We start from the raw sequence: 125004 nt of genomic DNA, 5'->3' as shown, positions 1-125004 counted from the left end.
CTGAACCCAGGTGGACCCGGGGCCTTTCTGTGTGGAGTCTGCATGTTGTCCCTGTGTCTGTGTGGGTTTTCTCCTCCCACAGTCCAAACACATGCAGGTCAGGATTAGGGTCTGAACCCAGGTGGACCAGGGGCCCTTCTGTGTGGAGTCTGCATGTTGTCCCTATGTCTGTGTCGGTTTTCTCCTCCCACAGTCCAAACACATGCAGGTCAGGATTAGGGTCTGCCAGGTGGACCCGGGGCCTTTCTGTGTGGAGTCTGCATGTTGTCCCTGTGTCTGTGTGGGTTTTCTCCTCCCACAGTCCAAACACATGCAGGTTTTGTTGGTTGGTGACTCTAAATTGCCTGTAGGTGTGAATGTGAGTGTGTATCTGTCTCTGTGTGTCAGCCCTGTCAGAGACCCCACCTCTCACCCACTCACTGACCTTTCAGGACAGGAGTCAATCTCCTGTCTCCTGTCCTGACTCCTGTCCTGAAAGGTCAATCGCTGAAAGTTCAAGGGGTGGATGATGGATGGATGGAAGACAGAAAACACTCCAGTTGTGCCTTATATTTTAAACATCTGTTTCAATCCGTCAAAAGTTCTTACCGTCTCTATTAATTACACTACATTAACAGAGACACATTTCCAGTTCTACTGTGGTGTGTTAGGGCACAGGGGTCAGGAGTGAGGCTGTTTGAGCATTTATTTGCACAGGTGTTACTGACCTATGTCAGACAGGTAGGAGCTGACAGTGTGGCGTCCAACAGCTGGACCATTGTCCAGTTGGAAGTTTCCATGAACCAGACAGGTGCAGAGATGCAGGAGACTGAAGGACCAACAGCAGAGCAGCACAGACCCAAACATCCTGCTACCGTCACGGAGATAACAAAGACCAAGATGAATTTGCACCACAACTCCCACAATCCTCAACCTCTCCACAAATAGGCTCTGTAAGAAGGAAACACAAACACGGTTCATTGAGCTTAAATGGGTGTGAAGACAGTGTCCTCAGAGTTTAAAATGCTGTAGAGTCTGAATTCAAACACTGTTCACTCGTTTCTTATAGAATCTGCTGGAGCCAGTTCCAGCATGCAGTGGGTGAGAGGCAGGTGCCCCCCTGGACAGATCAGCAGCCAATCACAGGGCTGACACACAGAGACAAACACACACTCACATTCACACCTACGGGCAATTTAGAGTCACCAACCAACAAAACCTGCATGTGTTTGGACTGTGGGAGGAGAAAACCCACACAGACACAGGGACAACATGCAGACTCCACACAGAAAGGCCCCGGGTCCACCTGGGTTCAGACCCTAATCCTGACCTGCATGTGTTTGGACTGTGGCAGGAGAAAACCCACACAGACACAGAGACAACATGCAGACTCTACATAGAAAGGCCCCCGGGTCCATCAGGGATCAGACCCACAACCTGCTGCTGGGCGGAGACAGCACCACTCCACTGCTCTACTGTGCCACCTGATATGTACTTTGTACTACTGGAAAAACCAAAATAAACTAACTCATTCTTATTTTCCAGTCATCACAGTTTGTCCCACACAGACGATGCTATGAACCTGTTTCTTCCTGAATATTTCCAGATCAACGAAAAACTAAACACTTCTGAATGAACCACATGTTACATACACAATGTTTAAGTTAAACACAGATTAATATTCTAAAAGACAATATTTAAATTTTGCACTTTGATTTTAATTGTTTATTGAATAATTGTAATGCAGCAATAAGTTGTCATCTAACTTTATTTTCTTTAAAAAACTCAAATGTCTGAAGTTAATGAAACAGCATCAGAGAGCGAGAGTGGGCGGGAGACCCAGACTCACACACGGAGAAAGAGGTGGAGGTGACTCACCTGTCGCTGACTCTTCGCCGTCTCTCGCTCTCTCAGGAGAGGAAGCGATTTAAAGACTCCTGGGCAGGAAGGAGTCACATGACCAGGCAACGAAGGGGGGGCTCATGTCTGCATCATTCATCCATTCACAGCCATGAAAATGAGAAATGCTGTTCAAAGATCTGATGCTAAGTTATTTTGTAAACACAGGGTGTGTGGCTGAAGGTCTTTAGATTGCAGTGAAAAAAATTATTTTAATTTAGGGTTAATTTAAATAATTGCATGTGAAATTAGAAAAAGCGAGGATTAGAAGAAACAGGATTTGAACCTTTTGAATCTTTTTCATAGTTTTGGCTCCCCCTGCAGGAAGTAGAAGGCACTCCATTTCTGGTAATTTCTGACTTTTTAAGGCATGGTTTTTTTTAGGGACAGTCCTCTCAGGCCTAACAAGGTTAGTAAGAGTTGGTGATCGTCTTAAGATGCTTTTCCATTTCTTCTGTAGTAACCCACCCCAAACTGATTTAATGCCTTTATCTCAAATGAGGTGAGAGATGGTGAGGACAAAGAGAACAGACAACAGACACATGTTAGGAATGATTTGGTCTTATGAATTAAAAAGTAGGAATATAAGCTATTTCTTATGTTACATCTTTAGAGGGTAATCCAGTTTTGTAGATACATAATAATAACAGATGTCATCACTCTGTGTTTTTTAAAAAACTGCAATTGTCTGTAAGTGTTTACTGTTTGTCAGTGCAGCTGGTTTTCTCACTAATGATCCTCTCGCTGTGTTTGATTGGAGAACATTTGATCAGCCGGTTCAGCGGCTTCATTTATGCTTCTTCTGTTTATCATCAATCTGCTGCTTCATTAAACTCTTCGGCCTCCTCACGCTCCATCTGCAAACATGGCGGCGTTTCTGTGAACGGTAACACGCTGATGACGTCACATGAGCACTCAGCACCAATCAGCTTCAGGCTGCCGCTGCTGCAGGAAGACACTGCTTAAATAGGGACCCAGAGAGCTAAATTACAGGCCATCAACACAAAATCACTTTAATTAAACGCTTGTCCTTCCACATACTTCCTGTTTGAGCTTGAGGCCTGTCACCATGGTAACAGTAGGCTTTAACAGGTGAGTTGTGATATTGCACATGAACAGCAGAGGTAAATGTGGGGCCTGGACAAACTGTTGCAATCTGCAGACATAAAGGACACAGCTCTTATTTTGAAAACTGGAGCTGACCTGCAGCCTCCAGTGCTGATCACATTCATTGTGTAGACTGCTGGTTTTATCTGAGAGATGCTAAAACGAGACGTTGAGATCCACTGTGTTTTAAAAAGTAGAGAAACATCTGAGCAGCATCAGTTTTTCGACGCAGCTCTTCATCGGGAAGTGGACAAGTGAGTGTCGGCCATGGGCGGTTTGTTCCTAAGGGCGATTGGGCGACGCACCACCAAAGGGTTAAAGAGAGGATTTTAAAAAATTACATTAAGGTTTTTAATCCCATTAACATTATCTGTCACTGTTGTAGGCAGTTAATCCTGCCTGTCACTGAATATGGTCCAATCAGCGTCAAGGCTTGTTCCGTGGATGCTGCTCCCGCCCCATTTGGGCCGTTTTCAGTCCGGGAGAAAATCGCCCAGATAGCTCTCATAGACTGTCATATTATTTTTTTTTTCAAACTTTAGACGCTGCAATGTATTTTGTATGGATTCCGGAAGGGCTTGCACTAACGTGCTTTCGTCATACGTAACCCGGTGTTACAATTCGCGGGAGTAGCAAGCTAGCGGGATTCACGGTCAACATAGCTAACGTTACCTCATCTCAGAACAACACGATCAAATCGTTAAGAGAAATACCATTCAGTCGTTGTAGTAATCGGGATAAATTGGCCGACCAAATTTAAACCCAAAACAAGTATCTGTAAAGGGGGGAAATGTATAATTGGGTTTTTCGCGGAGCTGGTATGAGCGGAAAACATGGTTAGCGGGCTGTGAAGTAGCTAACGCTTTGTTTTGCTACCCCTGCATTCTGTTTCATCCTGATGGAGGCACCGGCACGGACACCACGTGGACAACGACAGGTGCGTGTTGCTTTTACATCCAAACATGTCTCTGAGGGTGAACTAATAAATGGCAACCCACTGCAGATGATCACTGGTATGTTCATTCATTGTAGAGCCGAATTATTATTCAAGACATTGACAATGAACTCCAGGATGTAGCTGTCCACAAAATACTGTAGACTGTGTAGCTGATGAAGAAAATTTGGGGTTAATTCCATCTAGCGGTTACTCTGGTTGTATTCATATATGCAGGGATCAGAAAAAACAAATTGTTCAGTGCAGTGTGACAATATGTAGCTTGCTAGCTGTTCATTTACCCATTTAATGGGTCACCCTAGCCATCATGGCAACAGTTGCCCCCCCTGAGAGATTTGTCAGGAGCCGCCACTGGTGTCGGCGACCAGTGATGGCCAAGAGTCAGAGACAGCAGAGTCAGTGTAAACACCAGAAACTGAGATCATCTGTCCTGTGGCACTTTCTCAAACTCCTTACAAACTTTCTGTTTTTACACAAAAATCTCACACACTCATAATAACTCCTCAAGAAGTGGTCGTCCACCACCAGCACCATCATCAGGAAGTCCCAGCAGAGGATGTGATTCCTGCATCAGATCAGGAAGTCCAGCCTGACCCAGGCTGGTACAGTTCTACGGGGGAATCCTTTGGTCAAAAGGAGGGCAGAGCAGGTGCAGACCCCAATGCCCAATTCCAATCGTTGCATCCACATTTCCCTCACCGGCGTCTTAGTCCCGCCCACATAGGATTCAAGGCAAGGAAGGAAGGACTTAGGAGCCAGGAAACATGCGCCGTTGCTCCGATTCTTAATGTGCAGTGTCCAATCACAAACCGAGTTCCAATAAGGGGCGTGTCGTTGTGTGACACGAGCGATAAAAGAGCTGAGCTGAGCGATAAAATAAGTGAAATGAGATTCAGCCCATTTCCTTCGCAGACACACCCACTATCAGCTGACAGACGCACACGCGCAGACAGCGCTAATCACACTCAGAAAGTCGAGCCTCAATTTCTGTCATCATCTGAACCGGAAGTCAGGTGAAAGCTGACAGTGACCCTGCAGAAGGGTCCAACCCGGATCTTTCAGCCATGGTCTTCGAGTCTATGGTCAGCGACCTGCTCAACAGGTTCATCGGAGACTACGTGGAGAACCTAGACAAGTCCCAGCTCAAGATCGGGATCTGGGGAGGTGAGCTCAGCAGCTAGCCTGCACACACAGGACACGGACAGAGACAAGCCAGACTCCGTTCAAAAAATATCACGCTTTAAAACTTACGCCTTCTGTACAAATACTACACACACTGCAGAACGTGTCCGAATATCCCATCCTGACCCTCCGACTCAAACTATAAATTCGACAACAATTATAGCACAAATCCAGTTTTGTTTCTACGACGTTAATCAAAGCTTCGCCTGTGTTTCCCATCTATCTACAGCAGAGTAAAGGGTGACGTTAGCAGAAGCTAACTCATTAATATGAGTTTTTGTTGATTAGAGGATTTATTGATTGATTTTATCGTTGCCGAATTTCTTAACGGTTCCCGGCGATTAGGAAAATCCCGCATGTGTTTTCGTGTTTAATTTCCACCTGCGAACTCTTTCGCATTTAATTGTCAGGTGTTCTAAAGGTGTTTGGTGTCTGAATCTCACCGCCACAGAGCGTCAGTCAAGGGCCAGGAGCGTAGCACCGACAGTAAAACAACTCTCAGTCCCGTGAGTGCACCTGTCTGTGTCCAGGTGTGTTTGTGATCCCGGATCAGTGTGTAGGACGTGAAGCGGACTGACCCGGACTTGGTTTGCATTAAAAGCTTGACCTGTGATTTATTTGATTATTTTTATTTGGTGCATACAAAGTCAGGAGTCAGTGAAATATGATGCTGGACACATCACCTGCCCCGTCTAAAGTTCAAAGTTATTGAGTTTGGTACCGGAACCGTAGCGCACTAATTCTATAAAGGGCTTATTATTGGACGTCTCCTGAACCCGCACCTGTCAGATTCTTCTGTAATGCCACCACTGTAGCTTCATCTGTGGTCCATCTCCACCAATCAGCTGACAGCTCTGACTTCTGCCTGTTCATGTTCATGTCAAAATGTGTTTAATCACTAAACAATAATTTAATTACATTAGATCATGTCCAACAACAAGCTAAATATTCCACCAGTTTGTTGTATTTTAACAGTTGCTGGCTGTGTGTCTTTGCAGGAAATGTTGTTCTTGAGAACCTTAAGGTGAAGGAAAACGCTCTGGTAAGTCTTGAACCTGAACTTTCCCTCCAAAACCTGCAGTCCTGTCCACCTGAGTCAGTTAACGTCTCTTCACCTGATGGTTAACATCAGCTAACTGGGCTGGTGTGGCGGAGCCTCCCTGTGGTCTCAGATCGTCATCTGACGTGTTAAACCACTTGATGGTGTAAACACAGAATCATCACATGACCCTCTGATGATTCACTGGCTGGCATCATGAGTCGCACTTCCTGTTTGAGGTTGGTGCGTTCACAGTGAGAATCTGCGGCGCTTCAGCTCAGCCTGACACCTCGGTGCCTTCGGTCCAATTCCGTATTAACCCCCACAGTCTGAAAATGTGACAGAATCAGAATCAGCTTCATTCTTTATGCTGCAGCTCAGAGTTCACTGCTGCAGGGCCTCCCAATTTGCTGGAGTTTACTGTAGTTCTTAGCAGGATCCTGAAACGCTCCATCAGCGCGTGGTTGCAGCTGCCCCTTCCTCAGGCGGCAGTGAAAACCACAAGTCGGAAAACTGATGTGAATGACAATGAACATCTTTTTTTATTTACACGCACTTTCCACAGCACAAAGCTCATGTGGTTAATCAAAGGGTTAAGCTTCTCTATGGAGGCCGGTGAACAGTTCAGTCCTGTTGGGCCTAACTGAGGAAACTAGTTTGTTACAACTGGGAGCTCAAACAAGTTATTGTCTCGATCAGTCAGTTCATCAGCTCTGTCTGTAAAATGTCCAAACAGCTGTCTTGAACCTAAACCCCCAAATTATTGTTTTTTGTGACAGAAAAAAGACAAACTGAAGAGACTTAGGTTGTAATCACCAAATATTTACAATGTTTAATCAATACTCTTACTAGTTCCTTTCAATAAGGTAATGGATTAATCAAATGACAGAAATTGTGTGTGTGTTTCAGAGTGAGTTTGATGTTCCCTTCAAAGTGAAGGCCGGACAGATCGGTGAGTACTCACCCATGTTTGATCTGAATACATGAATGCAGATCAATCAGAGGAAAATAATGTGCAATAAATCAGAAAGTGAAAATTATCACTGTAATTCCAGAGAACAGTCTAAATAAATCCAACAGTATGAGTCAATGAGCAGAATACTTAGACACTATTGTCAATGTACCTGTGTTTTTATTTATTTATTTATTTATATGCGAGTGCCCTGATCCTGGAGGCTAAGCAGGGCCGGGTCTGGTTAGTACTTCGATGGGAGACCACCTTGGAAGACCAGGGGCTGTCAGACTCATCCACTGAGGTTGCACAAACCAGTGCGGCCATAGTGTCGGTCCCTAGCCCGAGTAAATGAGAGGCTTGAGTCAGGGTAAAACTTGTGCCAAATCAATCATGCAGATCAACTGACCCCTAACGGCAGCAGCCAAAAGAAAAGAATTATAGCCATTAATCATTTTTGCTGTTTGTATATGTTATATAAGCAAAGACATTAGAAATGATAGCCTCCCTGGTGGACCTGCTGTGAATCACCTTCTGTTTGTCTTTGCATTGCAGGGAAGCTGACATTGAAGATTCCCTGGAAGAATTTGTACAGTGATGCTGTGGTTGCCACGTTGGACGGTCTGTACCTGCTGATCGTTCCTGGGGCCAGTAAGTCACATTTAAGATGTCCTGGTTCAGATGGATCAATATTGGCTAAAATAAAGTTGATCAAAATCTAATTCTTTCCGTAACTTTATATTGTGTTTTGGTTTGTTGTTTTTTTCACTTCATATTTGACTCCTCACTTACTTGCGGCTTCAGAACCTGTGGTTTGTGTTTCAAACAACAATTTTTCCAGATGTTTCCCTGCAGCTCGGCTAGGTAAAATAAAAAATCTGTTTGAAAACTCAAGTCATTGTTCGTTTTTTTTTTTTTTTCAGCAATAAAGTACGATGCAGCGAAGGAGGAGCGTTATCAGCAGGAGGTGAAGCAGAGGGAGCTGCAACGCATCGAGGAGGCGCTACAGATGACTGCACGCAGAGGTGAGGGCCCACTCTCTGACTGACCCTGTAACACCTGAGTTCTCCCCTGGTGATTTCTGCTCCTGCTAATCGTTCAGCAGATTGTTTCATACCTGCTCTCAGGTCGGCTGCTGTTTGATTGAAACTTTCTCAAATTTGAACCCTTCTCTTCCTGCAGTCAAATTCAAAGACAACAGATGTACAACAAGATGAGGCAGTCCCACAAAGTAGAAACCCTGTCTACAGCAAGCCTAAGAGTCATTAGCGATAGGACTCAGTGTTTTTGTTGGAAACCAGTCTAAACCAGAGGCAAAAAAGATAGAGGTTCTGTTAAAACTGTGACATTGAGGTTAAATATCTCGAGCCTGTGAATGAAAGTAAAGGGATGTCTTTTATAGTCCAGTGGAGAAATGATAGTTAGAATCCGGTTTGAATTTTTACTGATATGTTCAATGTCTGCTGATGTAAAGTAATCGCCCCCTAGTTTTCAGTTAGTCAGTTAGTTTCAGTTTTTCTATTATTGAGTGCACTGTATCACAGTAGGACAATCAAAACTTTGATATTAAGAAATTCAAACTTTGTAATTCAGATTTTAAGGAGATAAAAGCAGTCCAGGGTTTGTTAGAATCAGATTAGTTTGGGGAAAACTTTTGGCAAAAAACACATCATCAACATAAAGGAACATATCAGTGTTTAGTTAGAAAATAAATGAGTTAGTTTTTTTTTTTTTTTAATAATCTTTGGGACGGATATCAGAACCAGCTGCAAAGCAGTACTGGACACAATATTGCGAACAATATTATCTTTGACAGATCAGGTCCAATTCAGCAATTCTGCTAATTTTAAAACATTCTGAGTCCAATTATCATGATGACACACAAATGAAGAGTTTATCTTTTTATTGTCACATGACTTAAATAAAATTACAGTTATATACCTCTCTATGTGTCCTCTGGTCACCTTTGAGTGTCACTGTGGTGCTCTCTCACTGACACAGCTCATTCAGTGATCAGATAAATGCGTCTTGTGTTTGTCACGTGTAGAAATGACTGTTTTGCCTTTTAGTTTCAGTTTTGCCTTTTAACTGAAACTGTAGCTGCTGTTATCTTGAGGATAGAGGAGACTGATATGGCTGTGTTGATAAAATCAGTAGTGGAAAGATTACAGCTGTCTTGGAGAAACTGATGTATTGAGATCTCTTCAACACCTGGAACGACCAAGTCACGAAACTCCTCCAGATGTGGTCTGAAAAAACAGATTTCAGTCTGTCTTGAATGTTTCTGAACAATGGGTGTATGAAAAACAGATGAATGTATTAACATATTGTCTGTACTGTTCATGCTGCGTTTGCTGTCAGCATCTCAAACTGGAGATCTGCTGTTCAGCCTGGAGAGGGTTGTTTACAAGGAGCCACCCAACGGTAACACACACATTTTAAATTCCTCTGTCTTCTGAAATTACAGCACTCCTTCTTTGGGTTTTTATATATTGTGATTTCAGAATCATTAGACCTTTAATTTATAGGAGAAAACATTTACTAGACTTTGGGCATATGTTGTTGAGTCCTACAGATGTTTGGCTCTGAGCTGAGTGTGCTTTAGGAATATTTTGGATCCTCAGTGAAAACCAAACCATCGTTGAGATTTTCTGTTTTTCACTCTCTGCTCCCTGCATAAAAATCCCTCTGGTTGGTCTGTTAGATGCCGCTGGTGTGAATATTAAAGCCTCAGCGGATGAATGTGTGTGTGTGTGCTGCTTCCTGCTCTGTCTCGCTGTGTTTTCGGACTCTTCTGTCACTAACTGCTGTCTCTCTCTTCAACGCTGCCAAAGTCCTAAAAGGACGCAAAAAACATAAAAAGCACAAAAAAGGCTTGAAGAAATTGAAACGTCATGACAACAAAGCAGGTGGGTTTTGCATGTTTCCCAGTGGATTCCAGTTTGTGAGGATGTTAATCTGACAGTTCGATGTTATTTTCACACCTAACATTCAGCATTTTTACCATCTGTCTGTACACACAGACAGTTATGTGATTCTGTGTGTGCGCGCTGTAGGAACCATCCATGTAAACCATTACGTGTAGGTCATTACGTTTATTAGTTCATTTAATTTGTTGGTGGCTAATAAACTCTGGCTGCAGCTCTGACTTTACCTGTGCTCTCTAAAATTCATTCATCTGTATTCATTCAAAATGTTTTTGTTTCAGTGTGAAAGAATTATTCATTGTCTGATTGTGAAAAAAGAGTTTGTAACTAAGTGGATTTTATGCCACAGCAAAACAAAATAACATTAAAAAACTGTTTAAAATAAATAGAAAACACAAAATTGTTAAGTTAAATTTTTAACCAAACAAACCTGGACTTCTCATTATTATTATTATACTCTATTTCTAAGAGCGATACTGAAGATGGAACATTTCCATTAGGAAAGAAAAGCGAGATGAAAAGTTTTGCATAATAAATATAAAAATTCTTAAGAGTAAAATGATGGGATTCCTGGCTGTTATGTTTTAGTTTGGACCATTTTGTTTAGTCATTTTCTGTATTAGTATCCTGAAAATCTGAAAATCCTATCTCAGTTGCATACTTGAAATTTGAATAATTATATGTCTAAAAAAACAGCTAATTAAATATTTAGTCTCAAAAGTTTGATGGGATCTGTTAACTTTTTCACTTTGACCATAATTTTTGTTTTTATTTCAGAAAATCCCCTGGAGGAAAAGAAGGACACATTTGTGGAGAAACTTGCCACTCAGGTGATTAAAAACCTACAGGTGAAGATCAGCAGCATTCACCTGCGCTACGAGGATGACGTAAGTACTGGTACAGGTTACGCTTCCACTAACTATGGAAGGGTGGTATCAATAAGAATATTGATATGTATTAGTATTGATAGTGCTGGTATGAATATTGATTTATTGATTTATTTGATAAATAAACTATATCATGGCTCACACGTTTGCATTTCAGCTGTCGGACCCACAGCGCCCCCTATCGATGGGAGTAACACTGTCAGAGGTCAGCCTGCAGGTAGGCCCCACCCACACACAACATGGACCTGTGACAGGTGTTACTGCCTTGTTATTGTGACATTTTTGTTTTTCAGACCACTGATGAGAACTGGAACCCGTGTATCCTGAATGAAGCAGCAAAGATCATCTATAAGGTGAGAGATGCTCTGCTTTCTCTGAAACTGCATTTGACTATTGAGTCTTCACGTTTCTGACTATGGAGCTGTCCATTACCTGAGTCTGTTTCTCCAAACGGGTTAGAAACGTGAACAGGCAGATGATGAGCCATGGGCTTCAGTCTAGCAGGATGTTTCCGTTGGACAGCTGACAGGCTAACTGCTAATGGGGCTAGGCTAGCAGGCTTTGGTTCGAAGTGTCGGAGCTTCCAGTTCAATGATCCTGGCCTCCAAAGATTCCAGAAGCTTCCATTTATTCCAGGTCTCGTTGTCACTAAAGGAGGCAGAGGACAAACCAAACGTGGCACCGAGCAGGACAGACGGGGAGAGGCCGTGCTAGCAGCTAGCTGAGCTAACTGTAGGCTAACAAGTGCTGAGTCTGGAACTAGCAAGAAGTCCCGGACAAAAAAGACTGTACTAGTACAGGAATATGTGACAGGTTATGAGCTGTTGTACAGAGAATCTAGTTAGTTTTTAGGTTAGTTAGACTGGAGCTAATCTGTGAACAAGCTGTACAGAAACATGTTAGCAACAGGAAGTGGATTTGCTGATGCAGGAAACAGCCTCTGTCTCATGAATGTATCTGATATTGGATTCTAATTATTGTTGATTATTGTGTTGATCACTTTAATGTTGGAGCTGGTAAAGGTGGAGCTGATGTTAACTACCTTACGTAGTTCTAATTTGAAGTACTTTATATACCGCTGGGTAGCTGACGTTAACTACCTTATATACTTCTAATTTGAAGTACTTTATATACCGCTGGGTAGCTGACGTTAACTACCTTATATACTTCTAATTTGAAGTACTTTATATACCGCTGGGTAGCTGACGTTAACTACCTTATATACTTCTAATTTGAAGTACTTTATATACCGCTGGGAAGCTGACGTTAACTACCTTATATACTTCTAATTTGAAGTACTTTATGTACCGCTGGGTAGCTGATGTTTTCGTATTGTGTTTGTTTGCACATTTCTGACCTATTTATGTGTTTCTGTGTCAGCTCGGTCGCCTGGAGAGTCTCTGTGCTTACTGGAATGTCAGCAGCCCCATGTTCTACAAAGGCTCATGGGACGATATTGTGGTGAGTGCGTCTTTCCCATTCGGTTTATTAGGAACCCCTGCGCCAGACCAATTCAATTGCGCTTTATTTATAAAGCATGTTTTAAAACAACCTCAGTTGGGCTGAACTCAGTCAGCCATGAACCAAAGGGTTGGTGGTTCAATTCCTGACTTGACTGGTCCACATGTTGAAGTGTCCCGAACACCAGGTTGTTCCTGATGGATGTCACTGGGGTATGGTTGGGTCAGCGATTGTGTGAGCAGATGGGTAAATGGTCAAATAGGGTAAAAGTGCTTTTCAGTGAGTTTAGAAAATTGCTCTACAAGATTAAGACTGTTAATATGTTAATTGCTGTTAATATGAGAGTCAGTATCAAAACTCAACACTCACTGCTCTGTTGTAACTGCTCTGTTAAAACATCTGCCATCAAAAAAAATATCCACCCATCCATCTCCTTCGGCTTATCTGGGGCCGGGTCATGGGGGCAACAGCCTAAGCAGGGATGCCCAGACTTCCTTATCCCTGGACGCTTCCTCCAGCTCATCCAGGGGGGACACCAAGGCGTTGCCAGGCCAGCCAAGAGACATAGTCCCTCCAGCGTGTCCTGGGTCTTCCCTGGGGCCTCCTTCCAGTGGGACATGCCTGGAACACCTCCCCAGAGAGACGCTTAGGAGGCATCTGGAACAGATGCCCGAGCAACCTCAGGTGGCTCTTCCCGATGTGGAGGAGCAGCGGATCTACTCCAAGGTCCTTACCCTATCTCAAAGGAAGCTTGGCCACCCTGTGAAGGAAGCTCATTTCGGCCACTTGAGTCCGAGATCTTGTCCTTCCGGTTCGCTCATGACCACAGGTGAGAGTAGGAGCATAGATTGACAACGGATCGGTATATCAACTGCAATACTGCTGCTGTTGCACCAATCCGTCTGTCAATCTCATGTTCCATCCTTCCCTCACTCGTGAACAAGATCCCAAGATACTTAAACTCCTCCACCTGAGGCAGGATCTCTCCCCTGACCTGGAGATGGCAAGCCGCCTGTTTTCAGTTGAGAACCATGGCCTCGGACTTAGAGGTGCCGGAGATCCTAGCCGCTTCACACTCAGTTGCAAACAGCCCCAGTGCATGCTAAAGGTCCTGGCTCAATGGAGCTTTTAAATATCCTTTAAAGTCAAACACATTCCTTAAAGATGGTTTTAAAAAAAAAATCTTCCTGCAGCATTTTCTGACCTCAAACTGCCTGTTACCTGCTGTTCCTTCACCCTTCTCTGAATTAAAGAAAAGACTCGATTAGGTCTTAGACTGTGCAGACAGAGCCTCAGTCCTCTGCCTCCCGTGTCTCCTGCAGGATCAGCTGAAGTCTGGAATCAGCAGCAAAGACCAGGAGCTGCCCCACTATCAGTACAGTGAGTTGAACACTGCATGAACATGTTTCAGAGGGTGAAATTACACTTGTTTGAGCCTCACGGAGAAATGAAAAGTGTGCATTTGGACAAAGACAGACTGCTGTAAGCATGAAACACTGTCATCTGAAATGAGCCTTAACATTATGGCAGCATATCCACTCAGTCACACAAGTTCAGCTAAATGCCGTCTGCAAGGCTTCAGCTGTTTTTTGCTGCTGCTTGTTTAATCCTCAGTGGGTTGTATGGGTCTAATTCATAAACCAACGTCTGTTTTACTTCAATTACTCACAGGTCAAACTACTGATTCTGCAGATGTTTGTTGCCCACCTGAGCAGTGGCCCTCACAGCCAGCTGTTGTATAAAACACTTCTACTGATCTAATATGGATGAACTTAACCAATCCACAACTTTCAAAACTCTTAGATTTCAGCAGTTACTCTCTTAATGACTTCCATCAGTGCTGGAGGAAATGCTTCGTAATTGAAATCAATTATTGATTATGAGCTCAGTTATCAATATTTACACATTCTTTTGTTTTGGTTGGTTTGTTTGTTCGTAGTTTTCAAGCCGATCTTCGCCTCAGCTAAAATGTGCATCAACCCTAACGCCGAGCTGGAGCTGAAAACTCCGAAAGCAAACCTTCACCTGGAGGTTCAGAACATCGGGATAGAGTTGACTAAACCACAGGTAATGATGGACAGGTGAACAGGTGGGTGAGCTGGACAAGTGGGATGGTCAGGCATGGGCAGATGTGGCAGACAGGTGAGATGGAGAGGTGGGAGAGGTGAGGCAGTCCAGTGAGTCAAACAGTCCTACGTGTAACCACAACGATCTGGGGTGTTTGGTCACTGCAGGTTTTGTTGACGTGTTGTTTTGTGCTCTGCAGTATGTGACCATGGTGGAGCTGCTGGAGTCCATCGACCGTATGGCGAAGAACGCCCCCTACAGGAAGTTCAGACCTGACGTCTCTGTGCACGACAATGCCAAACTCTGGTCTGTCTGCTGTTCCAGTCTTGTGTCCTAGTAGTGCCCCGTACAGGCTGCAGTGCTTATTACAGTTTCAACCAGGGGTGGGACTAAACAAATTTGTCCTGAGGGTGGTGCTAGAGGAAAGGTCTTGCAGCCATTAACGTCTAATCTCAGAAGGAAGACTACAGTAATAAAATAGGACTCTTTAAATATTAACTTTGAGTGTAAAACAGAGATTTGTTTAATAGTACTGAAGAAAAACCAACAAACACAAAACCTTTTGAGTATGAAGTTTTTGGCTATCCCATCACAAAAACCTTGGTAAGATTCATATATGAATCCAAAAGTCCTGAACCAGAGAATCATCTGAGCTAAACTCTAAAAATACAGAAATTCACCTTCTAGTCTGAAGAGTTTACGAACAAAATCCAAATTTATATGAGGACCTGATGCGACTTGAAACAGGAACCACAGGAAGAATTGTGGGGTCATTAAAATCTGAAGTGTTAATGCAATTACTCACAATCTTCCTGGCCTGAGGGTGGTGCTAGAGAAAAGCTGATCAGGAAAGAACTTCAGAAGAAAGAAAATGCACTAAATGCTGTTTTAAAATGTGGGGAACTCTTGCTGGAGATGAGAACACACATTGGACCTGTCTCCTGCCCCTAACTAAAACCACTGACTGAAGGTGTTTTTGTTTTCTGTGCCTCTGTTAGGTGGAGGTACAGCTTCAACAGCATCCTGGAGGTTCACATCAGACGCTTCAGTCGCATGTGGTGCTGGTCCAACATCAAACAGCACAGAGAAAACCAGAAGACCTACAAGACTGCCTACAAGACCAAACTGCTGAGCCAGGGAAAGCCAAGCCAGGACACTGAGCGACACGTCCAGGTGCTGCTGACTGACTGAAAGGGTTAGGGATAAGAATTGACAGCATGAGGTCTGGTCTGGGCTGAACCCTCTGAATAGAAAAGTAAACTGTGGTGGTGGTGAATGAATCTTTGCAATGGAACAACATTTATCTGAAATGTGCTGAGTTTATTGTATTTTATTTTATTTTGCGTCAGATCTCCAGTGGAGCTGTGATTTCAGTATCAAGTCATTCTTGGTGTTTACTGTTCTTTTCATCATGTGATTAACAGGAAACTAATCAGAGTTTAGATAACCCGTATGTCCTTTAAGACATTTTACAGGTGTTAAGCACAGCACACTCTGGACCCAGCTCCTTTTGATAGTTCTGCCCTTCACTGCATATCACCTGATAACCTTTGAGCTTTGGTCAAGTCACCTGAAGCAGTCACCTTATATTGAGAGACTTTGACAGGCATTTTTTACCTTTTTCCCCAGTTTTTTTTCCTAAAATGATCAAATGTATCAGGGAAGAAATTACAATGAGTTTGAGTCTTAATATTTAAAATAAAAATATGAGTCAGGCTGCCACTGGCAGCATTTTGCAGATAAGTACATGTTACTTAAGCTGACCTCGATCTAAATCTAAACTCAGGTTTTTACCTGCTGTATGTTTGCCTCCTTCAGGATCTGGAGAAAGTTCTGGATGTTTTCAACATCACATTAGCCCGACAACAGGCTCAGATGGAGGTAAACATAATAAAGACCTTCTGACATATTTAAACTTGGACTTAGTTCATTGTAGAACAGTTTAACACGTAACTGTCTGCTCCTCGTCCAGGTGATCAGATCAGGGCAGAAGGTGATGGGGAAGAAGGCGGCAGAGGGGAAGAAGCAGGGAGGAGGTTTCTTCAGCAGCTTGTTTGGGAGGAAGGCTAAGAAGGAGGAGCAGGAATCGGAAGAGAGCAAGGAGAAGGAGAGTAAGTGACCATGTTCAGATTCACCTGAAAACCACTGTAACCTGCACATACCTGAACACTTTCGTCTCTGGGTGTTCAGGCTCAGGGCTGGACGAGCTCATGACAGTTGAGGAGAAGGAAAAACTTTACATGGCCATTGGCTACAGTGGAAGCTCTCACAACCTGGCTTTACCCAAACAGGTAGGTGCGCCTGCTCATATTTATGGTCTCCATAGACTGAGGTGTGACCGTATTCTGTCCTTTCCACCATCCAGACAAATGTTATAGTTTCACATAAGCTTTAGAGTCCAATGTGCAGTTTTTCATGAAAAGTCCTGTCCTGTTCCTGCTCTCCAGAGGATAAACCATTTATAATTGACTGATTGCATGAGCTTGTTTCCATCAGGACAAACTTTCCTTGTTTAACTTGTATGTTTCAGTATGTAGCTGTGGTCATCACCTTCCAGCTCTTAAGGACTTCGGTGACGATCAGAGAGCTGCCGGATGTCCCAGAAATTCTCAAAGTCCAGATGATTGACCTCAGCACCAAAATATCTCAGAGACCTGGAGCTCAGGCCATCAGGTGGGTGTTTGCCATTGGGGTGAAGAGCCCCCCATCTGAGTGAAAGCTTCCTTATTGTGGTTCATAACAAACTAAACCCCTACTGACAAATGTTTACCAGTTACTCACGTGCACGTATTGCGTATCTGACGTTTCCTACTTTATAAAGGAAAATGAAGAGTAAATAAAAAAATGTGACGCTCAACACAAGCAAGCCATTACTTGGACGTAAACCTTGTGGTCCTGCTCCAGGGTGGAGGTGGCATTGGAGCACTGGTACGTTACAGGTTTGCGGCAGCATGGGGCGGTGCCTTCACTCATCGCCTCAGTGGGAGACTCTGCCTCATCTCTTCTCAGCGTCGTGTTTGAGTTAAACCCAGAGGAGAGCACTGCCGACCAGCTGCTCAGAGTCCACTCGCAGCCAGTCGAGATAATCTATGATGCGGTAAACCTGAACCAGCTGCTTCCACAGTAAAATGTCCTGGAGGCTTCTGTTTCCTGTTCCTCTGTAAATGTGTCTTTTTAATCTCCAGCTGACGGTTAACAGTACGGCTGAGTTCTTTAAGACGGGGAAAGGTGTTGATCTGGAGGTGCTGACGTCGGCCACGCTTTCCAAACTGGAGGAGATCAAAGAGAAAACTGCCTCAGGTGAACTTAACTAACACATTTGATGGGTTATTGCCCAAACTAGCAGCTGATGGATCCAAATAAATATTCATGTAAGAATCCTTCAGGGTCTGGGGATCAAATGACGTTAGCAGCACCAGCAGCAAAGTTCCACCCACCACTTTAGCTTTGTGTTCTGTGGTGACCTCTGCAGGCTTAGCAGGGCACTGCTGTCCTTTAGGAGGCAACTCTGATGGACTGGTTTCAGTTTTCAGTTTGGTCCTCATCAGGACTCTGATGAGCTATGGTCTCTGCAGGTTTGTCACATATCATTGAGACCAGAAAGGTCCTGGACTTACAAATTCACCTAAAGCCATCTTACCTGCTGGTTCCCAAGTCTGGCTTCTACAGTGACACATCAGACCTTGTCATCGTAGACTTTGGCAGCTTACAGGTCAGTTGTCTTTTACGTTACCCACTGTCAAGTCAGGTTAAAATCAGATGTTTATTTTATTTTGTAGTAGTTTTAAAGGTAGTTTTAAAGGTTTACCTTTAATGTTCACAATTTTACCTAATTTCTTCTGGCTTGTGGAACAGTGTTTGATATGTTAACCCTGAACACAAGCTTTAAGACGAAGCTCAATTTCACAGCCAAAGTTTGGTTTTGCTCATATGTTTGTGTTTTGTGTTGTGTAGTTTTACATGAGGTTTATGTTGACTACAGATCACAGATTTTTCCATCCATCCATCATCTGTACCCCCTTAGTCCTAACCAGGGTCCCAGGGATCAGCTGGAGCCTATCCCAGCTCTCTTTGGGTGAAAGGCAGGGGTCCACCCTGGACAGGTCCCCAGTCCATCACAGGGCCACATAGAGACAAACAACCTCACACACTCACACTCACTCCTATGGGCAATTTAGAGTCACCAATCAACCTGACATACATGTTTTTGGACTGTGGGAGGAAACCAGAGTACCTGGAGAAAACCCACACAAGCACAGGGAGAACATGCAGACTCCACACAGAAAGGCCCCTGATGGGTTTCAGACCAGGAACCTTCCTGCTGTGAGGCAACAGTGCTAACCACTCACCCACTGTGCTGCCCCACAGATTTTTCCCAAATGTTTAAATCCCCAATTTTTTTCACAATAGGTCTGAGTTTTTCCTCCAGGCTGCACCACAGATTTAAGATGACATGGCTTTCTCGTTGTTGTTCTTGTATAGTTGAACCTGTGTGTGCTTGCAGTTGAATAGTGTTGAGCAGAGCAGCGTCAGTTTGTCTTCACCCTCATCCTCTCTGGAGGAGATCATGCATCGAGCGTATGAGAGGTATAGTGTGGAGTTGAGCAGGGTCCAGGTGCTCTACAGCAAGTCAGGTATACAACCACTACACTATAATTACACATAACTACACCATTACCCGGAAGTCCATTTTTATGCCATCAGCTGTAAATTGATCCCAGGTGAGGCCTGGAAGTCAGCTCGGATGCAGGTTTCCTCGGTCCAACATATCCTCCAGCCGATGGACTTCACTCTTCACTTGGCCAAGTGCATGGTGGAGAAGGACTCCAGGATGCCCAGGTAAGACTTTAACCTGCAGAGCTGTCCAATGTGACTCCCCTGCTGACACACTTGTATATGCGATCTAAATAATTTTTGTCTTTGTATCTTAGGTTCAAGGTGTCTGGTGAGTTACCACTGCTACACATTAAGATCTCGGATCAGAAGATCCAGAAAGTTCTGGAGCTGGTTGACAGCGTACCCTTGCCCAACATGGGCTCCGAGCCCTCCACCCCCACAGAAAAGGTACACTTCATCTCACTGTAGCTACACCCACAGAAGTAAAGAGCCCATTCTGAAACTGAAACTGAGAGCATTTTGCACCAAGTTAAAGTTTAGTCCAGCAGGGAGCTTTTAGGGAACAGACACTGGAGGATCAGTGGAGTGTGATGATGGAAAGTTTAGTAGAGGGCCATCTGGAAAAATTAGGAGACTGATGATAGAAGTTGGAGGTGTGGCTGTAGGGCAGCTGCTCACAGCTGATTGGACCAAATTTGACCATGTTTCCTGCTGCAGGTGTTGTCATTGCCTGAGGTCAGACCACAGATGCTCAGCCTTCACCCTGCCCTCCTCAGCACCGTGGAAACAGGTCAGTGCTTCCCACAGTCTGACTGGTTGTTAAACTATGTTGGAGCTTCAAAAACGTTATTTTCTAGCTGAAACAGAACAACAAATATCCTTTTCATTCCATGTGCAAAGTCACTGAAGGAATAAAAACAGTCCCTTCATTTGTTTCAGCTTCATTATTTTTTTTTGTGATTACTTGCATCTGTGCTATTGTGTGCCAGATTCAGATGAAGATACCAGTGAGAAGTCAGCTGATGAGGATCAGCAGCGCTTGGCTCTGGAGGAACTCACTGACATTCACTTTAAGTTTGAAGTCAAAGAGGTTAGTTTGTTCGTTTGTTAGGTTGTTTTTGCTTTAGTTCCCCTGAGATAATAAAATGCATGTGGTGCGTTCAGGTGCTGCTGGAACTGACCCGGCAGGTGGATCAGGAGAAGACCATCCTGTCCTTCAGCATCTGTCAACTTGGAACAGAAGGGAAGAGGCGGAGCTTCGACCTGAGTGTCACCTCATACCTGCGCAGAGTCACACTTGACTACTGCGACGCTCCAGGTGTGTTATAAGCACAATGTACTGTACATCAATGTGCAGCAGAGCATCTGCATATCCTGATTTAAACTTTCTAAATGGGTGGCGCCTAAAGCAGGCAATAAGAAATATAGCTCCAGTGAAAGGCTGTGGAAGAAGGAAGGTGTGTCCTTGGGGCAAACACAGGTAAGGGCTGGTTGTTGTCTTCTTTCTTGGTTGCTGAGAGGGGTTGTCTTCTTTCTTGGTTGCTGAGAGGGCTGTCTCCATCCAGCAGCACTCTTCGTTCTACCAATGTTTGGTACATTTTAGTTTTCACCTTTTCCTGGCCACAGACGGCGGAGGAGATCAGGCGGACGACGGGTTGTGGTTAGGGTTGAAAAGCTAACCTAGCAGTGTTTTTGCCATGCTTCCAGTTCTTCGGGGTTTGGCCGCTGTGCTCTGCATTGTCTTTTGGAGACAGCAATTAAAAAACAAGTTAAACGTTTTAAATTGAAGTTTAAAATTTTCCACAAACTGCAGTAACAAACATTTGTGCTGAGGCTCCTGAACCAGCTACCTGTTCAGCAAATGTGTGTCCTTTTTAATTGTGTTTCAGGCAGCAGGAATCATCCTCTTCACCTGATCAGCTCCTCGGAGGAGCATGGCTCCAACCTGCTGAAGGTCCATTTCATCAAGGTGAGCGCTTACCCCCCCACAGCTGTTTGCTCACAGACTCACCTGATGTGTTCAGAGAAAGGCAGCTGCAGTAGACCTGTTTTCACTCTGAACCTTGACCTGGATGAATAAAACTATCATTGCTTTAAAAGTAATCTTCTACATATCAGAGTCAACACTGCAAATCCAATAACTGTTGTTCCTGCATTTTGGTTATGTCACAAATTTGTCCTTGGGAGAAAAGTACTAAAACACTGAGAAGGAGAAGCTGTTTATCATCACTAAGACGTCAGATGTGGATCAGGTCGATCTGGTGGTGAGTCTGAGAGCATGCTGGCTGGTCTGGGATGTGTTGAGGAAAATTAAATGGAGAAGTTAAACAGGTACCAGGTGCATTCTGCACAGCTAAGGGACGTTTAGTGTATTTAACTGAAGCACTTTACTGAAACACACACATACCATGTCTGAAACTGCTTCTGTCTGTCGCCCTGCAGGCCGACCCCTGTGGTCCGAGCTTCCACACTCACTTTGACAGCACGGAGCAAACACTGAAGGTGGGTGGGACAGGGCTATTTATAAGCCTGCCTTGATGGAAATGAACTTTCCAACAGGTGAGGCCACCTTTGAAGCTCTTCACAGTCATTTCACACGTCAACGCATCTGAGACACCAAAACGTGACATTTGTTGGTCCGCTAAGAAAAAAAAACAAAAGCAATGGTATTGAGCACTGAAGCTTTTACCTTCTTGCTGCTTCAAAATCCACAGAACACACACACACAACATAACACAGTTGGGGATTCACGTTTCAGAAAATTTGAAATAAACTTGTTGAAGAAGATTTTTCTCATTCCTTTTATTTGACTCTCATGTGTCTCACAACTGTTTACCTGGTGGTGTTTTAGGTGGAGTTTTCCTCTCTGGACTTCCTCCTTCACACTAAAGCTCTGCTGTCAACCATCAGCTACCTGCACAGCTCCCTGCCGCCACAATTCACTGCCGTCCAAAACCAGGACACCAGAAAACAGGTGAAGACTGGACCAGGCCAGACAGGTGAGTCTGCCCAGAGTGTTGGTTTGTAATGTCTTATGTTCTGTATCTGACAGAAAGTGTTTCTGCTCCCTCTGCAGTGTCTAAAAGGACCAAAGATGGCAGCATCTTCAGTTTCAAACTGTTCGCTGTGTTGGGCTGCTTTCATGTGGAGGTGTGTGATGACCGGCGCAGCATCGCCGACATCAGAGTCCAGGGTATGAAAACATGTTCTAATGTGAAGAGACGCTGACGACACTTGGTTTAAAAGCTCGTCAAGTGTAAAACATGGTCACTGTCACAGGAATTGATGCGTCGGTGTCAGTACAGGCGAAGGAGATGGAGGTGTTCACTCGACTCAGAGACATCGTGGTCACAGACGTCAACCCCAAAACCATCCACACAAAGGTTGGTTTGTGTAGCCACATGAATCCTGAATATTGCACTGGAACCTGTTTTGGAGGAAATAACATGGCTCATACAAATTAAACACGTCATTGTCAAGTTTCGTCATGTGCAGCACCGGTCTTTAATATGTTTCTGTTTAAAGAAGCCAAAGGCTCAGACTGGTGAATGCTGTCAGCAACCCTGAGATATTTTATATATGTTATCTTCATTACATTCTAATGCATTTCATAGTTACTGTTGATGATGCAATTTGTAGTATTCACTACATTTTATTTAGCTTGATGATGTGACACTTTCTGATTGGGACCAAAAGAGCTGATCTGCTTTTTGCAGGCGGTCTCCATCATGGGTGAAGAGGTGTTCAGCTTCAAACTGTCCTTGTTTCCGGGGGCAACAGAGGAGGCGGGCTACAGCGACATGTCAAAGGTGGACGGAAAGGTCACGATGAGTCTGGGCTGCATCCGGATTGTTTACCTGCACGAGTTCCTCATGTCCCTGCTGGTCAGAATCTTTATACAATATATATCTCTGGGTTTGTCTACCTGTATCATGTTAGTATTATTGCTGAAAATCTTATGTATTTCCTGTCATATGTCTCACTCACACACACACACACACATATTTAGTACATTAAAATGCACTGAAATCCTCTGACATTCAATAATCCACAATGACATTTTTGCAAATTCCTTTAAAATCAGAAACTGTCATTAACCAAAGTCCTCAGGTCTTCATTGTGGCTCCAAACTGGGCTCAGCTGGTTCCAGTTTGCTTTCATTGTCCCGAGATGTTTCTAGAACCACACTGGAGTCCACCTGGGACAGACTGATCTGATTGGAAAGAGTAGAAAGACACTACAGGTCAGGACAGAAACCAGGACATGGAGTCCAGCAGGTCTCTGTAGACTCAGGCTGTTTCTGAGACACAGATCAGTAAGCCACTGTAAGTACTTGGTACAAGAACTGGGCAGGCCTTTTATAGCCCCCTAAGTGTCTTCCTGGTCTTGAGTTAGGACATTTCACCCACTCTTCTTGTGTCCATTCTGTGCCACTGGTGGCCCACAACCAAAACATCTGAATTTCCTCCTCCATGTGTAGCAAATGCTGAGAGCTTATTTTGAACTTTATCTGCCACAGTGCTTGTTTCTAAAATCCACTCTGGTTTGATTTCAGATGTGTGTGTTCTAACTACTTCCATGTAGAAATTGTATGTCAAAGCTGCACAGTGAACACAATGAACCTTTTTCCCCACTAGACATGCAGTTTGGTCTGGACGTTTTCTTGGTCTTTCACATCTTGTCCACATCTTGGTTTGTGCAGTTTTAATTCCACTTTCTTAATGACAGAGATCATTTCAAGCTAGAATTGCTTTCAAATTCACAGCCATTTGCTTAAAGAAGCACATGGTTGAGGATAGATAGTAAACTACAAGCAATAGACACTGTACTCAAGACTGTATATATTCAAGTGGAAGCCATATAAGTTAAAAACCCATGTAACACCATAGCATTGTTTATAGGCCACAGCAATCCCTGTCTGTGGGTTGTGATGAAAGATGTGCAAATGAGGTAATTTCAAAATGTCCAGTGGCATCAAGTAAAGACAGGTCTAGGGTTGGTCGGTGTATTCCCTGTTTGGTAGTGTAGAGTCCATACTCACTGGGCATATAATATTGTACAAGACCCGCTGCCAGCAGCTCGATGTCCCTGCTCCACGCCGTCTCCTTCACTGTAATATACCCTGGTCGCACCATCTGGTGTTAATGAACAATGCAAGTCCCATCCTTTAGTTTGCCACTGCGGTTAGTGTCACTGTCCCCTGTTACTGTGGTGAATCCCTGTAGATCCATGTTAGAATCTGGTGTGTTTTGCATTACCACCAGAGTTTGGGAATTTAGCTGAAACTTCCCAATGATAATTCTGTAACTCACCCAAGCATGAACCAGCCAATTAAGGCCTAACGAGTTAATGGAGCCTAAACCAGCCAATTAAGGCCTAACAAGTTAATGGATCCTAAACCAGCCAATTAACGCCTAACGAGTTAATGGAGCTCTGATTGTTTTACAAATACACATAATTTGTTTCTGATTTGCTTCCTTTACCTTCAAAAATCAGAGTTTCTCAACTTTTGCATGACAACACATATGCACACACATACATGTACATATTTCCATATACACATAAATACACATTTAGGTTAAAGCGCAACAGGAGCTGTATTTGATGGCTTCTGTTTTCAGTTGCATCTGTTATGCTTTTGCAGTCTGTGTTTAAAAGTATCATAATTGTATGGAGTTTATCATATTTGTGTAGATGTTTATTTATTATCTGTCTGACCATTTAAACATGTCACCACGATGACAAATATTAGCTTCTATAACCTTTCATCATATTGTAAATTCTCAGACAACGGCTTGATGCAACAACAATAAATATTTATTCATAGTTAAATATGCAGTGCATTACAGCAAAGACAAAAGTGACAATCCCACACTGCAGTGCTGATATCTGATCGATAAAGTATAGCGCTGTTTTCACTGATTTATTTTTATTTTTTTTTATTTTGTATAATATAATAAATAAATGAACAAATAAAATAAACATTTAAAAGTCAATAAAATGTGAAAAGAGAGAAAACCTACTAAAAGATTCTGAAATATAAAAGAACAGGACAAATGAGAGAGTTTTCTGTGTTGAGGGGAATAAAAAGCCACTGTTGGAGAATTTACAGCAACTGAAACATTTAAAGTGAATTTCAATCTTTACTGTGTTTGTACCTGTTTGCTCCTCTGTTTGTCAGTTTCTTGTCTCTCACGTCTCTTGTCTTGTTGATGTGTTTTGTTCTTTCAGGCTTCTTTTAGCATTCAGTATACATCTGCTGACGAGGTACAGCTTCCAGCATGCAGCTCTGACCTGCATCAAACCTTCTGCTTTAGAGTCACTGCACCTTCAGCCCACTTTAGACAGGTTTTCAGATCTAGACTGTGTGAACATGTCAACCCTGGTCCTTGACGGTGCGACTGGTTTTTAGCTGTAGACTCGAGTTTATCTAAACAAGCTCCAACTTGCTGTGACAGTGTTTGAGGCCTGTTTGACTCAGAGGGATTGAGAGGACAAAGGTCAGCAAGATGACAAGTGAAACAAATACCACATTTAAACAGAGCACTGCAATTACATCCTACAAAAGCCAGAAAAACATGGTATGGTGATGTTTCTGTCCACCCATGTCAGTTTATTATTTTCAGGACATTCATGCTTGTTTATTGGTTGTTTGTTGGTTTGTCAGCAACTGAGTCTTAAATCTCAGATATCTGATTGTCTGCAAACTCAACAGCAGGCGGTGCTTCTGGTGATTTTAACCGTAGCACAACATAAAGATTATTCAGTGAATCATGTCTGAGCTCACAAGGATGTTTCTTTAGTGGCAGTTCATAGTCAGGGATTGTCTGTAGTGATTTCAGTTCATTGACTCTATAGTTTAAACTTTCTGTCCATTCAAAATTACCTGACCTTTCTTCTTTCTGGTGATCTGTGAATTGATGAATTTGTCTATACTGGTCTATTTTTATTTAGCTTTAGCTAATTTGGTGTGTATTTTTGAGATGTTTTTCCATTGTGTGTAGTATAAATATAAAATTTCTTTTCCCACCACAGCCTTTCTTGAAAATCCATCTGCACTGTTTTTACACTGCTTTTCAGAGGTGGAGATTTTTAATGGTGTTTCCTCCAGAATGCTACAAACCATGACATGACTACAAGCTGATTAGCTGGTTTGATATATAAGACACAAATCTGAGGCAGAAAATCAGGCGTAAAAACACCAGACCTCAACACTGTGAACCCACCCGTCTGAGACAGTGAGAACATCAAAACAAACACTCCAGATGTTGGTTGTGTTTGAGTTCTGTCACAGGCTGAGAGTGGATGGGTAAAGGAATGAATGATTCTCCACAAGACAGCAGTTAGAGCTCACTTCCTCCATACATGCTGTGCAACTCACTCAGCCGCCATCATCGACCCCGCCACCCACACTAACATGCCCTGTCAGTCACATGATCGCTGCCTGTGACCTCACTTCCCTTTGAATATCGTTCTATACATTTTAAACTTCATTCTTGTTTCATAACCTTAAAATGTCATATTTTGACCTGTTAACAAAATGAGACAAATCACACTTCTACACTTCAAATGATATTCAGTTTTTATTTTTATTTTTTTTTTACTTCAATCTTCAATCTTTTCCAGTTAGTGTGAAAACTCTTTTTTCTGAAAGTCTTCACACTGTCTGCTTTTAAAAAATGCAGAAACATATGTCAGCCAGTTTTAAGAAATAAATCAGATGAATGACAAAGTTCATATTATTTTAAATGTTTATGAAACAGAAATGAACCTGAATGCTTTGCACAGGCAGTGAACACCTCACACTAGCTCTCTCAGACTCCTATGCTCCTTCATGGCGTCTCTGTGTATCCATCTTTATCCTGTTATGTTGAATAGCTTGTTGTCTCACTCCTGATTTATTTTGTTCTCAGATGTTCATTGACAATTTCCAGACGGCTAAAGAAGCTCTGAGTGCTGCCACGGCTCAGGCTGCAGAAAAGGCGGCTTCCAGTGTTCGAGATTTCGCCAAGAAGAGTTTTCGTCTGTCCGTGGACATCAAGCTGAAAGCTCCGCTCATCATCATCCCTCAGTCCTCCACCTCCCATAATGCACTGGTGGTGGATCTGGGTCTGATCACGGTGGGAAACAGCTTCTCTCTGCTGCTTGTTGAAGGTTTCTCTTTGCCGGCGGTGGTGGAGATGATGGATGTTAAGCTGACACAGCTCAAGTTCTCCAGGTGGCAGCACAAAGAAAAACATTTTGTGAAAATTTGTGGATTGATGATGACCAGCCTCAAAAACAAAAAGCTAAGTAACATACTGAATAAATGTGTTTTCAGAACCACACTGAAGGGAGACACTCCACTGGATTTTGAGATCCTTCAGCCAATTAACTTTGAGCTTTTCATCACCCGAAACATGGCCGCTTCCTGGTTCACCAAAATCCCTGGAGTCAAAGTCCAGGGAGTTCTCCGTTCCCTCAATGTAGGTTTTACACATGCTGTTGTTTAACTGAAGTTTGACTGTTTTTCATAGCGTGCTATGGCAAGTGAGGTATGTATATTCATCAGATGAGTCTGGGTGAGGAGGACATCAGTGTGCTAATGAAGACCCTGTTGGAGAACATCGGGGAAGGAAGCAGCAAGGACAGCATGGCTCCTAAAGGCCAGGTGGCTCAAGGTAAACAGAGGCTATGAAGGGAAATCTGATAGAAACTCTACAGACATGAGGCTTCTTGTGTCCTGAGTCAGTACTGATAATATCTTATTAATCACCAATCAGATCATTTTTTTAATCACCTTTGTGTCCTCAGAGAAGGCGGAGCTTGCTGAGCAGCAGGTGTCATTACAGACCGGAACTGACAACGTAATGGCCGGCAGCAGCAGCGGTCTGACTGAAAACACCATCAGTGTTCTCCTCAACTTTGAAATCAAAGAGGTATAAGATCTTAGCCAAGTTATGAAATCTCTCTTTAAATTTTTACGTTGTATTTTGTATATAATTTATATATTCCTTTATCTTTTTAAATCATTTCTAATGTTTTCTTTTTCTTGTGAGATTTGTGTTTATGTTGAGTGCTCTATCTATCTATCTATGATTTAGACCTTTCTTCAGTTACAGAGGAACATCAGACTGAGGCGTTGGAAATGCCAGAAAACCTAAAAAACGAAAGCTAAAACTCACATGGTGCTATAGCTGCAGGCTGGTCACAAACCACGCCCCCGGACTGATCTTCCTGTTTCCTTCTCAAGGTGCTGCTGACCCTGAAAAAGCCCAGAGAACAGAAGGAATCACCTTTCCTGGTCTTTCACGTTGCTCACCTGGGCATCGACACCGAACTCAGGAAGTACGACATGTGTGCCACAACATTCATCAAGAAGATCACCATGAGTTGCCTGGAGTTCAAAGGTCAGAGAGGTTTTAATTATAATTCATCTGGAAGTGGCACATTGTATTCTACTCTCCAGAGTCCTGTACACATTTTCAAGTGTCCTGGCGTTTCTGTGGTGTCCTGGCGTTTCTGTGGTGTCCTGGCGTTTCTGTGGTGTCCTGGCGTTTCTAGGGGGTCCTGGTGTTTCTGTGGTATCCTGTTGTGTCTTTACGTTTCTGGGGGGTGTCCTGGCGTTTCTAGGGGGTCCTGGTGTTTCTGTGGTATCCTGTTGTGTCTTTACGTTTCTGGGGGGTGTCCTGGCGTTTCTGTGGTGTCTTTCTGTTTCTTGGGGTTCCTGGTGTTTCTGTGGTGTCCTGGAGTGTCTTTATGTTTCTCGGGGGGTGTCCTGGCGTGTCTGTGGTATCCTGTAGAGTCTTTATGTTTCTGGGGGGTGTCCTGGCATTTCTGGGGTGTCTTGTAGTGTCTTTATGTTTCTGGGGTGTCCTTGTGTTTCTGAGGGGTCCTGGCATTTCTGGGGTTTCCTGTGGTGCTTTCACAACTTCCTGTCTGGACAGGAAGCAGCAGGTGTTCATGTAGATAATCTGTGATTTTTCTTTTGTATTCCCATTTCAGACTCGAGTGGTGAACCGCTGTGTCTCATCAGCTCTTCAGTGGAGTCTGGAGCTGAACTGCTTAAAGTGCAGTATGTCAAGGTGATGTGATTACCTGTTCAGATAAATAGGTGTACTGTCACCAGTAAGAGATGGCCCAGAAGCAGACAACAAAACTGAATGCACAATTAAAGACCTGAGCTCCATAATTTTTGATGTCCCTGAACTTGTGCTTTGTGTCTTGTCTTAGGCTCACCGCTCAGGACCAAACTTCTCCACCACCTACCAGAACACTGAGCAGATGATCAATGTGAGTGACATCCACACACTTGCACATATTGATTAATTACTACTGAATACATCATGCATCAAGGGTTGATAACTGAGTTCCGTTCATATTTCCCACTGTGCTTATAGTAGAACATGATCATCCGCTGCCCAGGATTATTGTCCAATTCATTTTATGGTTATTCTTGTGAACTGTGTGTGCCTGTGTTTTCCAAATAATAGTTACTACAGAAATGTTCCCAGGAAACCTCTGAACGTACACACCTCTAAGTGAAAGTGTTACAGATTAATACTCTGTCTCCAGGTGACCTTCTCTTCTCTTGACCTCATACTGCACACAGAGGCTCTGCTTTCAGCCATGAACTTCCTGTCGGCAGCGTTGTCGTCCGGCAGCACCCTGTCTATGGAGCGGGACTTGAAACCCAGGACAGAGGACAAGACGGTGTCCGCCAGGTCCAGTCAGTACAACAGTCTAAATCTGAACATTCCCCTCAAGCTCATCAAGTCTTTAATGTGTCGCATTGTTTTGTTTTCTGTCAGCCGCCCTGGCGTCACCTGCAGACAGTGAGGTTGTCGATCTGAAGGTGACGATGACGCTGGGAGCCTTCAGCGTTCTGGTGTGTGACCAGAGCTGTAACATGGCTGACATCAAGGTCCAAGGTACAAAGTCATAACCAAGTTTTTTTTCTAATACTATTTGTCAACACCAACCCCAATGTAACAAATGTGTTGTGTTCTTCAGGCATTAATGGCACTTTGATGATGCAAGGACCACAAACTCATTTATCCGCCCGCCTAAAGGATTTCATCGTTTTGAATGTTGATCCCAAAAGTATCCACAAGAAGGTGAGTGAGTGCTCTTACTGTGTTAAGGCTGAATGCTGTGCTTTAGACTGTGGGGCAGTCGTGACTTAAAGGATACAGAGTGTGACTTGTAACCCCGAAGTTGCGGGTCTCCACCGTCAATACCACGACTGAGGTGAGACAAGGCACTGAACCCCCTACTGCTCCCCGGGCGCCGCAGCAGTTTGTTTGTTTGTTTGTGTGTGTGTGTCTGTGTGTGTGTGTGTGTGTGTGTGTGTGTCCACTTTGGGTGGGTTAAATGCAGAGAGAATTTCTCAATGACATGTTGGCTCTCTGTGCATTTCTCACCCCCCATATTTGTTCTGGAGCTCGTCGTCCACCACCTATCACATGCACAAACTGCCATGAGGTCTACAGACCGATCATTTCATTGCTGATATCTTTGCTCTTAATTGTCTTGTGTTTTGTACTCAGGTTAGGTCAGTCAGGTCCAAGTAAAGCGTGTTGCAATCTAACATTTCTGTCCTTCAGGCCATCTCCATTGTTGGTGATGAGGTCTTCAGCTTCACCATGAGTCTGACTCCCAATGCCACAGAGGGTGCTGGTTACACCGACACCTCTAAAACTGATGGCAGAGTGAAACTGAACGTGGGCTGCATCCAGGTGGTTTACCTGCACAAGTTTGTCATGTCTCTTCTGGTGAGTTTCACACTGCTCACTACTGTCGGACAATGTTATTTTATCTAATTACTAATACTAACTACACTTTCTATGCACATTTAATTTTCTTTTTTTTTTTTTTTTTGAAAGTTCCTAAATCCATCTTGTTGAGACATCTTGCACTGGACGGTGTCTATATGAACCATGGGTGGTTTGCTCTGTATGACATGTCTGACTCATTAAACATTGTCACAAATAGCTGTGACAGGTACTCTGGGTAATGGGTGTTACACAAGCTCAAAAAGTAGAATATATCAAGGCTGGCTAACTTTGGTCCTCAAGGCACACTGCTGTGATAGTGGGGAGGCAGGGATAGTGGGCCTTGCTGATCGGAGTTAGCCAGCCCTGCTCTGTATGGTTGGTCCTGACAGGAGTGGTCTTGCTCTCTGTCTTTCTTGCCACTTTAATGAGCCAGTAAACACAAGCATCAGTAAAATACCTTTCTTCCATTTTCAGCACAGTTAATGCAAATAAGTACATAGGCCAATCTTCATTGATGAAAATTTGCAGTTGTCTGCAAGTAATTTGGACTCCAGTCAGTGGAACAGCCCTTGTGTGTGCTAGCAGCTCATTCTGCATCTCTTTTCATTGCCGTTCATAAATTCTGTACCTAATGGTCGTTCTTGACAGTAGCTCATAGTGCCAGTGAGGAAAAACATCTTCAAGTCCCTGGTCTTCACTGTTGGTAGGATCGCAGTCCACTGTGCATTACCGGCTCAGCAAAATTGGTCCAGTGTGGTTTGATGCTGGTTACTGCTTGGCTTTGCACAAGCTAATGCATTTTTTGTGTTTAGTCTGCACCTCAGACTTGATGGGCTGTGATGGGACAGCAATTCGTAGTTGCAGTGTGTACAGGCCCTTACATTTGAACAGTGAACCACCTGATTTTCTTTTTATATCAAGCTTTCCACCAAGCAGGACTACAGGTGGCTCTGCCATTCTGGTTCCTCAGTGTGACAAAGTTCATCTAGATGAGTGCAGTTACGCTGATGATGTTATCCTAATCGCTTCTTCCAATGTTCTGAAGAGTGTGGGAATTTTTCATTTGTTTGCATTAAATTGCTCTAAGCTGTTAAATAATAATAATCGCAAGTAATAATGTGTTGATGCTGAAAGCATCAAGTATCGTTAAGTAACGATAACAGTATCAACTACCATTAGTTGTTTTTTTTTTTTTTTAAGTCATTATACTTTAATCTTTAATTTGTTTAATTTAATTCAGAACTTCACCAACAACTTCCAGACGGCTAAAGAAGCTCTGAGTGCTGCCACGGCTCAGGCTGCAGAAAAGGCGGCTTCCAGTGTTCGAGACTTCGCCAAGAAGAGTTTTCGTCTGTCCATGGACATCAATCTGAAAGCACCGCTCATCATCATCCCCCAGTCCTCCACCTCCCATAATGCACTGGTGGTGGATCTGGGTCTGATCACGGTGGGAAACAGCTTCTCTCTGCTGCCCATCAGCGAATGCCCGCTGCCGGCCGTCATCGACAACATGGACGTCCAACTCACACAGCTTAAACTCTCCAGGTCAGTCAAACAAAGATAAAAAAAAACTGATCTGGAAACAGCAGAAAAAATGACTGCAGGATTCTGTCAGGCCTTAAGATTTAGAAAAGATTGGATACCTTTCTACATGCACCTGCACACCAGAACAAGTTAAGAAAGTTTATTCTTTTTTTGAAACCTTTAATTTTTCCTCTGATTGTTCATATAAACACCTGTTCACTTATCTTGGAAGAAAACAGAGTTGGTCATTGAATCATTAGACTTGTATCATTGTTCAAGAAACATCAACTTTAGATATAAAGCCTTTGTTCCAGGACCTGTATGGATCTGTCATCAGAGCAACCCAGCAGCGAGCTGCTGGAACCCGTCAACTTGCACCTGAAGATCAAGAGGAACCTGGCAGCTTCCTGGTACAAGAAGATGGCCACCATGGAAATTGATGGAGATCTGAAGCCCATGAAGGTAGGCAGAGAAGGAATTTCCCTTTCAGCTCATCCTGAGAGGAAATCACACAGAAGGCTGAAATCGTGATGGTAAATTAATGGTCAGGCTGGCTCATTGTGCAGTCCATATGTTGGAACTGGTATTTTCTCCCTCAGTTCTGCGTGTTCGTTTGATTGATGAAACGGAGGAGATGAATATGGTCTCAAATAAGCCGTTTAATAAAACACACTGAATAAAGCAGTTACAGAGCTCCGGGTCAAACTTTCCCTTGCCAATAACAGTTTCTGTCAGGGCACGAAGTCTGACTGACTATTTTTCCCTTAACCCGGTGATAATATTACAAAATGAAATGTGCAATCTTTAGGAAGCTGGCGTGTTCTTCTCCCATAGGTTAAAAACGTTGGGATGTCCCGAGGTATCCACCTGTTGCTATGCCTCCTGGCAGAAGTCAACCTGCCCTGTAAGACAGAGTTCAACAACCAAAACACCAGGCACATCCTATCTGATGTTATGTCTAATTTACTTCTCATCCCGTGGGAAACTCTGCAATTACTAAAAAACAAGTTCATGTCTAAACTACTACTGTTTCACACCTACTAGAATGCTTCATGATTACAGTGGGTACGGAAAGTATTCAGACCCCTTTAAATTTTTCACTCTTTGTGTCATTGCAGCCATTTGCCAAAATCAAAAAAGTTCATTTTATTTCTCATTAATGTACACTCAGCGCCCCATCTTGACAGAAAAAAACAGAAATGTAGAAATTTTTGCAAATTTATTAAAAAAGAAAAACTGAAATATCACATGGTCATAAGTATTCAGACCCTGTGCTCAGTATTGAGTAGAAGCACCCTTTTGAGCTAGTACAGCCATGAGTCTTCTTGGGAATGATGCAACAAGTTTTTCACACCTGGATTTGGGGATCCTCTGCCATTCTTCCTTGCAGATCCTCTCCAGTTCTGTCAGGTTGGATGGTGAACGTTGGTGGACAGTGTTGAGTTCGCATTTAACTTACCCAGGTCCGTTTGATGAGGAAGTACACAAAGACGTCTGGAGTGGTTCAGCTGATCATAGGTTTTATTTAAAACTATACAGAGCGCTCTGGAGATCAACCCTCATGGGACACACGAAGAGATCTGGACTATAGGGGAAAACTATAGGATAGATATAGCTGGTGGCCACCGCCCCACATACCAGTACTTTTCCACAAAAGGAATTTGGACCATTACCTTATATGGTGTTGTTATTCCCTTTTGTCTCCCCTCATAGTAAAGACATAGAAAGAGCGGTGACCCTATCACGTGTCCAAAACATACAGGAGTACACTTTACACAGTACGCTGCATACTAGTCACACAAAGTGTGTCTGCATTCCCACAATTCCCCCTTTTGGGCTCTCCTAAGAGCCCACCCCCACTACGGAAATGTCAAAATTTGATATCCCCCTATTGATCTCCCCTAGGAGATCACACATCAATAGGCCTCAGTATGGGAACATCACTATTAAGATCATCAGGATCCGTAGCCAATAAGGGCATAAGGACCTTCGGGTCCTGCCTCTCTATCGCGGATGAAATCACCCGAAGCGCCAGGGATCTCATACAGGGAATGCAACAACACCCACATGTGACCAGTATGCCTACAAATACAAAAATCGAAACTCATAGTGAACCAAACACAAAACAACAATCATTACAGTCAGGGTCGTAAAGACCCCCAATACCTTCCCAAATCCAAACATCTTCACTTTAACTCCCCAATTATTAACTAAACTATCTAATAATGGCTAAACATACACAATAAACTAAACAGATCAACAACTAAAACTACCACACAAAAACACAACCAACAATCCCTCGACGCTGCCTCCCTCGGCGCTCTTATTCGTTGGCTGGAGGCTTGGCACGCCCCTTGTCGGAGAGGGGCACTCTTTTTCACCCCCTCCCTTTTCGTACAGTTTCTTCTTTCTTCGGACTGAGGGTAGACCACCTCAGTACCTGACTCGCTCCCCGGGGATTATTCTGCCCCTTTCTGAGGAGGGTCCTTCTCTGCCTCAGTCGAGACAGAGGTATTTTGTTACAGGTCCTCCTGGACCTTAGTCAAGGATCTGGATGGCGGTTGTCCTAGTACACACTGCGACCAGTGGTACCAGGTATCGCCTTTCCCTGCAGCCTCACTGCGTGAGATGTTCTCTCCGTGACCTTATAAGGTCCTGTCCAATGTGGTTCGGACCACGTCCTTTTGATGACCATCAGAAGCACCCAGTCGGCTTCTGGGATCGTCTGTTGTCCGGAGACCCCCTTGTTCGCCACCTGTTGAGGAAAAGCTGAAACGAGATCTTGCAAAAGGTTAAAATATGCTTTGGTTGACAGACCCTCATTCTCTACTGTGGTTATTGGGCTAATGGTATAGGACCCTGGAAAAGGTCTCCCTGTTTGGAGTTCGAAAGGTGTAAACCCAGTGGATTGGTTAACAGAAGAGCAGATGGACATAAGTGCCAATGGCAATGCATCAATCCAATTCAATTTGGTCTGTGCACAGATTTTTGCCAATTTGATTTTTACAATTCAATTCATCCTTTCCACCTTTCCTTAAGACTGTGGATGATACACCGTTCCAAACCCATGTTTCAACCCCATCATGGCCTCCACTCTCTGCAAATCCTGATTCTTAAAATGCGTCCCATTATCTGACCTAATTTTCTCTGGGAAGCCATGGTTGGGGATATAATAATTTATCAGGCATTTGATTACCGTATTACTGTCTTCCCTCTTGGTGGGCCACGCTTCTGGCCACCCTGAATACACCTCCACACACATCAGTACGTACCTGTACCCTCGAACGGTGGTTCCCATATCTGTGAAATCAATAACAATCTCTCATCCAGGCCTGGTGATAAGTGGATACCTACCGATCTCTGGTTTCACTGTTGGTCTGGTGTTGTACTTGGTGCAGATGTCACATTCCCTGACCAATTCTCTGGCCATATCTTTGGGATATGGATGCCACCATTGCTCTAAGTTCTTCCACATTTGGGCTGCCTTTTTTTTTTCTGGTACAGGACGCCATTGGCCACGGCATCTGTGACAGACACATCCAAAAAGAATGGGAGTGAATAGTCCGGAATGGCCAACTCAGCTGCTGTAGCCAGTTCTTGTTTAAGGCGGATGAAGTTTTGCTCTGCCTCCGTCGTCCAAACAAGGTGGGCGGAGAGGTTCCTCAGACCTTGGTCTTTCACCATCCATCGGAGGGGGCTCGTGAGGTTCGTGAAATCCGGGACGTAGGAGCAGCTGTACCCTGTAAGGCCAAGGAAGGAGAGCATGTCCTTTACCAGCAGGGGCTTGGGGTGGTGCAGTATGGTGGATCTGTGGGCAGGGGACAATCCTGCCCCCTTTTGAGAGATCTAACGCCCCAGAAAGGAGACTTGTCTTCTACAGGTTTGGAGTTTCTGTTTACTAACCTTGAAACCCCTCTCTGCCAGAAGCATCAAGACTATCTTAGTGGCCTGTATACAGGCAGTCGCAGATGGTGCCGCCAACAAGAGATCATCTACATACTGAATAAGTGTGGTCTGGTCCGGCAAGTGACAAGTGGAGAGCGCCTGCTTCAATACCTGGTTAAATATGCCGGGTGAAAGAGCAAAACCCTGAGGTAATCTAGTATACCGCAACTGAACCCCCTGATACGTGAAAGAAAAGATATCCCTACAACTCTCTGCCAAGGGCAGACAGAAAAAAGCATTGGCCAGGTCAATACAAGTAAACCAATTCTGTGCTGGGTCGAGATTAGCCAGAGCAACGTAGGGGTTAGGCACCGGCACTGTAGGCGTGAGCAAAATATCATTAATTGCCCTCAGGTCGTGGGCCATGCGATATTTACCGGTACCTTTCTTCTCAACTGGGAGAATAGGAGTATTCCAATTGGAATAGGAGGGTTCCAAGACGCCTGCCTGTAAGAGGCCTTCAATGGTGTCCCGGATCCCCTCTGCTGCCTGCTGTTTATGGGGGTACTGGCGAACCCACAAAGGGGGCCCTTCCTGTACCTGGAAAGTGACTGGCGCACAATCTGTCAATCCCACATCCGTGGGCGAATGCGCCCAGAGTGAGTCCGGCAGAGTGGCAAGCATACTGGCAGCCAAATGATGGTCTGTTTTTTCTCTCCCGTGATACCTAGACACCTCACAATGCTCCAATATTGCCGTGTCTGTTGCGCGTAGCTGGATGCAAAAAGTGTGTATATTGGGAGCGTATGAGACCTGCGGTATTGAGGTAGGCTTCCAATCTGAGTGAGTCAATGCCCTCTTAATGATACCTCCCAATTCTTTGGCCTCACGACTCGGGTGTAGTGCGAGAGACACATGGGGTGTAGAATCCTCCTCCATTTGATACCACGGTTGTTGTTCCGGAAGCAGCTTCACTGCCGCCGCCACACCTTCTGGTGCCACATAAATATTTTCCGTATTGATGCTCCAAGAATCTCCTACGACCTGATCGAACTCTCCCCTGTACCAATCGGTTTGGAGCCTGTCATAGAAGAGGGTAACATGGAGAGGGTCCGGGGGAGGGACGTAGGGGTCAAGGAGCGAGATCCAGGGGCGCCACCTTTGATATGCTGACCAGATGCCTCCCTGGTCTGGTGGTTCAGAGCAAAGTTTAGCCCAATATATATCTGCTCCCTCCTCCTCAGAGGGTCTGAGTAGGAACTGCGCACATTCCCCGGTAGAATACCGGGTACAAGGCAAGCATGTACCATCTGGTAGAGTCACACTCAGTCCTTCAAGGGAGCAGAGAATAGTCGCCCCCAGTTTGATCAGTAGGTCCCTGCCCAGGAGGTTAACAGGGGTGCCCGGAGAGTAGATGTAAGTGTGGTGAACACACTGATGGCCCACTTGTGTGAGTAGTGGCAGTGTCACCGGCAGAGTCTGTTTCTTCCCCGAGAAGCCCATAACTGTGGTAGTCTGCGTCGACAGCGTAGATTCTGAGGTGGTGTTCAAAGTGGAGCATGTTGCCCCAGTGTCGACCAAAAACGGCAACTTCATATAATTGACCATCACAGGCAGCAGCGGATCTGCCGTAGTTTTACTGCTGTCCGGGCCTCCCGATGGGGTGTATCATTCTTGGTAGGAATCCTCCCAAGTCACGGGAGATCCCCAATCCATCACTGGCATATTGTAAGATGGAGGGCCACCTCGTCCACGATACGAACCGGCACCCTGTCCCCCCCGGGCTCTTCCTCGGGCGAAGTAACCTCTGTGAGGACAGTCTTTTACCCAATGTTCTGTGTCCCCACATAGAAAGCATACATTTGAAGTCCCACGAGGTGGGCCCCCTCGCCCCCCGCGTCCTCTCCAACCATTTCCCCCCCTCGGAGCTCCCCTGTAGCCCCCCCTATTCACCGGTAAACGGCGATTCGGCTCCCAGGGCGGTATGGGAAACAGGTCCGGGGATTCTGGAGCATCCATTCCCCATTGCCACATCAATTTCTTTGGTTCCTCGTTGTTCTCCTTCTTTTTTCTGAATTAACCCTTTCCCGGGCCTCTGACAGCTGTATTTTTTTAAAAGCTGAGTTTGGAGGCCCTTATTCTGCTCGTCTTCCTTTTGCAGTTGTTGCTGAACACGAGTCAGATGGTGCACCAGATGTCTCTCCCACACTACAGAGTCAGCCCCCTGTAAATCAGAATTGTCACACATAGCAGTTTTTACCTTCTCCGGTACTCCCTCCAACACCGCCTGTCTATACCACTCCCTCTGGGGCCCTGGTTTGCCAGGATGACACCCAGTATGACGCACCCACAGTTCCTTAGTCTGATCCAAAAAGGTCCTTGGATTTTCTTTTGAGTTCCATGCCAATTTGGGCACGGCGGATGAAGTAGGTAATGGATATTTTTCTCTAATCACCCTACTCAGATCACCAGCCCATTGCGCAAATGGCTCCTCATCCTGCCGGCACAAAGTCCCTGCTGCCCTCTCCAGGTCTCGTACATCTATACTGGTCAGGCACCTCTGAATAACCGCCCTAAAGTCTCCCAAAGCCAATCTCTGCCCTGCGGTCAGCTTGTCCAACTTGCCAAGCCACAAACCTCCTCCCTCTGCCACTGGGGGAAGTTGATCCACCAATGCCTGCACATCCCCGAGCCCGTACGGCCGATACTTCACTCTTCCTTCCGAGGCCAACAAGGGTGCTTGAAAAGAATGATGCTGGTTTGCCTCCCCGTCCTCCAGTCGGTCCTTTTCGTCCTCACTGCCCTCAATGGATTGGGTGGACTGATTGGGGGGAGGTGGGGGACCCTTGGGGGGTCCCCATGATCTAAGCTTTTGGCAGTAGTTCTCACTCGACCCTGAATCCTCTAGTTTACCCATCTCCTTCCCAGCTGAACTGTTCATTTCATCTTGATCAGCCTCCTTTATCTCTGGACGCCATGTTCCTTCCGCCCAGAGTACTATCTGTCCTGTCTTTGGTTGTCTTTGTGGGGTGAACTTCAGCAAAACTTCCCGGTCCAATATCTGTGGGTCCGTCCACCTATCCGTACTTACCTTTGTCTCAGGAGGTGTTCGAATATGAACGTTCCTGGAGCCTCCCTCTCTATGTGCTCTGTCTGCAAAAGGAACAGGTTCTGCCGCGTGATCCGGGGAGCTTCATCCACTTCCAGAGGGAGTTAACTTCAAAGTTTCCCAATCAATGTACTCTTTATAGCCTGATTTCTGTGTGTGGACCTGTGGACTAGGCTGAGGCAGATCAGGCACTTGCAATTCTCCTTTTTTGATCTCTATTACAGGATATAGAGTAGGAACCGAGGGTGCAGATGGACTACTTACGAAATAAGGTGGCGGCAATTTCTCATCAGTTCCCTCTTTGGCCTTCCATGTCTTATCCTTGTGTAGATGCTGGGTACTCTGCCACAGCAGGGCTATATTAATCCAGGTACTGGCCTCTGCCTCCTCTTCCTGTTTTCTCTGTCTGAACTTACCTTTACTAAGGATGGAAGCTTTTTCTCCTTCCATTCCTGCTTCCTTGGCCCGTTTCTCGTGTCCATGTGCCTTCTCCCATATCCATGGGATCAGGGCAGCTCGATCCTGTGGGTTTCTTCCTTTTTCCTTAATCAAACCATTAACTTCTTCCTATATTGTTCTTCCATTTCTTCTTTTGTATTCTTCTGCCCCTGCTTCAGTTGACCTGCCGCCAGGGTTGATGGCACTTGAGTTTCCAGTTTCACCCATTTTTCAGACGGGCCCCATTCCTCATCACTTACCTGTTGGTCCAGGTGTCTTTCCATTGTTATATTCAAGTCTGCCTTCCAAATTAATGCATGGTCTATCTTTATTTTGTATATTGTTGCTATTATTATTCTTTATTATTCTTCTTATATTTATTTATTATCATTTATTCTTGTATTATATATTTATTTTATTTTTATTTATTTGTTTATTATTATTGTTATTATTATTTATTTATTTTATTCTATCTTATTTTATTTATTTATTTATTTTATTTTATTTATTAATTTATCCCCTCCTCACCAGAGGGGGCTCTATCTATAGTTATTATTATCCCTAGTTGTTTCAGGAGAGGGAGCCAAATAAATTATAATACAATTCCCTCTTCCTCCAGTAGAGGGAACCAAATATAGGCGGAGCCTTACTTACCTTACCTTCTCTCACTTCCGCGTTTCTCTCTGTCTTCACAAACCCCGCGCCCCTACACTTCCTGTCTCTCTCTATCTCTGGCGCTTTCCACACACACACACTTACTGTCCTCACTCCCCACTCCTTGATTCACACGGTCATAGTTTCACTCAAACTTCCTCGACATCCACACAATTGCACAAAAATTCTACACAACCTATGTAACACAGCGTCCTTTGTTTATGAGTCAATCCGACATGACTTATTATTTCGGGGTTTCCCAGTTCCCCGGGTCTTGCAACCCAGCTCTACCAGTTCCCCGTCGAGAACTAGTGGGTCCGCCACGGCCGGGAAATAAAAACTCAAAGTTAACCGATCCTACACGGTTTTTCTATTAGTACCGATCCAACACGGTTTTATTTTATTTTATTTTTTTCGTCAATCGATCCAACACGAAATGACGACCTACCACCCCAAACCGTCCAAATTTATAACTATCCCGATTCACACATTGACAATTATAACTTTAGAATATGCCAATTATGCAGAATTCATGAAAAGGCTTCTGCTCACCTGTCTGTGGCGCCACGTATATTGTCAATGCGTTCCTCAGGCAGTCAGTCCAATTTTCCTCATCCCCGTACGGGCCACCAAATTGTTGAGTTCGCATTTAACTTACCCAGGTCCGTTTGATGAGGAAGTACACAAAGACGTCTGGAGTGGTTCAGCTGATCATAGGTTTTATTTAAAACTATACAGAGCGCTCTGGAGATCAACCCTCATGGGACACACGAAGAGATCTGGACTATAGGGGAAAACTATAGGATAGATATAGCTGGTGGCCACCGCCCCACATACCAGTACTTTTCCACAAAAGGAATTTGGACCATTACCTTATATGGTGTTGTTATTCCCTTTTGTCTCCCCTCATAGTAAAGACATAGAAAGAGCGGTGACCCTATCACGTGTCCAAAACATACAGGAGTACACTTTACACAGTACGCTGCATACTAGTCACACAAAGTGTGTCTGCATTCCCACAACAGCCATTTTCAGGTCTCTCCAGAGATGCTCAATAGGGTTTAGGTCAGGGCTCTGGCTGGGCCAGTCAAGAACGGTCACAGAGTTGTTCCGAAGCCACTCCTTTGTTATTTTAGCTGTGTGCTTAGGGTCATTGTCCTGTTGAAAGGTGAACCTTCGGCCCAGTCTGAGGTCCTGAGCACTCTGGAAGAGGTTTTCTTCCAGGATATCTCTGTACTTGGCCACATTCATCTTTCCTTCAATTGCAACCAGTCGTCCTGTCCCTGCAGCTGAAAAACATCCCCACAACATGATGCTCCCACCACCATGTTTCACTGTAGGGATTGTATTGGGCAGGTGATGAGCAGTGCCTGGTTTTCTCCACACATGCCGCTTAGAATTAAGGCCAAAAAGTTCAATCTTGGTCTCATCAGACCAGAGAATCTTATTTCTCATAGTCTGGGAGTCCTTCATGTGGTTTTTGGCAAACTCTATGCAGGCTTTCATGTGTCTTGCACTGAGGAGAGGCTTCCGTCGGGCCACTCTGCCATAAAGCCCCGACTGGTGGAGGGCTGCAGTGATAGTTGACTTTGTGGAACTTTCTCCCATCTCCCTACTGCATCTCTGGAGCTCAGCCACAGTGATCTTTGGGTTCTTCTTTACCTCTCTCACCAAGGCTCTTCTCCCAGGATTGCTTAGTTTGGCTGGACGGCCAGGTCTAGGAAGAGTTCTGGTCTTTTTCCATTTGAGGATTATGGAGGCCACTGTGCTCTTAGGAACCTTGAGTGCTGCAGAAATTCTTTTGTATCCTTGGCCAGATCTGTGCCTTGCCACAATTCTGTCTCTGAGATCCTTGGGCAGTTCCTTTGACCTCATGATTCTCATTTGCTCTGACATGCACTGTGAGCTGTAAGGTCTTATATAGACAGGTGTGTGCCTTTCCTAATCAAGTCCAATCAGTTTAATTAAACACAGCTGGACTCCAATGAAGGAGCAGAATCATCTCAAGGAGGATCAGAAGAAATGGACAGCATGTGAGTTAAATATGAGTGTCAGTGCAAAGGGTCTGAATACTTATGACCATGTGATATTTCAGTTTTTCTTTTTTAATAAATTTGCAAAAATTTCTACATTTCTGTTTTTTTCTGTCAAGATGGGGTGCTGAGTGTACATTAATGAGAAATAAAATGAACTTTTTTGATTTTGGCAAATGGCTGCAATGACACAAAGAGTGAAAAATTTAAAGGGGTCTGAATACTTTCCGTACCCACTGTATACTGTAATGATGCCTTAAAATCCATTATATGATAAATGTAAGCTAATACTACCAAAATGTAAGCTAATACTACCTTGTACCTTGAGCTATAATATAATAGAAGTTATACCTTAAGCTGTAATGTAATGTAATAGAAGTTATACTTTAAGCTGTAATGTAGTAGAAGTAACGATTCCCACACTAATCAGTATTAGCATTAAAATATTAGTATTAGTTACCTGCACACATCAGATTTGAAGACAGGATTATTTTTTATAAATTAGAGCATTGGGGAAAACTTGGTGACCAAAGTTAAAGGGTTAAGTTTTATCCCGTGTGGTGCCACAGGTAGGAGGAGAGGAACAAATAATATAGTAAAATAAAAATAATTATAAAATAATATAATCTAAGAACCCCTGAACAAACATTATCCTGGGACAAAATATCCAACGTGAATGGAAAAAGGCTTAAAGTTCAAATGTAATGACTTGCTCCAGACCCAGTAGATGCTTTTTAAAACCACATCAGAATTTGATGGTTAATGTGGTTAAAGTGAAGGCTGGCTAACTTATATCCATAATAAAAACACAACATTTGCTTCTGGCTGCAGACCTGACGTGTTCATATCATGGTCCTCGGCTCCATCCAGACAGCACCACACCCTCCCATTATTTCACCTTGACTGCTTTATCACTTTATCACTTTGTGCTCCTTTGTACCTATGAGACCAGAATTTTCTTACTGTTTGAGGATTTGATTTAAGTGAAATCTCTCCCTGACATATTTCCTCATAAAGCAACTATAGAACATACTGACTATGAATGATGTTTGAAGCACTTCTGAGTGAAGAAGTGATTATTTAAACAGCTGCCATTACAGTGTTTCACAGCAGAAGTAGATTAGCGTTTCGCTGCAGAGTCACAGGAATGTCTGGTTATTTATTTTTTTCTTTTCTTTTCTTCTTGTTTTCACAACCAGTCAATGTGCAAACCACCATAGGTACTGTTTATTCTGAGGACAGTCCTGTCCTGTAGTGGTAAAGTGTTTCATCACTAGTCTCCTCTATGTAGAAATTCACAAGACCTAGGTCCGGGTTAGCCACACAGTTTTCCCTGCTTTCAGTCTTTGTCCTAAGCTAGGCTTGTGGACACATGGAGGTCAAACTGGTGTCAGATTGAAACATCTGGAAAACAAAAACAAGAGTTATGAGAATTTGATTGACAGCAGTTCACAACTCTGGATAATTAGTGTCTGGACTTGGCCTGCAGCTGGAGCTCAGCCAGGATGACCTGAAGGTACTACTGAGGATCCTGACGGATAATGTGGGGGAGGCCGGCAGCCTGAAGCCCACTGTCCCCAGAGAGGAGGCCACTCTGCAGCTCAGGACAGCTGGAGCTCCCCAGACAGGTCTGATGGACAGAAACTAAATGGTTTTCTAGTCACATATACACAAGTTTACTATTTGTATGTCCACGTTTTTGATTTCTGTGATTTTCTTCTTTATTTTTTCCAGCAATTTGTTGAAATGCTCTGTGTTTCATGTGTTCAGGTGATGTTGGGAAGCCGAGTGTAGACAGTGATGAAGAGGAGGATGAAGCTCTGGACACTATGAAGTTTAACTTCAACATCGAGTCTCTAGGTCTAGTTCTGTACATCAACGACTCAAAACAGGTACTCACACAAAGGGAAAGAAATTAATATAGTACTGCGGGGCTTACTGAATCTGAATCAGGTTCATCTGGTTTGGGTCCAGCTGGTTCAGGTGTGTGTTCGGGATCAGCTCTGTGGTTGTTATATTTCCTGTGATTGTTGTTCCTGATCCCTGCAGTTGTCAGGCTTCCAGCACAAGGAGGACCTCAGACTGGGTGAATTCGTCCTCCACAAGCTGAAGACCTCAGGGAGGATCCTGACTAGCGGCAGCGTGGAGGTGAACACTGTCCTGGCTGCATGCATGTTGGACGACTTGAGGACAGGCATGGAGAGGGTGACATCACGGTAACAGTAACAGACCTTTGGTTTGTTTTTGTCTGGTTGGTGTTTAACAAGTGGTTTGTTAATCATGGGTTCGCTAACACATCCATTCAGTTTCTGTGGGGTGCTTTTTCTTGAGACCGGAAGTCTTTAACTTGTGTTATGTTTACCTGTTTGTTTTTTCCTCGTGGCTGCAGGATGGTTGGACGGAGAAATGAGGACAGCTCAAAGGCAATGATCGACATAACGTTTCGACAGAGTCGGGGAGAACAGGAGGTGGTGGCTGTTCTGCAGGAACTCTACCTGTGTGCCAGTGTGGAGTTTCTGATGGCCGTTGCAGATTTCTTCCTTCAGGCTCTGCCACAGAGTTCAGCTCCAACCGGCACCTCTGTAGCGAGTGATAGACTGACGCTGAGACAGACCACAGAGCCTCGTGCCGACTCAAAGAGCGGTAAGACCCAAACAAAAACAAATTGAAATTAAAATACAAAAATAACTGTAATTGAAGTAATGATGTAGTACAGGGATCTTAAGCTAAATCTAAAGGGTTATGAGATGATGAACAGTACCCAGGTTTAGTTTCAGAGAATGTGTTCTACACTTTGCCCTTGTTAATGAATTACTCATTACAGCATCTAAAATTGCCACAGGACTGATGCCACAAGCCTTTATTTAGTGATAAACCCTCATGTCACCTGTTTGTCTGCTCTGCGCAGCCTCCATGGTGAGGACTCGCCTCCGGGCGGTGGTGGTGGATCCGGAGGTGATGTTTGTGGCCAGCCTGGTCAAGGCTGACGTCCCTGCCCTGGTGGCTTCATTTCAGTGTGACTTCACCCTGCAGGCCGAGCAGAATGGTACCCAGAATATGAGAACCAGCCTCAGGGAGCTGAAAGTCCTTGCCTGCCCCTTGATTCGGAACAACGAGGACAAGGCCGTCACCACTGTAAGCTAAAGTTATCACATGATCTCTACATTTTTGGTCACATTTCTCAGATTGTTGTTTCCTGCAGGTTTATGCATTTAGCTGTTTAACTGAGCTCTGTTGTTCAGTCTGCAGATTCTCCAGCACTTTTGTGTTGCAGGGTTAATGGAAGCGTCATGTTTTCACCTGCCAGTCCCACTCATCAGTCTGACTCTGTTCAATAGGTGTTAAGACCCTGCTCAGTCACCTTGGAAACCAAAACCCAACCCAACCAACCACTGAGCGGCTCTGTGATGGTGGAGGAAGTCATTGTCAAGGTGACTCTGAATTGCCTGTAGGTGTGAATGTGAGTGTGTGTCAGCCCTGTGATTGGCTGCTGATCTGTCCAGGGGGGACCCACTGCATGCTGGGATTGGCTCCATGTAAACTGAAAAATCTAAAAAAAATACACAATCCGACAGATAAATTGTTAAAATGAGAAAGTATATTTAATTATCAGCCAACTGACTAGTCTGGTTAGTCTTGACTGTATGTTTTTGGTGTTTTATGTCTCCTAAACATCATCAACAGAAACAACAGACATAAACCAGTTCCAGGTAAATGAGCTGTCTTCTTAACCTCATCATTGTGTTGTCGTCCTACAGATCTCTCCGTTCATCCTCAACACGGTGCTAACAATAACAGCTGCCATGACGGTGAAGCAGCACGATGAGCAGAGTCCAGAGTTGAAGCCTAATGTGACTGACCTTTGGTCAGTTATGAATATCTATGGCTGTAACTACTGGTTCCTGGGAGTGGACCAGGCTACAGAGGTCACAGAGAGCTTCAGAGAGCAGGATGGACGCAATGAGGGCGAGAGCTTCACTGCTGAGGTCAAGGTACCACAACTTTTTACTTTTCTAAAGCATTTTGGGCTGTACTCGCACTAGATGACCCTTACTGTGCCCTGGCACATTTGAACCCCGAAGTCCAGGTCATTTGACTAGTGTGAGAGCTTGTCCTCAAGGGTATCGTGGTGATGTCAGTTCTGGCCTGGATCATTTCAAGTGCAGTGACTGCAGGGGAGTGGAGAGGAGGAACAATCATGCTCGGGAAGAATACGAAGTAACGGTACATAGGGTGAGGCCACCTTTCTAGGGGAGAGGAGCTCAGTGCACCAATGGGGGATCATGAAGGGATTTGTATGTGAGAGGAAGGATTTTAAATTCTATTCTGGATTTTGCAGGGAGCCAGTGAAGAGAAGCTAATATAGGAGAAATATGATCTCTCTTGCTAGTTCCTGTCAGGACTCTGGCTGCAGTTCCTAATATTGGCAATGTTGTGTAAGTGAAAGAAGGCAGTTCTAGAGATTTGTTTTATGTGTGAGTTAAAGGACATGTCCTGGTCAAAATTAACTATATAGGTTTATTTGTAGTAGCTTTTTTGTTAGAAAAACTATTTCTGATGTTTTTAGGCCCAAATACAATAACTTCTGTTTTCTCTTAATTTGAAAGTAGAAAGTAACTCGTCATCCAGGACTTTATATCAGACAGACACACTTGAAGTCTGGGTAACTGGTTTGTGTTAACAGGTTTCATAGATAGATAAAGCTGAGTGATATCTGCATAGCAGTGGTAATTAATAGAGTGCTTCCTACTAACATTGCCTTATGGAAGCATGTATAAGGTGAAGAGAATCGGTCCTAGTACAGAGCCTTGTGGAACTCCCTAACTATTTTTTGTGCGCGTAGAAGGTTCATCATGAACATGAACAAATTGGAATCTGTCTGATAAATAAGATTAGAACCATTTTAACGCTGTTCCTTTGATTGCAGTCACATGCTCCAGTCTCTGTAATAAGATGTTGTGATCAATAGTGTCAAATGCAGCACTAAGGTCTAGCAGGACAAGTATAGAAACAAGTCTTTTGACTTCATCATCTCATAACTCTTTAGATTTAGCTCAAGATCCCTGTACTACATCAATTAATGCCAGGGTGTCTTTGAGCAGTCTAGTCAGGATGGGGTCCAAGAGACATGTTGATGATTTAGATGAAACAACTGTTGACGTTAGTTCTGAGAACTCTATGGGAAAGAAGCAGTCTAAACATAACTGACATATTCTTCCTGCTGCAGCCAGGTTTCAGTAAGAGTAAGTCAATTTGGTGATCAGTTATCAAATTATTTACTAACAGAGATTTAGACAAAAGAGAGCTGATATTTAATAATCCACATCTGACTGTTCCATTTTTCTGTTCATTAAGAGGAGTGGTCTTACTCTAATGGGTTTTTATGAATAACTCCTCTTGTGTTAATTTCTGATTTATGTGATTTAGATGTTCAAGGAGCAGACAGTGTCTATGGGGTTTGGGGGGGCGTGAAGGCTCTAAGGAAACGGCAGAGAGGCGTTTTAGGTCATTTTCACACCTGAGTCTGGTAGACTCAGTTCGATTAGGGACCAAGCTGCAACATTTTTTACATTTTCAGCTGGTCCGAGTTTGCTTTCACACTACACCAAAAGTTACTGAAGGGGAAGATAATTCAAACAATGAACAAGAAACCTCGCTCATCTATTGGTCAACGTTCTACACGCATGCTTGTTTAGGTTTTGTTTATGCACAATGTCCTCTTATAGCTTTTGATTCACTTGAAGTGAACCAAGACCTGTTTGTAGGCATACTAGAGTTCACTTTTTTGATCCAGTTCGATTGCACATTCACACCTCCTCAAACGAAAACGAAACTAGGGTTCACTTGAAACGGACAAAAGAGGGTCGGTGTGAATGCACCCTCCAACTGAGTCTCTGCTTCCCGGTCCCCAAACTGGATTGTCAGACTTTAAGTTGGCTAATAAACTCAGTCAGATTTCTAGAGGTGAGGACCGCACCATCCAAAGTAGGATGGTCCTGGTCCTTGTTATCAGACCAGGTTTTCACCAGAAATGACAAGGTGTTGCTGCCCCCCAGGTGATCCAGGTGACTCTGGAGTCTGGTTTGGGTCATCAGACTGTCCCTCTGCTATTGGCTGAGTCCTCCTTCAATGGATCAGCCAAAAACTGGTCATCTCTGCTGCAGCTGAGAGCTGACATGACATTGGAGGTAAGGACTTGTCCCTGACATCTGAACCTGTATGTTACTTCATTGCAGCTTCTGTCGACCGACAAAACCCTACATGTGCAACATAAAGATGTTTTGTCATGTTGTATCTGCAGGTGAACTACTTTAATGAGGTCCATGCAGTGTGGGAGCCTCTGATCGAACGAGTTGATAGTGGTAGACGCAGATGGAACCTGAAGCTCGAGGTAATTAAAGTTTTAAGGTCAACAGAAATCATCCTCTGGGCTTATGATGTGCTAAACATCCACACCAGCACTTTCTGTGACTTCACCACAGTTTGTTGTTCCTGCAGATGAGGAACAACCCGGTTCAGGATAAGAGTCCCATTCATGGAGATGACTTTATAATTCTTCCTGAACCTCGCACAGCCATCAGCATCTCTTCCAAAGATACCATGAACATCACCATCTGCCAGTGCTGTCTCAACGTCTTCTATAACCTCACGAAGGTACAACACACTAAAAAAACAAAACCCAGCTACCTGTTGTTGGAGTTTTACAGGAAAAATAAAGATCATGGCATCTGACAGAGCGCACATACATGACCTGAGCTTGTTTGTCTGACTAGTTTTCACTTCAGCGGGAAGACAGACATCATCTTTGTGGAAAAGAAATAAACTCTCTTAATTCTGTATAGTTTAAGTCATTACCTTTTTATTCAGCAATACCTTATGGATTTATTTTGCCATTGCTGTGTTTTGATCAGGCATTCTCCGAGTGCACCGCCTCCACTTTTGATTACTCCCTGAAGGAGAAGGCCCCCTTCACCATCAGAAACTCTCTGGGGATCCGCCTCATAGTGCAGCACAGTGCCAGCCTGAGGCCAGTGGGTTCACTGGTCCAAGGCAGACTATCTGAGCTGTTGGTGGATCAGAGCATGGACCTGGAGCATTCCATGTTTGAGCCATCGTCACGTGGCAAACTGTCAGCTCTACAGCGGCAGGAGAGCTGCCTGTTTAGCCTTACGATCGGTCAGACCCGAACATTCTCAGCATTCTCACTCTGTGGTTCTACACTCACAGACTAACATATTTCCATCTGTTACAGCCTCTGAATAAAGATGTGTTTCTGAACCTGCAGTGCCCTCTGGATACAGTGAGATCTCCCACATTGCAATAGACAAACCAGGACGCCGTCTATACAACATCCGGGGCCCGATGCAACAGGAGGCCATTTCTGTGCTGCTGCAGATCGATGCTGCTGAAGGCAATAAGGTTATCACCGTCCGCTCACCGCTGCAGGTGTGAATCTCAAACACCACTCATCCCCCTGAGAATTTGAACGTGCTTAAGAGTCAGCAACAGGACAAGTTTTGTGTTTGTTGTTTTTCAGATAAAGAATCACTTCTCAGTGCCGTTCACCATCCTGAAATATTGTCCAACATCGAGGAGTCTGCAGAGTGTTGGACAGGCTGAACCTGAGAGAGAGTTTCATGTCACCTTAGAGGCATATAGGTAGCATCACACTACCTCTCTGAGGGGCACGGGGATGTCATTGTTGGCGTGTAACACCAGTGATATGGGGCCAGGTTCTACCTTGGTTCTTTAAATTAGTTCTCACGTAGTTTGTCTCATGCTGCGGCCATGAGCAGATGTCAATTAGATGTTCTCTGCTGTAGGTGCTGTAGTTTCTGCGGCAGTCGGAATGCAGGTGAGCAAAAATGCTGAATTTTATCTCCCTCTGTTTTTCAGATGTCAGCTGTTTGTGTGTCCGGCGGGTTGTCTTGAGGGTCAGTACCATCCATCCTCCACCTGTGTGGCCTGGAAGGAGCAGGTGCACCGCAGCTCGGAGGTGTGCTCGGTGCTGCAGTGTCCTGCGACCGACAGCAGCCTTTTACCGCTGATGGTCAGCACCCAGGCTGTCCTTGATGACCTTCAACACATTACCAGCCACGGAGAAGAGGACTGGGACCCTGCCTACGTCATCCACCTCCACCCTGTGGCCACACTACGCAACCTGCTGCCCTACACCATCCGCTATATGATGGAGGTACAAGTGCTCCTGCAGAATTAAGCAGAAATAGTCCAAAGTCCATACAGCAAAAGAACTAAATATATGGTCTTTACATACATAGTTAGAAATCAAAACTTCCGGATTATGGTTATCTGATCTAAACTAGTATTATTCTGTCTTTAATTCTCAGAGCTCAGCAGATTCCTTTGAGCTTAATGAAGGCAGCACATCAGACCTCCTAAACTCTCGCATCTCTGGTGAGATCGTGTCATTGGTGCTGATGCAGTATCAGGGCCGCGACTGGCACGGACATGTTCGTATTGAACAGGAAATGGCCGAGTTCTTCACCGTGTGCCTCACCTGCGACTCGGACACAAACATAACCGTAGATGTAAGCTTTCATGTGACAAAGACGACAGGCCCTCTGCTACTGTCGCTCTTCAGCCCATACTGGATCATCAATAAGACGTCTCGAGTGCTGCTGTACAGAGCCGAGGACGTCAGCGTCAAACACCCAGCTGACTACCGCGACATCATCCTGTTCTCCTTCAGGAAGAAAAACCTGTTCAGCAAGAGCAAGGTGAGACAAACACCTGGGCCGTTCAGTGTCCCAACAGGCAGAGAATCTTAATTTATTCCAAATTCAAGTGAGGTCTTTTATTACCTTTGGTTTTTTAGTTGAGTTTTTCTTTCTTATTTTTTGTTTTCTTTCAAAATCTTAACCAAACATGTCTGGGATTTTTCTTGAATGTACATGTATTGTTGACATTTTAATACGGTTTTTCAATGTAGGTTTTTCCTCTCAGTAGCACAGAACAGATGTTTTAAGGCAAGGAATCTTAATTTATTTGTCAACCTTCAAGTTAAATGTTTAGTTACAAACACACTTCAGTCATAGAAGCTTAAAATACTAAAAACATACATGGGTTAGGGTTAGATAACATAAAGCCAGAACAGTGTTGGTCTGACTACATTCAGGCGTCAGCATTTCTAGGGTTGTGATTCTTAATATGAAAAGCAGTGGTTCTGACCATTGTGCTTTTTCTACAGCTCCAGCTGTGTGTCTCAACAAGCTCCTGGTCTGATGCTTTCTCTCTGGACACCGTGGGAAGCTATGGCTGCGTTCGCTGTCCTGCCAACAACATGGACTTCCTGGTAACTTAAAACCTCACTTAGGGTGTTTGTTCAATAAAAATGAGCATGTCTTAAAACCTTTAACAACTTTTAATAACAAGCAGAGTGGATCAAATTAGATTTTAAAAGCCCAAGAAAAGCTGAAACTGTTAATTAATCGGCAGAAAAATAATAAAATTAATTATTAAAAAAATTAATAATAAAAAACAAACACCTTCAGATTTAAGCTTTACAAATGTCAAATATCATTTGATGGTTGGACATAACTTTGTGCTCAGGTGGGTGTGAGCATCCAAATGAGCAGCTTTAACCTGACAAGGATCGTCACCATGAGTCCTTTCTACACACTTGTTAACCGCTCATCTTATGAACTGGAGGTTGGAGAAGTCACCGGCCAGAGCTCCACCAGGTGGCACTACATCTCCTCTACTGAGGTGCGTATGGCTCAAGTTCATCTGTCCCATAGACAGTCCATACCAAGACATATCTGGGACAAAGTAAAGTCTAAGTAAAGTGCCTTGAGATTATGTTATTATGATTTGGTGCTATAAAAATAAATTGAAATAACATTTGTTCCTTTTTAAGTAATAAAGAAACGTGATCAGGGTCAGGTCGCTACGTGGTTGGTGTGTGTTTGTCATTGTTGCTGTCATCTGTCTGTTGGTATAAACCCTGTTGCTTTGCAGTGCCTTCCTCTGTGGCCAGAGAGCAGCTCGGGGAAGTTGTGTGTGCGTGTGGTCGGATCCGAATCCTTCTCCAAGTTGTTCTACTTTAACCAACAGGACAACGGCACCCTGCTGAGCCTCGACATGGTCAGTGTCTCTGTTGGCCTGATCATACTGGCTGATTTACTATGAGAAAAATGTGCCAGTCAGGACTTTTTACACGTGTGTGTTTTCAGTGTGGTGGGATTATCGTGGACGTCAACATCTCCAATCACTCCACCGTCATCAGCTTCAATGATTACTATGAAGGGGCAGCTCCCGCCCTGCTGCTCAACCACACTCCCTGGGTCACCATCAGCTACAGACAAAGGTCAACACACACACACGGGTTTCTGTTGATCTGGGCTCAAACTGACTGAAGAGCTCTGACCCTGTAGATGTTGGAGTGTTTTTGATAAGTGTCCTAAACTTGATCAGCTGTATAATCCCTATTAGTTCCTGTGTCTGCATGCAGCCTTCTCCCTGTGCCTGGAAAACCTCCACAAGGAGATGTCTAGGAATATTGTGATCAAACCACACAAATGGGCTCCTTCCAGCATGAAGGAACAGCAGCACATCCAGGCCACAGTACTGTGGCAAGCAAGATGATTCAGGGTAGTTCAGGATTTCAAAGCTCTCCTTCCACTGTCAGTCCAGCAGGTGTGCTTAGTGTGAACGCTCCACAATCATCCGATGGTTTGTTAGATTCTTTTCGAGAACAACTAAAAGGCTGGGAGAGTGTTGGGATTTCTAACAGATGGCAACTGGACTTACTTAAGGTTCACCTCTCATCCAAGAAGCTCTGAGGGTCTTTTGAGGTCACGTATCGTTCCCCACTTGGCCATTATGCGTGTGGTCTTTCATTCCTCTTTCAAACCATCGGTTCGGTCAGAGTAAACACTGCTGTCTTCAGAGGTGCATTGCTACTCCATCAGATGCAGGTGGATGCAGTGTCTGGTCCTGAGAAGTGAACGCTCCTGTCTTGTTGCATGCATTTGCTATGTAGTTCTTTTGTTTCTCCACTATACAAGTATCCACGACTAATATAACCTGAGGTGAATGCCCCAGTATTAATGAAGTCGTCTGTTCACACACTCTTTTAAGATGCTGACACGTAAGCAATGTTTAAGATTTTATTCTGCAAAATTCTGGAATTTGAATATTTCTGATGATTTATTGGAAACTACTGTCTGTTTCTCCCACAGTGGGACAACAGTGATTCACAATCTGAAACCGGGTGAGGCTCGGCGGTTTGCATGGGACGACCCGGCCGGGGTCCGAACACTCAGCTGGAGCTGCATGGAGCATTCAGGAGAGCTGGACCTGCTGAAGGTCTGACACAGGAAAAAAAATATCACTTGGCAGTGTTAGAGGTGACAAGATTCTGTTAGCTCTAGAGACGGACTGTTATAGCTTCTTTTTCCGCCCAGTTTTCGTTTCATATCTGGTTCAGTGGCAGCTGTAAAAAGCCACAGTCCTCTACCAGCTCAGCAGCAAACAGCAGACACACACAGTCAGAGACCAGTTGGTGAACATAGTGGAGCATTTAGCAGCTAAAGAGCCAGAGGTTTCCCTCAGGAGGTGGTGGAGACCAAACCCAGAGCTCAAACTGAGGGAACACTGGGCTGAAACTCAGTAGGTGGACTCAAACACTGGTCCACATGGACCAACAGGTTCGTCTGTGGCTGCAGGAGGTGGAAATAGCTTTTCCTAACATATTATCCACCACTATTGTGTATTTTGGACCCCATAAAGTTTTGGACCCTAAACGGTAATCAAACTAAGATAAATAAAGAGGATTACAAAGTCACACACCTCCCCTCTGTGTCCATTCAGGATGAGGCGGGTCAGTTCTCCTATGACAGTCTGTCTCAGGTCCACTGGGTCTCCTTTCTGGATGGACGTCAGCGGGTGCTGCTCTTCACTGAGGACGTCAGTGTGGTGACGAAGGCTCGGCAAGCAGAGGAGCTCGAACAGTTCCAACAGGAAGTGAAGGTGTCCCTGCAAAACCTCGGCCTGTCGCTGATTAACAACAGCAGCCGGCAGGAGATCGCTTATATTGGCATCACCAGGTAAACACCATCATGTCACCTGGGGCCTGCACCACAAACTGAGATTAGTGGGCTACCTGCTCCCTTTGGATTTACATCAGTGTATCTGGTGCTAGGCACATGGCAACCATGTGGAGTCATCACTCATACAGGATCCTGACGGGGACAAAAGAGTTTACAATAAAGTTACAGTTAAAACAGCAATAGATATTTTTGTGGTTCACTTGTATTCTTTTGCTGTTTCAGACTTTTGAACTATACCATATAAATAAATATATTTGTATAGCACAAAAAATTATTGCATGCACTTTACAAACAAATCCAACAGATCCCTTATGATAGGAGAGGAGGAGAGGTACATGATGGGAAGTCCCCTGGCAGTCTAGGCATTTATTCAATTCAGGAATAATAAAAATTATAAATTAAAAAATAATCAGTCAAAAAAGGATATCGGGGCTTTACTCTTCATTAAGAGTAGTCTATTTTTATAAGGTTTTTATGAATAACTCCTCTTGTGTTAACTTCTGATTTATACAGTATGTTCGAGGGGCAGACACAATCTCTATGGGGTTTGGGAGTGACGGCTCTAAGGAAACTATAGAGAAGCATTTTAGACTGAGTCTCTGCGTCCTCATCCCCACTCTGGGTGGTCAGACTTTAGGTTGGCTAATAAACCGGGCCAGACTATTCTAAGTGGGATGGATGCCGTCCCTCGCTACCAGACCGGGTTTTCCCCAGAAAGTGGCCCAATTGTCTGTGAAACCCACATCGTTTGCTGGACACGACAACTATTTCTGTTCCCACTGGTTTTAAACAAACAGTGCGAGTGTTTAACTTAATTCCATTTCCACCCAAGTGCACACACACACACAGTAGTGAACACACAAACACACCGTGCCCACACACCCGGAGCAGTGGGCAGCCAGTGCTGCGGCGCCCGGGGAGTAGTTGGGGGTCCGGTGCCTTGCTCAAGGGTCTCACCTCAGTTGTGGCATTGAGGGTGGACAGGGTACTGGCTGTTCACTCTGCCCACCAACAATTCCTGCCGGACCTGACACTCGAATATGTGACTTTCAGGTTACAAGTCAGACTCCCTACTCATTAGGCCACGACTGCCCCACTAAATAACTAAATCATGAGCGTTACTTCTGCATCCTACTCCATCACCACAGCTCAGAACAGCATGAGGAAATAAAAACTAAATTCTTTTATTTGAGAAATAACCCACGTATGAAACGCCACCTTTAACAGGTCATCACACCCTCTGGATGTGACTCAGGCGTGTCTCTCTGTTACAGCTCAGGTGTTGTTTGGGAGATGAAGCCAAAGAATCGCTGGAAGCCGTTCAGTCAGAAGAACATCAACTTGCTGGAGAAAACCTACCAGAGTCAACTGACCGGAAAGACACCGGGGGGTTGGGTCAAGCTGGAGACCAATCTGGAGGTCAGAGGTCAACAGACTAAGTAATCCTGCCATCCAGATGTAGTTTGTCCAGTGAGCTGACTGAAAGTGTGTGATGTCATTGGCTGTCAGGTGAATCTCAGCAGAGCCATAATGATGATGCGTCAGCCATTTTCCTGCCCGGTGAGAAGGAACTTCCTGTCCGGGATCCAGGTGGAGTTCAAACAGTCGCTGCACCAGCGCAGCCTGAGAGCACAGCTGCACTGGCTGCAGGTAAACACCCGCCCAACACACACCTGTCCAGAAACACACCTGCATGACTGACCTGGTTTCTCTGCGCAGGTGGACAACCAGCTGGCAGGTGCAATCTTCCCTATTGTCTTCCATCCGGTTCCTCCTCCAAAGTCCATTGCTCTCGACTCAGGTGCATTATCTTAATTACCTGCATCTTTAGTCTATGCCCTTCACCTGCAAATGTTTAACACTTAAGATAAATTATCCAACATATTCATGTCTGATCTTTGCCTGCTGTGATGAGTTGAGTGTTTTTAACTCTGAGCTCGGCCTCCACAGAGCCAAAACCGTTCATCGACGTGTCCGTCATCACCAGGTTCAACCAGCACAGCAGCATCATGCAGTTCAAGTGAGTAACACACTGTGACTGTGAACCAGTTCACAGTGATCAGGAACCAGTTCGACATGGCAGTAAACGCTTTTACAGTGAGGCTCAAATGTTTGGTGAGCTAACTGTGGTTTTGGTGGCAGAGAGCTGATGAAGCTAGTACATTTGTCCTGGCCAACAACCACCTTCAGCTTCTCCACACGGTTCAAGGGCTTTTTTTGTCAACCATGTAGAGCGAACACATGTGGAGTGAAACGGCATTCTTCCAGGACCATGGTGCTGCATAAAACCCAAATTCTACAACAAGTGTTTGATGGAGAAGTGCACTTGACAGGCAGTGCATTAGACAAAGTGCAAGAGCAGGATCGTTCTCGTTATAAATCTGTTAACTGCATGTTTACACAACATGCAGTTAAGATTAATACTGGGAACATAAATTCAACTTGTTTTCCTCCATTGATTTTTCATGGTGCTGATTGAGAACAGGTAAAAATGTTCATCAGCACTTTGAGGCTTTCAAACTGCAAAAGGTTTGTGACTGAAGAATCCAACTGCAATTAAATTTCATTCGAATCCAGTGCATAATACTGTTGTTGTTGTTTTGCATTTACTTCTGTTGACCTTGGTCATGGGTTAGACAAATAAAGTTTCACTCATTGATTGATAATACATCCTTTCATATAATTCAATACACAGATCTACAAGCTCCAACAGCTAGATTGCTCACACTGGAGTTCTTTTTCTGAACACATCCATATGTCATGATTGAATGCCGTTTTCTTTGACCATAATTATTAGGAAATGTGTATACCCTCTTTGAATAGCTGAATCATGTGATGTGACTGCTGGAGTCAAGACTTGTGTGTACTTCAGGTACTTCATGGCTCTGGTTCAGGAGATGGCGGTGAAAGTTGATCAGGGTTTCCTGGGAGCCATTTTGGCTCTGTTCACACCTGCTGCTGACACCCAGGCCCACAGACAGAAGGTAGAAAAATGCCCTGACACCTTAAAAAGCACACAGAGGGTTAGTAGCAGGTATGTTTGAGCTAGTGTTTATGTTTCAGACTGGACTTATAGAGAGAGATCTGCAGCTTCTGCAGGCTGAGTTGATGGAGGTGTCGCTCACGGACACATCAGGACTCAGCTTCTTTGAACATTTTCATATCTCTCCCATCAAGGTGAGGAGACATGAAGTCTATACCTCTGCTTCTTGACTTCTGTACATCATCACACTGCTCACTCCACATCCTGTCAGTCTGAAAAGGGGAAAAATACGAACCTGTTTAAGACTTGCACTGTCTCTTTTTATATTTTAGCTGCATCTCAGTTTGTCTCTGGGCTCCAGCGGTGATGACTCCGCTCAGGAGACAGCAGCTGTTCAGTCTCTCAACCTGCTGCTGAAAAGTATTGGAGCCACGCTGACCGATGTCGACGACCTCATCTTCAAGTGAGACCCTCCAACTCAGTGTTTCCAGGAGTTTACAGAGATGTATGGTAGAGCTGCTCTATCATGAGTAAAAACCATGAGTTCAGTGTGAACCCTTCGGTCTGAACTCTGGGGAAATGCTGGATGTTTTGTTCTGTAAGAAAAAATGATCATTATGTGGAGATCAGTGTTGTGTTTGATGCTTGTTTCTCTGTCAGACTGGCTTTCTTTGAGGTGAAGTACCAGTTTTACCGTAAAGAGAAGCTGATGTGGGCAGTGGTCCGACACTACACTGAACAGGTAACATTTCATGCTGACTGTTAATTAATGCTTGCCCATGCTGTTTTAGCCACGAGCCAAGAGATTTTGACAGACCTCTTTAGCTGTTTAGCAGGAAACTAATGGTGTCAAATCCACTGACTGAGCTCAGAAGTGTTGTGACTCCATTGGACCATCGGGACAATAAGAGTTGAAACATATGAGAAAAGGGTTTCCCTGAAAAAAAAAAAACAGTTCCTCCTGAGTTTATCAGACAATGCAGCCATGTAGGAGAGGGCAGTGTTTCAGCTCTTCTGCTCCTCCTCGCTGATTTAGTTTTGATGAGAACCCAGTTTGGGCAGCTACCAGCTTTTAAAGCTTCCTTCAGGTGTATGTGCTGCTGAAGCACACTGTAAAGATGACAGCCAACAACCAGCAGAACAGAGCATTGCAGATGGTCCACCGCAGGGACGAAGCACCGACAGAAACACCTGCTGATCGAGTTCAATGCAGAAAGACAAACAGGTCAGGTGGAGACTCATCAGCCACCTCCCCTGAAAGACCAGACCCCGAGGACAGCAATGTCCCAGGGTTGGTTAGAGAAAACAGCTGGTTTGATGGGGAGTGACAGAAGACATGTGACAAACAGCTCAACCACCAGATACCACTGAGGGTCCTGATGCCCCCATTTACTCCAGGCTGTCATGTGACTCCGGGGATTGTCATATGGACTCATGCAAAACAGCTGAGACCCCCCAAAAATCATCTCTCAGGAAGAAGAAGTAGAAGAGAAGAAGCACTTGAGCTACCCGCAAATGGACACTTGTAGCCATTTTTTAAAATTTCTCCTCTTTAATTCCTGTTGCTCGTACAGACACTTGGCTGCAACACCATGTAGATGAAAGAGAACACCAAGTTTTCCTTGATGCTTAAACGGTGTCAAGCTGCTTCATCTGTGTTAAATTGTGGGTATTTTTCATTTCATGCTTCTAAGAAATGAAACAATTTGAACATCTCTCTGCTTAAACATTGATCCTATGACAGGTGGTGACTGAACTTTGTTTGAAAGGATTTCAAGACCTGCGATGTAAGAATGTTTTGTGTTTGGCCACAGTTCCTGAAGCAGATGTATGTTCTCGTTCTGGGTTTGGATGTCCTGGGAAACCCATTTGGACTGATCCGTGGTCTGTCTGAGGGGGTGGAGGCCTTCTTCTACGAACCTTTCCAGGTAACACAAATATATCCTGAGATATGGATGAGTCATTTTTTTTAGAGCTATGATGTGTGAAGTCTTCTAGACCCTGAGTAAGCTGGACTTCAGTTCTTGAAACGTTTCACTGCTTATGTGGGCATCAGAAGAGAACAGGCTGGGTCAGAGAGGTTTAAGAGGATCTTTGGGAAGCACCATATACCGGTTCACTTCAGACCCACTAATATACTGAGACAGACTTGTCCACATGAAAGACCAGACACAAAAATAAAAGACACAAGAAGCCACTTGGATGGTGAAACGTTTCCATTTAACAACTACAAGTCCCGCTGCCCTGACTCAGCCTCTGGGAGACTTCCTAAATAAGTTCGTCACATGTTGAAACCTTGAGCTTGTGTGACATCGCAACACTATAGAAATAACAATAATAAATATAACTGCTGATGTGTTTGTCAGGGAGCTGTGCAGGGTCCAGAGGAGTTTGCTGAAGGTTTTGTGATTGGAGTCCGAAGCCTGTTGGGTCACACTGTTGGTAAGAAGCTGTAAGAAAACCCACAAAACTGATAAAAGGACATAAAGCACCACACCACAATGTAAAAGGAGCTGCCAGTTGCTGTTAAGAGAAAAAAATACTGCAATTAAGTCACATTGAAACATTTCTGATCACAGCAGGAACATGCCTAATTGTCTTCTTTTAAAATTTAATGAACTTCAATCATCTGAACTTTTGGGACTTCAACTTTGAACTCTGATGATTTTCCAACATAGTATTCCACTACAGATGTTTGGAAGTAGTTTTAAAATGAGCATTTAAAGCCAGAGAGCTGTGTGATGGCTCATAAATGGGTGGTGATCTGCAGGCTGCACGTTAGCAAAGTAAACACAAATCTAGGCATCTCTGCTGCAGGAAACATGCGTTGCAACTAGCATAACACAACACAGTCACCAACCTGACTGTCAGGCGTCCAAATGCACTGTGGGTAACGTTAACACCAGGTTTTGGAGAAAGAACAATGTGTGGCTCAAAAATCCTTGGTTCAGCTGGATCAATCCTGTTTCTAAAAGACTGTGTGAGTCTGACTTGGAGGAGTGTGATGATAAACCTGAGGACTGTTCTGATAACATGATGGTTTCCAGGGGCACTGATAAGTTGGAGTTCTGTGATCAGCAGATTATTTCTTACTCCTAAACCATAAACTTGCAGGTGGTGCAGCTGGTATGGTTTCCAGAATCACGGGTTCGGTGGGCAAAGGTCTGGCAGCCATCACCATGGACAAAGAGTACCAACAGAAGCGGCGGGAGGAAATGAACCGACCCCCCAGAGACTTTGGAGAGAGTCTGGCTAAAGGAGGAAAAGGACTTCTGAAGGTACAGAAGGGCTGGTGCTGGCTGAGCGATTACAGAAAAACAATCTACTGATGAAATTCACTAATAGTTTTGTCTCTGCAGGGGGTTGTTGGTGGAGTCACAGGCATTGTCACCAAACCTGTGGAAGGTAAATGTTCTTCTGCTACTGATTTAAATAGGGTGGTATATCTGTACAATGCACATGTTGACCAAAGTACTTAAAATGTTTAGGTACGTTGAAAAAACTGTAACTAAATGATGGTAATGAAGTGACGTAAGAAGGCATGTTGGGTTTTCAGAGCAGATATTCATGCCCCCAGTTTGAATCTGGCCATGGGTATTTCTTTTTGCATCTCTCTCCATTATTTTGCCGTTATCTCCCTGTGACAAAGGCATAAAATGCTTAAAAGCACTGAAAAGACAAAATTCATGATTGATGACGAAGGAAGGCCTGACAGAGAAGGTTAACTGTTCATGCAGCTTATACCTTCTCTCATGTTTTTATGAAATAGAACAACTAAACCATCAAGTTTTATCTTTCTGTTTTTGTCCACCTCACATTTGATATTTTGGTGTCAGTTTTCTTCCAAAATGTGTATGAATGTACTTCTGACCATTCAGTGGTAGAACAACAGTCGTCTGTGATTCTGAGCTACTGCTCTTCATTTTCTATGAAGTCAGATCTCATCTGTTCTAATGTGTCTGTCCCCATACATCTGTTTCTGTCTTCACGTCTCTCTGTCCGGCTGTCTTCAGGAGCAAAGAAGGAGGGGGCAGCAGGTTTCTTTAAAGGCATTGGTAAAGGTTTGGTGGGAGTGGTGGCTCGCCCGACTGGTGGCATCGTGGACATGGCCAGCAGTACCTTCCAGGGCATTCAGAGGTACAAGTTGACCACATTTTAACTTTCAATACATTTGTGTTTTAATCCTCAGATAGTCTCTTTGTGACTTTATTTGCACATAGTTTGTTTCTAGCACTTTGCTTAGTAAAGAATTTCTATCTGTGTGCATCATAATGTGTTGTCTCCTCTGTTCTTCTTATCTGCTCACTAATTTTCACATCTGCTTTGTTTTCTGTTACTGTTTTTCTTTTTATTTTGGTGTGTGAGTATTTTACATTAAAGCTGAGTTCCTTCATCACTGCTTATGTGAAGTCATCTGGTAGTTAAATTAAACCTCTCTAATTCTTCTGCAAGTGTTATGGGGTTCAGTAGGATTATTCAGAACCTGAATTTAATTATAGGTTCTACTCTGGATCCAAATTAGCAGGTGTCTGTCCAGATCAAAGCAGTGACATGAAGGAGTTGAGCTTTAGCACTTTGTATGTTTGCATGTTGTTGTCAGGCTGCAGCAGACGGACGGTAAGTTGTTGCATCGTGTCACAAATAAAAAAATTGTTTTGTTTATGATTCGTGCTCATCACAACGTCCATCATTAACACTGCTGCTAGCTCCACCCCTCTGTAAGCCTTACCCCCATCATGAGTGTAGAGGTCACGCCCCTGAAGAGTCACCTGGAGTCAGGGGGTTGTCAGGTGACGACAGTGTGATGTCCCAGACTGGCCCAAATTTCCTGCCCCACAAACCTCCATATAAATTAATGTCTCATCACATTTGCTTTAATTATAACGGTAATGTGGAATTCTTACATGGACTAATGAATGTTTAATTAAAGCAGGACCCATTTAACAGGGGGGCCAGCAGGGGTACAAGTGCACCACAGAATCTGCCCCTCCCTACATATATATTGCTTAATGCTATCTGTGTTGGCATGTTCATAAAAGACCCTGTGTCTTTAACAGGATGTCACTGGGTTTGATATTAAATAGAAGCTGTGACTTTGTTTTTTTTTATTCTTATAGATAGAAACAAAGAAACTTTATTCATATTAATACAGAATTTAGATTCATTGGACCTGGTGCTGCCCACCTGCATTTAGTCCAGTTTTACCCTTTCCTGTACCTCTGAATTGTTATAGACACACTGTTTTACCTGGTACTGTTTATCTGTGTCGGGTAAATGCTGGCGCTCGACCCGGTGCCGGACTCTGGTCTTCGCTCTCTACATAAGCAGTCCTTTCATTTGTTTACTAACGTCAATAAATCTGACATATCACATGATTTTCTGAGTGACATTTTCAGCAAAGCAACAACCAGTGACCAATCAGGCACTAATTCAAAGGTTCCCCAGATTTTTAGACCGCAGTAACCTTTATCTTTTAGTCAAACTAACAAGTCGAATCGACAGTCGTTAGTGGGAATGAGCCTCTGTGACTTGCAGTTACTATAACCTGCCATCTGTGCGTTGGTCCACTGAGACAGAAACATCACCTGGTCTCCTCAGGGATTGGCTGACAGAATGATTGACAGGCTGACAGTGACCCTAACTTTCTGATTAACACTGATGAGGAGAAACCACTTTATTTGGCAGGGAGTTCCCCAGATGTTTATTTAAAGCTGCATCAGAGAGAAAACTGCATTACTGTTACATTTTTATGTACAACTAAATACTATGAAAATGGCATATATGTAAATATATGACAGTACAAGCTAATATTTTGTAAATTAGTACTGTAAACGATTTCCATATTCTTACCTTAACTCTAACCCTAACCCTCTGTATAGTTTTTCTTTTTGAAGTTGTATTAAACCCCCATCAGGTTAATATATTTGACTGAGTCTTTTTAATTCAGTCCTCTTTGTTATATAATTCCAGCTGTCAAACATCATATAATGTCCATATGAGCAGAACGTTACCACACGGATCATTAAATAAATTAAATCAAACAGCAGCTTCTGGTAAATAAAATTATTTAAATGTTCATGTTTCAGTAAATCTGCTGTTGCCTTCGCCTCCTGCTTCTGTTCCTAAAACATTTCCAAGCAACATCAATGATCTTCATCCTCCTCCTCAGTACGGAGGATCCACCTGTCATGTGACACATCAGTCACTTCATGATAACCTGATGAATGTTATCGTTTCATGCTATCACTGTAGAGGTCATGAAAGGTGAGATATCCCACCTGAAAGAAGCTTCTTAACAGCATCGTGTGCATTAAAAAATGAGCCAGTATCAGTCTGAATGTGGTTTGATCTTTAAAGTTCAGTTTATTTAAATCAATAAATCAGTGAGCGACTTAAGCTGTTCTGGTCTGGTCCTCCTCCCCAGCATGGCGTATACACAACATTTCAGCTTTATTCCCAGTGTGTGAAGTAAATGAGCTTCGACAGAGTAAACTGTTTCATCTCAGCCAACTTTGATACAATGTTGGGTAGACAACAGAGTTTCTGTTCAGAAGATTTTACTGTAACTCAGGTGGAGGTGGGTGTCAAAGTTTACAGCAGGTAACCGAACTGTGTGTGTGTTCTCAGAGCGGCGGAGTCAACAGAGGAAGTGATGAAACTTCGGCCAGTGCGTCTTATAAGGGAGGACGGGATCATCCGACCGTACGACCTGACGGAGTCGCAGGGTTTTGACCTTTTCCAGGTTTGGCTTGTTTATTGTGTTTCTCTAACAACATGGAAACAACTGTTGTCACCTGCACTGAGCTCACTGAGCTTCAGGGGCCAGTTGTTCAGTGTAATCTGGATCAGAACGGTCCAGGTTTTGCACTCCAGGATCAGGTAATCCATGTCATTTTTGTGTTTTTCAAAAGAACATTGGATATGATCAACCTCACCGAACTCTAAAATTGCACCATATATTAGTTCACGAGTTTTAAAATTGTACATTTTGTACATTGTATTGTCACTGCTGGATCAGAATAATCCTGACTTTCCACATCAAAGATATCCCGTTCCTACTAAAAACTTTTCAACCACACAAACTAAAAGTTTGATCCAGATCAAGGCCCGGACTGGGTTACCTAAACCAGGCTCATTTTATTATTTGTTGTTTTTATTTGGCAATGAATAAGCCATACATCAGCACATCACACCCTTAAATAACAAATAAGGGCATATTTCTGTTTACCCATTCATACAATAAACAATATTATAATATTATTGTTTATTAACCCAATCTCATTTTACTACACTTTTTTTGTTTGTTTTTTTAAACAACCCATATTCAAGATTTGATCCAATCCTATAGCCTAAATTCAGTCAGAGTCCTTTAAGCAACTGGCTTCAGGTGCTATGTCTAGAAACTGCACTGGTCATGTGTTCCCCAAAACAGAAGGGTGCATGTAAGCAGTAACAGCTCCTGTGTTGAATTATTTGACATGAGGGAACATCTGCCTGTCCAGGGTGTACACCTGCCTTTCACCCAAAGAGAGCTGGGGATCCAGCAGATCCCTGTGACCCTGGTTAGGGATAAGGGGGTATCATGAAGGATGAATGGATTGAATATATCCTCACCCTAACCAGGACATAACATGGATATTCACAGAGCAAATAATAATAACTTTTATTTATATTGCTCCTGTAAAAACGTGTATCATAAAACAGCAAATACAATTGCAGTCCCCTGGTCATTGCAGTCCCCCATAAACTCTGCTCCTTCAATAAATCCTGGAAACAATGAACTGGTGAACCTTCCTCCTGCAAACTGTGCCCCCAGTAATGACACTTCTTTGACATCACTGCTTCCACATTGTTAACACACAGCATGACGTCCGACCGTATCTTTTTCTGTTTGCTGGAAAACACAGAAAAGATGGTTTGTTTCTTATCAATGCTGGTTAATAGATATAATTAGATATATTTAGATAGGTACAATTTAGATTTTGAACACACAGCTCTTCATGGTTTGTTCTTGTTTCTTCTTCTGACTCCTTTGCTTCTTCTTCTCCCTTTTTTCTGTCACATGCAGCCGGACGAGCAGTGAACAGTGTTTGGGTGGATCAACTTGATCATTTAAGTGCTTTTAACACACTGAAAACTATATTCAATCTGTCTATACAGTAGATATTAGCATTTCTTCAATAATCTATAAATATTGTTATATATTTATGTCAGTCTATGAACATCATGCTGAGATAAATCAGGTTTCTATGCATGACAAAACTAATATCTTATACCTCAAACATTTTTACAGTTTAAGTTTTTGTAGATAAGACATTTGTTTTTCAGTTTCAAAAAACTGAATTCATGTTTTTTAATTGTTTACATCATTTTCATAATAGCCATTATAATTTATTTAAAACAAGAATAACATAAATGGAAATAATTTTATTAGAAAGCTGTCATAAGGTATTACCTGTGGTAGATATTATCAATATTTTGTCAAAAACTGTAGCATCACATTTTAATTCACATTTAATGATTATTTCTGTCTTTGTGATGACATTTTTTTCTATCATTGTCTGATATTTGCATCTGTCTGCATGACCTATGACCTCTAACTTTATTGTGTTTGTGTTGAACTTAACGTTTGTGTGACGTCTGTGACGTTTCTGTTCAAAATCAAATTTAATAAAACCAGTGTTCACTCACACTTGCTTTTCTTAGGTCTATGAGCTGTTTGTCTTTAAATATCAGACACATACAGGAGGTGGGGGGGTAGGGTCACCCTACACATACAGGAGGTTAGGCCCTAAAGCTATCATGTAAATATAATGCCACCTCTGGTCACCACTGTGCCGTGAGGTGAAATAGGCACATTATTTCTACTAATCCATGGTGCAGAGTTTCTCCCTCACCTTAATGAGTATTAACCTGTTCGTCAACCTGGTCAGAGCTCATCGTAACACATTAATCCCCAATGTGGGACTTAGTTCTCTGAGTTCTCTAGAAGCTGAGTCAGGGCAGCTGGACTTCTAATGGCTTGTTTGGTCTGAGGGAAGTTGGTTCGAGATCTTGAGTCATCCTAATGGTGGACTCGTGACCTCTCTGATTCACCAACTGGCTGCAGAGTGTGTCCTTCCTGGGAAACATCTGATTTGTTCCTTAATTTCCTGGGAACAGATGAAAGGGTAGCCTGGTAGATTGAAGACAGGTTATGTCTGAGCCCTCCACCCCTGTTAAGGGAGGGTTTTTCCACTTGGACATATATAGCTTCTCTGACTCCTCTCTCAAACCATCTGTCCAAAATGTGTCCATCACTGTCTTCAAATGAGTGTCCTGTCTCCTTTAAATGGAGGTGCTCAGCTGACTGTGGCCCTGAGGAGCTACTCCTCCTGTGCTGAACCATCCTCCTGTTGAGTGGTTGTTTGGTTTCTCCAATGTAGAGTTCTGAGCTTTCTTCCTCACACTGGACGACAAGTACTACATTGCTCCTCTTTTGTTTTGGTTTCTGGTCTTTAGAGTGAACCAGTCTCTGTCTCGGTGTGTTGGTGGGAGGAGGGGAGAGGCTCTTGTCAGACATGTTGGACAGAGGAAACAGAGGTCCATGTGGGCATGTGAGACCCTCGGGAAGAGGAGTAATCGTGAAGAACCAGCAGCTTCACCTGCTTCAGGGCTTATTTTAAGATGACTTGGGAACACTGTGACAAGCTGTTGTTGACAACCTGAAAGTGAGCCAACATTAGCTGAACATAAACCAAGACCTGTAGACTATTGCAGTTTAAATGAATTAAAATAACCGAAATCCCAAGCAGACCCGCTGTTCCTGTTGACATTGTAACCAGTGTTTGTACTTGTTCAGCAGCACCTGTCAATCCGTCTCACTGGACAAAAAAAAACACCTATAAGGTCGGTGTTTTTTCTGCACAAGGCGGTTTGCAATGCAAATCAACATTACAAAAACGTCCCAGACTGTGACGACATCTTGTGTGGTTACAGCCTAAGGGCTTAAAACCTTACATGAACTGAAAAATCTTGCAGTTGGATGTTGGAGTCGATGTTGGGATGGGGTTGAAGAAACTTCTGAAAGGTCTGATTCAAGACCCTGTGCAATTGTAGGAGAAAAATAAATGTTAGTGCGTGTGCTTTCTGGTGTGTCTGAACATTTTGTGTTTGTGTTTTCAGCGTTCAGAGATCAAACAACTGGAAGGTGAAGTGTTCAGAGATCATTGCCAGTATCCTGGACACAGAAAGACCACCATCCTCATCACCAACAAGTATGGGCCCTCAAGCAAAACTCCCAGAGACCATTAATGCATCTTTATGTGGTGTTGTTTTATGTTTTTGTTTGTGTTGTGTAGGAGGGTCATGTGTGTGAAGGAGATCGACTTTGTGGGTCACTTTAACAAAGAGTGGGAGTGTTTGTTTGAGAACTTCTATCGTCCTCCAGCTGTGACGGGATCTGAGCTGAGCATCTATTGCAAGGTACCAAAGCTAACATAAAATGAACGTGGAAAACAGATGAGCTTATGATAAACCTGAAATATTCTCACAGAATGAAGGTGTGACGCACCTGTGTCAGGTGTGTTAATACCGAGGAAAATAAACTAATGTGAGGACAGGTTGATGTTTCATGATGGACTTTTTATGTTTCATCATTCGAAACTCTTTTCTATCTGAGGGGAAAACCAGCCAGTCACAGATGTTTTAATGTGTTTTACATGCCAGACAACTTTTGTTTGTTTATTTGTCCTGGTGCATTTCAGGAGCAACAGACATTGAAGCTGCCAAAGAGAAATGAGGCACCAGTGAGGAGTATTGTGCTCAGAGACTCGCACACTGCTCAGGTGTGTGTGTGGGTTTGTGGGGGGGATAGAGGATAGATGCCTGTTTGAGGGTTTAAACCTGGTTTTAGGGTTAGGGTTGTGCATTTAGTTGTGATGTTAGCGTCTAGGAAATGCAATATGTCTGAGTGTCCTAATAAAGACAGAAATATGAGTTTGTGGGTGTGTGTTTGTGTGTTTACTTCTGTGTTTGCGTGTGGTCCCACCCTGACCTACTTTCCATGGTTGCCAACAGAAGCTGCAGGTGGCGATATCCGAGGCTCAGGTAGCTCAGCAGCAGCACTGGATGGTGAGACAGAAGTCACAGCGCTTCCTGAAGCTGAACAGCAAACAGTGAGGTCACTTCCTGTCAGCAGCAGTTTTTGTGTGTTTCTTTACATTAAATTTCTAATTACAGTAAAACAATAACATGTTAAAGTGGAACTATATTAAGATGTGTGATTGGTCCTCGACTTTGACTGCCGACACAAATCCCTGTCAGGTGGAACTGTCCAGTCAGAGCAGGCTTGCAAGCCATAAAGGTCCAATCATCGTGACTGTCGTCGTGTTGATAACCGTTAATGTAGATGAAAACTTTAAAGAAATCTACCGTTTTGTTTTTTTTTTTTTTCATTTTATTTGATTTGAATTTTTTGATGAGTCTGTTTGAGGGTTGAAAGTATTTTGTCACATGATGACGCCATAAAAACATGTTGCACTAGAAGGATATTTACTGAATTATTAGTAATAAATATATGCTGTTGTTCTTCAGGTAAATAAGCACTTAAAGGTATGAAAATAAAGAAAAAATACAATTTCATCAAGTTGTTGATTCACTGTATTTCACAAATTTCTTTTCTTAAATTCAAGTTTTACCTGCAGAATGAAACTGTTTTTCATGAAGAACAAACCTATGTGTTTACTGTGAAGTATTCACTCTGACTTAAAGATACTAAGTGACATGAAACAGTTTCTTTTATTTTCAGCATCTTTGTCTGTTGTCTTTATATCAGTGTCTGGGGGGAACGGACCTGAGCGCAATACAGTTGAGATTTGGTGACATCTGCTGGGCAGAGTGACACAACCTCCACTTTATTCACAGACCACATTCATACAGTCTTCAACAAAAGCAACTAAAGTTCTAATAAGCTCATCATTTATTCCATAACAGCAGTAATTCAGTTGGATGCTAATGCCGAAATATTCCTCCAACCAAAAACAGTTTGATCAGCAGCTCATGAAAGTATTTGTTCTGATGTAATTATTAATATATTTAGAAAATAAATGTCACCAAAAGACCTTCACTGGATTTTCAGTCAAGCCTAAATTTAATAAGAATTCATCAGCAGCATGATCCACGTGTATTAATACCAGCACAGACAGGGCACTGATTTGAATGTAGTCATTTTCACTGCCTTGATTTATGAAGTCAGTGTCTGATTAAAAGCAGCTGAACTGGTCCCTGGATCACTGTGACACTGAAGGAAACGTAAAACAGCAGATTCTGAATGAAGTTCTGCAGCCTCTGTTTCCTCCTTTTGAACTGGTTATAAAATCGAAACTCCTCACTCTGACAGATTTGCCCATGGTGTCTCAGGTTGTGCTGCTGGGTTCTCTATGTGGTAAGAATAGAAAAAGTGGGTGGAAGTTCTGTCAGACTCAAAACAGAAACAGGTTTATACAATAAATTATCAGTATCCTCAGATTAAATGTTTTTCTGAAAAATGTCAGACAAGTTTAGTCAGATGTTTCCTGCCTGGTTTGTGGTCATGGTGACAGTCGACTGGTTTCCTTCTACAGACCTTTGACCCCCATGTTCAATGTCCACCTTCTGATGTTTTTCAGATGAAGCTTCCATCCATGAGCAAAACTCAGTTCATTCCAACTTAATTCCTGTAAGAAAAAGATAAACACACTGCCAATTTTTAAATAAGCTCATAAAAAGACAAATTGTTTTAGGTGACCAATTTGTTGAGAGGAAATTTAAAAAATGTCAACGTAGATTTGATAAAGTTTATTTAAACACATTAAAGCAGGAAAACCCTAAAACTGTCTGAGCTGAGGACAGAAAGGGCTGTTGGGCAAATTCAGTTGTTTCATTATGACAGGGTGGTGACAGAAACTCAGACTGCTTACTAACTGTTGTTTACAGGCTGTTATATGCTTTATTTACTGCCTATCAGAATGAAAGCAGCAGCCAACAGAAAGGGTTAAATTTTGATGTTTCCTCTCAGATTAACAAACTTCATTTCAGGATGTCTGTCAGCTGATATACCGCTGCTCATCCTGTCTCCACGGAAACACGCTGATTTATGGTTTCCACAGCAACAGACCGATGATTTCCTATTCCTGCACAGATGAGACAAGAAGTGAAGACTCATATCTGCAGGTTAACGTCATGTGACTGTTTTTATCAGTTTCCTTTTGTTCCTGTTTGACGTTCAGGTTGATTGAGGTCTACTGGGCAAGATATCACCATTTGAAGGTGAAATTAGTTTATGGAACAACCAGTACATCAACCGGTGCGTTAAAAGCTCTGCCTTCAGGATCAGATCTGCCTTTGCCACCATGATCCGGAACAACACCCATGTCACTGCTGATGCTGCACCCATCCACATTTATTTATTTTCCTTCAGAGACCCAGTGACAATGAACTGTGTATGTGCAAATGAACTGTAGGAAATACATGGTGGGAAATTAGCTGGGGTGAACACAGATATGAGACAGGATGGATGAGGTTCATCTAAGTCAAACAAACAGCAGATGCTGAAAACAAGAGGACTGACTGGTGTATCTAAGGTTTTCCACTTGACCTCTGTCACAGTTCCAAACCTGTTCCTGTTTTTTTCCTGTCTTCTACCAGCTCATCCATTGTGCTTCCATGTCATAGGGTGGCTGATATTCATGCTTCATGTGAACCTGTGTGGATTACCTTCTCAGTTTTGTATTTGTTTTTGTACTTCCTCCTAGTTTGCTTGCTGTGACCTCATCTGTGTTTGATTTTGGCATCACCTCGAGTTCTCTCTTGCTGGGTTTTGTTGATCAGCTATAAATAATCCATATGTATTTATCTGCTAACTTGTCTGTCACTTTTGTATCTTTTTCCTTTTGTTCCCTCCATTTTCACATTTCTCACCAGAGTCGTGGGTGTGTCTGGTCCCATGAATGCTGAGCTCTCATCAGAGATGGTGATCTAAGATTCCACAAGCTGCTGATGTACAGACTACATCCAGATGAAGTCATCCCTCAACCTCAGGGATCCTAGCAACTGTATTGCAGCCTTTCATGAAAAAACAGCTTTATCAGGACAAAACCTGCCAGGAACTGTAGGCCTTTAAATTCTTAGGGTAAGTTTTTGAAAAGAGGAGCAGTAGACTAAAGGTTTGTTCTGCTTTGGCATGAGCAAATCAAAATGTTGCTTCAGTTAGAAAACTCAACAGTGACCTCTGATCAGAGCTCAGATCTTCTGCACAAACATTTATTTGGTTCAGTTGTGGGTTTCATGTGTGATTCATTTCCAAGGAACTTAGAGCCTTTCATAGACACAAGGGAATTTTTTTGATTTCATTGAATTTAAATGTGGTGTGTGATTTTCAGACCAGTGTTTCAGGCCCGATGCAGCTGGTTTGACGGAAACAAATCTGTGATGAAACTCTGTGTTTCACTGAAATTAACCTGATCCTCATTTTGTAGATAAGCTCCACTTCATGAACCCCTGGAAACCTCTTAGAGACCACACAGACAGTCCATCTAAAAGAAACTGCAGAAACTGAGTGACCCTGAGAACAACCTGGACTTCAAGGATTTCCGTCCTGACCAGCTCTTCTTTTTGAAACATAAAACTGCAGCAGATTGTGGCTCAGAGGAACGTTATTTTCCACAGCCCATTAGAAACACACACAGCAGAAACTATTTTCTCATGTTCCTCAGGTGACCCCACTGACCTCAAAACAGACTCTTTAGGACGTTTTTAGGAAACTCAAGGAAATTCTGAACCTTCAGCAAGTGATCACAGGTCTTGGGTGACCAGGAGCCTCCTCAAGGACACCGACACCTTCTGTGACCTCTGTTTGCAGAGAAAACAAACCAATTTTTTTTTTTTTTTTTTTTTTACTTTTTATGAAATTCATCAATCATCAGTTCTGGTGTTCAAACAAGCACAAACCAAACTTTATTTATCAGATCTTCATATGAGAACTTTATTTACATGGGTATCCATTAGACCATTTGACCTGGAGATTCTCAGATTCTTTCACCTGTTTTCAAAAGCTTTAAGGACTAGAAGATTAAAAGATGATTTTAGTGTAGACAGTTGGTGAGGCATTCACTGACCTGCTAAGACCTCAGTCTGTTTACACAGACAGTCAGCGAGGTGTTCACTGACCTGCCGAGGCCTCAGTCTGTTTACAGCAGTGCTGCATTCACTATAATCAGATGTTAGTGATGAAGAGCTTCCAGTTTACTTTATCCTTCATTTAACTGAAACATTTACAGCAGATTTTTTTCTGTTTTCCCCTAGTGAATCATCTGTAGTGAATTTAAACAATGTAGTTTAGACATTACATTAGCTCCCTTTTGTCATTATAATGAAAATCATACTAGAAAGGCGAATACACTAGACACGTGTTATGCGAATGTCAAACTGGTTTATGAGTCCAGAATCAGACCTCGTGTTTCTTACTCTGATCATAATGTTGTGGTTTTATAACCCACAAAACAAAACTTATAAACCAGAGGTGAGAGAAGTCGGGAGTAAGAAGTAAAAAGCTTAAAGCGTGTTTTGTTTGGACTGACTGGGACATCTTCTTTTGTGGATCTCTGAAACTACTGCAGTAAATAGGTGCCCAAACCATAAAACAGTACTCAGAAGATATTTTTGTCATAAGGTCTGATGCATTGGGAATTGGTTGTCTAATCATTGTGATGTGTTATCTATTATTGGGAAAGTGTGTTACGATACATTTTTATTCTGTGTCTGTTTTGACACTGCCTCAGGATGCAAAATGTATTTGAGTGTAAATGGGATAAAGGGGTGAGGTGCTGTATTGTGTCCTGTCTGTCGAGGTCATGGTCAGTAACTGCACTGAGGCTGACACACAAACACAACGTTGGTTCAGCTTTTATTTATTGTTCAAAACTGTTAATGTGGGAATCAGCCACTGAAAAAAGTGATGTGTATTCTGACATGCTGATTTTATTTATAAACCTCTGATTTCAATTATATTCTGTTGTTTTTGTTAGTTTAATAACCTGAGTTACAGTGTGTCCAAATGGGTTTTCACAGACCCAGAGGTGATTCTGTTGTGGCCTGGCTGGATCAGGAGGGGGACTGATGCTGCAAACGAAACCGGGTCTGGAGCAGGTTCTGTTCCAAGTCTCATCTTAAATCATATATAAAACCCAATTTAGCTGAACAGGCTTTTGTGCAGCTGTGCTTGTGCTGCGGTTAAATATTGTCTAGAGATTCTGGCTTTGCAGTAGCTTCATTATGCTTTAGATATGCTAGCTAACCACATGTTCTACAGATTTGTGATGAGGTCTACCTGGGACCTGTAGAGCAGCCTTAGACAAGTGCTCTTCCTCACTGCTTACACTGAAGCTGCCAGGAAGGGAGCCTGTAATCCGGATGTGTAAAACCTCTTACAAAAGCTTGATGAACAGCTGGACTTATCTATTAAACATATTTACTTTTGGAATAAGACCATGTATAAGGAAAACTTTGGAGTTTGCAATATTTTTTATGTCTCCAGTGGTACCTATCGACAAATATATAAACTTTTGTTGGTTTTGAAAAACCTGTTGCTGCTAATGATGTTAGACCTACATGACATCAATAGTTTTTCAATTATCAGTGATCTTCATCCAAAGTGCAGTACAGGGAACAAACCTAAATCTAATCAGTATCTGCAGCTCTCCCATTTGCCCTTAAACCAGCAGCAGTTCTCTGGTTGGACATGCACACAGTTTCTCCTGGTATTTTGCAGCACCTTTGAGAAGCTGCTGCAGTTCTTCTGTAGATCCAGACTGTCCACACTGCCCAGATCAGGGCCCTGTGGGGGTCAGACCATCTGCTGCAGAACTCCTGGTTCTTCTTGCCTCAGAGTAAGATTGCTCTTCATAAACTGTAATGAGTAAATTATAGGCTTGTTGTTCTGCACAGTGGGATGCACTATGAAGCTGATGGTGTTGTGTGGGTTAGGGTTAGCCCTACGTAGTTCAAAAATTGTCTTTGTTCTAACAAAGCTTTCAGATTAGTTGTGTTTACCAGTGGGCCATGGTAGAAAAATCACAAATCTATTCATCATCATCCTAATTTCAAATGTGCTGAAATTGGCCTTTAGTTCCAGCCAAAACCAAAAGTCTCTTGGTTTTCTGTTTTCCTGATTTCCAGACATCTGAGCTTGCGCTGCATCTAAGGTGATCATCTCTGGAGGTTTTCCCATATTTGTACCTGATAATTTGAAGATTTCTGATGTTTTTGGTGAGTAATGGATGACTTTTCTCTCAATCCCTTTCACTGTCACATTAACTTTCTTCTGCGTCTATGAACTTGAACAAGACAGTTGCTTTAAAATGTAGCCAGAATCTCAAGATAAACACTTGAGCTACTAATAAATGGTTGCTAGTGGGTTAGCTGAAATTTCTTTTCTGAAGCTCTAAACAGGAGTAATGGCAAAGCTTTCACTCTGACATAGCCCTGTTTAGGTGTTTGTGGTTATTGTCCTGTTTTAAAATATTTTTTTGTATGAAAGGACATATTCTGTGGAAGAGTATTTTGTGACCCCTTTTCTCAACTTTGTCCAACCCAAACCCTACAGTGCAGGTGAAGGTGACACCTGTAGGATGGGATGTGTTAAAATATGTCAAAGTGTCTTTAAAAAGTGATGAATGTGCTTCTGTTAAAAAATAAATGACAGAATAAATTGTCTAAATACTGGAGGGACTGACAGATGCTGAGCAGGTCAATTAATAGATCACCAAACTAATCAACTGGGGCTGCAGTTTTCTTCCAGCATTTCTCCTATTTGCAGTTGCTGTGTTGCTGCTTTCGGCTGTTCCAATGGTTTTAAACTCCTCGTAGCCTCCATAATAATTACTGCCTACTCTGAACTAAAAGTATATGGCAGCGAGGGGGCCTTTTTGTGTTTTTGAGCAGAAGACAGGTGAAATCATGCACGAAACTCCCCTTTTTATGGGAACACACACAGTTTGAAGCAGAAAGCCAAGCCTAACAGATTTAATGCATGACCACCATCAAAGCCCTAGTTATCGCTGATTTCGGCTGTAGTCTGTGTTGAGCCAGCTCTCATGAGGAATGTGTGAAGTACCTCTGTGGTACAGCCCACAGGTGATTTCCAGCTCCTGATGCTTTAGTTTTATTCTAAACTAAGGATCAAAGGTTTTTATGTCGTCTAATACAAACATAATTTCTTCTGTTGTTTCCTTCTTTTTGTACAGTCACACTGGTTTCATTTGGCAGTTAAACTAGTCTTAAACCAGTACAACACATGCAGTTTGCTTTCATGTTGCTGTTGTCTGACAATTACAGGTTTTATTGGTGTATAAACCTTAACAGAAGCTGGTTTGCACAGCAGCAGTGAGACACTGTTTGTTCTTTGTTGGAGGTTTCACTCATTAAATCAAATCCAGATACAGAAGGATCAGGATCAGAAACAAACCTGGGACTAATTTTATACTAATTTCTCTTTCAAAAGCACAGGCACCTCTATTGCACTTTGTTTCCTGAGACTTTTCAGGAGATTTCCTGAACAAAAATAGTGTGAGAACAGTAATTTCTTTCTTTTTTCACTGTGGTGAGTTTTTCTTTATTGGAGCTGAGGCTCTGAGAAAGGTTGTTTTCTGTCCATTGTAGAGACATTAACTATAATTGGCTGTATTAATAAAGTGACTTGACGCTTCAGATTCTTTCCCTCTTTGGCTTATAATTTTACACCATCTGATCTTCTGTTTAGATGAGCAGGTAAAATATTTAAGGTAAAGTAATAACAGTAAAACTGCACATGTTCTGTGGAAATTAATCATTATTTTAGGGAAACATAAGAAACATTTTAATCTTTGGCACTTCTCTTCTTGTGTGTCTCAGAAAGTTCCACTGCTGTAAATCAGGAGAACAGTTGTGTTCAGACTGCCTGGTCGTGTGACTGTTTTTGACAGTTTTCAGCAGCTGAGGCTGCTGTAGGTTAAATACCTTCCATCACATGGATCATATATTTATCTCTCAATCATACACAGTGAAAATTTGTCAGCTGATTGTTCTACATCTTGCCTGCAGGTTGGTTAGCAGTGTGTGGGTTGTTGTAATGAAGCAGTAAACACTGCAGTCCACACAGCTGACTCAGGGTCTGCTGGCAGTGTCCTGAATGGATTTATACTGTGGTAAAAACACAGCCAGGCTGTGTGGGGGGAGGAGGGTGTAATGACTTCCAGCTGCCGGAGACCGAGCAGAGGAGCACGTTCGATTTCTACACAGAAACAGAAAGTGTGACCTGATAAGTCCAGCATGTTGACTATTTAACTTCCCACCTGAAGTTATTTTCATTTTTGTCAAACTCAACAAATTTTCACAAAAAAGTGGGTGGATATTTAGTTATTTATAACAGTAGCTTCAGCTCATGGTGCAGTTTCCACTCATGTATTTCTCCTTTTATTTCACAGGAATTAAAGTCACATCGTGTCTCTTAGAGTGGATCATAGCTGATTTTAGATCCAGTGCCTGTCAGATGAGACTAATCACTTATCAGCTTTCTGACATATTTAGTAGTTCACTTCTCCTTCCACCATATTGTTGGTTATGTTGGACAACCTTTGTTTGCTTGTTGTTTTTGTTTCCCTTTGGTTCTTGTTTGGTGGTTTGTTGTTGACTTTGCCTTTTTAGTTTTGATTATCTCTGCTCTTACAGACCCTTTGTTGTGCTGTTCCTGAGCCTCAATGACTCAGGTTGTTTGCATTTTGTGCTCCCTGAACCTCAGCAACAGAAAGAAAAGATCCTGTAGGAAGTAAAATCAACAAAGAAAAAAGAGGCAAGGGTGGACTGTGGGGAACTCAGAATAAAACTCAGTGCAAGGGTTAACTGGGCCCCCAGGTATGTTCTCCACCCCCAGCGACTGTTAGCTCAGTTTAGATTAGCTGCCCTGCAGCAGACTCAGACTAAATATGAAGCGGTTTCTGTTTAAAGACCAGCTTGAACTGGACCAAACAGGAACATCCAGCATGACCCTACAGCTGACTGGAGACTCCACAAACACCTCCAAGTGTTTGTAAGAAGAACATGGTAGAAAAACATTTGTCTGCTGAATACTCAGTAAAAACAACAGACCATTGCTTCAGATTCATATATTAGACTTTCTTACGGACATATGTGATGGATTTATGACTCATGCACTACCTGTACCTGGTGTCACAGGGATGAAGATATTTGCTGGTATGACAACAGGCATCATATCAGGTCTTTTTATTATCAGTTTCACCCTTGATGAAATAGAAAAAATAGCACTTCATCTTTAAGAAGATCATTAATTTATGAAATATTTGATATACACTTTGACCCAGTCAAAGTAGATGAACACAAAAAAGATATGTATGTATGTAAAACTTAAAAAATCAAGACCAACATGGTAAACCAAAACAGGTTTTTTGTTCTCAGGTTAAATTACATTTTTAATCAACAAAATATTCAGTACTCTGTAAATGTTTTGTGCATAATTATTCCCACCAGAATGGTCCCAGGCTGAGCCTGCAGCCTGACCCTGAGCCCAGACCTGCAACCGAGTCTTAAAGAAATGTTTTCAGAGCAAGAGAATCAGGAGTCCTACATCAGAGCCCTGATCTCAGCATCATGGACTCAGCCTGGGACCACGTAAAGGGACAGAGGCACTGGTGGTAGACTGAGGAGACCAAAGGGGGCAGCAAGTAGTGATCTGGTTCAAGATTTCTGTCTTTACTGCACTGATAAATATAAGGTATTCATGACATTATTTCTGGAAGCGTTTGTATCAGCATCAGAATCTAAAACGTCTCCCCAGTGCTGGAGATGAAGTACTGTGTAGTTAGGGTGTGTGGTGTCAGACAGCTGCCGTTCAGTGTTTTCTGTCATCACTGAGGGTGTTCATGCTTTCATCTATCAGCATCTTTGTTCACTCCTTGACTCACCTGGTTGTGTTATTGATGAAGCACGCAAGCCTGAAATTCCTGACCCAATTTCCAGCACCAGTTTGAGCCAGAGGAATGACTGTTGGATTCATGCTGCACACTGAAGCATCTTCAAGTCATCCAAACTGAAACTCTCGCACCCCATATGTTTCTCATGTAAAACATGAGGTTTATACTAAAAACACTGAGCGCCCATTTGTCCGCTGCAATGGCATCAGAAAAAAAAAAAACGAATGAGGGCTGATTCATCTTTTCAGGAAGGGAGAGAGGGCTGCTGGTGTTTTTCTGTTGAGGTAATAATGTGGATGTGTTATGACATCAGTCCTTGTTTTTTTGAATTGTTCTTCAACCTCTTTTCAATTCAGAAGTGTCTCACCAGCACAAAGTCTGAATACAACCTCTAACTGTTTCACAGTAAAGGCATACCACTCCTGTTACTCTGACATACGGAAGTAAAGCTCTTATTCTGAAAAACAAGAGGAAGTGATCAGTGTTACACATGAAAATGTCTCCACAGCAAATGAACAGATGTTTTTAATGTGGACCATTGAAACCTGATCTGCTCAGCAACGCTGCTGGAGCTTCTACTGGGCCGATGCTTTTATGGAGAATCAGAAGACTTCTCCCCTGCTTTGTGTTGGACTGTAGCTCAGAGCTGATCTGCACACATTAACGTCTCATACAAAATATAAGGTTTTTGAACAGCAGATTAAACTTTTAATGTCTCATATGTACAGTTGTATAACAGTTTTCTCCATCTCCTCGATCTTGTATGCAGATTTTCAGCTCTCTGTTCAGACACTTCACTCTGCTAAACTGCAGCTTACACACTGTGACCTTTGACCCCACTGAAGCAGATCATCACTAACTAATCCAAAGGAAAACACCCTTAGGTCTTCTGTTGTTTTACAATGGCACTTAAAAACATAACAGTAAAGTAAAGGAGAGGTATGTAGGGGAGACAGTAAAATGGATATTGGACCAATAACAAGCTGGTTGACAAGTTTTTACCTGAGCTTACTGCAAGGTGCAGTGTTCTCTTGACCTCTTGCCTACAGGGCAGACAGAGGGGTAGATGATGCAACTGCCTCCTCTGTCAGTTTATGCACCTTGATGGTACAAACGCTGATGCAAGACTTTTCATTTCTAATGTGAATGTGTCCAGCGCCCTGTCCACTCTCAATACCATGACTGAGGTGAGACCCTTGAGCAAGGCACCGGACCCCCAACTGCTCCCCGGGCGCCGCAGCACTGGCTGCCCACTGCCCCGGGTGTGTGTGCACGGTGTGTTTGTGTGTTCACTACTGTGTGTGTGCACTTTGGGTGGAATTTCCCCATTGTGGGACTAGTAAGGGAATTAAGTTAAGTTTGTCTCTGTGTATGCACTGCATGCTGGGATTGGCTCCAGCAGACTCCATTAAAACTACCAGACTCCAGTAAAAACCAGTAGATTCCAATAAAAACCAGTAGTCCAGTGGACTGTGTTGATACAGAGCAGCCCAGTCGGCTCCTGCAGGAGCTACACCTTCAGTACTCCAGGCCCTAATGGCAGGTTGAACCAGGACGATGATGGACAATGTGAACATATAGAACAGCTTATTCCTTCGAGCCCTCTGGCTTATTTAGACTCATATGTGAAACATGTTGGTTTTTTGGGTGAGGACATTCATGGTTTTCAGTGGACACGTAAGTGTTGTAGTGACTGCAGCTGATGACAGATGTTGATGCAGATTCTGTATCTCACCTGAGGCTTTAACTCTGGAATGTAACTCTAATACAAAAGCTCCATTTAAAACAGACTCATAAAACTAAAAACAGTGGTTAGTGTGAGTGATGGAGTCCGGATGGTCTGTCTCTCCACCGGGAGAGGGCAGGGCCTGAGGAGGGGTTACCACATGATTTATGAGATCTGATAAAGGGTATTTCCACATAGTCCTGTTTTTACTGCTTCACTCTGTTGTTCATATTAGGAAAAGAAACATCAGAGGTTGTATCAGGGTTTGGTCAGGTGTCTCTCCATGTTTAGAGTTTAGTCGTCTGAAAACAGATGGAACTGAATTATTATGTTTGACATTGTAGCATACGATAAACCTGAGAAAAAATATTTTTGCGTAGCAGACGCTAATCTGCCACCTAACAGTTGGAGGTCCAGCTGCATTGTGGGTAATGTAGGTGCCAGGTTTTTACCAAGTGTGGACTCAATTAGACATTTCTGGGTCTGATCCTGTTTAAACTGTGCTTCGTGAGTATGACAGTGTTAAATCTGTCCAGTGATGCGAAACATGAATCTATCAAACAAGATGCCAAGATGCTGCGTCAGTCTCAGTCCAATCACATGTTTCACTGCAGTGCTTAAAGGGTGTGACCTGGGGGCCTATGGGGGGCTGGGTGGTGTCTGATGGGTCTGAACAGAGCCCTGGATGATGACATCATGAGGAGTGAAGGCCAGCTAAGTCCAGTCTGTAAAAATGAATGTCTATATTACTGAATAAGTGTTTTCATGCCCCACCCAGTGACCCAAATTAAACTTATCCACAGAGCAGAATCCCACAGTGGCCGTTTGTTGGGTTACTATCATCAAGCAATACAGCTTCTACTGTTTTCCTCTGTGTGTGTGTGTGTGTGTGTGTGTGTGTGTGTGTGTGTGTGTGTGTGTGTGTGTGTGTAAGTCAGAGGTCATGTTGACTTTGTTATTTTAGGAAGCGCAGATATGAAATGTCCTTTTATGTTCAGGAAATGTAGGGATGTTTCTGACTGCGTCATCTAACAGAGTCCTTAAGCTTTAAAGCTTCATTGACTTGTTTGTTATGACATTGACAGGACGGAGAAATAAGAGTCACAGCTGTTGGACACTGGATTTCTGCATGTTTCCATCTTCATACAGGTAATTGCAAGTTTTTAGTCATCTGCACCTGCTCACCTGTAACAGTCTGACTGGACTGTGGTCAGTGTGGACCCAGGGCCCCTGGTGAGAGTGGTCCTAACTCTAAGAAATCAACAGAGTCAGTGATTAACTAAAGTCAAAGCTTGACCCGAGCCTTGAAAGGCGTCGGGACTATCAGGGCCGAATCCATCCGTGATGTTTCAGGTGTGAGTGCCGAGCTGCACGTGTCTGGTTTCTCCTCGGGCAGGGGCGGGGAGAGTTCGGTGGGGCGGTGATTAAGAGGAGGAGCAGCTGGTCTCGGTTCAGTCTGTCGCAACGTTTTCTTCTCTTTGTTTCACATGAAAAGTTCTGATGGACAAACTGTGACCGCATCAAACCGTATTTAAACCGAATTTAAACCGGATTAAAGGACTTGTAAGGACTTTAAAGGACTTGGACCCAGAGAGGGACGTGGAGCGGATCAAAAGAGACTGGATTCGGCTTCAGGTCCGGTTTCGGTGACTTTGGATCCGAATCCGGATCATGGGTCTGTAGGGCGTACTGTATGGAAACTTTTTGTCTGTATGGAGATGGATGTTTTTCCAGTTGACGCCTTGATCAAACTCTGTATTGATAACTTATATTGATCGTATATTGATCAGCGGGATGGCCGCAGTCCTGCTGCTGCTGCTCCCGCTCTTGACCTGCGGACACGCCATGAGCGCGTTCCCGCTGCGGCCCTCCTACAGCCTGTACACAGACGGACACGCGCAGGGAGCCCGCGCCGCCAGCAGACACAGGTAAGGTGACACGTGCACGGAAAAAAGGATGATGGTGATTATGATGGTGAGGGTGGAGATGAAGGAGGAGATGCTGATGACGTCAGGGTTGGAGACCTTACAGTATTTTATTGTGAAGGAGTCTACAGGAAGTGTTTAAATGGCAGCAGTGCTGTATTTCCATGGAAACGGAGCTGTCAGTTGCTCCGTTTATTTCAGGTTAAAGGTTGACGAAACCCTAAATGCGTCATCACTTTGGCTGAGAACAGCTGTTGGTGTTTGTGATGTGACCATTTTGTCAGCACACATCGATTATATAGGCCCTTTTCATAGAGACTTTTATTCTGACACGTGTCTCTGTTCCCTGTGAAAACTTCAGATCAAAAACATTATAATTCTGCACTGTCCTGATTTACTTCCTGATTTTACTTGTTGTGTTGACCCCCCACCCCCCACCCCCCAGTCCGTTTTAATGCACGGGCCCAACAGCATAGGGGACCCCAGGCCCATCGGAAAGAAAATCTCCATAAGGACCCATCTGTCAGTTGTTTCTGTCATTCTGTGCGACTGCACGTTGCAGGAGGGGAGGAGCATTAATATAGTAAACCACCATGATTTGCAGCAAAGCGTCTGTGAAGGTTTTCACTGATCAGACCAGTCTATCAGAGACATCTCACTGCTTCATGTCTTCACTGTGCTCAGTTTTCTCTGCGAAAACCATGAGAACATATGGTGGCTTTTATTGTGGAACTGCCGCAGGAAATGTTACTTACTAATATGAGAGGTAGGCATAGTATAAGCATATAGAGGTAAGCATGGACCTTAGGTCTAATATACATCTGAATTGACAGTGTTTTTTTTACGCCAATACCTTGGCCTTCAGGAGCTCTGTAACTGATGTCCCTCTGACTCCTGAGGTTGGTGGGGGCCTGCAATAGAACTGCAACCTCTAACCTTGGGACAGTGTCTGCAGCACACATCCATCCTGTAAATGTGCTGCCTAGTAGCTCAGGGGCTCCTGGGAAAACCTGCCTGCCTGTGACCCCTGGTCCTGAATAAGCCCCTTGAGGTTTATTTGTGAGCTTGTGGGAGCTGGTTACACTATGCTCCTGTTGGGGTCCGCCCTGTTTTGTGCTTCCAGCTGCCCGAGGTGACCTGGTTGTGCTGCCACAACTGGCACAAAATCAACATGACATGGGTGTTAGCAGTCTCTAGTGTCCTCCTTCCTGCAACACTGTGCTAGAGCCCCCATACCTCTACCTTCTTTTGCCTGGCTGGATTGCCTCCTGCAGTCTGATGACCTCTAGAATTCAGTCCAAAAACTAAGGACTCAGAGAAGGCAGTTTATGGATCTTTCTCAGGGGGTGTCTGTGGCTCAGGAGGTAGAGCAGGTAGTTCACAAAATGAAGGTCTGATCCTCAGCATCTCCAGTCCACGTCAAAGTGTCCTTGGGCAAGACACTGAACTCCAAGTGGCTTTTTAATTCTTTATGTCTTAAGATGGCTGCTTTTTCTTTCTACTTGTTTGGGTAGTGTGTCTGTGTCTGCGTCTGTGTGACGGAGGAAGAATTATCGTTATTGATGTTATCTAGATGTACATCTGTCTCCACAGTTGGATTGTGGGATAGCACAAAAAGCCACAGAATATAAATTAGAGTTATGGTAAGTCTTTAGCAAACAAATGAAAGTCAGTTTAAAGTCTAACCCTAAAAATAGAGACACAAGTGGTTTGTACCGTCACCTAACAGCAACAACCGGCAGCCTAGTTACTTCTACAGGATAAGGGTTAGTTAATGGGCAGATGGACTTTAAGAAGGCTGGTCCTTATTTTCCAGGTCACCTGTCCCCAAAACAGAATCTGTCAGTACCGCTCAAGTTTTCTGTTAACATTTGATCACAATGTCTGAAAAAGTGAAATTCCTCCAGTTTCAGATTGAATCACCAGGCTCTAAATGTGTGTGTTTGATTTCAGACTGGAGACCAAATCACTTGATTTATAGCAGTGAAGGTTTGAGCTGATCAAGCTAATCCTGACCCTGAAAAATTCTGCAAGAACTGAATGTTTGAACATCTCTTTTCTTACAAGTAAAAAGTTATGGTGCTGATATGTCTAATGTAAAGCAATAAATAATAAACTTTTTAGGCTCCAGCCAGATTCTCACTGGGTCACTGTGTAATTCTGAGGCCCCTGCCCACCACCTGCCTGTAGGACTCCTGCGTTTAGGTCTAACACCACCACTTCTGTCAAGTCTGACAGTTTGTTTCCGGTGTACACTCTGTTTCCTGGCCAGATCTTCTGCCCACCCATGGACCCACTTCACCTGGCAGTCCCTGTCTTTGATCCTTTCAGCCTCAACCCGTAGCCTAACGCTAACCCTACCATTTTCCCCTCAGGTTGTGCTCCACTCCTTGGTCCATGGAGTTTATTATTATTATTGTTGTTGTTGTTGTTGTTGTTACATGAGTATGACACTTACTGAAACCTGATATTATTTGAAGGTCGTCTGCTCATTTCAATCAATTTAGCTCACAGATTAAATTGTTTCTAATATATAAATATTGCATATTACATCACACATTTAATGGGAAAAATTAGGAGGAAGGTGCTCCATGCTGTAATGGACTGGTGACCTGTCCAGGGTGTACCCCTACCTTTCACCCAAACAGAGCTGGGATAGGCTCCAGCAGATCCCTGGGACCCTGGTTAGGACTAAGGGGGTATAGATGATGGATGGATAGATTTCCGAAACAATATTTTATAGTTGTGAAAGAGTAGCAGAAGAAACCTCTCTTAAAGGGAGGCTATATTATTTATTTATGTGGTCAGCTTGATAAGTCTCTGACAGATCAAAATGAAATGCATGGTAATGGACTGTATATTTGTATGAAACATCTACCTGTAGACATTGATTTTATGTATGACAGTCTGTTTTACAATTTAGACATAACCATTAATGTCAGATTTTATCATTATTTTAAAGTGTTTGATTAGTTTTCTAATTGAATATCTCTACATAATACAGAATGTTCTTAATTATAGACCCTGTTTATGTATTATTCAGTGAACTCACACTGACTCACCTTTGTATATTTTTCTGAATTGGGTTAGGATCAGTTAGCTTCTCATTCATCACAACCTGCACTGACTTCCTGCTTGTGGACTTTTATTTTGCTGTATTTCATGTCCCCTAGTGTCTCCTGGGTTAGGGTTGGGGTTGGTGCTGATTTTGTCTTTACTGTCCCGATTGATTTAGCCTGTGTCTTGTTATCCCCTGCTCACACACTATTTAAGCCCAAGCATCTTCTCCTCAGTTGCTGCTGTTTGTTTCCTGAATTCCTGTGGCTCTCCTGCTTGTGTTTTCTCCTCCTGGGTTTTGTTGGACTCTATTGGCGCTTTTGGACTCTGCACACCCTTTTTCACACAAACAAAGCTGAGGTTTGAACTGCAACTGCATGTGTCGGGTTGGTGTATGTGTTGTGTTGGTGCACTGCTATGACCTGTCCTTATAAAACCTCTGCACTTTGCCATCCAGCCTCTGTTTGTCTGCATTTGGGTCCTACTCCTGTGCAAATCCCTGACACTCTCTATGTTGACTATGGAAAACAAAGGGTAGCAGTTTTAAAATGCTTTATTGACCACATGACTTCTGATAAAGCCAACAGATTTTTTTTTAAAGATGGGACTGCAAAAGTTGAGTTGCTGCTTGTTGTTCTGCATTCCTGAAAAATGAACCAGACAATTTAATTTACACAGTCTATCAGGTGCTGATGTTGCATGGCTATTACAGCTGACGTCCGCCCCACGTGCTGAGTTGTTTTTTGTTTTTTTTTTAAATCTTAACCAACAATTGCATTCACAGATGAACACTGAGTGCTGTTGTCTTTAAGTGTGCATAAAGCTGGCTGCAGATATGTGCAATGTTTGGAGAATCTGATCAGGAACATGGAAACAGAGAAAAGACAAATCTCTTTAGAAAGAAATATGTTGATCCTGATCAGTTGATCCTAATTTCTGTTTAGAGGGTCTACATGTATTCTAAGAATATTAAAATTGTGGAAGTTTCCCAGCAATTGTGCTTAAATTTGAAGAGTAGACTCTAGCAAAAATATGAGTTTCTTATGAAGCATCAAGCTACGTTAGCAGCTCTCTGGGCGGACTCTTAGAAGCTTTATGAATACTACCTGTGATGTGTTTTTTTAGTTATAGCCTCATTATTTTGACTCAGACAAAAGACACCCACCACTTTCAAAATAAAAGTTAAATATGGGAGAAACACTGCATTTTCAAAATAAAAGTCTCTATGGGAGATCAGCTATGCAGAGAGAGGAAATCCCCCCCAAACCCCCATAGAGGCTGTCTGCTCCTCGAACAACTGAATCACATAAATCAGAAGTTAACACAAGAGGAGTTATTCATAAACACCTAATAAAAATTAAGACCACTCCTTTTACTGAAGAGAAAAACAGAACAGTCACGTGGATTATTAAATATCAGGTCTCTTTCGTCTAAATCTCTGTTAGTAAATGATTTGATAACTGATCACCAAATTGACTTACTCTTACTGAAACCTGGTTACAGCAGGATGAATATGTCAGTCTAAATGAATCAACCCCCTCAGTCATAAAAATTGTCATATTCCTCGAAGCACAGGTCGAGGTGGAGGAGTAGCTGCAATCTTGCACAGCAATACTCGACATGACTTTGCTTTTGTTCTGTGGCATCGTGAACCTGCCAGATCAGTCTCTGATCTGATCAGAGACTTTTAAGGGTTAAAGGACTTCAGCTGCAGGTCTTTATTGTTCATGTCGTTTGTGTTTTTGTTTTGTCTGTATGTTACAGTAAAGATGTGAACTTTGTGTGTGTTATACAGGAACTGGTGTGCATATGTAGTCACAAAGACAGTGAGTTGTGTAGTTGAGGATGGAGTTGAAACCTATGTGAAGCCTGATTATCATCCCTGCAACTGGGGGAGTGGACAGTGCAGCAGGGTGGTGATGTGAGTAAACACCCACACATGGACACACATTTGAAAGCTTTGATTGAATACTGCATTAAAGGTTACAAGAGTTACATATTCACACTTGTCTCTGAATAAAAATCCAGCTGCTCACACCAACTGAACCCATTTCATTGTCTTACAGTACAGGAAACAACCCCCTCCACCCTATTTCCACCACAACGACTACATTTTTTTTCATGCAGTACAAATCTCTGTTGGAATAGACCCTAACACTTAAGTGTGTTAACACAACTGTGTGTTTACACACAAGCTTGCTGAGCTAGGTGCCCTCTTGGTACATACACATGTCACACAGGACTGTTGGTGCAGGATGATGTTAGTAGGTAACGCTGCAGTCAAAGCTCTCTATATGATGTATATCTAGTCACTATTTCAGCTCATAAGTACTCTCTGATGACCTGCTCTGCATCCCCACAGATAGATTCTGTCTGCTTTTACTTTCACTTTATAGACCAGTTGATTAAATTGTTTAAGCCTGACCCGAGGGTCTGATGAAAATAAGTAACAACAATAATTTAAAATAATACAATTTGAGCTAAAGTTCAGTTGAGCTGTTTATGTTAAAATCTGCAGATCTGAAATTAGACAGCAAGTCTTCATTATGTTGATATCTATATAGTAAAATATTAATAGGTAGAGCATAGTATAATACTGTTTATACTATTTTATGATGTAACTTTCTTTCTTAGCAGATTAGCAGAGATTTCTTTGTTCTTTTTTATTTGCCTGTGCAGCTATCGGACCTACGTGAGGCCACGGTACAAAGTGGCCTACAAAATGGTTACAGAGATGGAGTGGAAGTGTTGCCATGGATACAGTGGAGAAGATTGCACAGACAGACTCCTTGGTGGGACCCAGATATCCACGACGAGACCTCAGCCGGGACAGGGTGGGGCCACAAGCCGTGGGCAGGGTGGAAGCAGTACTGGATCTGGACATAGTGGAGGACACAGTGGTAGGCAGACTCTTATTTAGAGGTTTTGATGTGACATTCCTGAAATCAAATGAAAGGAAACAAAATCATTCATCTGTGCTGACCTGTATGAACTGCTCTTATTACTGTACTCAGGTATGAAGCTTACAACTGAAAGACATTCTGTATGTGGAGCTTTGAAACTATTGCTTCCTTTTCTACAGGACGGGTTGAAAATGAGAAGATCAGACGATTGGAGGAGAAGATCCAGAGTCTGACCAAAAACCTCCAAGACCTTCAATCCACCCTGAACACCATGAATGAACAGTTTCAGCAGGAAGTCAACAAACCAGGTTTGAGCAAGGGAGTTATCTCGGAAGGAGGAAGAAACCCTGCGGATGCAGCTCAGCCAGAGATTAAAGAGACAATTTACAGCATTCAGACCAAACTTGACCAACTGGACAACCGCACCCAGGTCAGCCACAGTTTCCTATTTTACCTCTGAGTACTGGATTGAGGCAGCCCAATACTAATACAGTACTTAGAAAGTAAGACATGCTGCACAATGTACGGCACTGCACAGTTTAAGTATAATTTGTTTCCTTTAACCTCTATCTATCTACCACAGTTACAAAACAATAACAACACAGATGCATGAATACAAAATGCATTAAATTCTTATTCATGTTCCTCTGCCAAGTTGAACCCTGGACTCCAAAATCTACATAAGATGAGGGAAACAGTAACAAAAAAATTGTAACTAGGAAAATTTACTGTAGCTATCAGTGGATCATCTGGACCTCTACACCCAAAAAAGATTTAGAAATTATTTCATGAAGCCAGTTCAGCATAGTGTGATGCATATTTTGCTTGGGTATTCCTGCCAGAACTTCTAGTTTTACAGTTTGAAAAGGGAATTGACAGGTCATGAATGGAAAAATCAGGAAAAACATCAGACTGTTAACACTAATAAACTGTTTTAATCAATTTTGAACTAGAAGAAAATAAAATCTTACATCTTACACAAATAATTGCAATCATCATCATTAGGGTGACTGTGATCATTTCACATCACTGGGGGTCTGATGGTTTGCCAGTGACTGATGAAGGGATGACAGAGCCACCTAATGTGGGATGGGTAAAGACATACAGTAACTATCTGGGTTTTGCAGTTCTGTGTTTACTTTGGGTTTTAATCATAAGTGTAGCTGAAGCATCTCTCCTCTAACAGGCTCATGATAAAACCCTGGTCAGCATCAACAACCACCTGGTGAATGGAAAAATGCATGAGTTGGATGGAGGTCCATTTGGAGGAATACTGAGTGGAGGGAGGCTGAACTCGCTGAAGGAGGAGATCCTGAAGGAGCTGGAGAGGAGAGTCTCACTGTCCTGCTCCTCCTGTCAGGTTTCACATGAGCCTCTTTGACGAGACAATAACACAAAACCACAGAGACAATATGTTTTAAATCACACACTGAAAATACAAATTTTCTGGTGCTCAACTAATGACTACAGTGTTAAGTAAAAGAACAATCCAATGCATGGTACATAAATATATTTCAAAATATAAACTAGCCCCTTTGTGTTGTTGTAAAATAGCAGTAGACAATGCACAAACATAAACAGCAGTCCAGGTGAAGTCAAATGTGTAGTTCAGGAATAAGAAATTCTCTGTTCTGTGTTTTGCAGGCTGGTGTGGAGGATCTTCGCAGACAGCAGCAGGAGGATCGGGAGAGGATACGAGCTTTAGAGAAACAACTGAATGTCATGGATATTCGATACCAGCAGGGCCTGGACATGCTGCAGCAGGAGGAGGTGAATTTGCAGAGATGCTGTGACACTGTCAGTGACCTTCAAAACCGCATATCTGATGCTGAACGCAAGATCAGCTTGGCCTCAGAGAACTTCGACCTTTTGCAGAACCGCATGAACAAGCAGCTCAGTGGAAGAGGTGCCAGCAGCAACAGTGAGGACAGCGGGGCTACAGCAGGAAGATTTGATGTTGGCAGTGGGACTGGCAGGGTGGATGGTGTGGTGACAGAGGATAAGTTGGACAATCAGCTGAAAGACCTGGCAGAGCAAGTCAACAATACCATGCGGCATACTGAACAGAGCATCTCGTACCTGGAGAACGACTTAAAAGACTATTTTCACAGAGAACTGAGGGACCTGAGAACTGTGTTCCTGGACCGGTTTGATGACCAGGCCTTCAGAATCTCAGATGTGGAGCTGGATGTAGGGCTGATGAAGGACAGGTTGGGTGGCCATGATAAAAGGCTGTCAAAGCTGGAAAACAACACATCCCTTATGAAGCAGCGGCTAGAGGAGTGCAGCTGTGGAGGGCCTGAAGGAGCAGAAAGGGGAGCTAACCAAGGAAATGGAGGAGGAGGGTTCGGAGCATCAGGAGGAAGAACCAATGGAGGTGGAAGGAGGGGAAGTGCAGGGGAAGGAATATCTGGGGCAGGCGGAGAAAATACAACAGAGAAATCACTAGAGTGGAGAGTTGTGGCCAACGAGGATCAGATTCGACACTTTAATACTCGACTCAAAGACCTGTCGGTGTCTGGAGACTCCCTGTATGACAAGGTGAGACTCAAATCAGTTTGTAAAATATCAACTCTGCTTTAAAAAGCATTTAAAAAATAGAAGGGAGAGAAGTGCATCTTACAAATACAAAAAACAGTTTTAGACATATTTAATTGCATTTGTTTAAAAAAAAGGGTAATTAACAATATGAAAGTGTAAGAAAGAATAAAAAAATATGATTGTTTGCAGGATTTTGCATTGGAGTGGATTTATTTACCTTTACCTTTGTTAACTTTGGTAAACAGGTGAGGTGCAGGTTTAAAGGTGTAGTCAGAGTAACAAGCAGTGTTCAGCAACAGTGGAACACAAATCCAGCAAAGGTACAAACCTCAGGCAAAGGCAGGGTGGGGGTCAGTAACTCAATGAGAAACACACTGGCAGGCACAGAGAAATGGTAGAAAACTCTAGGACATAAGACAACTGGGTGAAATCAGTCTGTTATGCAGGTCAGGTAAAGCACAGAAACAAGAGAGAAATGAAGCAGAGTCAATGTGACACATTCATATTTCATTATTTTTTGTAAATATTTTTCCTACATAAAATAATGAACCATAATTGACTGAAAACAGTTTAGAATTAAGATGTCATTGAAATTTCCCATCAGTCAAAGAACTCAGAATAAAGTGATATGATTGAGATTGTTATGCTTGTTCTGCTGAATATGATCTCAGTGAACATGTAAACCATTGTCCAGGTTTTGGACTTGAGCCATGACGTCCGTAAGATCAAAGCTTTGACGGGTGATCACGGTGAACACTTTAATCGAATTGTGACGGAGGTGGAGCTGCTGGGACAGGACTGCGAGCTGTGTGGGAAGGTAGAGAATGAGCTACGCAGAGTGAAGAATCATTCCCATGATGCACTGGAGCGCATGCAGAGCCACATCAACAGGCTCCATAACCGACTGGACTCAGGGAAAGATGGCTGCTTCCAGATCTGTTCACACCTGCAGGATGAAGTTCGCCTGCTGCAAGATGATGTCAGGAGGTGCACTGGCCAATGTAGCAGCTCAGACACAGCCACAGGTCAGATCAACCAAAAGTAATGTGATTTATATCTGGAACATATCAGTAAATGCACTGATGGAGCAGAATTTTTTAAAAATCTGCCCTACATTATTTTTGATGAACAGATAACTAAAGATCTATGCAAACTAAACTCTTTCAATAGGTGGTGGCTCTGGTGGCAGTTCTGGCACCAGTAGAAGTGGACCTGGCTTGGATGCTGAGAAGCCTTTAGATGGCCACTGTGTGATCGGAGGCACCCTCAACAACAACCAGATAAAGGCACTGCAGGGTGAACTGTCTGAGGTCATCCTTACCTTCAGCTACATCAACAACACTCTGAAGGGACTTGAACATACGGTACAGAAACACGGTAGTGTCATCACTGACCTTGGTGAGTTTGGCTCAGAGAAAACAAACTTCATTCATTAGTGTATCTGCCAATGTTCACTTATTTGTGGTCTAACGCCCACCAGGAAACACCAAGGACAAGATAATTTCCGAGCTTGATAAAATCCAGCAAGAGGTGACAGAGCACATTGAGGAGAGTCGGGACCGGCTGGATGGGATGAACCAAGACATTCGGCGTTTTGAAAGTTCAATGCTAGTGGAGATGGGAGAGTGTAAGAGGTCTGGAGATGGGCTGGAGAAGAGGGTGTCAAAGTTGGAGGGGATCTGTGGAAGGTTGGATGGTCTCTCTGACTCCATTCACAAGATAAAAGAAGGTATGGTTTATTTCCCCTTAAAATACTTTAATTGAGTTTTTAAATATTCTTCCTTGTGTAAACACACCCAGACTGATTCAGGAGGCAAAACAGCAGGTTCAGCAAGTAAAACATTGGATAGAACTAGGTCATGGGTGCTGTAAAGTCTTCAAAATTTATTAGTGCTATTGCTGACAGTTTACTGCAGCAACATAACTGAATTTTAAGATGATGCTAGTTAAATGAAGGTCTGTGAACACAACGGCACCATGATTTGTGTTCTTTGTTCAGTGTTTTAAAGTCGACTGAAATCCATGTTTATTTAATTAAAATTCAAAGCATTTATTCTCATATGCACAGTGAGGAAAACATGTTTTCCTGTACAATGAAATTCTTTCTTTGCTGTCCACAGTGAATTTAAAACAATTATTTTGACTTGAGGGTCTTTACAGTATGTACAGCGTATCACATCCTTTGAGAGATGAGAAGTGGTTCATCTTCCAGCACAGACAGATGTATAGATGTGTATAGAATAGAGCACATTGGTTTATAGTTTGAGCTATCAATATACAAAGAATAGGGCCCATCAGCAATTGCAAATAGGAAAATACATTCTGCTTGGTGTAAAGAAGATCCAAGAAATAAGAAAATGGTGTCAAAGCTGCACTGAAATTAAGTACGAGAAGCACAAAGGTGAAAACTGAGCACCTGATAGAAAAATCATTTACCACTTCAGTGAGTAGTTTCATTAGAGTGACATGCCCTTAAAGCAGGTTGAAAAGGTTCCAAATTATTTTTGGTAGACTTATGGGAAGAAAACTGAGATACAACCCCTTCTAGTAAGTTTGACTAGTGTATGAAAGGTCAGGTTATTTAGGTCAGTACCTATAAATTAAAACAATGTGAGCACAAAATCAAATCAAAGATTATTTCTATAGCATGTTTAAGTTCACAATATAAAAATACTGAAGAGAGAGAGGATGTACAGGTAAAAATTAAGGACCATGACTATACACCTTAATAAAAAAAAAAAAAAAACAAAACAAAAGAAAAACTGTTTTTAATAGAGGCTTAAAAGCACTAAGACAAGTAGTAAATGTAATTTGAAGCGTTAGAGAGTTCCATAATCTGTGATCCACCGCTGCGAAAGCTTGTTCTCTGTCTCTAGAACAAGTCATAGGTACTTCTAAAAGCAGTTTATCAGAAATTATCAATAGTCCGTCTGGCTGACAAATATTGAGGAGTTCAGATAGATAAGGGATAAGGCATATATTAATAAATTAATCTTAAAGTGACTATATTATTGTGCAGTACGTAAACATTGGTATATAGCAACAGCATAACAGACATTGCCACAACAGAGAAAACCTTTGTAGGTGTTTTGAGTCAATAGGGTGATTAGAATGTCACTCCATGTCTCCAATACTGAACTTTTTCACAATATTCTAATTTTCTGAGATATTGAATTTTGTGTTTTCATTAGCTGTAAGTTATAATAATCACAATTAAAAGAATCACACACTTGAAATATATCACAGTGTGTAATGAATCTATATAATATGAGTTTCACTTTTTGAATTGAATTACTGAAATAAATCAACTTTTTGATGATATTCTAATTAATTGAGATACACCTGTGTACAGAGAACAAGGCTTCACTAAGAATAGAGTCTTGAGGCACAAAGAGGCAGATGAGGAGTTTTTATCATTAATAAAAATAATACACCTTACACCTGTAAAATGCGAAGTAAGCAATTGTAACCCAAATTGTAATTTTGGTCAACTGTATTGAGAGCAGTGGTGAGGTCCAAGAGAAGCAGTAGTATAGGAGTCTTCTTATCCAGATAAGAAAATATCATTAGTAACTTTTAATAAAGCTGTTTCAGTGCTCTGTGATGGACTGGTGACCTGTCCAGGGTGTACCCCTGCCTTCCACCCGAGAGAGAGCTGGGATAGGCTCCAGCAGATCCCCGTGACCCTGAGACAGGAAAAAGCGGGTATAGAAAATGGATGGATGGATAGATGTTTCAGTGCTATGGCGCACACACAGAAACCTGACTGAAATTTTTAACACAAATCGTTTGGTGTAAATGGTGTAAAGTAGTTGCTTAAAAACTGTTTTCTAATATGTAGGCTAAAAATTGGATCTGAGAAATAGGTCTAAAATTTGATAAAAGTAAAGGATCTAAATTAGGTTAGAACATGGGTTAGTTAGGCTAAATTAGAGAGCAATAAGGCCTATGGCTATTAGGTGTACTCCTAGAGAGATACTGAGATTTAGTGGATTTTAATGCAGATTGATATTCTAAGACATTCTTTAAAAGCCTCTCGAGAAATACACAGTATTCTTCCACTTACATTCAACTTGCCTACAAAAGGTGGCGCAATCGGAGTCTGTTGGCCTGAAATTGATTTATATCTTATGGTTCTGTCAGAGTCAAAGGTAATATGAAGTTAACATATCCTGTTTTCTTGATGTTTCCCTGGCTCAGGACTGAATCGGCATGTGTCAAGTTTGTGGACGTGTGTTTCTGGTCTGAATGACTCAGTGATCCATCATGGAGGAATCCTGGACTTTATTCAGAAGAACCAGGAAGATATCCACAGCAGGATGAAAAACCTCAACTCCAGCATGTACCACGTTCTTAAAGACTTGCACAGTTTCTCTGAGCATGACCGTACTGGTAAGCTGGACTCTACTTGGTTCTGTATTTATTTTTCAGTCACCTGATGATACTACATACAGCTCTCTATAGCCTATACAGTACATCTGGAAGGTATTAGCAGGACTTCACTTTTTTCACCTTTTGTTATGTTACAGCCTTATTCCAAAATGGAAAAGTTCATTATTTTCCTCAAAATTCTACAAACAATACCCCATAATGACAACGTGAAGAAGTTTGTTTGAAATCTTTTTCAAATTTATTAAATAAAATAAAAACCAGATGTACACAAGTATTCACAGCCTTTGCTCATTACTTTGTTGAAGCACCTTTGGCACCAATTACAGCCTCAAGTCTTTTTGAGCATGATGCTACAAGCCTGGAACACATATTTTTTGGGCAGTTTCTCCCATTCTTCTTTGCAGTATCTCTTAAGCTCCATCACATTGGATAGGGAGCGTGAATACACAGCCATTTTCAGATCTCTCTAGAGATGTGCAAGTCTGGGCTCCGGCTGGGCCATTCAAGGACATCCAGAGTTGTCCCGTAGCCACTCCTTTATCTTGGCTGTGTGCTTAGGGTCGTTGTCCTGTTGAAAGATGAACTATTACCCCAGTCTGAGGTCCAGAGCACTCTTGAGAAGGTTTTCATCAAGGATGTCGCTGCACATTGCTGCATTCATCTTTCCCAAGATCATGACTAGTCTCCCAGTTCTTGCTGCTAAAAAAACATCTCCACAGCCTGATGCTGCCACCATCATGCCTCACTGTAGGGATGGTATTGGCCAGGTGGTGAGCAGTGCCTGGTTTCCTACAGAAATGATGCTTGGGATTCAATCCAAAGACTTCAATCTATGTTTCATGGGATCAGAGAATTTTGTTTCTCATGGTCTGAGAGTCCTTCAGGTGCCTTTTGGAAAACTCCAGGTAGGCTGTCATGTGCCTTTTACTGAAGAGTGGCTTCCATTTGGCCACTCTACCATACAGGCCTGAATGGTGGAGTGCTGCAGTGGTTGTTCATCTAGAAGGTTCTTCTCTCCCCACAAAGAAACACTTTCTTTCAGAGTGACCCCCGGGTTCTTGGTCGTGTCCCTGACTAAGGCCCTTCTCCCCTGATTGCTCAGTTTGGTCGGGCAGCCCACTCTAGGAAGGGTCCTGGTGGTTCCAAATTTCTTCCATTTACAGATGATGGAGGCCACTGTGCTCATTGGGACCTTCAATGCAGCAGAGATTTTTCTGTACCCTTCCCCAGATCTGTGCTCTGACAGACAATTCCTTGGGCTTCATGACTTGGTTTGTGCTCTGACATGCACTGTTAACTGTGGGACCTTATTCAAACAGGTGTGTGCCTTTCCAAATCATGTCCAATCAACTGAATTTACCATACTGTATGTGGACAAATGACTGGAAACAGGATGCACTTGAGCTCAATTTTGAGTGTCATCTTTCATGTTGTCATTATGGGTTATTGCTTGTAGAAATTTGAGGAAAATTAATTTAATTCATTTTGGAATAAGACTGTAACAATAAAAAGTGAAGTGCTGTGAATACTGAATACACTGTATAATTGACATGTAAGTACATGTAAGTACATGTAAGTACGCTCAATGACACGCTAGTGTTCATGATTTAGACATTCTAACTCAAAAGTATTAATTATTATAGAGGTGAAAGAACAAATTATAAATAGACACAGCAGACTACTAAGAGAAGTTATTGGTTTTATCATGCTGACTAATTTGGTCCATTTGTTAATTTAAGGCCAATATCGAACCATGGTCAGCTACAGAGGATAAAATTATTATACAAAGGACTTTATTATTAGTCGAGCTTTATCACCCTAGTGAACTCAGTACTGTGACCAGGCCACTAAATTTGGTTGTCCAAAGCTACCAAATGTTAAAATCAGTAGTCTTTATTTCTATGGGTCACATTTAGTAGAGCTGCAGTTAAAAATTCTTTGTAACAGGTTCAGTGCATGATTTTAATTTGACATTTGATTATGAGAACTTTTTTTTTAAGACCAATAATGCCCACTGATATGAGCATTTTAGTATCTTTTGATCCTGTGATGGAGTCATACTTTGGTTTTTATCCAGAAACTGTTTCATTCGCTCTTTGAAGAGTATTTCTAGCTGCTCTCCTTTACCAGCTCTTAGTACACAATAATTTCTGGCCTTACAAACTTTTGTTGCTTTGGACAGGTGCTGCTGAGAGATTTTCGAATTTCAAATGCTGCTTACTGTTATAAATGTGAAGAGCCTAATGTTTGAGCTCAGCTAAATGCTGAAATTCTATATTTCCATAAACAGTTTATTTTAAAGAAAGGAATGTTTGGGAACTTCACTGAAGTCTGTGTTGATCACAGATGTTTTTCAACCTTTTAAAACTGTGAAAGCTTCACCTTCACACAATTGTTTGCACCATGCTCAAACCCAGTTAACTTAATTTAAATCCATCATGTGTCATGCTGAACAGTGGGGTAAATGTGTATAAAACAGTAATATATGAGCTGCTTCCACTCTTGTCATGTTACCACTCTTTTCATACCATTCATCATTACGCAGGTATTCCTGGACCTCCGGGAGAAAGAGGTGTCAGTGGGTTGCCTGGTCCCAGGGGGCCTCCTGGACGACAAGGAGAAAGTGGAGCACGAGGTTTCCCTGGTATTTATATTCATATTATTTATATTTATATATGATTACTATGAGAGGTAGTTTTTGGCCCCAAAACTGAAAGGTCAAAGGTCATTGCTCATCTTGACTCCATGTCATTGAAAGCTACAAATCAAGCCAGACACCTTGGCGTAATCATTGACTCAGACCTGAATTTTAACAACCACATAAAATCCATCACTAAATCTTCCTATTACCACCTGAAAAACATTGCTAGAATAAAAGGTTTTCTGTCTACACAAGATGCAGAAAAACTTGTTCATGCATTTATCTTCAGTAGGTTAGATTATTGTAATGGCTTGTTTACAGGTCTTAGCAAAAAGTCAATCAGGCAGCTGCAGCTAATCCAGAATGCTGCTGCCAGAGTCTTTACAAACACCAGTAAACTGGACCATATCACACCAGTTCTTAGATCACTACACTGGCTTCCCGTTAGTCAAAGGATAAAATTTAAAATATTATTGCTAGTTTTTAAAGCACTAAATGGTTGTGGACCAAAATATATTCAAGATGTATTAGTTCCTTATGAACCCTCAGGTCATCTGGGACAGGTCTACTGTGTGTTCCCAGAACCAGAACCAAACAAAGTGAAGCAGCATTCAGTTACTATGCTCCTCACTTGTGGAACAAACTTCCTGAACACCTGAGGTCTGCTCCAACTGTCAGCTCATTCAAATCAGGACTGAAAACACTGTTGTTTACTGCTGCCTTCAAATAATTGTTCATCCTTGTTTTCTTAATTTTATTTTAATTTTAATTTTCCATCCATCCGTTCATCCATCTTCTACCGCTTATCCGGGGCCGGGTCGCGGGGGCAGTAGCCGAATCAGGGATACCCAGACTTCCTTCTCCCTGGACACTTCCTCCAGCTCTTCCGGGGGGACACCGAGGCGTTCCCAGGCCAGCCGGGAGACATAGTCCCTCCAGCGTGTCCTGGGTCTTCCCCGGGGCCTCCTCCCAGTGGGACATGCCCGGAACACCTCCCCAGGAAGGCGCCCAGGAGGCATCCGAAACAGATGCCCGAGCCACCTCAACTGACTCCTCTCGATGTGGAGGAGCAGCGGCTCTACTCCGAGCTCCTCCCGGGTGACCGAGCTCCTCACCCTATCTGTAAGGGAGCGCCCGGCCACCCTGCGGAGGAAGCTCATTTCAGCCACTTGTATCCGCGATCTCGTTCTTTTGGTCATGACCCAGAGCTCATGATCATAGGCGAGAGTAGGAACGTAGATTGACCGGTAAATCGAGAGCTTCGCCTTCCGGCTCAGCTCCTTCTTCACCACAACAGACCGGTACACCGACCGCATTACTGCTGCCGATGCCCCAATCCGTCTGTCAATCTCACGTTCCGTCCTTCCCTCACTCGTGAACAAGACCCCGAGATACTTAAACTCCTCCACTTGAGGCAGGATCTCTCCCCTGGTCTGGAGATGGCAAACCACCTTTTTCCGGTTGAGTACCATGGCCTCGGACTTGGAGGTGCTGATTCTCATCCCAGCCGCTTCACACTCGGTTACAAACCGCCCCAGTGAACGCTGGAGATCCTGGCTCGATGGAGCCAACAGGACAACATCATCTGTAAAGAGCAGAGATGAAATCCTGTGGTCCCCGAACTGGACTCCCTCCGGCCCCTGGCTGTGCCTAGAAATTCTGTTCATAAAAGTAATGAACAGAACCGGTGACAAAGGGCAGCCCTGCCGGAGTCCAACGTGTACTGGGAACAGGTCTGACTTACTACCGGCAATGCGAGCCAAGCTCCTGCTCCGTTTGTACAGAGACCAGATAGCCCCCAGCAAAGAGCCCCGGACCCCATACTCCTGGAGCACCTCCCACAGGATGTCACGAGGGACCCCGTCGAATGCCTTCTCCTAAGCCAACAAAACACATGTGGACTGGTTGGGCAAACTCCCATGAACCCTCGAGCACCCTCGAAAGTGTGTAGAGCTGGTCCAGTGTTCCACGCCCAGGACGGAAACCGCATTGTTCCTCCTGGATCTGAGGTTCGACCACTGGCCGGATCCTCCTCTCCAGCACCCTGGCGTAGACCTTCCATGGGAGGCTGAGGAGTGTGATCACTCTGTAGTTGGAACACACCCTCCGGTCCCCCTTCTTAAAAAGAGGAACCACCACCCCGGTCTGCCAATCCAGGGGTACTGCCCCCGAACGCCACGCGATGTTGCACAGGCGTGTCAGCCATGACAGCCCAACAACATCCAGAGACTTGAGGTACTCGGAATGGATCTCATCCACTCCCGGTGCTTTGCCACCGAGGAGCTGCTGAACTACCTCAGTGACTTCGGCTTGGGTGATGGATGGATCAGCCTCCGAATCCCCAGCCCCTGCTTCCCTTATGGAAGACGTGTTGACGGGATTGAGGAGATCCTCGAAGTATTCCTTCCACCGTCCGACAATATCCCCAGTCGAGGTCAGCAGCTCACCACTTCCACTGTAAACAGCGTTGGTAGAGCACTGCTTCCCCCTCCTGAGGCGCCGGACGGTTTGCCAGAATTTCTTTGGGGCCGACAGGTAGTCCTTCTCCATGGCCTCACCGAACTCCTCCCATACCCGAGTTTTTGCCTCCATCACCGCCTGGGCTGCAGCATGCTTGGCCCTGCGGTACCTGTCAGCTGCTTCAGAAGTCCCAATAGCCAACCAAGCTCGGTAGGACTCCTTCTTCAGCTTGACGGCATCCCTTACCTCCGGTGTCCACCACCAGGTTCGGGGATTGCCACCATGACAGGCACCCGAAACCTTACGGCCACAGCTCCTAGCCGCCGCGTCGACAATGGAGGTGGAAAACATGGTCCATTTGGACTCAATGTCCCCAACCTCCCCCGGGATCTGGTAGAAGCTCTCTCAGAGGTGTGAGTTAAAGACCCCTCTGACAGTGGGTTCGGCCAAACATTCCCAACAGACCCTCACAGTATGTTTGGGCCTGCCAAGTCTGTCCCGCTTCCTCCTCCGCCAGCGGATCCAACTCACCACCAGGTGGTGATCAGTTGACAGCTCTGCCCCTCTCTTCACCCGAGTGTCCAAGACATACGGCCGAAGGTCAGATGACACGTCTACAAAGTCGATCATTGACCTCTGGCCTAGGGTGTCTTGGTGCCATGTGCACTGATGGACACCCTTATGCTTGAACATGGTGTTCATTATGGACAAACTGTGACTGGCACAGAAGTCCAACAACAGAACACCACTCGGGTTCGTATCGGGGAGGCCGTTCCTCCCAATCACACCCCTCCAGGTTTCACTGTCGCTGCCCATGTGAGCGTTGAAGTCCCCCAACAGAATTATGGAGTCCCCGGTAGGAGCACTTTTCAGCACCCCCCCGAGAAACTCCAAAGAGGCCGTGTACTCAGCACTGTTGTTCGGCCCATAAGCCGAAACAACAGTGAGAGACCTATCCCCGACCCGAAGGCGCAGGGAAACGACCCTTTCATTCTGGGGGGAAAACTCCAACACGTTGCGGCTGAGCTGGGGAGCTATGAGCAAGCCCACACCAGCTCGCCGCCGCTCACTGCGAGCAACTCCAGAGTAGAAGAGAGTCCAGCCCCTCTCAAGGAGCTGGGTTCCAGAGCCCAGGCTGTGCGTGGAGGTGAGCCCGACTATCTCTAGTCGGTACCGCTCAACCTCCCGCACAAGCTCAGGCTCCTTCCCCCCCAGTGAGGTGACATTCCATGTCCCTAGAGCCAGTTTCAGCATCCAGGGATCGGGTCGCCGAGGTCCCCGTCCTCGACCACTGCCCGATCCACTATGCACCGGCCCCTTATAGATCCTCCTGCGGGTGGTGGGTCCACAGAAGGACGGCCCTACGTCACTCTTTCCGGCTTTGCCCGGCTGGGCCCCATGGGGGGAGACCCAGCCACCAGGCGCTCACCTACGAGCCCGAACCCCAGGCCTGGCTCCAGAGTGGGGCCCCGGCTTCGCCATGCCGGGCGACGTCACGGTCCTCAATTGTCGCTCCATAAGGGGTCACTGAACCGCTCTTAGTCTGGTCCGTCACCTAGGACCTGTTTGCCTTGGGAGACCCTGCCAGGGGCATATAGCCCCGGACAACATAGCTCCTAGGATCATACGGGCACTCAAACCCCTCCACCACGATAAGGTGGCAGTTCAAGGAGGGGCAGTTTTAATTTTTATTTTAATTTTAATTTTAATAATTATTTTAATTTACTTTATTTGATTTAAATTTATTTTATGTTAAAAAAATTTTGTTTTTAGATGCTCTTTTTCATACTTTTAATGTAATTACATGCCTTGTAAAGCACTTTGGATTGCGTAGTGTATGAATGGTGCTATACAAATAAATTTGCCTTGCCTTGCCTTAAAATAAGGGAGGATAATTAATAACAGGCTTACCTCTATATTAATATTTTGGGGAAATCTTCAGATGTATTCACTAAATATCTAGATTTACACCTTCTCTTATTAACTAAAACCCAGTGGTTTGTATTTTATCATTTTATTTTGTGTTTTCTTACAGGTCCCAAAGGTGAACCAGGTATGTTTCTTTTTTTTTTTTTGTGTCACAGCAGTGAGCAAGCTGAAATGGGTAAAAGCATCAGTCATTTATGTTGACTGTGATCATATGGAATCTGTTGTAGGTAGCATCACCAAGCCTGGTGCCCATCACTAATACAAAATAGAGGTATCACCACGGAATGTTCAGATCATCAAACAATTTTTGAATTCTAATTATTAATTAAAATCTACAAAATCAATTAAAATTATTGAAAATTGATTCGTTTTTCATGTTACTGCAATTTGATATGTAGCAGCATTGGGCAGTGATAGTCTATATGTATGCCTGAATACAGAGATTGGCAACATCAAAGCAAAAACCACTATAATCTGAAAATATAATGAACATGAACATTTAACAGGATTAGGGTAAGTCACATGTTCTAGTCTCTGTAATAAGATGTTGTGGTCAATAGTGTCAAATGTAATCTAAGAGGACAAGTAGAGAGAAAAGTCCATTGTCCATTCATGTCTAGGTAGGAAGCTGTGCACCAGTAACGCTGAACTTGAATTAATTTGGCTTTAGAATCCTCCACACCAGGACTCGGCGACTCGTGGTCATGGACTATCCCTGCTCTACCCACGGTTGGGTTCAACCAATCACAAGCTGAAAGATACCATCTCAGATGAGGGTAGAGAGGGGGAACACAAAGTGAATTGTATCTTCTAGCTTGTGATTGGATGAGCACAGCAGTGGGTAGGGCAAGGATAGTTGGAAAACAAGCAGGGCAGTGGCGCTTAAAGAACATGGGTTGCCCTGCCCAGGCCCTACACTGTCATGAATGCAGTTTTTCTCTGTAGTGCTGTGTTTGTAATACATGGCACTATGTATGTCTGTATGTGTTTTCAGGTCTGCCTGGTGCTGATGCGCATGTACCCAGACTGTCATTCTCTGCGGCTCTCACAGTCCCCATGGAGAGAGCTGGAACTATCATCTTTGACAGGATCTTTGTCAATAAAGGAGGCTTCTATGACCCAAGAACAGGTAAACAAGAGCGTGGCTGTCTCAAGAAATGATTATGATTAGGTCATCTAGCAACCACAGATTTGATATTTCGATCTGAAGCTCCTTCTATAGACATTAAACTGTCCTTGAGGAAGACAGTGGAAACTAAAACTACGCATGTCACTGATGTGTTTTCAGTATTGATCGATTGATCGTGTTTCCTTTCATTGATAAAAATTTGAATTGTAAATGTGTCACCTTCAGGTATTTTCACCGCCCCTGTAGATGGACATTACTACTTCAGTGCCATTCTGACGGGTCATAAGAATGAGAAGATTGAGGCAGTTTTGTCTAAGTCTAACTATGGCGTGGCTCGGGTGGACTCTGGAGGCTACCAGCCTGAAGGTCTAGAGAACAACCCTGTGGCTGAGGCTAAAACCACTCCTGGCTCTCTGGCTGTCTTCAACATCATCCTGCCTCTGAAAACACGGGACACTGTGTGCATCGACTTGGTGATGGGCAAACTGGCGCACTCTGTAGAGCCCTTCACCATCTTCAGTGGGATGCTGCTGTATGAGGATATGTGATGGGTTCATTCTGAAAGAAAGAAAGAGAACCTGAACAACATTGTTTAAGACAAACCCACAGGAAGTGGCAAGGCAGTGTGTGATGCAACTCCCTCATTTGGGAGTGATCCAGAATATTTTAAATGAACCTTTGTGTATGCTCTTCGCAAGGATCTGACTGGTTATATCAATTAATTTTGTAGAGTTTTTATATGTCTTCAAATATGGATGACACTAGGAACTCATTACTGTCTCACTGTTGTAATCTATTTGGCAGACTTCTAGGTCACATGATTCAACTCTGAGGACAGACTGAAATCTGGGACTGGGATCATTTGTTGTCTGGGAGGCCTGTTTTTTTGCAGCTGCGTGAAATGTCTAGGCAAGTTTTTGGAAGCACATGAAGTCCCACAGTCAAAAATTAGGGTGTTAAATGTCTGTGGTGTTGTTAGTGTCATCCGTAGACTGCAGACATCATTACAACCACAACATGAACAACCAGTGTCTTGATTTGTAGGGGCAGTGTATTGGAGATAAAGATGTAAAGTTTGCCCAGTGTTTTCTGTTATATTAAAAACCATGTAGCCATGAACCAAAAGGTTTTATCCTTTGAATGGCAGCAAGATAAGTACATGAACAGAACATCTGATTAATATCTGTCTGTTATTGATGTGATTGATTTATGCTTTAATTTTGTCTCTGTTATTGATCAGATTTACAGATGTTGACATCAGTTTTCCAAAGTGTTGGACCTACAGATGGATGTCCATCTATATACACTGACCAAAATTATAAATGCAACACTTTTGTTTTTGCCCCCATTTTTCATGTGCTGAACTCAAAGATCTAAGACTTTTTCTATGTACACAAAAAGCCTATTTCTCTCAAATACTGTTCACAAATCTGTCTAAATCTGTGTTAGTGAGCACTTATCCTTTGCCGAGATAAACCATCCACCTCACAGGTGTGGCATGTCAAGATGCTGATTAGATAGCATGATTATTGGGGCCGGGGTCCCAAGTGACCACCATTTGCCTCACGCAGTCCAACACATCTCCTTCGCATAAAGTTGATCAGGTTGTTGTGGCCTGTGGAATGTTGGTCCACTCCTCTTCAATGGCTCTGCGAAGTTGCTGGATATTGGCAGGACCTGGAACATGCTGTCGTATATGCCGTTCCAGAGCATGCCAAACATGCTCAATGGGTGACATGTCTGGTGAGTATGCTGGCAATGCAAAAACTGGGATGTTTTCAGCTTCCAGGAATTGCGCACAGATCCTGGCAACATGGGGCCGTGCATTATCATGCTGTAACATAAGGTGATGGTCATGGATGAATGGCACAACAATCGGCCTCAGGATCTAGTCACGGTATCTCTGTGCATTCAAAATGCCATCAATAAAATGCACCTGTGTTCGTTGTCCATAGCATACGCCTGCCCATACCATAACCCATCCGCCACCATGGGCCACTCGATCCACAATGTTGACATCAGTAAACCGCTCACCCACACGACGCCATACATGCTGTCTGCCATCTGCCCTGTACAGTGAAAACCGGGATTCATCCGTGAAGAGAACACCTCTCCAAAGTGCCAGACGGCATCAAATGTGAGCATTTGCCCACTCAAGTCGGTTACGACGAACTGCAGTCAGGTCGAGACCCCGATGAGGACGACAAGCATGCAGATGAGCTTCCCTGAGATGGTTTCTGACAGTTTGTGCAGAAATTCTTCGGTTATGCAAACCAATTGTTGCAGCAGCTGTCCAGGTAGCTGGTCTCAGACGATCTTGGAGGTGAAGATACTGGATGTGGAGGTCCTGGGCTGGTGTGGTTACACGTGGTCTGCGGTTTTGAGGCCGGTTGGATGTACTGCCAAATTCTCTGAAACGTCTTTGGAGACGACTTATGGTAGAGAAATGAACATTCAATTCACAGGCAACAGCTCTGGGGGACATTCCTGCAGTCAGCATACCAATGGCACGTTCGCTCAAAACTTGCGATATCTGTGGCATTGTGCTGTGATAAAACTACACATTTTAGAGTGGCCTTTTATTGTGGCCAGCCTAAGGCACAATAATCATGCTGTCTAATCAGCATCTTGATATGCCACACCTGTGAGGTGGATGGATTATCTCAGCAAAGGATAAGTGCTCACTAACACAGATTTAGACAGATTTGTGAACAATATTTGAGAGAAATAGACTTTTTCTGTACATAGAAAAAGTCTTAGATCTTTGAGTTCAGCGCATGAAAAATGGGGGCAAAAACAAAAGTGTTGCATTTATAATTTTGGTCAGTGTATATATTTCATGATCGAAAAGAGCTGTTTTGTCTTAAACTGTGTAATAGAGGTGTTTTTGTTGGATTTAATAACATAAATGAGTTCACATTGTGAATGTTTTATTAAGCTGAATCATTTCTCGTTTTGTTTTTTAAGGCAATCTGATTATTTAAGCAATTATGGCAAGCTTTCAATTTTATACCCAAATGTTAATGGAGACAGATAGAAATACTCAGTATTAAAGTCAACAGGAGGAAGATAACATTAAGCGGTTTCCTGGGTCAGCGAATTCACTTCCTGTTGTTAGCTTGTGTTTTTCTGTACAGCTCATTCGCAGATTAGTTCTAGTCTAACTCAACTAAAAACTAACTAGATTCGCTGTACAACAGCTCACATATTCCTGTACTAGTCAAGTTTTGTCTTTTTTGTCCAGTACTTCTTGCTGTTTTCAGACTTCGTGATTGTTAGTCTACAGTTAGCTCAGCTAGCTGCTAGCATGGCCTCTCCCCATCTCTCCTACTCAGTGCTACATGTTTAGTTTTTCCTTTGCCTCCTTTAGTCACAGTGAGACCTGGAATAAGTGGAAGCTTCTAGCAGCTTTGGGGCCAAGGATCACTGAACTGGAAGCTACGACCCTTCGAACCAAAGCCAGCTAGCCTAGCCCTGTTAGCCTGTTAGCTGTCTGATGGAAACATCCTGCTAAGCAGAAGCCCACGGCTCATCACCTGCCTGCTCATGTTTCTAACCGGTTTGGAGAAACCGACTCTGGTAATTGGCAGCTCCATGGTCAGAAACGTGAAGTTAGACACTCCAGTGACCAGAGTCCAGTGTTTCCTGGGGGCCAGAGCCACATCAAGTCAGACCTAAAGCTGCTGGCTAAAGCTGATTGGAAATATGGTAAGAAATGTGGGCTTTATAGAAAATTAGACCACTTTCTGGGGAAAACCTGGTCTGGTAGTGAAGGATGGTATCATCCCACCTTGGATGGTGTGGCTCTCATCTCTGGAAATCTGGACAAGGTTATTAACCAGCCTAAAGTTTGACAATCCAGAGTGGGGACCGGGACGCAAAGACTCAGTCTAAAACACCTCTCTGCAGTTTCCCCCCAAACCCCTAGGGCTGGCTCAGGTGACCCTGAACTATCCCTTAGTTCTGCTGCTATAGGCCTAGACTGACCATCATGAACTGAGCTCTTCTCTCCTCTCTTCCCCTTCCTTCTGCTTTGTCCTCTGTCTCTCCCTTTGTACCTCCTGCAGGTGTCCCTGGTCCTGGAGCTGTGGCCACCCAAACTGAGCCTGGTTCTGCTGGAGTTTTCTTCTCCCCTCGCCAAGTGCTGCCCATCATTTGTTGGATTTTTGTTTTTGTTAAGTGCCTTGAGATTATTGTATTGTGATTTGGTGCTATGCAAACAAATTAAATAGAAACTGAATTCTGATTGCAGTGGAAGGGGTGAGTGTGCTGACAGTCAAGATCGAGTGACAGTGGTGACGAGCTGATGACTGGCTGGAGGTCTCTGACCTTTCCAATTATTATATGCTGATGGTGGAGCCATATCATAAGAGGTCAAAATCTCCATTATATTACAAAGAAAATGCAGTCAGCAATTAATGAGGTAGAGAGGTGATGAAGCTAAAGAAGTGGTCACTCCTTCGAAGCATTTGACACACAGCGACACCTGCTGGTTGTCTTTGAGAACTGCATCTGAGCGGGTGTCCTGACAAACCTTGTTACTTCAGGCTGTAATGGATCTTATATTCTATCTTTGTCTGAGGCTTTAATCAAAGTTATTTTGTCAAAGGTGTGTCATTGTGTTTGTCTTTGTATAATGCAATATTTAAAGATGTTTGTCCAACAGGCAGCCTTGATGAGGCAAATATGTGTAATAGTAAAGTTGTATTGGTGTATTTTGATGCTGGTGCTTATGCAACTTTGTTTTTTCTATTACAAATGGGGTATTTCAGTGACTTTGGCAGTTGTGTGGGTTCAAAGATTTTTATTTAGAAAAAGAATCATTTCTACAGTCTTGGCTTTAATCTGCTCCTCTTGTGGCTCACTACCTCTCCAGCTTTGGAGAAGATCTGCTCACATGGCACTGATGGAGCTGCCATGTGAAGGTAAATCTTGGACTCGGACTCAAACAGGTAACAAGGGTCACAATTCTTCCAGCTCTTGATCTAATATCAGTTAATGCAGGAGTTTGTTCCAGGGCCTTTTTCACAACAAGGTTGAAACTATGTGAAGAACATGGGACAGTCCTCACATTAAGTTCAGCCCAAAGAAGACTGGATTTTCGCTGCTTCCAGACCTGAACTAAAATTAGAAAGAACAGACGACACCCGGACTATCTGGCCTCTTTATGGAGCCCTCTCTATCACAAATCTCAAATCTCAAAATAAAAACCTATGGACGGGACTTGTGCGCTCCATCGCTGTGGTTTCCATGGTGACAATCTGACCGGGAAGTAGATTTACAATGAAAATATTAGGTAATCTTTTTTTATTTTTTCCAACCATCTGTTTTTTTCTCTCCCATGTCCCTTCCTCTCTGATTCACTCTCTCACTCACTCTCTGATTTACCTGTCTATTACTGAACCTGCTCTATTTCTATGTCTGTCTGGTGTGTGAATAAGTGTGTGTGTGTTATTCAGTGTTTGAAACTAAACTAAGTATACCTAAATGTAAACTAACACTCTCCCTGACTACAACTCAGACCTTTTAAAGTCTTGACATATTGAAACACCAAAATTCCCGCGAAGCAGCAGTCACGTGATTTGGGCCATGTTGAAACAGCGATCGGAACACTGATCAGCGTCACTTCCGCTTCAAAAGATTGATACTGTGTCGAGCAGACGGGCTCGAGCGTCACATCGCTAATCAGAACTTGAATTCAACCGATCAGGCCCACTACAGCAGCGGGATGAAGGAAGAGAACCAAGACTCGGATTATATAGACCAGGACCACTATAAAAGCGGAATAAAAGAGGAGGAAGAGGATACGGGATTCATCGACCAGGACCGCTACATGTGGGGAATGAAGGAACAGCATCCAGACGCTGTCGACTACAACCACAACAAAGCCGAAACTGAAGAGGACCAGGACCCAGAATTTATGGACCACGACCAGTGGAAGAGCGGAATGAAAGCGGAGAATCAAGATTTAACGGATCCGGACCACAGAAGCAACGACCTCGCCATCAGGATCGAGGAGGTCCACTCCTCTGGTCTCAGCGATCAACAGGTCAGTGGTCAACGTGATCGATAGAGAGGGCTCCATAAAGAGGCCAGATAGTCCGGGTGTCGTCTGTTCTTTCTAATTTTAGTTCAGGTCTGGAAGCAGCGAAAATCCAGTCTTCATGTTAAAGTGTTTCCGGGTGTCGTCTGTTCTTTCTAATTTTAGTTCAGGTCTGGAAGCAGCGAAAATCCAGTCTTCATGTTAAAGTGTTTCCCGGTATGTGTTCTACTGGTGTTCCTCAGTTCTGAACAAAACGGCTTAGGAGTGGGTCTGAGTCATTACCCAGTCAGTTTAAGAGGATAAAGATTCACTACCTCTGTTGCTGCTCCTTCACATTAAAGGTCTGATTCAGAAAACAGCTTAAAGTGTCGTTAGTACAATGTCTTTCTGCATATTGTCCAACCAGCAGAACTCAGCTACATATATTATATGTGTTTATCTGTGAGCTGAATGTGGAGTTCTAGGGGCAGTGCAACCCCAAAAGCGTCCCCAGTGTAAATGCGGGAGTAGAAAAAAGGTTCCGCACAAAGGAATATGAGCAACCCATAATATTGTGTCAGTGGAGTGGCAGAGTATTGATGTAGAAAATAAAAGCGAGCTTTTGACTCGAGTAAATGTACATAGCTACAATACAGACATTTTGCTACATGAATGTTGTGTACACTCAACTTTGCAAATACTAAGGACTGGAATGTTGCTACTGCCACATGCTAATCTGTACTTTATCTGACTAGTACTTTATAAATTTGGCATTTCAAGTCCACCATGGGTTTTTTTCTTTAGTGTTCACAGGGAGATTATGTGTCCATAAAATTGTGACATTAATGAATCAGGTGACCTAAATCATTTTCCTGAGGGTGTTATGAAAAGCATTCAAAATAAGTGATAACTTTAAGTTTTCATTTTGAATGTAGTGATTTGGTCAGTTTGCACCCACTTCAGTTTATTATAATTTTATTACATATATTTTATATATGTGGGTGTCTTATATGATTTTTCTTATTGATTATTGAAGATGTTTTTTTACTTCTTCAATTGTGAGGTAACTCTTAGCTTTGACACTTATTTGTGTACAATAAATACATCTTACCAATAAAAAGTGTTGTGCAAGAAAAAAAAAAAAATGTTAGCCTGTGTGCTAAACCTGGAGCAAAACCTGTCATCCTGTTGCTTGGAAAATTGTAAGTGTCTGAAAACATTTCTAGAGGAAACATTGTCTGCCAACATACAGTCATCTTTTTTTTTTTTTTGTGGAAGGGCTGGGGTATAGCCTTACTAGACTGCTGGAGTGTAATGTTATGTAAATACAGTTTAGACTCTACAGTAACGTAGTGTAACCCAGCAACCCATTCATACAGAGTAATTCAAAGTGCTTTATTCTTTATTCGTCACCCTGGGCATGAGCAGAAGGCCTGTCCCTGATGTTCTTAGAGTTCGAGATGGTTCATATGGCATCAACATATCAGAGATGTGCTGTGCCATGAAGAGACTTATACACAAGCAGGGCTGTTTTAAAGTCTGTTCTCTGATGGACAGGAAGCCAGTGCAGAGATCTGAGAACATGACTAATGTGGTTGTACATCCTGGTTCTTGTTAGGACACAAGCAGTAGCGTTCTGAATGTACTTCAGCTCGTTTTGAGAGCCCCGTGAGTAGACTGTTACAGTAATCTAACCTGTTGGAGATAAATGCATGGATGAGTCTCTCCAGGTCTGGTTTAGACATGATCCCTTTGATTCTGGCAATGTTTTTGATATGGTAAAATGCTGATGATGTTATTGATTTAATGTGGCTGCATCCAAGTCTGAGTCCATGATTAACCCTAGATTTCTATGATTTTTAGATTTTAGATAAAGAAACTCAAGGCGACTGCTGACACTTTCTCTTTATTTCTGTGGCCCAAAGATGATTACTTCAGTCTTGTCACTGTTTATTTGGAGAGAGTTGTTTTGCATCCACACAATGATCTGTTCATTGCAGTGGCACAGTGAATCGACTGGTCCATATTCACCTGCTGTGAGTGATATGTAAATCTGAGTGTCATCTGCATAGTTATGGTAGGACACATTATTGCTGCGTATTAACTGGCCTAAAGAAAATGTGTAAAGACTGAACAAAGGGGTGTGGGACCCCTTTGTTGAAAATCGTCAAAGCAGTCGTTTAGCATGAGAGTATCAGTAAGTTGTTGGTAAACAATGTTTTCAAGGATTTAGCCTAAAAATGGCAGGTTTGATATGGGCTGAAAGTTGTTCAGTATTGTGGCATCAAGACTGCTTTTCTTCAGGAGAGGCTTGATGACAGCAGGTTTCAAGGTCCTTGGAAATGTTCCAGACTGTAATGAGTCATTAACTAATTGAGTGAGTTGTAGTAACAAACTGCTTAGTACTGATTTCAGAAATCTAGTGGGTAAAACGTGGAGACAGCAGTTGGATGAACTCAGACTGGAGATGGTCGTTTCAACTGTTTTGTCATTGACAGGTGTAAAATGTGTCAGTTCTACCAAGTGTCTCCTGGATGGCTGCAGAGTTTTTATCTATGTTGTGCAGTTTTTTGCACGTTTAATACCCTGAACCTTGTCTTTAAAAGAATAATGCAAACTCATTGCATTTCAGGTTAGAGTTAGGGTTAGGTATAATGGTTTTATTTGGAAGACTCTCCCCCCTCTGTATGATGCAGAGCAGTTTGGAATAGAAGCACGGGCCAGCGCATGTTATTCAGGCTCCCTGGTACAATGTGCTAGTAAGAAAAATTGTTTTCCATCTAATTTTTTTTTTATTTTGAAATTCTCAGTGCAAGGGATAAAAAACAGTCCAAAGTCCAGGATAGTTTTTTATGGTCTGGTGATGGATCCACTTGGTTTTATTCCAGGAAGGTTCCAAGATACTGTTTGTTATTGTGAAAAATCGTAGTTTCTGGGTTAAGGTTAGGTATAGAGGGTGCAAGTCGCGATGACTCTCATTACAATGACTCTCATTTGCATACTGGCTGTGATTGGTCAGAAGGAAGTTTGAAAATCAGCAGACATGGAGCTCAGAGGACAGGCAGGTGGAGTTGTGTGTGAATAGGAGGCACTGTGAATTGAAAAGCAAGTAAAAAACAATATATACTGAAGAAAAAATGAATTAAAAAAATATATATGAGATGAAGTAAATCAGATGAAAAAGAAGAGTTTAAAAAATGTGTAAAGTTGTTCCATTAACAAATGAATATATTGTATTTCAGACTTGCATTTTGACTAGTATCTCACAAGAGTCAATTTGTTTTTTGTTTTTACATGAAAATTGTCGTTATTTGAGTGGATTTGAGCTTAATTTGCAAGAGAAAATGTGGATGTCAGTGTGTTTTAGTTGCAGGGACATTATTCCTACAGCTGGGTTTGAGTTGAGTGGGCAGAAGAAAGTAGAAAGTGTGCAGAATTTGAAATGAAAGCAGATATTTTGGTGTCTTTGAAATCAGTCAGATATGACTTGGTGAGGTTTCCAATTGAAAGAGCTGTAAATTGTAATGATAGCTAATGATTGTGAGGAATTGAGAGTTTGGATGTATCCCAAATTATTTTTCTTTTTCTGTGTGGATGGCAGGTGAGGTGAGGGACTTAGTTGTGGTGGGATAAATGTGGCAGTGTCCTGGGTGGTGAGAGCAGGAGCAGGAGCAGGAGCAGGAGCAGGAGCAGGAGCAGGAGCAGGAGCAGGAGCAGGAGCAGGAGCAGGAGCAGGTTAGGATTCACGAGGGTGTGTGCAGCAGAGCAGAAGGCCTTGTGGGTTGAGGGTGGAGCATGAAATAAGCAGACAAGGTAAAAGATTATGCACTGATATGGCGCGGTTAGGGTTAGTGACTGAAAATGGGTTTGACTGAGTGCAATTATTCCCAAAGCCCCTCTCCCTAAGAAAAAATAAAAGGAAAAAAAACAAAACAAATGTCATGAACACCACTGAAAACAAATACACTGTGTAGAAGTGGAAATTACAACGTTGCACCCCTTTATAGTAAAAAATTTTTTAATCATGCACACATTTTATTACATGACCAGCAGGCCATCCTCCTCATAGGTCAAGGCATTTGTTTGTTTTATTCATGAATGTATTTTTGTAATGTAGGCCACCATGCGATTGCCTGTTAAAGGTACAACATTTGCAGCTGTTCCTGATAGCACACGCATTTTTGCGAAGGCCATGGCTCTTTTCCAGTTGGATCACAGACATACACACAAATAAAATGGTTAAAAAATTACTAAGATGATTCTATTGTGATTTGGTGCTTTATAAATAAATTGAATTGCCCCCACTCCTTCACCATGTTAATGCTGACATGGGGGAGGGGAGCATACAGTGGATACGGAAAGTATTCAGACCCCTTTAAATTTTTCACTCTTTGTGTCATTGCAGCCATTTGCCAAAATCAAAAAAGTTCATTTTATTTCTCATTAATGTACACTCAGCACCCCATCTTGACAGAAAAAAACAGAAATGTAGAAATTTTTGCAAATTTATTAAAAAAGAAAAACTGAAATATCACATGGTCATAAGTATTCAGACCCTTTGCACTGACACTCATATTTAACTCACATGCTGTCCATTTCTTCTGATCCTCCTTGAGATGGTTCTGCTCCTTCATTGGAGTCCAGCTGTGTTTAATTAAACTGATTGGACTTGATTAGGAAAGGCACACACCTGTCTATATAAGACCTTACAGCTCACAGTGCATGTCAGAGCAAATGAGAATCATGAGGTCGAAGGGACTGCTCAAGGAGCTCAGAGACAGAATTGTGGCAAGGCACAGATCTGGCCAAGGTTACAAAAGAATTTCTGCAGCACTCAAGGTTCCTAAGAGCTCAGTGGCCTACATAATCCTCAAATGGAAAAAGTTTGGGATGACCAGAACTCTTCCTAGACCTGGCCGTCCAGCCAAACTGAGCAATAGTGGGAGAAGAGCCTTGGTGAGAGAGGTAAAGAAGAACCCAAAGATCACTGTGGCTGAGCTCCAGAGATGCAGTAGGGAGATGGGAGAAAGTTCCACAAAGTCAACTATCACTGCAGCCCTCCACCAGTCGGGGCTTTATGGCAGAGGGGCCCGACGGAAGCCTCTCCTCAGTGCAAGACACATGAAAGCCCACATAGAGTTTGCCAAAAAACACATGAAGGACTCCCAGACTGTGAGAAATAAGATTCTCTGGTCTGATGAGACCAATATTGAACTTTTTGGTGTTAATTCTAAGCGGTATGTGTGGAGAAAACCAGGCACTGCTCATCACCTGCCCAATACAATCACTACAGTGAAACATGGTGGTGGGAGCATCATGTTGTGGGGGTGTTTTTCAGCTGCAGGGACAGGACGACTGGTTGCAATTGAAGGAAAGATGAATGCGGCCAAGTACAGAGATATCCTGGAAGAAACCCTCTTCCAGAGTGCTCAGGACCTCAGACTGGGCCGAAGGTTCACCTTTCAGCAGGACAATGACCCTAAGCACACAGCTAAAATAACAAAGGAGTGGCTTCGGAACAACTCTGTAACCGTTCTTGACTGGCCCAGCCAGAGCCCTGACCTAAACCCTATTGAGCATCTCTGGAGAGACCTGAAAATGGCTGTCCACCAACGTTCAATTCAATTCAATTCAATTTTATTTGTATAGCGCCAAATCACAATACAAATCATCTCAAGGCACTTTACAAAAACTAAAACTAAAAACCCAACAATTCCCTTATGAGCAAGCACTTGGCGACAGTGGAGAGGAAAAAAAACTCCCTTTAACGGAAGAAAAAAACCTCCAGCAGAACCGGGCTCAGTTTGGGCGGCCATCTGCCTCGACCGGTTGGGGTGAGTGGATAGAGCAGAGAGAAAAGAACAGCAAAAATAAACAACAAATAGACACTGCAAGTTGGTGGGGCCAGTAACTGCACATCAGCGATAAACAGCTCCAGGACCAGGGACACCTGCAGAAGGTACAGAGAGAGAGAGAGAGAGAGGGAGGGAGAGAGCACAAACTAGGGGAGAGAGAGAGCACAAGGTTAGTAACATTCAATGGTGGAATATACATGAGGTGGGAGAGAAGGGGGGGGGGGGGGGGGGGGGGGGTAGGGGAGCTCAGTGCACCGATGGTCCTCGGGCAGTCTAGGCCTATAGCAGCATAACTAACTAAGGGATGGTTCAGGGTTGCCTGAAGCCAGCCCTAACTATATGCTTTGTCAAAGAGGAAGGTTTTAAGTCTAGCCTTAAAAGTACAGAGAGTGTCTGCCTCCTGAACCCAGGCTGAGAGCTGGTTCCACAGGAGAGGAGCTTGATAGCTAAAGGCTCTGCCTCCCATTCTGCTTTTGAGAACTCTGGGAACCACAAGTAGGCCAGCACTCTGAGAGCGAAGTGGTCTATTGGGATAATATGGTACTATGAGGTCTTTAAGGTATGAAGGAGCTTGATTATGAAGGGATTTGTATGTGAGAAGAAGGATTTTAAATTCTATTCTATATTTTACAGGGAGCCAATGAAGAGAAGCCAATATATGAGAAATATGATCTCTCTTGCTAGTTCCTGTCAGGACTCTGGCTGCAGCATTCTGGATTAATTGGAGGCTTTTTATTAAGATATTAGGACATCCAGATAGTAATGAGTTACAGTAATCTAGCCTTGAGAAAACAAACGCATGGACTAGTTTTTCTGCATCATTTTGAGACAGGATGTTCCTAATTTTGGAAATGTTGCGCAGGTGAAAGAATGCAGTTCTAGAAATTTGTTTTATGTGTGAGTTAAACGACATGTCCTGGTCAAAAATAACTCCAAGGTTTTTTACAGTAGTGCTGGAGGCCAGGGCTATGCCATCTAGAGTAGCTATAATTTTAGAAAAGTTATTTCTGAGATTTTTAGGCCCAAATATAATGACTTCTGTTTTCTCCGAGTTTAAAAGTAAAAAGTTACTGGTCATCCAAGCCTTTATGTCAGTTAGACAGGCTTGAAGTCTGGTTAACTGGTTTGTGTTAACAGGTTTAATAGATAGATATAACTGAGTGTCATCCGCATAGCAGTGGTAATTAATAGAGTGCTTCCTAATGATATATCCTAAAGGAAGCATGTACAGGGTGAACAGAATCGGTCCTAGCACAGAACCTTGTGGAACTCCATAACTAACTTTTGTTCGTGTGGAAGGTTCATCATGGACATGAACAAACTGGAATCTGTCCGATAAATAGGATTGGAACCACTTTAACGCTGTTCCTCTGATACCAATCACATGCTCCAGTCTCTGTAATAAGATGTTGTGGTCAATGGTGTCGAATGCTGCACTAAGGTCTAGGAGGACAAGTATCGAAACAAGTCCATTATCTGAGGCTAAGAGAAGATCGTTGGTAACTTTCAACAGTGCTGTTTCTGTACTATGATGTGCTCTAAATCCTGATTGGAAATCTTCAAATAGTTCATTTCTGTGTAAGTGGTCTGATAGCTGCTTAGCAACAGCTTTTTCTAGGATTTTAGAAATAAATGGCAGGTTGGATGATCACCATCCAACCTGACAGAACTGGAGAGGATCTGCAAGGAAGAATGGCAGAGGATCCCCAAAATCCAGGTGTGAAAAACTTGTTGCATCATTCCCAAGAAGACTCATGGCTGTACTAGCTCAAAAGGGTGCTTCTACTCAATACTGAGCACAGGGTCTGAATACTTATGACCATGTGATATTTCAGTTTTTCTTTTTTAATAAATTTGCAAAAATTTCTACATTTCTGTTTTTTTCTGTCAAGATGGGGTGCTGAGTGTACATTAATGAGAAATAAAATGAACTTTTTTGATTTTGGCAAATAGCTGCAATGACACAAAGAGTGAAAAATTTAAAGGGGTCTGAATACTTTCCATACCCACTGTATATGTGAAAACAATTAAACTCTCTCTCCCCCCCCCCCCCCCCCCATCTCTGCAAGCCAGATGGAGCATCAAACTGTGTACTGTCTGCTCTGTAACACACCCCAGCAGTCTATTGCAACTCATCTATGGAGGGTTTGCATGAAAGACCAAAGCCCAGAGGAAAGAGAGCAAGAAGCATACAGAGCTGTCACCTCCCAGAAAATCTTTGCCACGGAGGGCAGACTGTGGGACTTCACAGAGCTTCTACAATACTGTGCTGACATCACTGCTTGCATCAATTTAAGTCATCGCCTTCAGAGTAGAGGTTTTATAGTTATCAACACTCCTCCAGACTGTCCAGCCGTTCAGCCAACACCGAGGTATCATCTTACAGTACAATGCCTTGTACTGCTGTTGTGATACACAGACCCCTTTTATATATTGTTTTCTCTGCTCTGTGCTACAGGTTTCAAAAAGCAGATGTCCTCATTCTTGCACATAAAGATGTACTGTACATCCAGCAGAAGATCGTCAGCGGCAAAGACGTTCCAAGGACAGCAGCTACAACCTTCAGGCAATACTGTGAGGCCGTCCTTCTTCTGGATCATAAACTTTCTGGATTGGACGTGACAGGGCTCTCTGTAAGTGCCTCTGCAGCTACAACAAAAACAACAATAATAATAAAATGATAAGCCATAACAGTCATGTTAAGATTATAACGGTCAATATTGCTTTCACTGGGAACGTTTTCATCATGATCTCTCTGACACACGTGCACAGGTTGATGACTGGATTGCCCGACAGCCTGTAGCCGAAGGTGTCAGCATCCAACTCAGTTCCACGGCACGACAGCAGACCTTCACACTGAACAAACAAGAAGAAGGAGTGAGTCACACATTCTCAACTTGGACTCCTGTTTCTGGGGAGGTTTTTGATGTGTGTGAATTAATTAATTCATGTTAATGATTTTTTTGTTTTACCCCCGCAGTTATTCGAATGCTACTTTCAGAGCATCAGGCCCATCTCTTTACAACATCGGCAGAAGGACGACAAGGGCAAGTTTTTCCTAGGAGATGCTGGGGTCCCGCTGTCCAACCCAGCATCAGACTTGAGGCGTCTCAGGGCCAAGTGAGTGCTTGCCATTACTACATAAACATATCTAAAATTGTATATTTAAGGCTTTGATTATGCAGGGATACCTTGTAGGTACTTCTTGGAAGTTATTAGGCTGTTTTGTCTAATTGCTCTACAAACATATGAAAATGCAGGTACTTTCCACGGTCATCTGAGGAAGCTTCTGCTGCCGCCGCTCCTGCATCAGCCTCAGACACACAGAGAGGACAGCCAACCCCAGGACAGGCCAGGTACACAATCTAAAATGTCACCTACTGCTACAAGTAAACACCCAAGACAAGTTCCAGCAGGAGAGTTTGAGGGATTTTTCCCTAACCCCCACCCCTTATATGCAGTGCATCCTTAGAGACAGAGCCAGCTTCTTCCATGCAGGATTGGGACATGTTCTGCGGGATGTTCCCTGTGACACTAAATGGTGGCCCGCCATCCAAAGAACAGTGCATTCAGGCTGGATTCACACAGTACAGGCCGTACTACCACAGGTGGAGGGATCTGCAACTTCAACAGCGGACTCAATACATTCTGCGTGAGCATTGCATGCTTTCTTGTGCTTCCTTGATTTATTTATGGTTAATCTTTTTTTTTTTTTAAGTTTACTTTTTCTTTCATCATCATTATGAGTGCTTTATTTCTCATTTTGGCTGCGTTTCTTTACCATGCACTCTGCACCTACATTTTCTGCATTACCTACTTTTTGCAATTTATTGTACAGGTCAGTCTGTGTCCAGGACCTCGGCTGCCCCTGAAGCTGCCCGAGTACGCAGGACTTTGGCAAAGGAGACGACGTGGACAACCAACAGGCCCAGTGTTACTGATGTGGTAAATGCCTGGATTCCTGAGCGAAACAAAATTGAGGAGGACGCTGACCTCATCAGTGCCATCACAGACCAGAAGTGGAAAGGCCTGGCTGTTAAAGACTTTGGCACTGAAAAGGGCAAAGGTGAATTACATACATCCTCTGGACTGGACGCATCTTTTAAACCTGAGTGGATATTTGTGTGCATGTAATGACCGATGGTTTTCTGTTTGTTCTTTCACAGGTGTCATCGCACTTATGCCCTTCACAAAAGGAGATGTCATTTGTGATTACCATGGAGTGCTCATGTCTGAAGCAGAAGGGAAACAGAGACAGCAATCGGGATATCTCTTCTTCTTCAAAGGAGAGGGTGGCAGGGGAATGTGCATTGATGCCACAGCATTCCCGTGTCTTTGTCATCCTGACAAAAACACTTACGGCAGAAGGTTGAACCACTCTAGAAAAAAGCCTAATGTTAAACCACAGAAGTACACCATGAACTTTCCTGACGGGCCACGAGATGCTATACTCTTTGTGGCCCTAAGGAACATCAAAGTTGGTGAGGAATTAATGTGGGACTACGGAGTCACAAGGGCGTCCTTTGGAGTAGGGCTGAACGATTAATTGCATTTGCAATTAAATCGCGATTTGAAAAAACGTGATTTTTAAACCGCAGACTGCGATTACACTCCGTCACATGACATGCGAGAATTTAGCAGGCTGCAGAGGAAGAATAAAGTTGGCACACTACACTACAACTTAATCTGTTAAACATCAGCATCGACACTGCGGAAACTGCTTAAGTGTCAAAGATTTTGACTAGTATCTCACAAGAGTGAATCTGGTTTCTTTTGAAATGAAAATAGTGGCTGAGAGTGTGCGAGTGTGTCATAAAGAAGCCAAATATGGATGGATGACTACAGGTCAGATGTGGTTGCAAGTCATGCTGTGCTGGCAGTGGATAACCACCCTCCTGTGGTAGCATTGGGTATTGCAAGAGTTAGGGTAATCAGAATCAGAATCGGTTTTATTGCCAGTTACAGCAAAGAACACTTTACAGTACTAGGAATTTGTCTTGGTGTCTGGAGCAAGCATATATGCAGAAGTATGTACATTGTTTTATAATAAACTAGAAAGAATAAAGAATAAAAATAAAATAAATACTATGGTATATCCTTCCTGAACTCCACAATCATCTCCACTGTTTTGAGGGCGTTAATGATATAATATTTAAGACAACTGCAATATACCATACTTGAGTAATAATACAAACTGCATAATCTTCACATTTTTTTTTTAAATTTACTGCCCACTTCACATGGTTTATTTATCATAAAATGTTTGTTTGAGAAAGCTTACTGCTTGAGTTTCAGCTGACCTTGATGATGTTGACCTTTTGTTGTGTTTCTGCCATATTTTTCACCATTAACTGAATGCTTATTTTCAGCGCTCTTGTCCAATGCGTCTGCTGTCTTTGGCTGGTTATACACAGATCTATTCAGCAATTGGCAGTGAAGCAGGGTCTTTGAGTGTCTGAGTGGCTGACATGAACAGAAAAGATATCAATACCACTTAGAAGTCATTTTATTCATGTCACCATTTTTTGACATTTGGATGTTTTAAGATTTTCTGAATGCCTTATTGAAGTAACACCCAAACAAGTAGTAATAAACTTACGATTTGGATTTTGATTTGTTGGTGGACATGTTCTTTGCAGACAAATTAAGTACAATATAATATTAATAATATATGTACCCTCTGTTATTGGACCATACTTTTTTGGCAGCATGTTTATAAAGGCTCTAGTTTTCATTTCTGTAGCGTTCACTTGAACAATATTTCTAGGAACCTTCTGTGTAGCCCAAATGAAATACCCATCTCCATCCCATTTGGGACGATTTCAGTCCGGGAGAAAATCGCCCAGATAGCTCTCATAGACTGTCATATTTTTTTTTTTTTCAAACTTTAGACGCTGCAATGTATTTTGTATGGATTGCGGAAGGGCTTGCACTAACGTGCTTTCGTCATACGTAACCCGGTGTTACAATTCGCGGGAGTAGCAAGCTAGCGGGGTTCATGGTCAACATAGCTAACGTTACCTCATCTCAGAGCAACACGATCAAATCGTTAAGAGAAATAACATTCAGTCGTTGTAGTAATCGGGATAAATTGGCCGACCAAATTTAAACCCAAAACAAGTATCTGTAAAGGGGGGGAAATGTATAATCGGGGTTTTTCGCGGAGCTGGTATGAGCGGAAAACATGGTTAGCGGGCTGTGAAGTAGCTAACGCTTTGTTTTGCTACCCCTGCATTCTGTTTCATCCTGATGGAGGCACCGGCACGGACACCACGTGGACAACGACAGGTGCGTGTTGCTTTTACATCCAAACATGTCTCTGAGGGTGAACCAATAAATGGCAACCCACTGCAGATGATCACTGGTATGTTCATTCATTGTAGAGCCGAATTATTATTCAAGACATTGACAATGAACTCCAGGATGTAGCTGTCCACAAAATACTGTGTACTGTGTAGCTGATGGAGAAGATTTTGGGTTGATTCCATCTAGCGGTTACTCTGGTTGTATTCATATATGCAGGGATCAGAAAAAACAAATTGTTCAGTGCAGTGTGACAATGTGTAGCTTGCTAGCTATTCATTTACCCATTTAATGGGTCACACTAGCCATCATGGCAACCTGAGATTTGTCAGGAGCCGCCACTGAGTCAGAGATGATTAACCTCCATGGCCTGTAGTTTTTATTGCTTTTTGCAATTTAAAGAACAATCAATGTGCATGAGAAATACCATATATAATGTATTAATGTTTTTGGTGCACTTTAATTTTGTGCTAATGCACCGAAATGAAAAAAAAAAAAAATAGGCACACCATTGCAACCTTGTTCTGGGTGCAAAGAATTTTTATTTGAGAGCCTCAGTCTTTAGTTAAGCAAAAACTTGTTCAGAAATGTTTTGTTTGCATTACTGATTGCAATAGATTGGGAGCGGTGAGTGTCTATTGACAGTCAACAGTGAGTGACAGTAGTCAAGAGCTGATGACTTTGGCCGGATGTCCCTGACCTTTCCAGTTATTGCGTCATGTTTCAGGGACTGACTTGCACACAGACTGTTAGCTAGCTGCTAGCATTACGACAGAGCTGCCTGACACCAGCTGCTAGGGCCGCGGTGTTTTTGGAGCAGCGTTAGCAATTTGCTAACGACGCTAAATGGAAAACAAACGCTAGTTTTTAAAATGGCGGGTTTGACTCGGGCGTGGCGCTCATGACTCGTCCAGTGACGTCACTCCCTGTCCAATCGGTGACCCGCAGTCTGGTGACGTACCTGCTCCCAGGTAGTGTCCCATAATGGAAAACCAAAGATAAACAGTCTGGTCGAGCCGAGTAGTGCTGGTAGAAAAGCTGTTTTTTTTTTTTTCTTTAATATAATAGCTTTTAGCCTGTGTAGTAGCACCAGGTGCAGCCTGGACATCAGCGACGTCATGTTGCTTATAGCACAAACCAGTAAGTGGAAAACTATAGAATATTCTCCCCCCAATAAATATTCTTGTTGAAGTTTTTGTCCCAAACCAGGTGTTGTATGATGAAAATGGAATGGGTACTAGCAGTGAAGCAGAAGGATGAAAATTTGTCAGACCATGGAGTCTTTCAAAAAGCATCTTAAAACGTTTTTACTTCAAAAAGCATTTTAGTTTCAATGCTGTATTGTTTTGCTGTATGTGTGGTTTTAATCAAGTTGTAGCTCTTTGAGATTTTGGTATCAATGTAAAGTGCAGTATAAATAAAATGTCTTACTATAGTTGAGGTTAAGCAGCATCATTTAATGGAGGCATTATTGGGGAGCACAGGACGTTTTACCTTGAGTGACTTGAACAGGTACTTTAAAAAGTAGTCATACATACGATGTACACTGACAAGACAAACTGAATTACTGTTTTACTCAAACTAATAACATTCAGTAGCTTTATGAACTTTTAGGTATTTGAGCATGTTCACAAGCAGATGTCGACTGATTAATCAATTGGCTGATAGCCATTTTTAACATGGATCAGCCTATTGCTGAGCATATTAAGCTGATTAACAGACAGGCTCATGTGTGGGCAGCCCAGTGTTGTTGTGGGACCTGTGGGATGCTGCTCCTTGACAATCACATTGTAAAATGACAAGTGGAGGCTAACTAACTTTAGAAAAATATGAGACAAAACATTATGCTTCAACCCAATAATTGTATTTCCAGATAAATCACCAAAGATCGTCTGGATAATTTCAATAACATCTGACAAAACTTATACCAAATATAACCTTAAAGTCTCATGATTCGAATGGTATAAAGCTACATAGGATTGAATTATCACAGTGACTACAGTTTCTTAGCAGGGGTGATTTTAGACCCTTTTTAGATGTAGATAGAAATACTTTATTCATCCCAAACTGGGAAATTCCACTGTTGCAGCACTAATTTACAGGCACTTGACATAAACACAAATTTCACAAGAAAAAGAAAACTATAAAAAGTTATTTAAAAATATAGAATATATAAAGTATATACAGTATATACTAGTGCAAATTTAAACAGAAAACCTGTGCAAATATTGCCAGGGGGTGTGCTCAAACACACCTAAATTTTGTTTCAGCACACCTAAATAAACTGACCCATGAAATTAAAAATTCTGATTTACTGTTCAATTTTTTATTTTAATGGAAATTTATTTCTTGTGCAGTTTAAGCAAAGTGTCTCTCAGATAGAAAGGTACTGGTAAAGGACATGATCCACGGGAGCCAAAGAGATTTCTGATTGACATAAGTGGATGAAAGAACATCCACTGTAGTTTGGTTTTGTGCTATTTCTGTTGGCATTTCATTCCTTGGCATTTAAGTGTAGTGACCTCAAATGAAAAATTAGGATTAATAGATATTGTGCAAGTATTTTGATTTCTGTGAATTTTGATTAACTCCACTGTATGCTCACCCAGCAGCAGGCTTCCACAGGCAGGCTTACCCAGCAGCCAGCAGTCTACTGCTCCACGCTCTCCCAGCGACAAGCATCGACAGCCAGCTTTACACAGTAGCAATCTTGATCCTAGAGCACCATGGTCACCAAGGTACAAGAATTTATTACCAGCCTTGTAGACAACAGCACCAACCAGTCTACAGCCCAATGCTCAACCGGCATCAGGTCTCCACAGGCAGGCTTACCCAGCAGTCAGCAGTCCATTGCTCCGTGCTCACCCATTCAGAAGCATCCACAGCCAGTCTTGCATAGCAGCAATCTTCATCCTATAGCATCATGTTCACTCAGGTACAAGAATCCATTACCAGATTGTTAGATAGCAGCACCGACCACTCTACAGCCCAATGCTCAACCTGCAGCAGGTCTCCACAGGCACAGGCTTATCCAGCAGCCAGCAGTCCACTGCTCTATGCTAACCCAGCCACAAGCATTCACAGCCAGCTTTACACAGCAGCATGCTCACCTAGCCACAAGAATCAACATCTAGCAATAGACAGAAACAATGTTTAACCTACAGCACCACGGCCACTCGAGTGCAAGCATCCATGAACAGCTTTGTAGACAGTAGTACCATTCACTCTACAGCCCAATGCTCAACCGGCAGCAGGGTTAGGGTTAGGGTTGGTTAGGTTTTAGGGTTAGGGTTAGGGTTGGTTAGGGTTAGGGTTAGGTTTTAGGGTTGGGGTTAGGGTTCTAAATGCCTGTTTAAGCCTTAATGGCACAGGCCTACAGGGGTTCCTCAGATCCAGCTTCATCCCTTAGTTCAGTTAAAAAGAGAAAATATATAATTAGTGCTCCCATCCAGGAATGAATAGGAAAACTGGTAGAGCTGATGTACTTGGGTTTTTTGGGATTCAAAATCAAAGAAAAAAAATTTTTTTATTTTGCTTATATCAGCAGTACCACGGGGAAGCGAACCCCGTCCACCCATTGTGCCAGTCCTTTACCATTCCTCTGTGTTACAGGTA

At 43.1% G+C, this 125004-nt stretch overlaps 3 protein-coding genes across 6 annotated transcripts; all 3 read left to right on the top strand.

Annotated features, from left to right (window-relative positions):
• The first annotated feature begins 4894 nt into the window (after nt 1–4894).
• On the top strand, nt 4895–69147 carry vps13c (vacuolar protein sorting 13 homolog C). Of its 3 annotated transcripts, XM_026301232.1 has the most exons (85): nt 4895–5104; nt 6121–6164; nt 7071–7113; nt 7669–7764; nt 8037–8138; nt 10818–10927; nt 11085–11144; nt 11221–11280; nt 12308–12388; nt 13711–13768; nt 14328–14455; nt 14655–14761; nt 15454–15628; nt 16274–16336; nt 16428–16566; nt 16646–16746; nt 16986–17128; nt 17360–17552; nt 17641–17755; nt 18031–18167; nt 18960–19089; nt 19177–19294; nt 19387–19519; nt 19790–19862; nt 20062–20162; nt 20237–20390; nt 20962–21041; nt 21515–21574; nt 21924–22071; nt 22149–22265; nt 22352–22455; nt 22789–22956; nt 25304–25339; nt 26986–27290; nt 27393–27537; nt 27624–27732; nt 27866–27990; nt 28305–28461; nt 29057–29136; nt 29285–29344; nt 29627–29780; nt 29863–29982; nt 30065–30168; nt 30658–30825; nt 32069–32373; nt 32667–32814; nt 43961–44099; nt 44242–44363; nt 44521–44687; nt 44861–45114; nt 45380–45606; nt 45810–45902; nt 46230–46463; nt 48528–48659; nt 48773–48862; nt 48970–49125; nt 49383–49647; nt 49757–49917; nt 50009–50130; nt 50368–50665; nt 50820–51209; nt 51680–51784; nt 52042–52197; nt 52450–52575; nt 52665–52798; nt 53673–53799; nt 54304–54539; nt 55817–55961; nt 56052–56192; nt 56262–56343; nt 56493–56562; nt 57415–57526; nt 57606–57719; nt 57858–57988; nt 58186–58267; nt 59340–59453; nt 59892–59967; nt 60640–60803; nt 60885–60930; nt 61539–61662; nt 64153–64267; nt 67690–67781; nt 67866–67989; nt 68271–68351; nt 68584–69147. In XM_026301232.1, the coding sequence occupies exons 1-85, from the start codon at nt 5005–5007 to the stop codon at nt 68683–68685; spliced, it is 11106 nt and encodes a 3701-aa protein (XP_026157017.1). In that variant the 5' UTR covers nt 4895–5004; the 3' UTR covers nt 68686–69147. The 3 variants fall into 3 exon arrangements, with proteins under 3 accessions (XP_026157017.1, XP_026157018.1, XP_026157019.1); XM_026301233.1 differs by lacking the exon at nt 25304–25339; XM_026301234.1 differs by lacking the exons at nt 67690–67781; nt 67866–67989; nt 68271–68351; nt 68584–69147 and adding an exon at nt 65594–66213.
• Nucleotides 69148–81661: 12514 nt separating this feature from the next.
• On the top strand, nt 81662–104565 carry emilin1b (elastin microfibril interfacer 1b). Its single transcript, XM_026301229.1, has 14 exons — nt 81662–82160; nt 87010–87135; nt 87894–88114; nt 88297–88547; nt 89304–89477; nt 89762–90658; nt 91353–91683; nt 91829–92056; nt 92139–92387; nt 94859–95050; nt 97596–97694; nt 102187–102204; nt 103075–103209; nt 103435–104565. Exons 1-14 carry the CDS (start codon nt 82027–82029, stop codon nt 103755–103757), a joined length of 3378 nt encoding a protein of 1125 aa, XP_026157014.1. The 5' UTR covers nt 81662–82026; the 3' UTR covers nt 103758–104565.
• Nucleotides 104566–108840: 4275 nt separating this feature from the next.
• LOC113127041 (uncharacterized) lies at nt 108841–120859 on the top strand. 2 transcript variants are annotated; one of them, XM_026301225.1, is made up of 9 exons: nt 108841–109258; nt 117160–117458; nt 117545–117719; nt 117859–117963; nt 118067–118206; nt 118347–118442; nt 118548–118738; nt 118925–119152; nt 119253–120856. In XM_026301225.1, exons 1-9 carry the CDS (start codon nt 108938–108940, stop codon nt 119630–119632), a joined length of 1935 nt encoding a protein of 644 aa, XP_026157010.1. In that variant the 5' UTR covers nt 108841–108937; the 3' UTR covers nt 119633–120856. The 2 variants fall into 2 exon arrangements, with proteins under 2 accessions (XP_026157010.1, XP_026157011.1); XM_026301226.1 differs by having other exon boundaries at nt 109125–109258; nt 117156–117458; nt 119253–120859.
• The last annotated feature ends 4145 nt before the right edge of the window (nt 120860–125004 follow it).

This window comes from Mastacembelus armatus, unplaced genomic scaffold (assembly GCF_900324485.2).
Source record: "Mastacembelus armatus unplaced genomic scaffold, fMasArm1.2, whole genome shotgun sequence".
In the NCBI taxonomy this organism is placed as follows: domain Eukaryota; kingdom Metazoa; phylum Chordata; class Actinopteri; order Synbranchiformes; family Mastacembelidae; genus Mastacembelus; species Mastacembelus armatus.
Note: the sequence above shows the minus strand (reverse complement) of the source record. Positions and strands in the feature narration are given on the sequence as shown.

Bases quoted from the DNA above. Each gene is read 5' to 3' on its own strand.
- vps13c (XM_026301232.1), top strand. From the start codon at position 5,005: ATGGTCTTCGAGTCTATGGTCAGCGACCTGCTCAACAGGTTCATCGGA. The intron at 44,364-44,520 runs GTACTCACACAA...TGATCCCTGCAG, and splicing joins ACATCAACGACTCAAAACAG to TTGTCAGGCTTCCAGCACAA. The intron at 51,210-51,679 runs GTGAGACAAACA...CTTTTTCTACAG, and splicing joins ACCTGTTCAGCAAGAGCAAG to CTCCAGCTGTGTGTCTCAAC.
- emilin1b (XM_026301229.1), top strand. From the start codon at position 82,027: ATGGCCGCAGTCCTGCTGCTGCTGCTCCCGCTCTTGACCTGCGGACAC. The intron at 90,659-91,352 runs GTGAGACTCAAA...ACCATTGTCCAG, and splicing joins GAGACTCCCTGTATGACAAG to GTTTTGGACTTGAGCCATGA. The intron at 91,684-91,828 runs GTCAGATCAACC...CTCTTTCAATAG, and splicing joins CAGCTCAGACACAGCCACAG to GTGGTGGCTCTGGTGGCAGT.
- LOC113127041 (XM_026301225.1), top strand. From the start codon at position 108,938: ATGAAGGAAGAGAACCAAGACTCGGATTATATAGACCAGGACCACTAT. The intron at 117,720-117,858 runs GTAAGTGCCTCT...ACACGTGCACAG, and splicing joins TGGACGTGACAGGGCTCTCT to GTTGATGACTGGATTGCCCG. The intron at 118,739-118,924 runs GTGAGCATTGCA...TTTATTGTACAG, and splicing joins GCGGACTCAATACATTCTGC to GTCAGTCTGTGTCCAGGACC.